Here is a 144,179-nt window from a genome sequence, read left to right on the forward strand (position 1 = left end):
TCATCATGCGCTATGGTTTTCCTGCAAAGATCCACCATAACCAGGGGAGGGAGTTCGAGAACAGCCTATTCCAAAAGCTACAGAGTTACTGTGGGATTAGGCATTCACGTACAACTCTCTTCTATCCCCAAGCAAGAGAGCTTAAATAGGACACTGTTGGGGATGTTGAGGACCTTAGAGGAGACAAAGAAGTCCAATTGAGCAGAACACCTTAACAAAGTTGTCCATGCCTATAATTCTACAGTGCACAAGTCAACAGGATTTTCCCCATTTTTTCTCCTTTTTGGTCGAGAGCCAGTTCTTCCAATTGATCTGATGCTCCCCACAAAGCAAGTAAAGGACACCATGTCTCACTCCGACTATGCTGAAAAGTGGAAAAGGTCTATGCAAGAAGCATATGAGATTGCAAAAAAGAACAAGAGGAAGGCTGCTGAAAGGGGACAGAGAAATTACAATCGAAAGGCATGGAGTTCTGTCTTGGAACCCGGTGATTATGTGTTGGTGAGGAACCTGTCAGAAAGAGGCGGTCCAGGAAAACTGTAAGCGTTCTGGGAATAACAAACGTATGTGGTGAAAGAAAGGAGAGGAGGAGATGGCTCGGTGTATGTAGTTGGACCGTTGGATGTGACTGGAAAGGAAAGAGTGCTGGACCGGAACCTTCTATTACCTTGTCCTTACCTGGTTAATGAGCAGAGGACAGCCGATGTTTGACTGGAAAGAAAAGGATGTCAGAGGAACAGGTCAAAACAGGAAGTACCACCACAACGAAATACTCACCATGAAAGCATCGACAGTTCCAGCGACGAGGAGGTTGACTTGTGGGTTCCAATGCAGAGAGCAGAAACAGATCTGGATCCATGTGCAGCAGAATTTGACCCTGGAAGAGAGGATAGAAACAAGAAACCTGAAAAGGAACCTGACATCGAAGAAATCGTTGACGAATCTGTAAACCTACTTGACTCAGAGAAGTAATAAGCTATACAGCAGAATTATAGTTTGGTCATCTTAAGGAATATTTGAAAGGCTGAAGGAAACACTAATGGCGCTTTTCCATTACCAGTACCAGCTCGACTCGGCTCGACTCGCCTCTGCTCCCCACGACTCGGCTCGCTTTTCGCTTCGTTTTCCATTGCAGATAGTACCGCCACAAAAAGTACCTGGTCGTCATAGCGACGCCGCAGGAAACTGCCGTGACGTAATCTTATACGTGACACACATCCGCTACCCACACACACAGGACAATGGAGGAAATCGAGTGTATGCTATTTTTGATCCTCGAGATGTGGCTGTTTCTCACATCAAGAAGACAAACGTTGTTTCATGAGAGGCTGAGGGCAGCAAAACGAAACACTGCTGAAAAAAACAGGAGAGTTTGGGAATTACTACAGAGTTCAGACTACGAGACGAATTCGGTTCTTCAAAGCCGACGCAAGAGGGTAAGTTATGCTAACATAGCTAACGTTTGCATATGTGTAAATACTATACTATATGCAAAGTATTTAATCAACTTTATAGCTACCAGTATTACGTACTAAAATGTGCATGGTTTATGTGTTTCAGATCTGTTTTGCTTTGCAAAGTCGCCGCGGCAGACCGTCTGTTTGGGCTTTCAACCGAGCTACCGAGTGGTGGGATGTTATTGTTCCTGGTGGGTTCAGAACTTCAGAATGTCGGAAGAAACATTCATATATTTGTACAACAAACTGCGTCCAGTGATGGAGAGACAATACACAAGCTTCCGCAAGTGTGTTCCTCTAAAGAAGAGAGTGGCCATCGCTCTATGGAAGCTTGCGACTGGTTCAGAGTACAGAACTGTCGGCCATCTTTTCGGAGTAAGCATAACAACTGTTTGCCGGTGTGTTCAAGAGTTCACTGCTGCTGCAGAAACGTTGTTGGTTCCCGAACAAATCCGTTACCCAGACCAGGAGAAGTTTGAAGAAATGGCTGCCTACATTGAGAACAGATGGGGGCTCCCGCAGTGTGTTTGGTGCTATTAATGGGTCACACATACCCATTTTGGCACCACAGGAGTACCACTGTGACTATTTCAACCGTAAAGGTTGGCACTCCATCGTCCTTCAAGGTGTTGTAGATGGAAAAGGACTGTTCTGGAACGTGTTTGCAGGACTGCCTGGCAGCTTGCATGATGCTCGTGTTTTAAGACTGTCCACATTGTGGGAGTTGGCCAGCCGTGGCAACCACTTTCCAGCTTACACCAGGAATATTGGTGGGGTGAATGTTGCCTACTACATCCTGGGATTCTGCCTATCCCCTGCAGAACTGGCTCCTAAAGCCATTCACTGACACTGGACGGCTGACAGTAGAACAGCAGATCTACAACAACAAAATATGTCAAGCACGGGTAGTGGTTGAAAACGCTTTTGGTAGACTGAAGGGAAGGTGGCGTTGCCTCATGAAAAGAAATGACTGTGATGTTACAATCGTGAAATCTATGATTCTTACTTGCTGTGCTTTGCATAACCTTTGTGAGAGTCATGGAGAGGACTATGACAATGACTGGGATGCACCTGCAGCATTAGAGCCTGTGGTGCCAGTGGCACAGGGTGTTGAGGAGGAGGGCAGAGATGTACGGGAGGGGCTGATGCGTTATTTTAATTGCTAAATAAATACATTATCATTAAATATGTTGTCTCTGCTGTTTTTCATTAAAGGTTATCACAGTATAAAATCTGAAAATACTTGTTCAAACCCTTGTATAAAAGCAAACCATCAAAAAAAAAGACACTGTTTGTAATAAGTTTCAAATAGGTTTTATTTAAACACGCATACAAATAGAAAAAAATATAATATTAATATAAATTCACACATCCAACTATATACATATGTTACACGTAGTGCAAACATTAAATTAAAATAAACAAAGGGGTTTCAGTCCAGGGGCGGTGGAACAGCATCCCGCCGGTTCAGTGCCTGGACAAGCTGGCTCAGGGTTTCCAGAAAGGCCAGGTTGAAGGACGACATTGCAGCAATCTCCTCTCTCCTTAAAGCCGCTTCTAGTTCTCGGGCATGTGCTGCATCATCGAGTGCCATCTGTAAATGGCGCTCCCGCTGTGCCCGGTTCAACTCCAGCTGCTCGACATCCGATGTCTGCATCTCCCTCAGGACAGTCAGATGCTCCTGTTCCCTCTTTCGTTTCCTCCGTCCTGGCCAAAAAATAATTACAATGAATGAGTTATAAAGAAAAATGGACAAGTCACGTTACATTCAAAGGTTGTGTGTGTTGTAAATTGTTCACATGTATTATCATTACAGCTTCTACATAAAAAAAAGACAAGCCCACAACTTACTATTACTTATATAGTATATAACGACTTAACATCTGAGCCCAACTATTTCAGTAAATGTCAACTTTAAAATACTATGTGTACAGTATAGGTGTACACTGTGTACGTCTGAAAAGTTATAAAAATACTGAACAGGTTTATTGATGAATCCTGCATTCCCATAATGGGAATGCTTCCTGTTGTTATGCAAGTAAGTTTACGTTATATTAATGAGTTATTGATACGATTAATGATATATTAATAAGTGTGTATAGATTCACAGACAAAAGGATAGAAGGGTTTACTTTTTCTCCAATTATACTAACCGGTTGCCGGTGTCGACGCTGCTGCGGGTCTCGGTGTCGATCTTGTTGGTGTCGATGGTGCCGCTGGTTCTGGTGCCGACGTGGCATCAGTGGGAGTCACTGAACCATTCTCGCTTGTAGAAAAGGAATCTAGATAGAAAGATCATACAAACGTCAACACAATACGAAAATAGCAATGGGAGATAGTTATCAACTAGGTAGAGGTAGCAGCAATTGTTATCTGCGACACAAGTTTACAGTCATCGTTGTTATAAGTTAGCTTCAGCTTTTCAAAAGCCAGCCTACAGAAAACAAAACTACAGGATTACTGTAATGTAAACTTAAAACACTTACCATCCTCCATCAGCGACTCCAACAAACTGGTGGCCGAGTCAAGTCCACCCTCCCTCCCGTTGCTCGCCGGTCTATGGCCGTAGATACCGTCCATCTGTTCGTACCACTTCCAGCTCTTTCGGTTTGAACCACTGCGGCCGTTGTGGTCCTTTACAGCTCTGTAGTCACTTTTCAGTTTTTTTAACTTTTCCCTACATTGCTGGAAAGTCCTTTTGTAGCCATGTGTGGACAGCAGTTAGGAGATTTCTTGATACACTTTTTCGTTCCTCGTTGCGCCATCAAGCTCTTGCTGGATCCTTTCTTCGGCAACCAAACAAAGGAAAGTCTGCACCTCCTCGTTTGACCACGGCGTATTCTTCCGAGTTGCCATAATAATAGTAGTAAGTTGTTTAGTATATCTGGGCAAACTATTTAAAAATGGCGGGGTTATTCTGGATACTCCGTCTGCCGCGTGCAATGATGACGCAGTGAATAGTGACGATTCTCTCTGACCAATCAGCAGTCGGCATTGTATTACGTCACATTTTAGTATCGCCTCAGCTCGCTCAGAACCTCGCCGGAGGTGGTACGAAAAAAAGTACCCAAAAGCAGGTACAGGTACAACTTTTACACAGTGGAAAACCAAACAAAGGCGAGTCGAGTCGAGTCGAGCCGAGCCGAGTCGAGCTGGTACTGTGTAGTGGAAAAGCGGCATAAGAGATTAATGCATTACTGAAGTGACATTTAAAATGTGTCAAAAACATTGTGGAGGTGTATGTGGTTGTGTCCATTTGTCATTACAGGATGTTCTGGGGGGCCTACCAGCGAGCATAAATACAAGACACCTCTACACATGCATCAAATCTAAAAGTTTAGATGATTGTAAAGCCCCTTTCACACAGTGCGTTGATCCCGGGAAATTGCCGGGAAATTGCCAGAACACCTTCTGTTACCCCTTTTCCACCAAAAAAGAACGGGTTCGGAACTGGTGCTGGTTCAAAGTTGGTTCGGAGTTGGTTCAACTTGCGAACCTCCTCAGAACCTGTTTGTTTTTCCACTTCTAGAGCGCCCAGCGAACGACGTCGTTACGTCACTGTGTACGTCGCTTTACGCCTCAGCTAGAAACGCTTGCAAGTACAACATTACTTTGGGATTATCTCTAACTCGTGAACCAAGAAGGCTTTAAAAACAATTGAAATATGTAAGTCTTTTAATCTTTTCCTTTGATATGTAATCTTTTCTGATTAGTTATGTACACCTGTCTTGTCTTTTTTTTCTCTCCGTTTATTTGTTCTATTTTGTGACTGTTTTCTTCTTTGCTTACATAATGTTTTCAATAAAAAAAAATTAAAAAAAGCTAGAAACGCTTGGGCCAACTTCAAGCATAACAATTACAATGGCGGACTACTACATCGTGTTTCTGCAAATGTTTCTCCTGGCTTTGCGGTCAGAAAAGATGTTTAGGACACATCTAAACCCGCCCCCAGCCCCCGACGTAAGCATGACGTGGTAAAAGAACGGTTCTCTGGTTCTAGTCCAGCAAAGAGTTGGTGCCGCTTTGGAACCAGTTTTCCTGGCCGAGAACCGGTTCTTTGGCTGTCGAAACACAAAGAACTGGTTCGCGCGCAGGCACCGGCTCCGAACCGGCTCTCAAAACGCTTTGGTGGAAAAGGGGTATGTGTGAACGCAAACACGACCCGGGATTGATGCCGGGATCAATGCCGGGTTGGGGACCTTGTTACATTGCCGTGTTCAGTCCCAGAATGCGCGCTGTGTGAACAAAAGCCGTAATCAATGCCGTGTCGTAATGATGGCGCTGAAGCTGGGATCGTTCGCCAGCGTGAAACGGTACATAATGCGCTAGTTTATGATCGAATCAGAGAAAATAATGCACAAGCGTGGTTTCTCGAGAGAGAAATCGCAGCTCATAAGCAAACTATAGACGCTGCTGAGACATTACATGTCACATCAATGTCACGTGTCTTTACTGGATTTTTACGGGTTGTGTGTTTACGCACTCACTGATTCCGGAAAATCACTGGCAGTGTGAATTAACCAAAGTCAAACGAACCCGGGTCAAATCCCAGGTCACCTTTTCCATGTATTTTCTGGAATCTATGTGTGAAAGGGGCTTAAGTATGCCACAGTTGTATGGAAGTAAAAGATATTGTTAAGCTGTGAGAAAGCATGTACATTACACTATTATTGGAACTTACATTTTCAATATTCACCCAGAGATAGTAAACTACAAATGTTTTGTAAATTATTAGGTGTTCAAGCACGAAGTGCTGAAAACCTATTGTAATTGCTATTTGAAAAAAAAAAAAAACCTAAAACGCATCGTGCAGCCCAAACCGTAAGGCCTAGAGATTTGAAACCTGGCCAGGTGGTAGGGCCTCAGTTTGGGGAGAACCTATCAGAGTATGACCCCGATTGGCCCATAGGTGGCGCTACAGCAACCAAAAGTACTAAATTGCTCATAACCCCTAGACCGTTTGACTTGGAATCAAGCTTTGCACCACTGTGTTCCTTGGCTCAAGTCGGACAAGATGTATATCTCGGATTCTCGATTTGAGCAACAAAAAATTTGTTATGGCCAATTTTGTCCAAATCCTACTTTTGCGAACTAGTCCCTGGTTTTTTGCCTGATCGGAACCAGACCAGTCTATGACAATTCTCTGGAATCTCTAGATCAATAATTATCAAAAAAAAGTTGAACTTTGCCCTTTGGTTCACTGTAACAGGGTCGTTTAGAAAAGGGGGCGTGTCAAAATACACTCAAAAGCCTATAAATCATAAATAATAACTCAGAACTTCACAAAAGCTGATGAGCACATGTGTCATGACATGGTGAAGAAGCATGCAGAGTTTCATGGAGATCGGACCATAGGTGGCGCTATAACTGTCAAAAAGATCGCCTATTATTAGGTGTTCAAGCACGAAGTGCTGAAAACCTATTGTAATTGCTATTTGAAAAAAAAAAAAAACTAAAACGCATCGTGCAGCCCAAACCGTAAGGCCTAGAGACTTGAAACCTGGCCAGGTGGTAGGGCCTCAGTTTGGGGAGAACCTATCAGAGTATGACCCCGATTGGCCCATAGGTTACATGCGCTACAGCAACCAAAAGTACTAAATTGCTCATAACTCCTAGACCGTTTGACTTGGAATCAAGCTTTTTGCACCACTGTGTTCCTTGGCTCAAGAAGGACAAGATGTATATCTCGGATTGCGAGATAGGTGGCGCTATAACTGTCAAAATGCTTATATACCATTAAAAGAGATTTTCACAATAACATATCCCGTGTGTGTGTGTGTGTGTGTGTGTGTGTGTGTGTGTGTGTGTGTGTGTGTGTGTGTGTAAGCATGCATAATATAGTTAACAACTGGTTTGTTTTAGTGCAGAATACTGGTGAAATCAAGTGTGTTCAAAATGAAAGTGAGTCAGTAAGTGGTCTTCTACTGCCCTCTCTACTTATTAATAGTCTTTTCACATGTGCTTTTGCATTCATATATATAGACAATAATAAATCACTTATACAACAATTACTATTATAACACAATCATATTTTGTCAGAGTTTATCACTTCAATTGTTCTGATGCTTCACATAATGTCTATCAACGTGGTAAATCATGGTAAATAACGCCAGAAACATGGTAAATCATAGTAAATAAGGTAAATCATGCTAGAATCCTGGTAAATCATTCTAGAATGTGCTATATCATGGTAAATCATCCTATAACATGGTAAATCAAGGTAAACTAAGATAAATCATGGTAAACTATGGTAAACCATGTTAGAATCATATTAAATCATAATAGAATGTGTTCAATTCTGGTAAACCATGTTAGAACAGGGTAAATCATGGTCAATCATACTAGAACTTGGTATATCATGGTAAACTATGGTAAATCATACTGGAACATGGTAAATCATACTGGAACATGGTAAATCATACTGGAACATGGTAAATCATACTGGAACATGGTAAATCAAGAAAAATCAAACTGAAATGTGGTATATCATGGTAAATCATGCTAAAACATGGTCTATTCCATCTATGATGTCAGTGGTTAAATGCTTGCTACATAAAACTTAATGTCTTTTGATGCTTTTGTGCTTAACGGCCTTAAAGGCCTTAACTGCTTGAACACCGCTAAATGCTGCTTGCAGCTTTAATTATTATTATTTTTTTAGTGGGGGAGTGTGTAATGACCTTAAATAATTATTTAATGTGTTTCTTGTCTTTGTTTATTGTAAATAATTTGCACTTATAAAATGTAAAGAGGATAAATATAGAAAGCCTCCGAAAATATGTATACTGTTGGGGATGCCGTGAGAAGAAAAGACTAGCGAGTAAAAAGGGAGAGAAGAAGCACAGTTAACGCATGTTGTTGTTTATGTTAAAACTTTCAGCCCCAAAATCTGTTGCAGAAAACAAAAGAGAAAAACAACCAGGGTGAATAAATCTACAGAAAAGAAAAGGTTGTCGTTGTTATTGTTATTGTCCAATGGGGCAACACAGAGCTGTTGCTGCATATTTATATTAACATATCTGATTGTTTAAATGATCAGCATCGGGGGCCCCCTGAAAATGTAGGGCCCCAGGTAATTGCATGGCTTGGCTGCCCTATTGTGACGCCTCATCACATACATGTATGTGAAAGGAGAATGTAAGAGTGTGCGAGCAGAAATATATGCATGTGAAAAGAGAATGTAAGTGTGTGAGAGAGTAGAAATATATGCATGTGAAATGAGAATGGAAATGTGTGAGAGAGTAGAAATGCATGTGAAAGGAGAATGTCAGTGTGTGTGAGAGTAGAAATATATGTCTGTGAAAGGAGGATGTAAGTGTGTGATAGAAGAAAAATATTAATGTGAAAGGAGAATGTAAGTGTGTGTATCACAATCCTCAGTCACAAGACACAGCACACTACAACTCCCATAAGTAATTCTCTCTGTCACCACCTGTGCACACTCAGCAATCACCACACCTGTCTGGCCATCGGTTCCATCAGTTCCTTTATTTAGCACCTAAAATAATTGCTTTGTCACGTCACGTTTACGTATAGCGTTTGCTTTAGTTTGTTTAAATCTTGTTTTGTATTACCTTCTTAATGGATTATTAAAGACGTTATACCTGATTTTCATCTTCATCATGTTTCCTGTAACCATTGGTGTCAGTGTGTGAGTGCCAGAAAGAATTATGGCTTGTACGGCCCCTCATACACCTCATTATCGTCAGTAGCTATTTAAAGGGTCATGAAACTCGAAAACACATTTTTTGAGATGGGAACAGATATGTACAGGCTGTTCATCACTGAAAACACTAAAAGCATTCAAATTTGATCATCAAGTGGAAATTGGTTTATTTTTTGCGTTTTTCTTTTGGGTTGCAAAGCAAGGTCATGGAATCTGAGGTAGAAGTGTGGTTTCGGAGTGTGTAATTGGCTGCTGGCACTGAGCACTTCTCTGCATTTATTGATGAGAAAGAGCTCTTTTAACACAATCATTATAGGCTGTATTACGTATGAACGCGATGCCACGATAGATTATTCTGATACACAGAAGACAATGATGTATACCGAAAATTCAAAGAACAACGGACACTGCAGTGCTCATAAATCTAATGAATATATTATTATTAGACCTTTTAATTTTTCTTCCTCGATTTTCCCCCGTTCTTGTGAGTTTGCCATTTAGGGTTATATTTTTAAAATGCATCAAGGTCCCCTCAACTGTTTTTTGTGTGTGTTTTTTTCTCCGTCATATTTTAATATTCATGTCATCATGTGTCTGTATAATGAGCGTGTTGTAGCAGGCCTTTGTTTTATTGGTTGTAATCTCCCCTTCCCCCTACACTCCCACTTTTCCACAACTTAAATGCCCATTTCATGAGACTTTTTGAAATCTGAGGTGTGAACGACACTTAGCAAACTTAGTGCAAGACAGGACAAACGGTGAAATTAAGCTCTAGCATAAGTTCTGCTGGGAAGACTCAATTGTTACGTCACTCAGTACCTTCTCATCTATCCAATCGTGTTCTAATACGTTTGGTATAAAAGCTTGGTAAATGGAAGCGTCAGCAACTGCAAACGCAGACATCTGCAAGTACCGAGCTTTTATACCACAAGTATTATAACACGATTGGATAGATGAGAAGGTAATGAGTGACGTAACAATTAAGTCTTCCCAGCAGAACTTATGCTAGAGCTTAATTTCACCGTTTATCCTGTCTTGCTCTAAGTTTGCTAGTGCATACCAGGAACACTTCACATGACCTGTCGTTTTGGAGTTTACATTTAACTCCATCCTCCCCACCACCACTGAGATGCTTCCTTCCCCTCCATCCACCCCACCACCACCAGGATGGTCCCTTCCCGTACCTCACAGGGGGTCGGCTGCGCCCCTGCCTTCGTCTTCAGGCAGGAAATGCAGAGCCCGTACTCTCAGATTGCGAGCTACGGACAGGGCCTATGCCAAATAACTTTATATCATAATATTGCTTGCTGGGCTGTTAATAAATGGTTAATTGTTACAGTATTATTCTCCCGAGACTTTCTGGTAGAACTGGCTTCAGGGTCATGATCTGATAAATCACCTTTTCTATTAGGCCAGGGGTCGGGAACCTTTTTTGTCCAAAGAGCCATTTTTTCATTTTTGGTTAATGCATTTTTCCAAAAGAGCCACAGTAAAATAGGCTATATATAATATTATTATTAAAGACGTGCTTTTTTTCAATAAAATTTCAACAGCAGTAATTATTAGGTCCATAGACAACTAAAAACAAACAAATATTCAGCAAACAATAAAGTTTCAACATGTATTAATTGTGAAGGGCCTTCACTGTGAGATTGAGTTACCAACTGATGAGCATAAAACCTCTCTGTCTGCGTGTGTGTGTGTGTGTGTGTGTGAGAGAGAGAGAGAGAGAGAGAGAGAGAGAGAGAGAGAGAGAGAGAGAATGCACACAGTACTTGCATCTACTGTGTTTACGTGAATACTCGACTTGGCATTTCGATATATTTCTGTTTATTTGGCCGTCTACTATGCTTGTCCGTGTTGCGCTCGGAGCGCACAGCATCCTGCCAGTATAGAATTCCGTTCTCTTTCCCGGCTTATCGCGCTTTTAATATTTCTTTTCAATATAAAGCACATCCTGCTCTTTTTTTTATCTCATTCCTTCATGTTTTGTTATTAATTACTTTAAACAGAATCGTCAACTGAAATCTGCATGGATTATCGAAAATACGACAAATTTATCATGTGTCATAAAGGGTCTCTGCGGCAAAAGTGAAAGTAGCCTACCAGCGGGCGAAATGTTTCGAAATGTCTCTGCAAAGCACCGGTTTCAATAAAATGATATATAAAATTTTATATGGCCTTCTTTTACATTTTTGCTGCTTTTCGCCATTAGGCCTATAAACAAGCTGCAGCTGCTTGAATCCCAGTGCAGGAGCTGTAGGTTACCACAGAGACGTAAGTGGTTAGTTGATTGCTCTGATGACTCGTGACACTCGCGACCAGCACTGAAAGCGCACTTTTGCCGGTACAACATGAATATAATTATTATCATAAACTTTTCATTAACTTTGGTAGGCTGTAGGCCTACAAGGGAATTGTAATTGGCTGATTGATGTCTTAATTTTTGTTATCGCTCGTTTGTTGGTAAAGGGTGCGAGACCTCGCGAGCCACATGATTTTTGCCAAAGAGCCAGATGTGGCTCGCGACCCATAGGTTCCCGACCCCTGTATTAGGTGGAAGGCCAGGTGCATGTTGTTTATCAAGTGCTGGATGCACTGTGGAAAGAAGGCAGGCCGGTAGAGCTACCGTTATGCTCTAGCGGGCAGTGTTTGTTCTGAGAAACTTTGAATAAGGGTTAGAATGTTTTTTACACTGGAATTTTTCCCCTTGTGCATCCTTATGGACATTTTTGTCCTTTTCAGTTTTCTGCTTCGGCATATTATAGAGCCAATTGGATAAATTGTGCAACGATAATTGTGTGGGTGTGTTGGTATGGATGTCAGAGTGTGGTTAGTATGTGTGTTATAAAAAAATATGTGTGTGTGTGCATGTGTGTGTTTGTAATATTGAGAGAGAAAAACTCAACTGCCAACTCAACTCAACTAAACTGGAGTTTTGCTGGCACCCAATGGGGAAAATGTGTTACTGCGCCCAAACAAACTCTTACCGAAAGCTCATTTTTTGAGATATCATCCTCAAATTTGGAAGTCTGTGCTCCCAAGCTTCACATTTTTATGACAGTTTTTAAACACGGATATTTTTGTCCTCTGTGTACCTATGTGTAACTTTTTTTAATTGATGCACAAGGGTTAATTAGTTTCAAATAACCAAAGGGATTCCAATAATGGTCACGTGATTTTGGTTAGCTAAAGCATTTTGAATATGTTTTCTTGGAACTTGCTATGAGAATTTACAATGTAAGTCTTATTTTGTTTACAATGGTACTCATAGTCTTTACTCTTTTGTGAATAGAATAATATATTACTGCAAAACTGTCATACCACTAATACCTGTTTAACACAGCAAAACACAATTCAACTAACCAAATTAATTAATTTGAATATGGAAATTTAACGTGGCACAACACCAAAAGTAGTGGGACAAAACTGATGCTATAAGGTCGTCTGTTGACTGTATATATATATATATATATATATATATATAAAACCTCTTCAATATAGTTGTTGTTACCTCAGGGGAGGAGGGGAGTCAGAAAAAAAAAAAAAAAAAAAAAATTAATAACAGAGTACCGACACCTCTTTTGGGCCACTTAAAGCACTGACTTTGATAGATACCAGTTTGGGGCAGGAAGGGAGCTCATGTGGGGAAAGTAAACTCTCCATAAAAGTTCTAGAGGATACTTATCTTGCCAGAGGCTGTGCTGGCAGAAACAGTGCCCGTGGCAGGAAATAGCACATGAATGTCTGTGGTAACACACATACACACACTTTCTTGTTGTCTCCTTATGCTTTGCAAGTTCATTGAATCTTAATGAAAGAATGGATGTTTGGCTTAAAACTCAAGATCTAGGAGAGGCACACAAGCAAATGAGCAAATGTTAGGACAGTGAGAATAATTGTGGGTTAGTTTATTTTCTTGTATGACTGACATATAAACAAGATCTGTCTGAATCGGTGCTGTTAATACAAGTTGATGGCTCTCAAACAGACAATCAACATTCCTAACCCATCAAACATTATTGGTACTATCAAAGGCAAAATCCAATATTGCCGGTACTGAGAGAGCAACAACTTTGAAAAATGTATAAATGTTCATATTTTTTTGTCCTCTTTCATTATTTTGAGTGTGCAGTATTGGATCGTACCTTTAACATACCATTACAGCCTTGATGTAAATGAATATTGCCATCAATGTCACCCTCACGTCTTTCCAAAACCACATTACTTTTTTTCTTCTTCGGGGAACAACATTTTGCATTTTGTGATTCTTTTACAACAAAACAAAAGAAAACAATGCTTTTATCTCCAAAATCTTTTTGTCTTACATTACATAGTAAAATTTAACAAGCTCAGCGCCAACTCCTTTTTGCATAAAGGATTATGGGTGATGAATATACTTGATGCATCCTTTAAAAAACCGGAATGAAGGATGCAAAACCAAAGCTGCCTTGATTACACGGAAGCCCATATATGCAGCCTTACTAGGGTCCAATTGTTAATGCCCTTCCCTCGCTAACTTCCCTCCGTCTCGTTCACTCGGATGTACGTCATTGTTAACACTGCACGAGTGCCCACTAGGTGGAACCCTTGCAGCCCTTTACACACCATTCTATAGGCCTGTATGTATGCTTGGGATGTTAAAAAATGTAAATATAAACAAATATTAAATAGTATTATATTAATATATTTATATTAAATATAAAATTATTGAAAAATACAGAAATGAAAATGATAAAAATACAATAAACTATAACTGTAAAAAAATAGTTAGCTTAAGGTAGCTAGGAGCATTATGGTTAAATACAAAAATAACTCTAATATACACTGGAGTTGTGTGGTAGGAGTAAATTAAGCGTGACCAGCTATGATGCATTGTGGTCTATGTATCTACCTGAAGTGTAAATGTTAAGTAGACAAAGTGTCAAAATCGATGGGACGAGGGTCTATCCATATAAACTTCCCTCGTCCACTTGACGAAGTTGAACACACTTCAAACTGGTGTTGGGGATTCCCCTGAGGGGAAGTGCTTAGGGAAGTTCGCAAGTTCATGTCTGAAATTGGACTTGAATGCAGCCTAGGATGCAGCCTTTCGATTGAGGAAATTTGTTTGGGTGAATTCAATACCGTGACAGCTTTGCCACCCTCTGGACTAGAGTTTGATGTGCTGGATGGTGCAAAGAAGAACAGTGGTGTCTGCTGCGATTTTACTGTACAGCTGCTTAAATATTGAGGAGGCTTTCCCCAAAAATGGTCAGATAGACCACTTGGTAAATGATCAGCCACATGGACTTTCTTTTACTTATACTGCCATCCCAGTAAACAATTACCGTCTTTCAACGTTGAAATTTGGTTGAAAATAAGTGGGTCCACCTTGGACTAGTTTACAACGTGATTTCAACTGATCATCTAAGATACCACATGTTTTCAAATGATAATCTAAGACAGGATAAGTCTGTTATACGTGCTAAAATAACAGAGAAAAACAAACGACCAAACCATGTTCATTATTATCTCAAATAAATTTAAAGAGTTTTACATATTCCATTTAGACGTTGAAGATTCTACCTGTTTTCAACGTTTAAAAGTCGTAATTAGATGTTGAAGATTTACGTCTATTCAACGTCTAATAAACGACTTTTTGCTAGCTGGGATTGTACTGAATTCACCCAACGGGATATTCATTAAAAAATCTGTGTTCAGCAGAAGAAGAAAAAAACATACAAGTTTGGAATGAAGGATTTTCCTTCTATTAAACTATTCCTTCAAAATCACCTCAAGTGACCAAGTTTGGATAAACTGTCTTGGATCACTGGACTACTTTGAAGCACTGATGTGACTAATGATCCACATGTCGCCATCCTTGATCTCCAGCAGTTAATGATGAGATTAGGATCAGGGTACAAATAGAATACAAAGAAGCCATGGGTGGAGGATTTTACCAGTTTTGAGGGTGTTCCCTTGAAAATCACAGCTTTATTCAACATCTTATTCAGACCTGGCCTTAAATGGGTTGGGAACAGGCAACATGGGGCCAAATCACATTTATAAGTAATGCATCAGCACATGATCTACACATCCAATTTAACAAGTCACCAGTATCTGGTTGCACTTTTCTCGCTCTTTGTAACATTTATATTGACACATCACATACAAATACTGGTTGGTGTGTTAGGTCAGATACCAGTTTGTCATCACAATGACGGCTATATCACTTTCCTACAGTTCTGATTTCCAGCTTTTGTATTGGTAGGCACTCAACAACACTACACAGACGATTTTGTCATAATTTATGAAAATATGTATGTCGTGTTTTGACTGGGGTAGGGTGGAGCTGGAACATATAGGTGTGATTTTTGTGTGTGTGCGTGTGTATTGGTTCAGCCCGAGACAGGGGTGCTGCAATCATTTTGGATACCAATGGAAGGAGGTTCGTTGCCAGCCACTGGGTTGCTATAAGCCCTTCGGTTGAGCTGGATGACAGTAGTTCTTGAAGGCAAAGAAGACTGTCCATTCTCTAGAGAGCTGTGTTTGCAATGAAACAGGATGAGGAAACACCTGTAAAACTGCACAAAACACAGTAAATTACCACTCATACCACTCATTAAATATTTTGTATTTGTGTGAAAAATACAAAACACATTTGTGTGAAAGGTTGCCCAGCTTCCTTTGAATTGCAGCATCTCAGTATATTTTAAATGCTTCTATTGGAGAAGTTTAATTCTTGTTATCTCCAATTGTAGTGGGAGTATCTTAATATTAAGTGTTCACAATAAAGAACATTGACAAATAATTAAAAAATCTAGTTTAAAATGCATGTGGCAAGTTTTTTAGAATGTACTCTTCATTTTAATGTTGGTTTCATTGGGTTTTAAAAACACATTCTCTACTATCTACAGGTAAGTGTACATATTTTAATCATTCTTTCCACAGGTTTTTAAATATAATTTTACATGAATTATTAATGATTAATTCATTCATATTATTACATTTTTAGGGGGTCATACCACATGACATCAAATCAAATAAAATAAAATCAAGCTTTATTGTCATTCCTCCGTATACAAGTATACCGCTGAACGAAATTTAGTTTCATACGGTCCGAGGTGCATAGCCAAAACAGAAATAAATAAAAACCGATCACAACATTGTTCTATAGACAGTGCAACACAGCCCTCAACCATTCACATATAGTACACACCTTCATTTATCGCTTTTAACAATAAGAACTGTTTCAAAGCAGCTTTACAGTGATAATAGGAAATTAAAGTAACAGAGATTGTTTTGGCTTTACAGCAGCTCTAGAATAAAGTTATTGTCCAGCTAGTCCAGCTAAGTTAGTTTTGATCGATTCACTGCCGTTGCAAAGATCATTAGTTATAGGGGTCGCTTACATGACACCTTCTAACAGAAAACCCTTAACGCGCTCCGGACGCTCATTCGCACAACAACAGTGCTTGGTGGCTCGAGAACGCAAACCTTGAAATAGGTTCCACGGTGCAAGCCTATATAATATATATATATATATATATATATATATATATATATATATATATATATATATATATATATTTTTTTTTTTTTTTTTTTTTGGTGGATGCCCTGTTTTTCATCTCATGAGACCCGATGTCTGATTGGCTGGCTGAGTGGTCTCGACCCATGCATCCAGGCCCCTGATTGGCTTCTATATTGCGTGTGGCTACACTGCTAAGTATTTGATGTGTTCCCCTGCATGTGTGCATGTATGTAGTGAGACAACTCTGTGTCTGATCTTGACAGGGTGCTGTCAAGCTGTGTATGTTGACAGCCTGCAGGCAAATGACAGAGTCTTGAAGTAAAACAAAATACAACAGTTCACAGAGTTGGCCAACATTAGACCACAGTACACAGAGCTGACAGAATTTGTACCGTGTACTAACATAACATTAACCACAAGATTTTTGAGGAGATTCATTAATACATTCACCATCATGTCATTCCAAGTGTGTATGACATTCTTTATTCTGTTAATGTACTGGTTTCTTTATTTCTTACAATTACATGAGCTTATGAAGTCTTATGAAATCATATATGATGTATGTTTGCAGTAGAAAAATTTGTGAGAGAAACAAACTTAAATGCAAGTCATTATTCGCTGACAATCATTTCCTTTGTTGAGATGCTAAAGGTGCCGATATACTCATGTCAAAGTTCCTTTCGTTCTTTGCTTGCGGTAAAAAGTTCAAAATACCTTTGCAACAGTATACTGTTAGCAAACAACCGAGGCTGTAATAGGAGTGGTGTTTAGGTGAATATGTAGGCTAAATATTAGGGGTGGTGTCTTTTTGAATCCCACAATTCGATTCAAATCAATTCTTGGGGTCACGATTCGATTCAAAATCGATTCAAGTTTTAATTTGATGTATGCATAGATTTAAAATCTATGATCAAATCTAAAATCAAATCTTTGATTTGATTCAAATCAAATGGCTTTCCGGCGACATGACGCTCCCAACACGGGGCCTTGAGAAAGAAACCGTCTCGGTTACTTACGTAACCCTTATTCCCTGAGTACAGGGAACGGAGACGTGTCATTGGGGGAGTTCCCTGACGAATTGGGATCACGCTAGGGAGCCAATTGCCTTCGAGATAATTAAAAACTAGCCAATGGACATTGGCATGCACAATTTGCATTCCGCGACCCGCCTACCAGCGCGGGTATAAAAGGCGGAAGTAAACATTGTGCAATGCTTTTCGCTGAGGAGCCGAACAGTGTCCAGTCCTCCGCGAAGGTACAGCGACATGACGAAGGGACGACACGTCTCCGTTCCCTGTACTCAGGGAACGAGGGTTACAAACGTAACCGAGACGTTCCCTTTCATCCTGGGAACTCCGACGTGTCGTCGGGGGAGTTCCCTGACGAATTGGGATCCCTCATAAAGCGCCATAGTGCTGGCCCCTTCCAGCGCCCAGCTAAGCTACCCTGCAGCAGTTTCTTGAAATAAGTTGCGGGAGCTAGCACGGGAATCACACTGCTGTATAGAACCTAGCGAACGTGTTCGGTGTCGCCCAGCCCGCAGCTCTACAAATGTATGTCAGCGAGGCGCCTTGAGCCAAAGCCCAGGAAGATGCAACACCTCTAGTAGAGTGAGCGCGCAACCTGGGAGGACAAGGCTAACCCAGAGACTCATATGCTCGGGTGATAGCATCCACTAACAAGTGGGCTAACCTCTGCTTGGAGACGGCCTTCCCCTTCTGCTGGCCTCCGTAACAGACAAAGAGCTGATCTGAGGTTCTGAAGCTTTGCGTTCTGTCAATATAAACCCGCAGGGCGCGGACGGGACAGAGAGAAGCCAGGGCTGGGTCTGCCTCCTTCTGGGGCAGCGCTTGCAGGTTCACTACCTGGTCCACGAAGGGAGTGGTAGGAACCTTGGGCACATATCCGAGCCGGGGTCTCAATACAACATGAGAAAGGCCCGGCCCGAACTCTAGGCACGATTCATCGACCAAAAATGCCTGCAGATCCCCGACCCCCTTGAAGTAGGCCAATGCTAACAGGAGCGCTGTCTTAATGGACAAGATATTAAGCTCTACTGTCAGCAAAGGTTCAAAGGGAGGACTTTGAAGAGCTCTAAGTACCAGAGCAAGGTCCCAAGAGGCTACAGAGTGCAAAACACGAGGTGGATTTAACCTCCTGGCACCCTTAAGGAATCTGATGACCAGGTCGTGCTACCCCAAGGACTTACCATCTACTGCATCATGATGCGCGGCTATTGCGGCGACATACACTTTGAGGGTGGAGGGAGACAGCCTTCGCTCCGACCCATCTTGCAGGAAGGAAAGCACGACTCCAATCGGGCAAAGTTCCTCCCGACGGGAGGAACATCAATCGACGAACAGGTTCCACTTCAATGAATAGAGTCGCCTCGTAGAGGGGTCTCTAGCGGAAGTGATGGTGTCTACCACTGCCTGTGGTAGACCACCTAGAACCTCCGCGTCCCGTCCAGGGACCAGACATGGAGTTTTCAGAGATCTGGACGTGGGTGCCATAGAGTGCCCCGTCTCTGAGAAAGAAGGTCCTTCCTCAGAGGAATCGGCCAAGGAGGGGCTGTCGCGAGGAGCATGAGTTCCGTGAACCAAGTCCTGGTGGGCCAATACGGCGCCACTAGAAGGACCTGCTCCTCGTCCTCCCTGACTACAGTCCATACCACCCCATTGAACTTTGGTGGGCTAAAACCGAATTGCTGTCTGTACCCCTTTTGAATGGTGCGCAGGGCCCAAGGAGAAATATTCGTTCGATTTTTCCATGGATCTAAATATTTTACCAAGGAAACCAGCCTCTCGAGGCTGGCTTCGGGTATCGTTCAAGATTCGTTCTCGACCCCTTGAAGCGGCTTTCCGGCAGGGTTCGACTGAAAACGATTCTCGATGGACGGACGCGAGTGCTGCCTGTGGGGCGGACAGTGCAGCATGTGTTCGCTGGAAATCGATGCGTCCAGAAGCGCACTTGACGGCGGGAAACCAACATCAATTTCCTGTGGGCTCCGTGGAGGAGGCGACCTTGATCGCTTCGTCACGGGTGGGGCAGCCCGCAGAGAACCTAGGCTGGCTAGGATCTCTTTGTTGAAGCCTTCGTCTGCAGGACAGCCCTCAGGTCGCCCTGCTTCTGCTGAGGCTTCGGCTGAGAGCACTGTCTATACCCCCAAGCTCCTTGAGGGGGGGGCTCTAGAAGCGATGCTCTCTTTTTGTGCCTGTCTATAGGCAGAGGAGCTGGTGGATGGCTACAGCTGTCCACTGGGGGCAGACTTCTGTGACTTAGAGCGGCGATGGAGATATTGCTTGAAGGCTGCTTTTTCGCCTCCTGAAACCTGTCGACGACGGTATTTACGGCGTCGCCGAATAGGTCAGAAGGCGAGATCGGGGCATCAAGGAGGAAAGCCCTGTCTTTCTCCTTGATGCCCGATAGATTTAGCCATAGATGTCTCTCTGAGACCACCATAGCCATCATAGAACGACCAACAGCACGGGCCATTTCTTTGGTAACTCGGAGAGACAAGTCTGCAACTTTCCGCAACTCCGCAATATTTTCGGGAGTTGGACCCTTGCCCTGATCAATGTCTTTAAGAAGGTTGGCCTGGTACGCTTGCAGTACTGCCATAGTGTGCAGACTGGCACAAGTCTGACCCGCAGCCATATAATCCCTGCCCACTAAAGATGATGTATCTCTGCAGGGTTTAGTGGGTAGCACTGGGGTTTTCAGGGATGATGCGCTTCGGGGGACAGATAGGTGGCAAGAGGCTCTTCCACCCGAGGCATCATCCCATAACCGATCTCTCATGCCCCCAAAATATTGCTATAATTTAATACAGGGGGGTTGAACACTCGAGGTGAGTGTGGTTTGTTCCACAAAAGGAAATTACGGTGAACCCCGGCGTGAGGTTGCTCTCTGTGCTGCAGAAAGCGCTCGTCCAACTTGTTTTTAATGAGCGCTTCCTGCTTTTCACGTGGCCAACTGAGATTTAAACGGGCCACGAGACAAGACATGAGAGACAACCTCAACCAGCTCCTCATATGCGGGGACATGGAGTGGCGAGTCATCTCCAAAATCCCAGCCTTCGATGCTGAGCACATCCACTTTCCTGGAAGCAGAAAGCTCAAGCATCGGGTTCTCTACTTGTGCGGAAGAAGCCGCTGGGCGGGCTTCCGCACGAGGATGGAGAACGTCAGAACTGGCAGAGGAATCATGAGAAAGTGCCTCGGCAGTCTCAGTATCCCCTGTCAGATCCATTTGCGAGCCTCATGAAGAGCCATCATCATTAAAAATAGCCAGGCGGGATCACAGCACTCAGATTGATAGAGACTAACAATCCAATCCATTATATATGGGTAAAATTAAAAGTAAAAGAAGTAAAATTCGCATAGCATGTTAGTATTTACAATGTTAATTTAGTATTTTATTTACCGTTCTTTTACACTATTTCTGAATAGGCTAATAATAAAATGTGTTTTTTACAACGTGACTCGCGCGTGTTTTTTACTCTTAGCATGACCCGGTGCCCCACGCACAAGCATGCATCCTTTAGATTATATGCTAATACATTTTAATGAAACAGAAGGCCTGCGTCATAAATCCATGAAGAGTATGCATTTTAATATCTATGTTGTTCTCTCTCTAGTTGTTAGATAGTCAGGGTGATGACAGTTCATGCGTGAACGAAATTGGGCCTATTATAGACAATTCATTTTTCTTTCTTTTTAATATTAGTGTTTAAAATATTTAATCTAGTGTAGTATTGTATTTTTATTTACAATTAATTATATATTTTTTTAAACTTACTGGGCGAGGGCGACCATGCTAGCAGCCGTGATTTACCCTGCCATACCAACGAGGGTGAATTTAGGCTATATCTACACAGCAGAAAGCCCTATAGGCTCTTTCCCGGTACAGGTTGTGTCGAGCCATTCGTTAGTCTGGTTGTTTGATGAGAAAAAGATGAAATGTAGTTGCAATAAACGAGTTAAGAATCGGAGGACTCTTATTCTGCTGTGCGCTACCGAGGAAGGACTGATGACAGAACAGTTTGATCTTTGGCTGACAGATCAGAGGAAAGGGGTGTTTCATTCTCGCCCACTTGTAGAAATCGAATATTCAAGCTGTTTATTCATTTTTCTACCTCAGAACGAAAAAAACGAAAATCAAGCTGAATTCTTGTTTTTCGTTTCTTTGGAAAAAATGAAAAACAAAAAAGGAACTGTTTTCTCATTTTTCTACTTTCAATATTAAATCAAAACACGACTGAACGAATGATACACGGTACGTTTTGATAGTTTGTTTTTTCGTCTGAACCACAAAACAAAATAACAAGAAATCATCTTTTTCCGTTTGTCGTTTAAAACCAAAAACAAAGAAACGGTAAAAAAAGAGCCGTTCTCCCGTTTTTGGTTTCTGAATCCAAAAACGAAAAACGAGTAAACCAAATACAAATAACGGTCCGATTTTGGTTTTTTGATATTCCTTTATTCATTCCTACGTTTGAAGATCTACATTAAAAGGTAAAAATTGGATAAATGACTTCAAAATCCGTTTTGCACATGTGGGCGGTCATGAGACGCCCCTTTCAGCCGATTGGTCAAGCAAATCTGAGCCTGTGACGTCATCAGCAATTCCCCAGGGGCCTCATGTATCAATCTTGCGTACGCACAAAAACTTTGTGTACGCCAGCTTTCACGCTCACGGTCGGATGTACTAACAGTGAAATTAACGTGAGAATGTGCGTTCCTCAACGCCAATTTCATGTCTGGCGTACGTACATTTCTCATAGTTTTTGTCCGTTGGCGACTCTTACAGGCAATGAAGTGAAGTTGCAAACATTATACAACGAATTGTTCTACAAGTCTATCGCACTACCACCTGTGGGAAGCATTGCTATTAATTTGCAATTTATAAAATAATTTACATATATTGTCACACGAGCCTTATGGGAATATTCTATCAATTATGCAATTAAGTAAGAACATATAAAAGCATATGCAAATTGATACAACCCTTAGTCTATGGCAATGGCAGCTTTGGCCTTATTAGAGGACATTGCTAATGGCAGAATCCGAAGAGAACGAGTTTTTAGGGACCACAATGACTTTCTGGCCCAGGATGATGACCGGCTTATCAGCCGTTTCAGATTTCCAAGGGCTATCCTCTTGGAGCTCTGTGCTGAGTTGGGTCTGAATCTAAAGAGAGAAACAGCGAGGAGCCACGCAATACCCGTTCCCTTACAGTTGCTGACAACACTTGGTTTCCTGGCAACTGGTTCTTTCCAAAGGGAACTGGCAGACCGTTCAGGAATAAGCCAGTCGACTTCGAGCCGCGCAATGCCAGCGGTATGGGTCAGGATCATCCGCATGTCTACCGGGTATATAAGGTTCCCATATGATGTAGTTGACCAGCCAAACATTAAAACGCAATTTGCAGCGCTAGCTAGTTCCCTTTCGAGGGAACTCAACACTGCGTCTAGAATCGACACTTTGGGGACGCTCCCTTAGCGTGCACCTCTGAAGTAAGAATGAAACTAATCCAATCCTGATTGGTGTTGCGTCGTGATGTAACATGTGACGGCATAACCGGATGCATAAAAGTGACGCTGACACACACACACATAAGCTTTAGCTCTTCAGCAAGCGCTCTCTGTGAAACTGTCTGTCTTATTTGGTGTTGTTTGTCTGTGCAAAGCTCTGTATTATGGCGAGTGAACAATACACTAAGTGTGTGCACCCCTGCCCAAGATAATATATATGCCACGGGTGGGGACACGCATCAGCTGTGTGTGTGTGTATTGTTTAGGGGCGCAGCACGCACTGTCAGCTCTCGAGAGGGCTGCCTGTGCACACTGTGAAGCACTTCCTATTAGAGTGCTGCGCTCCCGCTTGGCTATATTATTTCCTGATGATGGCCAGGCTCACGATCCCCGCGGTTCGGGTCCCGCGTCCATTGAGGTGGCGCGACGGCTTAGATCGTGGAGATCGCAGAAGGATCTCGCGGATGAGAACGAGACTGCTGAGGCACCTTTTCTCTCATCATCCGCAGATTCTATGACACTCGTTCACGACGCAGAAGCCCGCGATGTGGCTTCTTCTGCCCGTGAAGAGTGCCCAGTGCTCGAGCTATCTGTTTATAAGGAAATAGATGTGTTCCGCATCGGGAACGAGCAACATGAGTCACACTCGCCGGCTTATGTTTCTGCTTATGTAGAGCTCGTGGAGGTTGTGATGCGTGCGGTGGCCAGACTAAATAAATATAAATATATAAAATATATGAGCTGGCCACAAAATAAGCAGGATGATCCCCGTCAAAATGAACTAGACGAGAGATTCCTGCAGCACCGTTCACAACCTCAGAGCCGGGGCTTACTGTTTTTCCCAGATCTTTATAAAAATATAAATATATATGTGTAGATCCTGGGAAAAAACCCATTCTTTAGGTATCTCACAACATTCATTATATGTTTATCCGAATGTGGTGGGTGCGAGAGAGTCGGGTTATGGCAAGTTGCCGCAGATGGAGGAAGATTTAGCGTGCTATCTTTCTCCTGATCCGACATCTTCACTTTAAGCCCCGGCGCTGCCCAACAAACCGTGCAGGGACACCTCTGCACTGCTTGGCTGGGCTTATATGGTGCAGGAAATCGATCTTGCTCTTCCGCCGTTAAAAACGTTTCGGGACACATCGGTTTCCAGCGAACGCAGGCTGCACTGTCCGCCCCACATTTTTGCGGCCAGGCAGCATTCGCGTTCGCCAATCGAGAATCTTTTTCGGTCCAGCCCTTCCGGAAACCCGCTTCAGGGGGTCGAGAACGAATCCCGATTAATACCCGAAGCCAGGCTCGAGAGCCTGGTTCCTTTGGTAAAATATTTAGAAAAGAAAAGGTCAGGCTGGTGCGTGCCTGCACTCTAGGACGATTTTCCAGGCGTACCAGGCCGATCTTCTTAAAGATCTAAGTGAGGCAAATATTTCCTGTTGGCCGCTCCGCTATCTCCTTCTGGCCTGTTTTCCAACGCTGTCACTACAATCGTTGACAGGTTTCGGGAAGCAAAAAAAAAAAAAAAAAAGAGAGCGTTGCCTCTAGAGGCCCTCCTGCGGGAGTTTGGCAAACAGAGGAAGCACTCTCAACCGAAGTCCTCCAGCCAGAAGGGTGACCTGAGGGCCGTCCTTCAGGCGAAAGAGGTCCTAATTGTAGGACCTCTGAGGGCTGATGTGTGTTCCCCTACCGGACAGGGAGTCCGGGTTTTACAGCCGGTACTTTATAGTTCCAAAGAAGGATGGCAGACTGAGGCCAATTTTAGATCTAGGGCTTTTGAATCGTTCTTTGAGAAGATTCAGGTTCAAAATGCTTACTATTCCCATTATCGTAAGCCATATCAGATCCGAGGACTGGTTTGTCACGATGGATCTAAAAGACTCTTATTTCATGTCTCCATCCTTACATGTCACAGGAGGTTCCTGAGGTTGCTTTCGGGGGCGAAGCATACCAATATCGGGTTCTTCCGTTCGGCCTAGCACTCTCTCCCCGCACGTTCACAAAGTGTATGGATGCGGCTCTGGCTCCACTGAGGCTTCAGGGCATCCGTATACTGAATTACATCGGCGACTGGCTCATATTGGCCCAGTCTCGAGAAATAGCAGTTCGGCATCGAGATGTCGTCCTTGGCCACATTCAGAACCGGGGGTTGAGGCTCAACACTAAGAAAAATGTGTTGGACCCAGCTCAGAAGACTACTCTTCTGGGCGTGGTATAGAATTCGGTTACGATGCGGGCACGTATGTCTCCCGCTCGTATCGAATCCATCCTGGCCATGGTGTCCGGGATAAAGCTAGGCCAGGCCATCACTGTAAAGCAATATCAAAGACTGCTGGGCCTAATAACAGCGGCATCCAACATAATTCCTTTGGGCCTGTTTCACATGAGGCCCCTTCAGTGGTGGCTCAAAGCCAAGGGTTTTTTCCCCAAGGGGAATCCGTTCCATATAATAAAGGTTACGCGCAGATGCCTTCGTTCCCTATTAATATGGAAGAAACCTTGGTTCTTGTCCCAAGGGCTAGTGGTAGCGGCGTCATGTCGCCGGGAAACTGTTTCGACAGACGCTTCCCTTGCTGGCTGGGGCGCGGTCTCGGACGGCCGCTTTGCCAGGGGTCTGTGGCAGGACCATCATCATTCTTGGCATATAAATTGCCTAGAGATGTTGGCTATGTTCAGGGCTCTGAGGAGCTTCCTCACAGACATCAAAGGTTACCACGTCTCAGTGGTAGCTTATCTAAACCGACAAAGGACACTCAGATCGCGCCCTCTTTCCAGATTGGCGCATCAGATCATTTTATGGCCCAAAGGGAAAATATTATCTATAAGAGCAATATATGTCCCGGGGGATCTGAATCAGGGAGCGGACATCCTGTCGAGGCAGGGGCTGAGGCCCGGGGAATGGAGACTCCATCCAGAGGTGGTGGAGTTCATATGGCAGAGGTTTGGACCAGTGGAAGTGGATCTGTTTGCGTCTCGAGGGACGTCCATCCCACTGTCCACTTTGGTTCTCCCTCACTCATCCAGCCCCGCTGGGGTTGGATGCCATGGTACAGGCCTGGCCGAGGCTTCGCCTGTACACTTTTCCCCCTGATCGCTCTGCTCCCGGGGGTCCTGGAGAGGGTCCGTCAGGAGGGCATCAGTCTTCTTCTGATAGCCCTGTTTTGGCCAGCCCGAGTATGGTTTTCAGACTTAATTTCACCCCTGATAGCTCCGCCATGGCAGATTCCTCTGAGGAGGGGTCTGTTGTCTCAGGCGGAGGGCACTATATTCCATCCTCATCCAGAGCTGTGGAAATTGTGGGTCTGGCCTCTGAGGGGGCTCAGTACCTAGATGCTGGTCTATCATCTGAGGTGGTCGAAACCATACTTATCTCTAGGGCTCCGTCTACTAGGAGATTATATGGCCTCAAGTGAAATATTTTTCTACTTGGTGTAGAGAACTTGAGTTAGACCCAGTTAACTGCCCAATGGCTTCAGTTCTGGAGTTTCTTCAAGATTGTTTCTCTGCGAATCTCTCCCCTTAGAGAGAGACAATTAATAGCTTAATCCCTCTCCCCCCTCTCTCGTAGGGTGTACGTGGCTGCCATTGCGGCGTTCCATGCACCACTAAATGTTGGGCCTTTAGGGAGGCACCAACTGGTCATACTATTTCTCCATGGTATTGAAGGATGAGACCGACAGTCAGGTCCAGGGTTCCTTCCTGGGACCTGGCGGTGGTTCTCGAAGGGCTATCCCTGGCTCCCTTCGAATACCTCCAGTCGGCTTCGCCTAGGACCTCACGTTCAAGATAGCCTTTCTCTTAGCTATTTCTTTAAAGAGACTGGGAGATCTCCAAGCCCTGGCATTATCGCCAGTTTGCTTGGGGTGTTCCCCCGGCGGAGTTAAGGCCATCCTGCATCCGAGACCCAGCTATGTACCTTAAGTGCAATTTATCATGGCTAGGTCCATGGTCCTGCAAGTATTTCTTCCTCCACCTCATGTGTCGGCAGAAAAGGAGAGGTTCCTTGCTCTGCCAGTCAGAGTTCCGAGTATTACCTTGAGAGGTCCTCTTCTTGGAGGAGGTCGGACCTACTGTAGTGTGTTTTGGATCACCTATTAGGGGCTCCCGGCTATACAAACCATAAGTAGGCCTACAAGGTGCGGAATTTCCCTTCACCTTTGGCCGTTAGGGCTCATTCTACTAGAGGCATGGCGTCCTCTAGGGCCCTCCTTTCGGGAGTTCCCATCAAGGAGATCTGTGAGGCAGCCGGTTGGGCTACCCCACACACTTTTGTAAGGTTCTATAGTCTGCACCTCCCTAGTACGCTTGGCGGACACGTGCTCTCGTCGTAGCTGAGTGCCCGAATCAGTTTCACTCCGGGGCAGGCCTGTTTTCGGTGCGTGGCTTAGTGGGCATTCGTTCCCCAAAGTGTCGATTCTCGACGCAGTGTTGAGTTCCCTCGAAAGGGAACGTCTCGGGTTATGACTATAACCCTTTTTCCCTGAGAAGGGAAACACGCCCCTCGTCCTGCCACGCCCCTCGAGGCCTTAGAGCGTCTTGCTTCATCGCGGAGCTGATGTGTGTGTGTGTCAGCGTCACTTTTATGCATCCGGTTATGCCGTCACATGTTACATCACGACGCAACACCAATCAGGATTGCATTAGTTTCATTCTTACTTCAGAGGCGCACGCTAAGGGAGCGTCCCCAAAGTGTCGATTCTCGACGCAGTGTCTCGTTCCCTTCTCAGGGAACAAGGGTTATAGTCATAACCCGAGACGTTTTCCTAATGTAATCGGAGCGATCGACTGCACACACATTGCTATAAAGGCGCCATCTGAAGAATAATTTGCATATGTGAATCAGAAACATTTCCATTCAATAAATGTGCAGATAATATTGGTTACCTTCGTGGCAGTGCTGTAGTAAATCCGAGTCTCCCACAGCAGCAGATACTACTCCAGAGAGTAAAGTGTCACCCATAATTGAGGCAACTCTCTGCTCAAAGGGTGTAAGTTCATCGACCCCTTTACCACTGCCTGTTCTGCCCACACTTTGTCGGTGCGCAGCAGTTCTCCATTTAACGTCCACCTTTATATCAGACCATTCTTTTTAAGGTCATTTACAGTGCGACTTTCAGATCCCACCGCATTGACGGCATCAGCCAAACTCTCCCACTCATATTTTTTCCTTTTGTTATTAATTCCGGAGGACAAAGTTCCAAATATTTTTTTTTCTCGTTTCTACCTCCGATACTAGCACCTCCGATTCACTTTCTGTAAAGTTTCGCTTCTTGCCGCTTGCTTTAGCCATTTTCTTACTCCTTTCTTTTGCCAAAGTGGACTCATTACCATATTTAAATGTATTTAATTTAGGGAGGAGACTGGGTGGGGCGTTGTGCTTGTGCATGTGCGGTCATTTTTACGTTAATTGGGATGTACAAAGAGAATAAGCGTGGGATCCTTCGTACGCAGAGATTCATACATCTCTTTTTTTTGTGCGTACGCACATTTACAGATTTGTCCGTACGCAATGTTTTAGTATGAATTCAACACAAGTCTTTGTACATGAGGCCCCAGGTCTTTTCAACCAGTGTTGCCAACTTAGCAATTTTGTTGCTAGATTTAGCAACTTTTTAGACTACCCTAGCAACTGTATTTTCAAAAAGCACTTAGCAACACATTTAGCAATTTTTTTAATTTATTTGGCAACTTTTGGAAAGTTGCTCTAATCCAAACAATACGGCACAAGATAGCTAAATAGACTGAGCGGTTCATTCATAATTCCTTAAGATCGCTGTGGAAATGTGGAAATCGCTGTGAAAACCAGAAATACAACGAGTGCAGGGGCGGGGCTACAAAAGGTCTATATAGCCAGACATTCCATCTATATAGCCAGGCACAGAGGCTGCGGCCAGCAGTAGAACGCATTTCACATTTTTGGATTGATTTGATTTTGATTTGAAAATAGCCTACATAAAATGTAATTTTTCAATATCAATGTTGTATTTAAAAAAAAAAAAAACCTGATCATGAAAAAAGTTGCTAAATGACGTTGTGACGTCATTACGCTATGAAGTCATTACGTAATCGCAACGCAAAACTATGCCATAGTATATATATAAACAACTCTAAATTAGCATTTAAAATAATATCTACTTATTACATAATGGCATAGTTTTGCGTTGCGATTACGTAATGACTTCATAGCGTAATGACGTCACAACGTCATTTAGCAACTTTTAGCAACAAATCGATCTGCCTTTAGCAACTTCCCCTGAAAATTAGTTGGCAACAGTGTTTTCAACAAAACAATAGTGGAGGATCCCAAGATGGCACTCTGATCAGTCACGTTTTGAGGAGCACCGCAAACTCAACTGTTTATTTTAGCTTGTAATGCAGTAAGAAAGGCTTTTTGAACTCATAATTTGTACCAGATCACATTTAACTAGTTGTTGCATTGGCTGTCAAAATGGGGAAATCCGAAAAAAGAAAAAGTAGGAATGGACCTCAAGCTTCTGCTAATGCTAACAAAACTGTTATGTTGTGTTTTGTTTATGTTGTGTGTGGCCAGCAGTGAGGGGCTGCTGGCTTATATTTTTGTTTTGTATTTGTTTATTTTACTATTAAAATGTTTAAATGTTCGCCGGTTCCCGCCTCATTCTTCCCACAACAACGAACTCCGTTACATTGGCATACTCATTAGTGAATTACTCCTCGTTTGTATTTCTTTCTATATGGTGAATTATTGCATGATACCTGGATGTTCAGTCAGAATGCGGTGCGAAACTAGGATGGATCACAACACAAATGTCCGTGTGCTCGTCTGATTCAGAGATTTCGTCTAGGAGAAATTGCCATCGTTGAAATTCTCTCCAGCAGACGGACTCTATCTGTGTCTGTAGCGCACAGCGAGAGCACAGGCACCAGCAGTCTGCCCAGCTCGAGCCAGTCCGGGCTCCTCGTCCGCGACAGGCAGCCGCCTCCTGTTCCTCCATCAGACTCAGCTGCTCTTCACTATATCGCGGCTCTTAAAGATAGTCACGAACACCGGATTCGAGCAGCAGAATTACAAAATCCTTTTCTTCCATATCATGTTTAGTTTCTTCCGTCATTGTCGTAACTTCCTATCTCCACAGCTTCTGTTAGCTTAGCTTCCAAACAAGATGGCTGATATTGCTTTCTGTATCTGCAAGTGAAGTCCCACCCACTGATCTGTAATAGGTCTGTAGCGTGAGTGGGTCCCACACCCTGAATAAATGATGAGCTTGTGTTTGTAGTCTCTACAATTTTCAATGAAATGGGACTTCCTGCTTTTTATGACGCAAAATGACGAATTTTACGTCATAAAAAGCAGGAAGTAAATAAAGGAAAAATCCACGATAATTATAATATATGACTGGGTTCCTAACAATACAAAGCTTAATGCAAATGGGTGAAGTGTCCCTTTAATGTAAGTGATTTAGGTGGACGTTATATCTGTCTCGTCACTGAAATGTCAAAATCGACATGTATTCTTGTTTGTGTTTATGGCTATAACCAGCAGAAAGAAAATGAAGCCTTTATTAGTCGTTTAGAGGAACATGTGTTAAAATTATTAACTAAATATCCAAATTCCATGCTTATTTTTGGCGGAGATTTTAATGTTGCCATAGATGGCAGCATAGACAGATGGCCCCCAAAACTCCCTGACAACACTAGTTTATACTTGAAAACGTTTATGCAAAGATTCTCTTTGATCGATAGTTGGAGAGTGTTACATCCCTCTTAAAAGATGTTCACATGGAGTAATAACTCTCTCTCCTCCCAGTCCCGAATTGACATGTTGCTTATCTCTAAAGAATTATGCAATACCTCTACTGACATTTTGCCATCACCTTTTTCTGACCACAAGAGTATCTTCATTCGTACCCATTTTCTTGCCTCTGATAATGTACTCGGATTCACTTCTTACTGGAAACTCAACAACTCCATTCTGTCTTACAGTGAAGTAGAAGATGAAATTAATAAGATAATTCACAAAAATTGGAATAAAGCAAGAGAGGAGAATAGTTACAGCAGCAACTGGGAATTTATTAAATATGAAATTGGCAAATATCTTAGGAAATTTATTACTGATTTGGCAAAAAAGAAATAAATGATGAAAACTCAGTGCAAAATCACCAATCTTTTATCTAAAAATGTGGATGATTTACTTGATTGTGAAAAAGCAGAATTGGTTGAATTACAGTGCAAATTAGACAACATATATAAACATGAAGCTGAAGGGGCATTTATTAGATCGCGCAGAAAATGGCTTGAAGAGGGTGAGCAACATTCTGCATATTTTTTCAGATTGGAAAGACAGCAAGCTAAAAACAACCAAATTCAAAAACTAATGATTACCGGTAATATTAGTGATGACCCTAAAAGTATCGCAAAGTTCTGTGCCAAATTTTACAGTGATTTGTATACTTCTACATTTTCCCAACAACATATGGATGATTTCTTTAAATCATTACCTAATATAAACCAGTTAAATGACTTAGATAAACACTTTTGTGACGCCTCTATCACATTGAAGGAGATAGAGGAAGCTATTAATTGTTTAAAAGCCAACAAATCTCCCGGAACAGACGGACTCAGCTCAGAATTTTACAAGCTATTTAATCATAATATAGCACCATTCTTGTTAAAGGTGTATGAGGAATGTATAGAAAAAACATTACTTCCAGCCACATTATGTCAAGGATTAATAACTCTTATACCAAAATTAAATAAAGATCCCCTCCTAATAGACAATTGGCGTCCAATTACACTATTAAATAATGATTATAAAATAATAGCTGCAGTCCTAGCAAAAAGATTGAAATATGTTTTGAACTCTATAATTGACGAAACACAATCAGGATTTATGCAGAAAAGACACATTTCTAATAATATACGGTTTGTACTAGATATGGTAGACTATTCAGAATTAATTGACAATGATGGCTTAATTTTCTTTTTAGATTATTACAAAGCCTTCGACACATTGGAACACGAATTTTTATTTCAGGCTCTTCAAAAAATTGGGTTTGGTGACTCCTTTTGCAGGATGGTCAAAATGCTATACATAAACGGAAACAGCTCAATTAAGCTAAGTAATGGTCCTTCACCTAGATTCTTTTTAAAACGAGGAGTTAGGCAAGGATGTCCAGTTTCCCCTTACCTATTCCTAATTGCAACACAATTCCTTAGCATACATATCAATGGTAGTTCTTTAAAGGGTATCACAATTGGTAACACTAAAATAAAAATGAGTCAGTTAGCAGATGATACAGCTTTATTCTTGAATGATTCTTCACAAATTCCAGTGGCTTTGGGTATTCTTCAGTCCTTTTCTGAAGCCTCTGGATTAAATCTAAATTTTAATAAATGTGAATTGCTTCCCATTAAAAAAAATAAAAAAAATAAAAAAATAATAGTCATATGGCTCTGCGTACCGCTTCTTAAACTGTACAGGTCTGTGCAACTTAACGCGTTTCACAGAAATATTTATATCAGAAATATTAAATATTAATCTGCACCCAGACGGTTTTAATTAGCTGTGCAGAGTTAAATCTGTGAAGTGCTGCACTAGACAGCGCAGAGCGGGTGAAGCTCAGACCAATGTTCTGTCAAGTGTAAATAAGCAGCAGTCATAACTCTTCTTTTAGACAATACGCTCAGTTTTGGAAAAGGGATGGTCATTGCAAATACTGTAATGCAAAACTGCTGATGGTGGTGGGTACCGATGATGGTAAAATTAATGTAACTAATCATAGCCGTAAGAGTGAGACAGCGAGATGATTGACAGGACGATAGCGGAGGAAATAGATCAAGATGGTTTTAGTTAAAAAATATTTCTTTGTTTAATAACCTATAAGTGAGTTTGTATTTAAACAACAACAACAACAACAACAACAACAACAACAACAACAACAACAACAACAACAACAACAACAACAACAACAACAAAGAAACAATCAAATAACAGTGTGAACCCACAAACTGAGCGTTCATTTTAAAGAGAAATTTCCAAATATCTTTTATTTATTTGTTATGATCAGTGTTGGGCAAGCTACTTTAAAAACGTAATTACTTACAGTTACTAGTTACTACTTCCAAAAAGTAACTAAATTAGTTACTCAGTTACAAATGATAAAAGTAACTACTAACTTTTTTAAATCAAATGTGACCCCACCTCCACCCCTCTTTAACGGAACTTAAAATACATGTGTATGCTCAATTATTAATGATAAACCTGAATATTATAATGAAATGGACACTTGATACAATACATTATTAACAGAAACAATGTACACAATCTAAACTATTTTAATGTTGCCCTGGGACAAAGTGAGACAGCCTCCAATCAAATGCCATGTAGATATTATGTTTATAGTGGATCGATACAAATAACACAATATATGTTTTGGAACTTTTGATATTTATTGCCTCTCAATAGGCCACAACTGGGCACAATTAAATGATGCTTGTTAAGCACTATACCAAAAAGAAATAACAAATAGGCCTATACTCTTTGTATAGTGCAAATAAAACAAAACACAATTTGTTTATTACTCCTTAATAAAGGAGTTCAGACATTAGAAAAATATCATTCTACACATGCGTTGTATAGTTAATATGAAGGAAATACACATGCGTTTTATATTTAATATGAGGGAAATACATATGCGCTGCGGACGTGACACAAAAAATCTTTAACATTTAGGTGGCAAAATATTTTGAAGTAATTCTGTGATTTACAATTTGCGCAAACAAAAAGTAATACCCAGCGGATGAAGAAGAGTTGGTTCTCCACAGAACATAAAATATTAATTTTATTAAAGGGGGGGTGAAATGCTCAGTTTCACTCAATCCCATGTTAATCTTGAGTACCTATAGAGTAGTATTGCATCCTTCATATCTCCAAAAAGTCTTTAGTTTTATTATATTTATAAAAGAAAGATAGGCTGTACCGAGTCTTTCCGGAAAAACCCGAGCGGGTGGAGGCGTACCGTGTGGGCGGAGCTAAATAATCACGACACGAGCGCGCGAAGCTTTTGCGTTGAGAGCGTCTGGAAGCTGTGAGTGACATCCGAAAATAAACCATGGCTAACAATTAGATTCAGCCATACATTTTTGATCCAGAATCAGATCCCGAGGCTGAGATTGAAGACGACCAGCAGCAGCAGCAGCAACGACTACAGCAGGACGTCTCTATGTGGTGTGTAGGCCTACTGGAACGGTATAACTTATAACTTAAACAATATAAGGGCTCGTTCATACAGAACGCGTTTTTGCTCACAAAAACAACGTGAGATGGGCAGTGAAATGGGTGAAAAACATAAGGTCTCGAGCGTTTTTTTAAAAATAGAAATGATTTGAACTTGAGCGCAGTGTTTTTAGAACACCATGTCATGCGCGAGTTTTACAACATTTGTGTGTTGTAAACAGACAGACTGGTTTATGAGGACATGATTTATTTTTACAATAAACAAACTGACACCTACAGTGGCCAGCTAAACAAATGTATTTAAACACACACCATACATCGCATGCTCCATAGATACATTAACTGCATGTGATCATGTTGTTTACTTTCTGTGCTTACACGCCGATAGCAACTCACAGACATTTGAAGCAGTTTTACTCACCGCCTGCGGTTCCAACGCACGACCGTGAACCTTTATCGTTGGGACTGCTCCATCTTTGAGTATTAGGCGATCTGCAAATCCGGCGTTGAACTGGGCCTTGTTTATAAAACTATTACTGTCGAAATGAAGGGAACAAACAAAAACACTTGCACAACTCCGTTGCTGCTCTGGAAAAACAAAATCCATCCACAGGTCCCTTAACGCTGGGTTCTTTGGACATTTGTGCAATGTTGTTCCTGCCCTGGCAACCAAAAACACACTTTTTTGGTGCCATTTTTTTCATTGCAGCGCAGCCGAGCCCAGCGCTCTGATGGGCATAGGCGTACTCTCGCACGCACTAGGCTACAGATGCGCGCGCGCCCTTCCGGGAGAAGTGCCCTTAAGACCCGTATAAGGAAATTCCGGCGACTCTGACGTCACACAGGCCCGTATTCGAAAAAAACTTTCCGAAACTTGTGACAAACCGGAAGGAGTATTTTTGGAACAGAATTACTCCATCATACTTACAACTTCATTTTTGAAACTTTGTCCATGTTTAGCATGGGAATCCAACTCTTTAACAGTGTGAAAAACTCACTATGCATGAAACAACATTTCACCCCCCCTTTAAATGTTTCGTGTTCGCATTCATGAGGAAAAAACAATGTTACGGACGTGACCGCTCTGAAAGTGCCTTAAAAGAGTTTAAAACTTCAGAGACCTCAAACAGAAAGCACAAAGCCTTTCTTTAAAGTGAATTTCGTTTTGTATTAATTGTATCTTAATTTGAATCAATGTTTCATCAACCAATTGCCTGGATTTAATAAATAAGTAAATATGTAGCAGACAATAGATAATCACGACACGGAGGCGCAGGCGCGTGCACTGGAGCTCGTCTCATAAATGAACCGAAACTCCGCGTATAAGGTAGCCTACTTGCCTCACAGACCTGAGAAATGTATCTATAGAAAGCTTTTAAACAGAACAATTCAAAACGAAAGAAAAAAACAGACGGGTCTCTGCTTATTTTATCCGTATGAAATGTGCATTTCTCTCTGGCGCGTTCACTACTGCGAAGATCAAGAGTCAGCATCTTCAACTTCATCTTTGCAGCCGACACTGACACACAAAAAAATATGTTTATTAATAAACAATTAAAATGTCTCCTTGCTGTATTTGACAAATTTATATTCATTACTTTTGCCGGTTCTTTGTGACAGCTTTTAGGTGCTTTATTGGCAGAATATTTTCCCTGGACTCTACGCCAGGGATCACCCTCAGCACCCCTACTTCCCGCGGTACCAACTAATGTACAGTAGCCTATGATGGGTTGCATACAGAGTTTATTTTTAAATCTTTGGAATTTGAACTTTTAAATTTATTTTCCTCTAAATCACTTTACAGTGTGATGAACAAACTTTTCTTAAAGAGTGTTGTATCACTCTATTAGCACCCTTATGTTGTATACTTTAATAGACATTGTCCGGCGAAATTAGTTTTTGTAAGAAAAATGTTGTGGGCAAATGTAGAATTGTTTTCTTTAAAACCTGTAAATGTCATCACTTTCTAAATATTTAATCAACACAAATTGCAGTAGCCATACTGTAGGCTCTCTGATGACATTTGTATCTGACATGGAATTTAGATGTATTTACACAGTTTTATGCAGCTCAAATGTGGCACACTAAGTGCATTTACATATAAATTTCAATTGCATACTAAGAGACTATTAAATGCCACAGTGAAAAATATGAAGTTACATGTAACAATACTTTCAAGACCGCCAGTAGGTGGCGCCAAGTCAGCCATAAGAGAATTACATAATTATATCATGAAAATATGATAGATTAACTCAGTTGCATTGGTCTCAGTTTCTTTAAATTTGGTGGCATTACTGTCGGTAAATTTACCATAAAACAGTAGTAAAAAAACTCCCGCATAGTATTAAACTTCTTTTAACAAAACGATTAAGACGGAATACATAAAACAACAGCATTATAACAAATAAATAAAAGATATTTGGAAATTTATCTTTAAAATGAACGCTCAGTTTGTGGTTCACGCTGTTATTTGATTGTTTCTTTGTTGTTGTTTTCAAATACAAACTCACTTATATTAAACAAAGAAATATTTTTTTACTAACACATGTTAGGCTATCTTGATCTTTTTCCTCCGCTATCGTCCTGTCAATCATCTCGCTGTCTCACTCTCGCGGCTATGAGTAGTTACATTTTAATTTACCATCATCGGTACCCACCACCATCAGCAGTTTTGCATTACAGTATTTGCAATGACCATCCCTTGTCCAAAACTGAGCGTATTGTCTAAAAAAAGAGTTATGACTGCTGCATATTTACACTTGACAGAACATTGGTCTGAGCTTCACCCGCTCTGCGCTGTCTAGTGCAGCACTACACAGATTTAACTCTGCAAAGCTGATTGACCCTTCGCTAAGCCCTGCCCTCCCTAGGTACTGTTGCTACGCCTGTCAAGCTTTCGCGTGGCTCGTCTATTACAGTGTGCATGCACCGGTGTCAGACATTCCCAATGAGATAATTAGTAATTTTTGGCGAACATGTGAAATATCTGAGAGAGCAAGACAAAAGGGACTGCAGTATGCATTTGAGGGATATATCCACGACATAATATGCAACCGATTAGAGAATAATTTCATCAAAATTGAAGCTGAAGCCTATAGTCCCAGCGCAAAAAGCAGCCGCCTCATACGCTGACCATTCAAATGGGAAACACACAAATTGAGGAACAGCTATGTTCGTGCACAGCAGGGTAAGTAAAATGTGAAAATAATCTAATAATTATATAAATCAAACAGTTTATCCATAAATCTTGTGGAATAACACTAACACCGGGAGAGCCATGATCGGATTGGGTTAAAGTTACTCAGTCAGTGGTAACGTTAGTAGGCCGTTGACTAACAAAACGGCCTACTAACTTTTAGGATACCCGCACCTAGTTACGGTTGCTAAGACACGATTGGCCAGTGGCGGTTTTCGGGCGTGGCTTAGCGAAGGGTCAATTAAAACGGTCTGGGTGCAGATTAATATTTAATATTTCTGATATAAATATTTCTGTGAAACGCGTTAAGTTGCACAGCCCTGTACAGTTTAAGAGGCGGTACGCAGAGCCATATGACTATTATTTTGTTGAAAAGACCTGGGGAATTGCTGATGACGCCACAGGCTCAGATTTGGTTGACCAATTGGCTGAAAGGGGCGTCTCATGACTGCCCACATGTGCAAAACGGATTTTGAAGTCATTTATCCAATTTTTACTGTTTAATGTAGATCTTCAAACGGAGAAATGAAAAAAGGAATTTCAAAAACCAAAATCGGACCGTTATTTGAATTTGGTTTAGTCGTTTTTCGTTTTTGGATTCAGAAACCAAAAACGGGAGAACAGCTCTTTTTTTATCGTTTCTTTGTTTTTGGTTTGAAACTACAAATGAAAAAAAAGTGGTTTCTCGTTATTTTGTTTTGTGGTTCAAACAAAAAACAAACTATCAAAACGTACACAGACCGTGAAGATTAAACCTACCTATTATATAATCGCCATGGACCAATGGTAGTTTAAAAATGTTTACCATCAGAAGCAAAATTTAGCTTCATCTGAACATCTGTAGCTGTGTCGGACTCACGAAATTAACTCCAAACAAACTTAATTTTTGCCTTTTTCTTGTTCTAAATGACGTCAAGAATAAAACTTTTAAGACAAAGCATGAAAAATAACCCCTACATATCACATTGGGCATGAGCAGATCATACAAAAACAAGAATTCATATCAATGAGAATGTTCAAATATAGTTTCAGATTGCAATGTGATTGTAATCCAATTATTATTAATGCATATATCAATGTTGTGTGTATCTGTGTGTGTATGTCACAGGTATCATCCTGATGATGAACCTTTGTGAGGAAGTCCATGTGTACGAGTACATTCCTTCTATGCGATAATCTGATCTGTGCCATTACCATGAGAAGTATTACGATGCAGCCCGCACATTTGGAGCATACCACCCTCTGATTTATGAGAAAGTGCTTGTTAAGCGGATTGAGCACAGCTTTTGAGGAGAACCTCAAGAAAAAGGGAAAAGTCATACTGCCAGGATTCAGTAAGATCCAATTTCTGCTGTGATTTAAAGACTCTAACATATTATCATAACAAGGTGTACAGGTCTTCAAGAAAATACAAACCCTTCTGATCTAAACTAACATACTGACAATTGTCATCTAATAGGAGTTGTACCTATAGTTCCCTTTCAGTCGATAACGTCGGACGTAGTCGACGCGACTGAAATGGGATCACGCTAGGGAGCCTATCATCTTCGATTACTATTGAACGAGCCAATGGAATTTGGCGTGCGTGATTTGCATCACACACTCCGCCCCCGCGGCGCGGGTATAAATACGGAAGTGGATGCACGCACTAGTTGCCTTTCGCTTCGGAGCCGTTCGTCTTTGATGTCTCTGAAGAGTGCTGTTGTGTTCAACGAGCGAGTGTGTCGGTGTTCTTGCGGGAAGACCTCTCCAGTGTTGGTGTTCTACAGCGTGGTGCAGCGGTGATCGCGAGCTTCTCAGCTCTCAACTGCTGTTTTAACAGCATCAAATTTCTACTGTTTGTTTGTGTGTTGACGGTTGGTTAGAGGGCGAGAAGTGAGTGCTTCACTGTTAGTTGAAAGACTATTCAGTGTTTGCCGCGGTCATTCCCTGTGTGCTCCGGCACTGGTGACGGTCCCATTTCCTAAAAGAGCAACACGGGTGTGAGTGCGTCTTTTTCAAGATGCCATTCCATCCGTGCGTTTCTGGGTGCGGTCTGGCACTATCCCCTTCTGACGGTCACGAAAGTTGTGTCGCATGTTTGGGCTTACAGCATGCTGAGGCAGCTTTCGTGGATGAGACATGTTCTCACTGCGGGAACATGTCCATCTCGGTGTTGAGATCTAGACTCGCCTTCGTTAAAAGCGTTGGCGCAGTCCCCACCTCTGGGCCCCGCCCCTGTTCTTCCTCTGGGTTACCTTCCCAGAGGAGGACTGGGGTGCCGTCCAAGCTGGGTGATCTGAGGATCACAGTGAGGGGTAATCCGCCCGGCCACGCCCCGTGGGTCCCTCACTCCTCTTTCACACCGCAACCGGTGGAGCTCCCCATTGATCCCGCTGGTCCCTCTGTAATGGACGGGCCAGCCGTGTCATTTGGGGCCCCTCCAGGGGATACGTTGTCAATCGCAGCATCGGAGGGGGAGCTGAACTCTGGAGATGATGACTCGGCTGCGCTGCCTCCCTCCGGGAGACCAGTGTTGCCCGAGCCAGATCCAGAGATGTCAGCTATGCTGAAAAAGGCCGCCGAGGCGGTAGGGCTCGTGTGGAACCCTCCACCGTGTCCCGAGCCGTCTCGGTTGGATGATTGGTATATCGGGGCGGGCCGTACTGGTTCTCAGTCCGCCGCCCCGGTTCCTTTCTTTCCTGAAGTGCATGAGGAGCTTACGAGGGCATGGATGGCACCTTTCTCTGCCAGAAACCGCCTGAGTAGCTCCTCCCCTCTCACTACCCTTGATGGGGGAGCGGTGAAGGGTTACGAGGCTATCCCTCCGGTGGAGCGGGCCGTTGCGATGCAGTTATGCCCAACGGCGGCCGCTTCCTGGAGAGGTGATCCTCGTCACCCCTCTAAAGCCTGTAAGTTCTCGTCCGCTCTTACGGGCAAGGCTTACAAAGCTTGTGGGCAAGCCGCTTCCTCCTTGCATGCCATGGCGTTGCTCCAGGTCCACCAGGCCCAGGCACTCATGAACATGCACGAGGGTAGTTCGGACCCTGAGCTCATGGGTGAGCTCCGCACTGCAACTGACCTCGCCCTCCGGGCGGCGAAGGTTGCAGCTCGCGCGGTGGGTTCGGCGATGTCCACACTAGTGGTCCAGGAGCGCCATCTCTGGCTCAACCTGGCCGATATGAGAGATGCGGACAAGGTTCGGTTCCTGGACTCTCCCATTTCCCAGGTTGGGTTATTCGGCGACGCTGTGGAGAACTTTGCCCAACAGTTCTCTACAGCTCAGAAGCAGACGGAGGCCATCCGGCACATCCTGCCTCGGAGGGACGCTGCTGCCTTCACCCGCCCCCCGAGGTCAGATCCTCCGCCTGCTCGTCGCCGAGGGCGTCCGCCTGCAGCCGCCTCAGCTCCCGCCGAACCACCGCAGCAGCCTTCACCCAGGTTCCGGCGCGGAGCCGGCCGCGGAAGGGGCGCCCAGCCCGCTCCAGGCGCTGCCAAGCCAGGTGGTAAGTTCCAGCGCAAAAGAAAACGCTGAACCTGGACGGGCTCTCAGGGATGGAGGAGTTGCTTGTGGAGTGGTCGCCGATCCACTCCCTCTGGCTGGTTGGAGGGCCGGCTGGAGTTTTTTGTTATGTGTGTGTCTGTTCCGCCGCTGGCCCCTATAAAAACGGGGTCAGCGGTACCCACATATTCAGAAAAAGAGCAATTTTTCTATTCCTGAGTCCCAAGTGGGCCAGTATGGCGGATGTGACCCTGTATAATAGCCTTACATCCCCCAGCTTCCCTTGGTCGCCAACAGGCAGCTTGGGGCGTTCGAGGACCCGGTCATCCGCCTTCTCACGTCCCCTGCCGCTGGTGGAGACAGGTAAGTGTTGCACTGCACACTAACACCACTGTCTCTACTTTGCTGCCCCACCTCAGGCTCGGCGACCCCGCTCAGGTCAGTGATAGTAACATCACATTAGGTGTTGAGCAGACGTGCTCCTGAAAATTCAGTGATATTCTTCACACCAGGTGTTGAGCAGTGCTCCTGACTTGGGCGTGCTTATCTTATCCTGCTGGCGAAGGATTTGATATAGCCGCTCCTCCAGCCGGTACGAAGGCCAGTTGTAAACTCGTTCTTCGTGCTACTAGGTGGTGGGTTGTGACCATCTTGGCCCAAGATTGGTCTGCAGCTTTGGCCTGAAGGACACGTGGTGTCCTTCCCCTCGAGTGCTCCAGAGCCCGTTGGGTCTTCAGGTCAGCTGGAAGAGAGTAATCTCGCCCACGGGCTGAGTATCTCTGTTTCAGTTTTGGAGAGGTACTCGATCCAACACGTCTCTCCAGTGAGAATGTGTTCAGCTGGGGTTGAAGTGAGAAAGGGTCCCACTGAAAAGATTCAGAGGCTCCTGGGGTATACGATAGCGACAGCCTAAGTTGGCTTCCTCCGTATGTGACCGCTTCAGCGCTAGCTTTACGATCGAGTCCCGAGGTGACCGTGGCAGAGCAGCTCACCCTGTGTGACTATAGTTCATCCCGGTCTGCTGCCAAACCCTCCTCAGCAGAGGGGCCATGTACAAAGGGCGTGTTTTAACGGGGGCCTGGGCGACCCCCGACTACACGGGCATTCGTGCCTCGAGTTGTTAGACATTGCGGGTGTCACAAACTCTCCCGTCACCTCCTCCTTGGAGTCAGACGCTTCTGAGGGCGCCTTGTTCCACCCCTCCCGCTTACTCAATCGTGCCGCCATCGAGCCTCACGACAGTTATAGCCAGGGCAAGTGGAGACTCCATCCCCTGGGTCCGCTGGGTCTTGACCATTCCGGGGCCGCTCAATTGCCCCCCCGGTTTTATTTTTCCGCCAGTGTTTGAGTAAACCGAGCGGACTACCCTTGGACAAACACGGGGTCCCAGCTGTCCCAGGGGCCCGCAGAATACGTTTAACCCCAGTGAGCCTTCTAAGAAGTGACGGCGACTCAGGGTCGCCTTGCGCTGCTCAGGTCAGTGAGATCATCACACTTCATGTTGAGCAGAGTTGCTCCTGAAACTCAGTGAAGTTCATCGCACTCAGGTGTTGAGCAGCAATGCTCCTGTAGCTCAGTGAGTCCATCACAGGTAGCGCAGTGAATTCATCACACGCAGTGCTGAGCAGAAATGCTCCTGGTGCTCAGTGAAGTTCCTCGCACTCAAGTGTTGAGCAGTAATGCTCCTGAAGCTCAGTGAGTTTATCACACTCAGGTGTTGAGCAGTAATGCTCCTGAAGCTCAGTGAACTTGTCACACTCAAGTGCTGAGCAGAAATGCTCCTGTCGTTCAGTGAAATTCTTCGCACTCAAGTGTTGAGCAGAAATGCTCCTGAAGCTCAGTGAGGGAATGCTCCTGAAGTTCAGTGAACTTGTCACACTCAAGTGCTGAGCAGAAATGCTCCTGTCGCTCAGTGAGGTTCTTCGTGCTCAGGTGTTGAGCAGAAATGCTCCTGAAGCTCGGTGAGTTTATCACACTCAGGTGTTGAGCAGGAATGCTCCTGAAGCTCAGTGAACTTGTCACACCCAAGTGCTGAGCAGAAAATGCTCCTGAAGCCCAGTGATCTTCACATGTTGTGTTGAGCAATGCTCCTGTCCTTTGCGCCCGTCACTTGCACCTACGTGCCATGTCAGGAGAGGAACAGGTCTTCATAGTTGCCCCTTATTGGCCCAACTAGACCTGGTTCCCTTCAACAGCCTTCCTGACTTCCCCTGGAAACTCTTTCGGGGACGGGGCACGATGGCACACGCGTTCTTCCCCCGGAGATTCCGGGCGGTCTTACATCTGAACGCGGAGGTTCAGGTGGCTATCACAAGACATGTGATAGTTACCATCACTTCTGCGAGCACCCCCTAGAATTGGGTAGCGTGCTTACGCCTTTAGAAGTGGAACCTAGTCGTTGAGTGCGTCTTCTCTCCTGAGGAGATCCTGAAAGCTTTCGATCACTTCAGTGCTCTCTTTCCTGCAAAATGGGTTGCAGTAGGCTGTTTTCCTGAATCACCCTCAAAAAGATGTTGCGACGCTCATCGTGTTGCAGAAGTATGCAGAAGCACGTTCTGGTCGTCAGGTTCCTGAGGAGCAAGGTCTTGTAAATCCTTGTGTCCCTCTTTATCCTCTTGGGCCTTGTCCCTGGTGCGACTGCACTGCAGAGACCGCCCCTGAGCCACTGCAGGTAGTGAGTTAAAAATTCTGTTATATCAGTTCTCCTGCTCGCGTGGTCTCTACTAGAGGGTAGGGACTTGCTCGCTTTCGGTCAACGTATTGTGCCTGGAGTCTGGGCCGGCTAACTCTCACAGGCTGAGACCCCGGCTCGGATTGTGCCCAAGGTTCCTACCTCTCCCGTAATAGGAGCAGGTGGTGAGCCTGCAAGCGCTGCCCTGGAGGAGGCAGATCCAGCCCTGGCTTCTCTGTCCGTTTGCTTGGACGTGTACAGAATGCAAGTCATAGACCTCAGACCAGCTCTTCAAATATCTGTTGGAATTCAGCAGAGAGGGAAGGCTGTTTCCATGCAAAGTTGCACTTAGTGCTTGCCTTCATTTCGGCAAAGATCCGAGATGCAACATGTCCACTTAGGTGTTGAGCTCCTCTATGATGAGTGTAAAGGGCTCCGCCTGGGCGTTGACGATATACTTTGCTAAACAGATTCTAGAGTTGGGGGCTGGACGACACCTGGTTGAACCGCTGCTTCCCGTGGGCTCCCTTCTCATGAAGCCAGTTTCACCGTGAGCCCGGTTCAAGTGTCGGCTTGCTGCGCCATTCCCCTCCTATGGACTGGATACGTGCGCCTTTTTACTCCAGTTGAGTTCCCTTAAAATTGAACCCTGTTGAGTTCCTCCACACCCCTCCGACGTCGGACGTGCGGAACGTCTGGTGTTAGGCCTACCACTCGTAAGCAGTGTGGAACCTGTGTTAGGCTGGGTCCATATGTTGCGGTCCCTTCGGTGACCCCATATGTGTATTCTTCCACGATACGGCTCCCTGCGGTGAGCCCGTGTCTTCCCTCGGCAGAGTCTCTCTGCCGTCACTGTCCGGTGTGTCTCCCCCCGTCTTAGGCTGGAGCCACCCCAGTGACATTCCATATGTTAGACTGCCCGGTTGCCGCCCAGTTCATATGTGTATTCTCCACATTACCTCCCTCTGGGTTGGATGTGGCTTCCGCAGCGTCCCTTCCTTCCAACGTACGGGGAACGCTTTCCCAGTGGTCCTGTAGGAACAGCAGTGACTTCCCTGGCCTAAGCCCTGTCCTTCCCCGCCTTAAGTTTGCGGGGGCATCAGGAGGCTTTGGTTTAGGCACTGGAAGGTGGCAGCGTTAGTGGCGTGTTCAATGGTTGATCCCATTTCAGTCGCGTCGACTACGTCCGACGTTATCGACTGAAAGGGAACGTCCTGGTTGCGTATGCAACCCACCGTTCCCTGAAGGAGGGAACGGAGGACGTAGTCCCCTTGCCACTACCGCTGGACCACCGCTGACCCCGGGTTACTCTCGGCTCCTCAGCGAAAAGCAACTAGTGCGTGCATCCACTTCCGTATTTATACCCGCGCCGCGGGGGCGGAGTGTGTGATGCAAATCACGCACGCCAAATTCCATTGGCTCGTTCAATAGTAATCGAAGATGATAGGCTCCCTAGCGTGATCCCATTTCAGTCGCGTCGACTACGTCCTCCGTTCCCTCCTTCAGGGAACGGTGGGTTGCATACGCAACCAGGACGTTCTTATAACAATCTGAGACAAGACATTATAATGAGGATAAGGATAATTAACGGCACTTTCACGGAAATCTTGATGGGAGGCTTAATCTCATATGGCCCTTATATTAAAAGACTGGCAACATAGTCTGAACTGACCTCAATTCACAGATGCTGTGAATACAAAACATGTTTGTGATGTAGGACAAGAGGAGAGTTTCAAAGTAAATTCTCAATTTTGCTCCTGAAATTACCACACAGATTGTAAATATAAATATCCACTTACACTATTTCCTGAGAGGAATCAAAGTCTAGTTTGCATTGTAATTATAATAAAGAAAAAAAAAAGTGTGAAGAGAGGATTGAAAAACGTAAGTTTTTAAATTTCCAAAACGTTGGGATTTTTTTTATCATTGTCATTTAAGGCTGCTCACATTTTGTAAAGGATGATTACCTTTTTTTTTTATTTGAATGTTTAATGTGGTAAGTGGAAAGAGATTTCTCATTTCTGTCTATCTGATGACACTTTTAAAGCTGTTATTATAGAGCCAAGATAATTGGATTTTTACTGTAGAGAATTTAGCAATATTTTTCTTTTATCCAATTTAATCTAAATTTCATTAATTTCTACACTGTAAACCCAGATACGAGTGATCATTTCTTATTATTTTATGTTTTGTAAAAAACTGCTATCATTACTAAACAACATTAGTTGTTTGTACTATTTAGCTGAAAGATTTATTGCACTAATCAAGTTTAGCAGAGATTACTTGGTATGTTTAGTTCCTGTTCGTTGTCACTCCGAGTTACGTCGGATGACAACGAATGGGGTTTCGCTTAGAACACCTATCGACTTCGAGTATTACAAAACGAGCCAATGGCAAAGAAATGCCATGGGTCTGCGGAATTTGCATAGCGTAACTCCGCCCCACCTCGTGGGTATAAAATGAGGAAGCCGGCAACATGCAGATATGTTTTCGCTTCGGAGCCAAGAGTATTTCTTCACTCCACAGTCATCTCTGACTTCGCTCTACGAGACGAGCTTCTCTCTCCGGTGTTGGTGTGACGGCGATCTGCAGCGAGCTCACAGTGCCTGCTTATCTGTGCAGTGATCTGCCAGTGTGTGTGTGTTTCCCTGTGCGCTTCAACATTGCAGAGTTTTTTTCTCCTCTCATAAAAGAGCTCGCACGCGGCACGTCTTTTTAAAGACGGCTTGCCCGTGCATTTCTGGTTGCAGCGGACTGGTATCGGACTCTGATGAGCACGAGCGCTGTCTAGTGTGTTTGGGCTTTGATCATGCTTGAACAGCGCTTGTGGGTGACTCATGTTCTCGCTGGGAACGTGATCATCGCGTCATATATACAGGTCCTTCTCAAAAAATTAGCATATTGTGATAAAGTTCATTATTTTCCATAATGTAATGATAAAAATTAAACTTTCATATATTTTAGATTCATTGCACACCAACTGAAATATTTCAGGTCTTTTATTGTTTTAATACTGATGATTTTGGCATACAGCTCATGAAAACCCCAAATTCCTATCTCAAAAAATACCATATTTCATCCGACTAATAAAAGAAGTGTTTTTAATACAAAAAAAGTCAACCTTCAAATAATTATGTTCAGTTATGCACGCAATACTTGGTCGGGAATCCTTTTGCAGAAATGACTGCTTCAATGCGGCGTGGCATGGAGGCAATCAGCCTGTGGCACTGCTGAGGTGTTATGGAGGCCCAGGATGCTTCGATAGCGGCCTTAAGCTCATCCAGAGTGTTGGGTCTTGCGTCGCTCAACTTTCTCTTCACAATATCCCACAGATTCTCTATGGGGTTCAGGTCAGGAGAGTTGGCAGGCCAATTGAGCACAGTAAAACCATGGTCAGTAAACCATTTACCAGTGGTTTTGGCACTGTGAGCAGGTGCCAGGTCGTGCTGAAAAATGAAATCTTCATCTCCATCATGCTTCCATCTGCTGAAAAGCTTTAAGTGCTCCAAAATCTCCTGATAGCTAGCTGCATTGACCCTGCCCTTGATAAAACACAGTGGACCAACACCAGCAGCTGACATGGCACCCCCGACCATCACTGACTGTGGGTACTTGACACTGGACTTCAGGCATTTTGGCATTTCCTTCTCCCCAGTCTTCCTCCAGACTCTGGCACCTTGATTTCTGAATGACATGCAAAATTTGCTTTCATCCGAAAAAAGTACTTTGGACCACTGAGCAACAGTCCAGTGCTGCTTCTCTGTAGCCCAGGTCAGGCGCTTTTGCCGCTGTTTCTGGTTCAAAAGTGGCTTGACCTGGGGAATGCGGCACCTGTAGCCCATTTCCTGCACACGCCTGTGCACGGTGGCTCTGGATGTTTCTACTCCAGACTCAGTCCACTGCTTCCGCAGGTCCCCCAAGGTCTGGAATCGGTCCTTCTCCACAATCTTCCTCAGGGTCCGGTCACCTCTTCTCGTTGTGCAGCGTTTTTTGCCACACTTTTTTCCTTCCCACAGACTTCCCACTGAGGTGCCTTGATACAGCACTCTGGGAACAGCCTATTTGTTCAGAAATTTCTTTCTGTGTCTTACCCTCTTGCTTGAGGGTTTCAATGATGGCCTTGTGGACAGCAGTCAGATGATTGCAGACCATGATTGCGGTTTTGAGTAATGAAACAGACTGGGAGTTTTTAAAAGCCTCAGGAATCTTTTGCAGGTGTTAAGAGTTAATTAGTTGATTCAGATGATTAGTTTAAAAGCTCGTTTAGAGACCCTTTTCATGATATGCTAATTAGTTGAGATAGGAATTTTGGGTTTTCATGAGCTGTATGCCAAAATCATCAGTATTAAAACAAAAAAAGACCTGAAATATTTCAGTTGGTGTGCAATGAATCTAAAATATATGAAAGTTACATTTTTATCATTACAATATGGAAAATAATGAACTTTATCACAATATGCTAATTTTTTGAGAAGGACCTGTAGGTCGAGACTCGGTGAACTCGCAAGAGTGAGAGTCCCCTCATCCACCCCCCGATCTTCGGCTGGTGGCCAGGGTGACCTGAGGGTGTTGGTCTGGAACAAGGTGCCGACTCTGTGTCCGCGACCCCAGCCCCCCTCTTTAATGACGGTGCCCTCTAGCGAACTTATGATTCCATGAGTCTACCTCCCGTGTGTTTTCATTTGAAGCTAGAGAGGATGATGCTGTGTCTGTAGCAGCATCACTAGGTGGGCTTGATTCTTCTGGAAATGACGACTCGTCACAGCTGCCACCCTCTGGTGTGCATACGGTCTGATCCGGTCTGATCCGGATATGACGGCCATGCTTTCCCGGGACGATTGGTTTTTGGGTGAGGCCGCCGACCCGCATCCACGGCAAACCCCAATATCTTTCCTCCCGGACGTGCATGATGAGATCACGGGTCCGCTCGTTGGTCTCATCCGCCTTTCCTCCCCTCAGGGGCCGCTGCCCATGGGTACACTGGGGTCCCCCCGGTTGAACGCTCTGTTGCCATGCTACTGTGTCCTCAGATTGCTTCCCGGCGCAATCCTAAGTACCGTCCAAAGCCTGTAGTTCTTTTTGTCTACACTAATCTGTGGCGAAATCCTATAGTGACACAGGACAGGCAGCCGCCTCACTGCATCCCATGACCATTCTGCTGGTCTACCTGACCCAGATACTCATGGACATGCAGGAGGGCGGGACTGACCTGAGGCTCTTCAGTGAGCTGCGCGCCGCCACTGACCTTGCTCTCAGAGTGACGAAAGTGGCCGTACGCTCTCGGAGTCAGGTGATGTTCACCATTCTGGGGCTGGCCGGTCTGATGTGCACTATGTCAGGCGGACCCGTCTGCTCGACACCCCCATCTCCCAGGTCGGCCTCTTCGGCGGTGCGGTTGAGTGCTTCTGCCCAACAGTTCTCAAAACCCCGTGAGCAGATTGAGGTTATTCTGCCCGAGGGCCCCGCCGTCCGCTCGGATCCCTCAGTCTGCCCACCGCCGAAGGCGCCATCCCACGGTTCAACCGCGCCTTTTCACCCGGGCCTGGCTCTGGAAGACCTTCGGGGTTGTGTCCCTCTCCAGCCCCGCCCCCCGCTAAACGCCGGGTTAAGCTGCACTTTTGCTTTTTTAAGCTGCACTACCCAACTGGCGAAGGGTGCGATTGAGACTGTCCCTCCAGCCGAAATGAGGCCCGTTCGGGTTTACAGCCCCTACCTCATTGTCCCGGAGAAGTCTGGTGGGTTACGGCCAATCCTGGACCTACGCATCTGAACCGCTCCCTTCACAGGCTGCCGTTCAAGATGGTCCTGGCCAAACGCATTTCTGGATGTGTGCAGCCAAAGGATTGGTTTGCAGCGATCGACCTGAAGGACGCCTACATTTATGTCTCCGTTTTCCTTCGACTCAGACCATACCTACGGTTTGCTGTCAGGGCGCGCACATATCAGTACACTGTTCTCCCATTCGGGCTAGCCCTGTCTCCTCGCGCCTTCACAAAGTTGTTGAGGCAGCCCTTGTTCCTCCATGGGAACACGGGGTTCGCATCCTGAACTATCTCGGTGACTGGCTGTCTTAAGCTCACTCCTGAGACCAGGTTTGCGAATACAGGGACCCAGTGCTCCGGCACCTAGCTCGTCTGGGCCTTCGGGTCCTCTGGAAAAGGAGTAAACTTTGCCCCTTGCAGAGGAGCTCTTTTCTCGGTATGGACTTGGTCGCCTTCTCCACTCAGCCATTGCTGACTTGCCTGTGACTATCAAGCGCAAGAGTGCGGTTCCACTGAAGTTTTTTCAGAGGCTCCTGGGGCATATGGCATCTGCAGCCGCGGTACGCCGCTCAGATTGCTTCATATGAGACCGCTTCAGCTTTGGCTTCGCGACGAGTCCCGAGGTGGGCATGGCAGCACGGCACCCTCCGAGTACCAGTTACTCCGACCTGCCGTCAGTACTCACCCCGTGGTCGAACCTCAGTTTTCTACGGGTCCGTGTGCCCCTGAAACGAGCTTCCCGGCATGTTGTTGTCTCAACAGATGCCTCCACGGGCTGGGGCGCCATGCGCAATGGACATGCTTTCACACTCTAATGTTGAGCAGAAATGCTCCTGAAAAATTCAGTGAGATTTATCACACCAGGTGTTGAGCAGAAATGCTCCTGAAGTTCAGTGAATTTCTTCACACTTAGGTGTTGAGCAAGGTTCCTCCTGAAGCTCAGTGATTCTCGCATGTAGTGTTGAGTAGTATGGCATGTCTATTGCCTCGAGTTGCTGGCAGTACGCCTTGCCCTGCACCGCTTCCGGGCGTTGCTCGGGGGTCAACACGTACTAGTCCGATCAGACAATACCGCCACAGTAGCGTACATCAACCGTCAAGGTGGTCTACGCTCACGCAACTCGCCCGCCACCTCCTCTTATGGAGTTAGAAGCATCTGAGGTCGCTTCGAGCCATTTTCATTCCCAGAGTCCTGAACTGTGCAGTCGACGAGCCCTCATGGCTTCAGCCCCTCCCTGGAGAATGGCGACTCCATCCCCAGTCGGTTCAGCTGATTTGGGACCAGTTCGGGGACGCACAGATAAATCTGTTTGCCTCTCATGACTCGACCCATTGCGCCCAGTTTTATTCCCTGAACGAGGGCACGCATGCTCTGGCGCACAGCTGGCCGCGGGGCCGCAAGTATGCGTTTCCTCTAGTGAGCCTTCTTGCGCAGACCTTGCGCAAGGTCAGGGAGGACGAGGAGCAGGTCTTTCTGGTTGCCCCTTACTGGCCCAACCGGACCTGGTTCCCCGAACTTGTACTCCTCACGACAGCACCTCCCTGGCCGATCCCTCTGAGGAAGACCCTTCTTTCTCAGGGACGGGGCACCCTATGGCACCCTCGTCCCGATCTCTGGAACCTCCACGTGTGGCTCCTGGATGGGACGAGGCAGGTTTGAGTACCCTACCACCAGCGGTGGTGGCTACCATCACTTCCGCTAGGGCGTTGTCCACGAGACACGTCTATGCGTTGAAGTGGAACCTCTTCGTCAGCTGGTGCTCTTCTCACCGAGAAGACCCCCGGAGATGCTCGATCAGCGTTGTGCTTTCCTTCCTTCAACAGGGGTTGGAGCAAAGGCTGTCTCCCTCCACCCTGAAGGTCTATGTTGCCGCCATTGCCGCACACCATGACCTCATTGAAGGTAAGTTGGTGGGGAAGCACGACCTGGTAATCAGGTTCCTGAGAGGACCGAGGAGATTAAATCCGCCTCGCCCTCCTCTCGTTCCCTCTTGGGACCTCTCAGTGGTTCTAACTGCCCTGAAAGAGTGCTCCATTTGAGCCCCTGCAATCAGTCGAGCTTGATATGTGCCCAAGGTTCCTACCACTCCCTTCCGGGACCAGGTGGTGAACCTGCAAGTGCTGCCCCTGGAGGAGGCAGACCCAGCCTTGGCACTGCTCTGTCCAGTACGCGCTCTCCGCGCCTATGTAGACAGAACGCAGTGTTTCAGGACCTCAGACCAGCTCTTTGTCTGTTATGGTGGGAAGCTGAAGGGAAAGGCTCTCTCCAAGCAAGGGTTGTCTCACTGGATAGTGGACGCCATTGCTTTGGCATACCAGCAGCAAGGTCGACCGCGCCCCCTTGGTGTGACTGCCCACTCCACCCGGAGTGTGGCGTCCTCTTGGGCTCTAGCGCATGGCGCCTCGCTAACAGACATCTGCAGAGCTGCAGGCTGGGCGACACCTAACACATTCGCCAGATTCTACAATCTCCGAGTGGAGCCAGTGTCCTCTCATGTACTTGCTTCAACCAGCTAGTACTGGACCCGCTCAGGTGTCTTCGCTTGCACGCCATTCCACTCCACGGACTGGATACGTGTGGTTTCTCCTCAGGTGAGTTTCTCCGAATGCCCTGAGTTCCTCCAGCACTCCTGACGTCGGCGCCAGTGTCTATTGCCTGTGCGTCGGCTCCCGTGTGCATGGTCCCTCCACCGAGCGACCCCCACATGTGTATTTCCACTGTAAGCCTCTCTGAGCATGTGTCTTTCCCTTTGCAAGCCACCTTGCCACCCCTGGGGTTGAAATATTCCACCTGCGGCTAGATACCCCAGTGTTCTCCATATGCATCCCTCCGGGTCATATGTGTATTCTCTAAGCCCCCCCCCCCCCCCTCTGGGTTGCCAATAATTGCATATTCCTCTAAGCTATGGGATATGCTCCCCAGTGTACCTTGGTATTCCTGTGCTAAATAGGAGTCCTTCGTCTGTGCCAGTCTCACGACAAGGATCTCAGATTTACGCAGGGCACTGGAAGACAGCCGAGAAGGTGGCGTGATTAGACTGGTAACGTCTAATATCCGACGTAACGTCTCCGTTCCCTACTCAGGGAACGAGGGTTACATACGTAACCGAGACGTTTCATAAGGAAGGGGAGGGGTTCAAACACCACATCACAAATCAAAAGGCAGAAACTACTGGTATTCAAAAACCTGCCTGGTCACGTGAAAAGACCCGCGTCTAACGTGCTTCCAAGGGGCTCTACACCTGGCTGGACGAGCACAGGCCTCTGCAACAGACAGTATTGAGAATTATCAGAGGTTTAGATGTTGGTGAATTATTGTTTAATTTAATTTAAAAATATTCACCATAATGGTGATAAGTGTTGGCTTTAGCTGGGCTCTTGCCCTTGACATTTGAAAATTAGTTATTATCTGACTGCTTTACTTGTGTGTCTAAACAGGCACAATTGTTATAGCTAAAACGTTATAGTAAAGTGATTCAGTGATAACTGGACATTTATGTTGTCATCAATAGAGATTAAAAGTCATGGAAAATGATAAGCTTCATGTTGCAATGCATATTGGGTTCCTAATATTACACCTAAACTCAAAAAGTTTTAGAATGTGAACTAATGATTTTCAGTAAAGACTACTAATGTAAACTTGTTTTGTCTACTGCACCTACATAAGATTATATGTTAATAGAACTCAACATGTTTAGTTTCAGCTTGTGTAAAAAGTTAGGGTTCCATGTTAATACAACTCAACATGTTTAGTTTCAGCTTGTGTAAAAACTAAAGTGGTATAGGGCAACGGGTTTCCACGCGATTTGCGAGTAAAGTCAACTAATTTGGGTTAAGAGTGTATGAATACTACTGACAGATCTCTCTGAGAAGCTGGACTCATGTGCATATCATTTCTATTATCCTTTTTTATCAACTTATTCCACTATATAATTAAGTTGTTAAAAGAACATGTATTTAAAAAAACTTGCAATGTATTTTCACAGAAATAAAGTTGTTTTAAGCTGCAATAATACTTGTCTGCTGTTATTGTCTAAAGAACTCACATTTTAATAGGGCAGAGGTCGACAACCTATGGCACCTATGGAGGGTTAATCGCTGAGACGTGAGCAAAAGCAAGAGAGGTGTATGTATTTCATTCAGATAAAGTACCTCGTACCTGCATACAGATGTAAATTGTGTAAATGGAACCATTTGACCAAAACGGATAGCTATCTGATCATTTAAAACGCATGAATCACCTGGTGTAAATAGGCCCTTTGGAAATCTGTTCTTCAAATTCTAATTTAAACCTGAAAACAAACAAACTAAAAGATTTTGAAAAATGTAAAACAAATTTTATGAAAAATTGCTTCAGAAATATTTAAGGTTCTGTTCTAAGGTTCCATTTCTATGTTAGCCATTATAATATTTAAAATATGTTTACGTGTTTGCTTATGTGGGGTGACTCCATGACTAAAAGGTTGCCGACAGGGTTTAATATTATTTATAATTTCTTACAATCATTTCAGTACTTGACATTGTTACTTCTATAGGCTGGTAATTTGTTCTTCATTGTTGTAGATGTAGGTTTATATTGAGCAAAGACAATGAAATCAATGTATTTGGTGGAAGAAATGTTAATGCATGTACCCATGTGGTTATATATATGTATTTTTCAATGTATATCATAAGAAATCGCAGTTTTAAGACCCTTCCTATAAATCAGTGCTAATTAAAAAGTTGGAAATGTCTAACCTGTTTGTTCATAAGGATGTAAATAAGAGGGTTGATGACTGTGCTGCTTTTGGCAAGGAGGGACGGTACCACGCTCGCAATGGGTGTGATGATCCCTGGATGTCCAAACGTGGCCATCATTGCAACAACCCCATAAGGCATCCAGCACAACAGGTAGCACACGACTGTAGTGATGACCATAAATAAAATGTGGTACTCTCTCCGCCTTGCCGCTGTCTTCCTGATACGCCCTACCTGAGGAAAAACATGTAAATTAGATTGTATTCTTTGTTTGCACCAGCAGATGATCCAGAACTAGTCTTCAGGATACGCAAATCCCTCATGAAAGGATTTCTGATCCACTATAGAATGAACCTAAAATGTGGTTTAGAGGAACCACTGACTTATCAGGTTCATGAACATTGTGGCGAGCAGGACGAGGCTGAGGGGCGTGAGAGAACGGCACGAGGCCGGTGGCGTGAGTGATAATGAATGACACCTGTGAGACGCACCAGTCTTGCATCTCTCACGGAGGAGCGGAAGCATAAAAGGAGGAGCGACGACGGTGAAGATCGAGAGAGGAACAGGCCTGATTTTATGTTGTGTTTTGTTTCTCTTTTGTGTAGCCAGCAGTCGTCCGTGAGGGGCTGCTGGCGGATTCTTTTGTTTCCGGTTCGCGCCTCCTTCCCGGATTTCGGCACCAATGTACGACCTTCGGCACGGGGTTTGTTGTTATGGGAAGAAGGAGGTGGGAACCGGCGAACAATCAAAGGCTTTTAATACTCAAAATAAAAGAAATACAAAAACAAAAGGATCCGCCAGCAGCCACACAGGTGTCATTCATTATCACTCACGCCACCGGCCTTGCGCTGTTCTCTCTTGCGGCCTCGTCCTGCTCGCCACAAACATAATTTATTGATATTTATAAAGTTTTCAGCAATTTCACATATTTTTGAGGTGCATGAACAGATATAGTAAAATGCATTCCAAATATAGTGAACCACATTTAACAAACTGATATGGTTCTCCTTTTCTGTTTCCTGTTTACCTTTAAATACTAAAATCTAGATCAGTACATTCCTTAAAATAAAGGTTCTTTATTGGCATTGATGGTTCCATGAAGAACCTTCAATATCCAATTAACCTTTCTGTTACAAAGGAAACTTTTTCCACTATGAAAAACCTTTTTAGATTATTAAAATGTTCTTCACACTAATAAAAAAAATGGTTATTTAAAGAACTGCTTATTTAGGGTGTAATCACACTTGGCAGGTTTGATTAGATTAAATCGAACACTGGTGCAATTGCTCTTTTAGTTTGGTTCATTTGAAACCGAACCCTGGTGCACACCAAACAAGCGCACCAAAACTGCTGAAAAGATGGGCCTCAGTCCACTTCCAAATGAACTCTAGTGCGGTCCGAATTAAATATGAACGCAACATGGACCAAAGACATGTAAACGACCCAAAATCGGGACACGATGTCACAAGATGTAACCCTGTAAAGGACAGGATGCTCAAGCATACCAGTTTTTTTCTCGTCATAGTTGCAATGTTGCCCATCACAGTTCGGTACAGGCATCAGAACAGCGTCTCCTCGCAGCAGATCTTCGTTTGTGTGTGTGACGGAGGGATTCCTGCCACTGTTCTGACTCCTTTACACATTTTATAAACTCTTTGTGAGCTCTCTGTAGCTACGCACATACAATGAGTGCATTTAGCACAGCATACAGCATTGTTTTGGATGTTTGGTAAGTTCCATCACTAAATAGTATACGTATAATAAAAAATGACCAATCAGGTTGTGAACAGATCCCTATGACTTTATGTTCCATATATTTAGGTTTGAATGCTAAGCGGACCAGGATTAAAAGATTTTTTGTTTGTTTTTTGGTCTGGACCGAGCAAACCGTACTACAAGTGTGAACACACCCTTAAAGATTATTTCGGGAACAAAACAATAGTCATTCCATGGCAGGCTGTGAAAAACCCCCTTTTGGAAAGTTTTTTTTTTAGCACTGACTTATCTAAAACAAATTAGCGTAGAGAGTGTGGATTCCAGATATCACCAACTTAAACATAATTTGAGGTGGTTTCAACTTTATGTGGAGTCTGAGATACTGACATAGTTTAAGCTAAGAGAGACATAGTTTAGTTCCAGAAAGGATTGTAAACGGCACTGCAGGCAATAGTTTTAAATTGTGAAATTTAACTTTTTTAAACTCCTTAGCCTGTTATGTAGAAATTGTACACACATAATTATATTGTAATATTAACTTTGAATTGATATGTTTTGATGTAATATACCTGTTTGACAGCACAGAGGAGCCGGCTGTAACAGTACACCATGACCAGCACGGGGAGTCCCAAACAAAAAATGAACAGGCAGATGATATAGGAATGTGACTGGGGAGTGTTGGCGGTCCATGTGACTGAACAGCTGGTTCCTGCCCCTTCCAGTCCATAGCTACTCCAGCCAAGCAGAGGGGGAACCGTCCAGAACAGTGAGTAGAGCCAGGAGCCCCCGACAGCCAACAAGGGTTTGCTGTAGTCTGGGGCTCTCTTGTTGTAAACAGTTAAAGTGCTGTAACGGTCATATGAAAGGATTGCCAGAGAGATCAATGATACAATCCCTGTTAAAAAAATTAAAAGAGAAATTAGGCTGTAAGCTCACAGTTAAACTACAGAGCCACAGTTAAATAGGAGGATTTTCAGACACTGCATATCTGTTATTATTTAGCATCGGGCTTTAAAACTATCATGTGATATACTGTATGATCAAGTGCATGTAATATGAATTATTATAATGACATGAATTGATTCCCTCTTAATGCCAAAATCACAAATATGATAACTCCCTCGTGAGGGACCCCCTTTCTAAAATATAAAGAATGGTAAATATTGTGTATGATCAATAAATATTGTTCCAAAGCAGTTTTAGAGAGAATATTTATTTATAAATTACAGTCATGAGCAGTGTTGGGGAAAGTTACTTTTAAAAGTAATGCATTACGATATTGTGTTAATCCCTAAAAAAGTAACTTAGTTATTTTCTCCTCCCTCGTAACTTAGTTACTTTTTACGGAATGTAAAACTCCATTTTTGTCTTGTCTGTCTGCCTTGTTTCATGTGCTTTCATGTCATGTTTAGTCTTGTGAAGTGTTGTATGCGGCTTGTGTTTTTCACTGGCTGCATGCTTTCATGTTGTCATGTTTTTTGTGAACACGTGGCTTATGAATGTTTTCATAAGCTGTGTGTTCATGTCTCGTTTTGTGTGAGCACATGGCTTTTGATTTGCTTTACTGGTCATGTGCTTGCGTTTTCTGTCATGTGTTTCCTTGTGCCATGTGCCATGTGCCCTCCTGTCGATTGGCTAGCCCCTACCATCTTGTTACCTGATTATTGATTAATAATGCGTCATCAAGCTCCAGCTGGTGGGTAATCATGCTGCTTGGTAACCGCTATGAATGAAAAGGCGTCAAAATGGACAGAATTGCTCGCTTCATATTTGTTCTTCTTTTTTTTAACCTTTGATTTTGTTTTCAAATGTACCGAAAATATACAGAAACACACTTGCATCTGTCGCAAAAGTACTAAAATCGTTCCAAAGACAGCAGGCTGTCCACCGAAGAAAATTTTTGCGGAGGCAAGAAGAAATCAGCTCTCTGCTTGCTTGCATTGCTTCAATCCCGCTTTTCGTCAATCTAAGCACACACACACACGCAATTAGAAAACTATTGCAATACAACGTTGTGAATTCTTTGGGTTTAATTGCCGTGCATCCACATCAGGAGTTTCACTATGTAACTTAGTTCAAGTTAATCTAATTTATCTATAAATATCTAATTTATCATATATAGGTTGTGTTCCGTTAAGCTAAAACCATCTAACAAAGCACTTCGGTTTATGGGTGTTCATTCAGCTCTTCAGCTTTAGCGCAAGGAGCTCAAAAACCATGTTATTTGAAACAGTCATATTAAAGGTGCTTAATATTACTGCAATATTTAAAATGTTAATATGTTTTCAAAAACATTGATGCATTATTTATCATAACTAGTACTTTTATTATTCTTGTATCATTTTCATCAACAATATGGTTTGAGTAAAATAATTCCCTTATTGTCATGCAGAGGCTATTTCATTTTATTTATCCATGGTATATGCATTTTGAATATTTATATGAAGACTATTTATATGTTGAATTGCCTAAGACTTGTTTGCATTTTAATTTAATTTAATTTATTATTAAGGCAAAGATGTTTTGGGTAAAACTTTACAATACATTTGTTATTACATTAACTAACATGAACTAACAGAGAGCAAAACGTTTGTTAATGTGAGTTAATAAAATATTTGAGTTCATGTTAATTATATGTCATCAATAGCGGTTTACTTCTGCGATTTGGTACGATTGCGTTCATAAAAGCAGTGAACCGTACTGGAGTTCCCCATCAAGGGAACTCCCGCAGCTAGTTGTGCTGTGGGAACACCCCTGTGTGATTGCGTCATGAAGAACGTGTATAATCAGTTCAATGGAAGAGCGAGATGTCATAGGCGGGCGACGTCATAGACCAGGAAGCTATAAAGCACCGCTGACAGCAGGGCTGAAAGTCCAGTCCAAAATTGACATGCCCTTCACTCGCTAACTTCCCTCCGTCTCGTTCACTCGGATGTGTGTCATCGCTTACGTTGCACGAGTGCCCACTACTGGCTGAAACTGCAATGGCTGAATTGGAACGTCCTAAACCCTTGACAACTTGGAATCAGCTATGGAGTTGATTTATTATTTACAATTGTTTTCCCATTAAGAAGTTGTTTAATGCAGCATCCAAATGTATATAGGTGTGAACTGTAAAAGGTTCAACCAGGCGCTCAGGTGAAGTATATAAAGTCCGTGATAGGTGCTCTTGGGGTAGGGAAAAGATCCAACGAAACAAAGAACAGGTCCTAGGCAGTCAGGTTAACAATGAGGAGAAGGTTAAAGTTAAAAAGCCTTTATTAAATATGGCTTAAATCATAATAAAAGTACACGAGCCAACATATTTCGACCAACACATGGTCTTCTTCAGGGCAGAGTAACACACGAAATGAGAATGGCAGCAAATTATAAGTTAGGTCCCACCTCTAATCAGAAAGAATTCAATTAGCCTAGTAAGGATTAATACAAACAATTAACCCAATAAAGCAATCAGGTCTAACGGGATAGGGGAAACCGACATAATGAGTATCTAAACAGGTGACACTCAAAAATCAAAAAACAAAAACACAATATTGAAAATTATCTCCAAAGCAATCTCCCTCAACGTAGGTTATCTGGAGAGAAAAATAGAACAAATAACATGTATTGAACATAAACAAAAAACAAAACACAAGTATAAGGCAAAAACCATATCATAAGAAACACTTAAGCTCAATGTCCTCATTAAGACCTGGATAACGGAGCGCATCCAGCTGATGAATCCAAAATGACCCACTCTGGTTGAGTTTGCGGATCCTATCCCCACCTCTATCCAAAGGTAAACGGTCAGGCTCGTTCCCTGGAATCTGAGTCTGATAATTTTTTGGAGGACGATTGGCCGCGACTCCATTCCAATCATCGTGGTCAAAGGAAACACGCCGTGGCCGCCGAGGTAGAGGAACGTCCTCGTCCATCAACACTGAGATCGTTACCGAGGAAGAAATATCCTCGGTAATTAACCTTTCTGATACGCCTCTCTCCAAAGAGCAACTATCTGTACTGTCTAAGGGTATGTCTTTTGCACCCACTCATACCTCTAGTCTATTCAGTATTAGAGTGGATCTATTCCGTTTTTATCGTAATTTACATTTAAAAACGTTTTATCATAAGTCTGCGTATAATTACAGTTGTTCCACGATGGCTGTCAATTCCGACATTACTCCTGACAGAACACCTGACAATTTAGCTGTTTCTGAAAATACACCCAACATTGACTCGTATCCTTTGTTCAGACCTAAATCCCTTTTTACTCCTGTGATATCGAATCCTTCTCTTGTTGCTTTCTGTAAGAAAGTGGATTTTGATGTGCAAAATTTTTTTGACACTCAGTCCAGACCCATACAAAAATCGAATTTGACGATAAGTGAACGCAAGGCTCTGAAGGAGCTCTCTTTGATGGCCAACATAATTATCCGCCCTGCTGATAAGGGTGGGGCTGTAGTGGTCCTGCCAAAAGACATGTATATTCTAGAGGCGACTAGACAATTAGAAGCCAAGCATTGTGAAAGAATTAATAGTAATCCTTTGCCTACACTGACCGTTATTTTTCATAACATTTTAACTCATGCCAAAAATTCGGAATGGATTATGGAGAGTGAAATGAAATATATGACTGTTGAACACCCGTCCTTGGCTACTTTTTATTTACTTCCTAAAGTACACAAACCCCTGCTGATAATCCCCCTGGGCGAAAAAAATATTTTTTTTATCAAGCCCTTTGTTAGGACTCTTCCTTCTTTCATGGTAGATACTGTGGATGTTTTAAACAGCTTATCCTGTTTAGGCAATGTTGGATCCCAATATCTAAGGATGGATGTTGAGTCTTTATATACCAACATTGACCACGAGGAGGGTTTACACGCCTTGAAACACTTTATGTCTGATCGAAATGACACCAGACATCCTTCTCATTTTATTGTACAACTCACTGAGTTTATTATTCACAACAATATCTTTGTGTTTATTGACAAACTATACAAACAGAAGATTGGTGTTACAATGGGCTGTTGTTTCTCACCTAATTATGCTTGTCTGTTTTTGGGGTTATGGGAGAAGTTGCATGTCCTTAATTCTGCTAATCCTTTCTATCACTGTATAACATGGTATGGTCGCTACATTGATGATTTACTATTTATTTTTAAGGGTACTGTTACTCAGGTTCTGGAGTTTCACCAATACCCTAATTCCATAAATAGGAATATTAAATTATCTTTAGAATACTCCAAGACCACTATTGATTTTTTAGACCTAACTATTTCTATTGATCCAGAAGGGAAGTTACACACCACAATTTTCAGAAAAAAGACTTCCAGAAACACTATCCTTAGGGCTGACTCCTTCCATCCTCCATATCTCTTTGATAATGTACCTTTCGACCAATTCCAGCGGTTACGCCGTATATGTGAAGACAATGTTGATTTTGAAAAACAGGCAGACATTATGTCAGAACATTTTATTAAAAGAGCCTACAAACCAGACATTGTTGCTCAAGCACGTTCTAGAGCTAAATCCTTACACCGTTCTGATACCTTGATCAAGAAGGGACGTAAGACAGTTACTTGTTCCCGCCCCTTCTTTGTCACACAATATAGTAGAGAGGCAAGACAGATCAAAAGAATAATTCAGGATAACTGGGCTATTATCAATTCTGACCCTACTCTCCAACAGGTTTTTCCTCAACCGGCTTTGTTCTCTTACAGAAGGGCTCCGACTCTTCGTGATAAGTTGGTACATAGTTATCTTCCTCCTTAGAAAAAGGTTAGTTGGCTTAAGAGACCTGTTGGTTTATACCGTTGTATGAATTGTCCTCATTGTAGTAATATCATTCCCTCGAAAACTTTTGTGGATTTTAAATCTAATAGAACATTCAAGATAAAAGACTTTACAAACTGTAACACTACATTTACTATTTATCGTTTATCTTGCCCATGTAAGAATGTGTTTTATGTAGGTCGTACTAAAAGACGTCTACGTGATCGTTTGGCGGAGCATAAATATGCTATTCGTATCAGTAGCCCCGACTATCAGATTGCTCAACACTTCCTGGATGTGCATAATAAGAATGATTCTCTACTAAAAATAGAGGTCTTGGAGCATGCCAAACCTTTGGATAGAGGTGGGGATAGGACCGCAAACTCAACCAGCGTGAGTCCTTTTGGATTCATCAGCTGGATGCGCTCTGTTATACAGGTCTTAATGAGGACATTGAGCTTAAGTGTTTCTTATAATATGGTTTTTGTCTTATACGTATGTTTTGATTTTTGTTTATGTTCAATACATGTTATTTGTTCTATTTTTCTCTCCAGATAAACTACGTTGAGGGAGATTGCTTTGGAGATAGTTTTCTATATTATGTTTTTTGTTTTTTTTGTTTTTTGAGTGTAACAGGTTTTTTTCCACCTGTTTAGATACTCATTATGTTGGTTTCCCCTATCCTGTTAGACCTGATTGCTTTATTGGGTTAATTGTTTGTATTAAATTCTTTCTGATTAGAGGTGGGACCTAACTTATAATTTGCTGCCATTCTCATTTCGTGTGTTACGCTGCCCTGAAGAAGACCATGTGTTGGTCGAAACATGTTGGCTCGTGTACTTTTATTATGATTTAAAGCTCCAGTAGGTCACTTTTGTAAACAAATATTTGTTAAAACTGCCATTATGTCCTGACAGTAGAATATGAGACAGATAATCTGTGGAAAAAATCAAGCTCCTCTGGCTCCTCCCTGTGGTCCTATTGCCATTTGCAGAAATACACCGCTCCCGGTCAGAAACAACCAATCAGAGCCAGGAGGAATGTCTTAGCAGTGTCAATCACGCTCGTGTACGCGCTGATCACCCCTCTATTGCACAGCGCCAGTGCGTACCGTCGTTCGTGAATCTCCTGTTCGAATTCGTTTATCCAAATGAACAAATCTTTTTTCGAGTCATTTCGTGAATTCAAAGAATGAAATGACTCGAAAACAGATTTGTTCATTTTGATGAACGAGTTCGAACAGAATTACGAACGTGCATCACAGAACAGAGCAAGGCGAGCATTTGTGCTTATAAAACTTAAAGTTTTGTATTTATTTTTGAAATGACCGATCATTTCGCTAGATAAGACCCTTATTCATTGTCTGGTATCGTTTAAAGCCCTTTGAAGCTGCACTGAAACTGTCATTTGGCCCTTGAAACGTTTGTGTCCTATTGAAGTCCATTATATGGAGAAAAAGCCTGGAATGTTTTCATCAAAAACCTTCATTTCTTTTCGACTAAAGAAAGAAAGACATGGACATCTTTGATGACATGGGGGTGAGTAAATTATCAGTAAAAGTTTTTTTAAAAGTGAACTAATCCTTTAACGTTATCTTACTAGCTATTTATAACTTATAGAAAGAGTGCAACGTTATAAAGTTACATGTATTGCAAAATACATAATGATATGAGGACCAAGTTTGTAGTCAAAGTATGGGCAGGCCATAGTCAATGTAAAGCATATTGTTGATGTTTCGTCCCTATTAGTGAATGTTCCATACACTGTTGCCAACTATTTTCAAAGGAAAGTAGCTGACGCCTTCCCTAAAAGTCGCCAAATGTCGCTAGATGACGTTATATGCTAATTAGCATATTCATGACGTCATCGCGTCGTACTTGCGCTCTGCCTGCCTAATGTGTTTTCCCTCTAAATTCATGCTAACATTCTGTATTTTAATATAATATAATATAGCCGAATGTCCAATAAAGCTGTTCTCATTGCCTATATTATTTTTGTCAGACAATAGAACAAGTAGCTATGATATAGTGAATGACTAAATCTTTTTATATGTGTAAAATTATCTGAATTGAGAGAGTTCGGGAACTGGGTGAAAGCTCTGTGATAGCGAGTATTACAAGTAATAAGCACAAGAAAAGAAAGTAAATTAAAATGGTCAAACAAAACTCTTTAAAAATAAAACAAAAGAGAAGCAGATAAGTGACAAGTCCGTGGGGAAAAAAAAAACTGGCGCGCACTCAAAATATGAATGTGCTGCTGCTTGTCTCAGCCATTCACTGAACAAGGTAGACGCAGTTAGAGAGAGTGACGCAGTGTTGCCAACTATTTTAGTAAAGTTGCTAACGTCTTACCTAAAAGTCGCTAAATGTCGCTAGATGACGTCATACGTCAATTAGCATATTCGTGACGTCATCGCGTCGTACTTGCGTTCTGCTTGTCTAATGTGTTTTCTCTATAAATGAATGCTCAGCTCACATACTGTATTTAATATATTATAATATAATATAGCCGAATGTAAAATAAAGCTGTTCTCATTTCCTATATATGTTTTGTCAGACAATAGAACGAGAAGCTATGATATAGGCCTAGTGAATGACTAACTTTTTTTATAGGCCAATGTGGAAAATTATCTGAATTGAGAGAGTTCGGGAGCCGGATGAACAAAAGCTTTGTGATAGTGAGTATTACAAGTAATACCGTAAGCAAAAGAAAAGGAAGGAAACTAAATTATTTAAATAAACGTGCGCTCAACAGATGAATGTGCTGCTGCTCCTCTCAGCGACTCATTTGCGCGATTCTTTTGCAGTCTATATGCGGAGGGGTGCACTAACTGCAGGTGAGAGGGGCTGCTGCTCAAGGACTGGGCCGCCTGTGAGTGCTTTTGGATGGGGGTGGGACCCACGGCAGCACCCGCTGCTCGTTGAGAAGAGTAAGAACGATATGTGCTTTCACGTCAGAGAGTCTCCAAAAGTCTCCAATAACACCAGAAAAAGTCGATAGATTTGTCGCTAGTCGCTTTTTTGAAAATGTGTCGCTAGAGGGTTCTAAATACTCGCTAAATATAGTAACAAAGTCGCTAAGTTGGCAACACTGGTTCCATAACTGTTTACAATCCGCCGTCATCGGTGGTCCTGCTTACTAGCCTGCGCGTTCACGGCAGGCTCCGCTGTGGGGGAGGAGCTGTGGAGGGAGGGCTGTAGCGTAGCAGAGAGCAAGGGGGTTGGACCTGTAAGTTGTGCTTGTTCAAATTTTCAGGTCAACATTTTTAAATTGTTTAAGTCAAAATTAAATTGTTTAAGCCTCAAAATTTTAAGTCAACATTTTCTCAAAACTCCCTACTGCAATTTTAAGCCATATTTAATAAAGGCTTTTTAACTTTAACCTTCTCCTCATTGTTAACCTGACTGAGTGCCTGGGACCTGTTCTTTGTTTTGTGTATAGGTATGTTTGGGTTGTTCTAAATTTAAAAACATTATAATTAATATATCATAGAGTTTGTGGTGGTGGTGATTAGACGAGATCTGTGGTGTTGTCACAATCGTGTTGCATTGTGGTATATGGAACTGCCTGAAGTGTACATATGAAGTAGACTCGCTCCCTCGGTCAAAATCGAGGGAACGAGGGTCTGTCCATATAAACTTCCCTCGTCCACTTCACGAAGTGGAACGCACTTCAAAATGGTGGCAGGGATTTCCCCCGAGGGGAAGTGCTTAGGGAAGTTCGCAAGCGCGTGTCTAAAAGTGGACTGGAACACAGCCCAGATTGTGTCAGTTTCTGATAAGCCTGAAACAAGTCGATCAGGGCATGCAGGAAGTATGGCAGGCGAACGCAGAGTTTTGTTCCCTCTCAGGGAACTAAGGCTACATACGTAACCCGAGATGCTCCCTATCAAGGGAACTCCCGGTGCGCACAGTAGGTAGTCAACCAGAATGCCTTTTACCACCGTGCCAGCCGCCGCGACAAAAAAATAAACCAGTCGCTATAAAGCACCCCTGATAGCAGATCGCTTCAGCTTCTGTGCCTTCAGCAAGCACTCTCTCTTTCAGTCCTTGTCTACTTATTGTTTTCTGTCAAGTTCACAATATATACAGTATATATATATATATATATATATATATTAGGGCTGTCAGTTAAACGCGTTATTAACGGCGTTAACGCAAAACCATTTTAACGCGATTAATTTTTTTATCGCGAGATTAACGGTCTTTTTGGTCTAGCAAAGTTTGTAGTTTTTTTTTTCACATGCTTTTGCAACAGGACGCGGCATGCGCGGCGCTGCGCTATGAAACCCATTCATTTCAAGGGCTTGCGCCGTGCGAGGACGTTTTGTTGCTTCGTCGACCAAAGCGCAAGTGGATCTAGACCGGAAACAAAACAACAGGCACGCGCACACACACTTGTTTGGGCTTGCGAGCCGGCCAAATAGGTTAAAGTTACGTTTTGAGTGGATGACGAGCGCGAGACGCCGAAATGGATGCCAATAAGATTCTGAATGGAAAGTTTACTTTTAAAAAGTTGCCAAATGGTTCCATTGACTAGACCAAAGTGATATGTGTGTTTTGTCGTTATGAACTGAGCTATCATCATCGCAGCACGTCCAGTCTGAAATACCACTTGATGATGGCCAAGCACACACACACACACCTAATGCGAATTCTCCGCCCCCTCGTCAATATCAGTACCTCGTCAGTATTTCTTTCACCCTTTTATTGATGGACAGTGTTACATTGTGTTACAAAGAAATTATTTGCTCCAAGTGAGAATGTTTGTGTGAAATTGAACACAGTATTGCCTATGTTGTTTTCAATAAAAAAAAATGTGCACAAAGAAAGCAATCCACTTTTTTCATGTTGATAAGAGCATTAAAATGAGAAAAAATAATGAACAAAGAGAAATCAAGAGAAATTTAGAATAGATAAAAATGTGCGATTAATCGCGAGTTAACTATGACATTAATGCGATTAATCGCGATTAAATATTTTAATCGTTTGACAGCACTAATATATATATATATATATATATATCATGGCGAGCAACCAAGACTTTAAGCGTTGTGTTGTTCCCTGCCCACGGTACATCACGGGTGGGGACACACATCAGCTTTGTGTTGCTTGTTTGGGAGTGTAGCATGCCCAGTCAGTTCTCGAGTGAGCTGACTGTGACCATTGCGAGAGAATGTTCGTGAGGACGCTAAATTAAATATTGACTGGCCAGCCGATGATTCTGAAGGAAGTGTTGTAAAAAAGAGTTTAATAGATGAATGACATTTATCATCTAGAACACAGCCTCCACATCGAGGACTCACGTTTTTTCCCGATCTCTACACCTCATTCAGATTTTTTAACCTGCAAACATCCACTACAGTAATGTTATGGATATTTCTGATTATGATTATTTGACGGTGCCTCGGGCGGAAGAGATGCTTGCAAGCTATCTCTCCCCCGAGTCAGCGTCATCATTAAAAGACCCGACGTCACCCACCAAGCCATTAAAATCTACTTCCATGCTGGTGGGTAAAGCATATTTGGCAATAGGTCAGGCTGCGTCATGCCTGCACACTATGTCTATACTGCAGGCATACCAGGCTGATCTGCTGAAGTACATTGATGAACGTGAGGAAGTCAGCGCGGACGCAATTCGAGAATTGCGTCGCACAACAGACCTGTCTCTCCCGGTCACCAAGGAGACGGCCAAATCAGTGGGCCGGTCTATGGCAGCCATGGCGGCCAGGGAGCGTCATCTTTGGTTAAATCTACCTGATATAAAGGATAAGGATAGGTCTGTTATTCTGGACGCCCCGCATTGGCCTTCAAGTCTGTTCGGCGACGCAATAAATAGTGTCGTTGATAGGTTTCAAGAAACAAAAAAACAAGCAGCAGCGTTCCATAGGTTTCTTCCTCAACGTTTCGATGTCCCCGAGACTGCTGGGCGGAAAATAAATATTAAATCTGAGCAGTATCATCCTGCTACAAGCTCCTTACAGCACAGAGTGCAACAAAAACAGAGTGTCGCCGTTCGGGCTCTTCCACAAACGGGGGAACCTGGGTGGTGGTCGCAGTCCAGGCCAATTAGGAGTAGGCAAAATCTGAGGACTGTCATCTCTAAATAGGGTTGGGCTAAGAAGAAGTCCTGACGCCAATGGTGTCAGACTTCTGAGGGTGGTCCCCTCCAGGGAGGGATGGTTTCTAGAAATGTAGGGGGATGCTGACCAGGTTTTAGCGTCCCTATATGATCCTCCGAGGAGGATCGTAGAACGGTCAGTTCGGTTGTTCCCTGCCGGTTCGCCGCTTCAGGGCACCGAAGTGACCGTTCAACCAAACCCAGAGGTCAGGCTCGAGAGACTAGTACCCTTAGTAGAATTTCTGGCAGCGTGGAAACTACTGCTAAATATTTCTCAGTGGGTCCTGCATATAGTAGAAAAGAGTTACAGCATTCAGTTCGGTTATCAACCGCCCAGATTTCAAGGGGTCCTTCCCACAGTGGTGGACCCAGAGCAGGCTCTGGTTATGGACCAGGATGTACTGACGCTTCTGGAAAAATGAGCTGTAGAAAGGGTTTCTCCTCCCAGCAGAGAGTCAGGGTTTTATAGCCGTCACTTCATCGTTCCGAAAAAGGATGGTGGGTTGCATCCTATTCTAGATCTGTGTCATTTAAACAGTAGTGTTCAGAAACTCAAGTTTATGCTTACGCTCAAACAGATTGTATCACAGATTCAGTCCGAGGACTGCTTTGTCACAATAGACTTGAAGGACGCTTACTTCCATGTATCCATCCATCCTCATCACAGGAAGTGCCTCAGGTTTGCTTTCGGGGGCGAAGCATACCAATATCGGGTTCTTCTGTTCGGCCTAGGTTTATCACCCCGCACCTTTATAAAATGCGTGGATGCAGTTCTGGCTCCTCCGAGACTCCAGGGCATTCGCGTATTAAATCATATCGATGACTGGTTGACCCGAGCAGATGGCAGTTCGGCATCGAGATGTCGTTCTGTCTCACATAAAGATGTTGAGGTTGCGGATAAATGCCAAGAAGAGTGTGCTCCTCCCAGCTCAGAGGACCACTTTTCTAGGGGTGTGGGATTCGACAACATTGCAAGCACGATTTTCTCCAGCACGTATTTCTGCGTGACAAAACTTTAAATACAATAAATAAACTACAATATTTATAATTTAATAAGATATAGAGCCAACATTTGGACACATCAAGAGATTCATTGCCTTTGCCTGCTCATCAGGCTGGCTATCCATATGAAAGACGGAACATTAACACCTATTGCCCTGCACGCATGATAAAGCAACTGAACTGTCCCTCCAAATGAACTAAATAACATTTATAGAATAATTATGAACTTAAATGAAACAATAATCGCAACATTTCAACAAATAAACTATTTTATCTGTTTTTACATTTTAATTAGATTTTCACCCTTGCCTTGTCCTTTCCTCATGTTTTCTCATGTCAAACATGTTTGAGTAGATCCTGTGTAGGCCCTACCTCTCGGTTTAAGATGGATTACATAATCAGACAACATTTATTAAATATTTATACATTTAAAGGCTTTAGACAAAGCCAATTTATTATCGTGACTGAGCTGAGGCAAGTGGCTTTCGGTTCATTTTTGTGACGCGCAGGTCCTGGAGACAGAGACGACAGATAAACTTTTGCCATTAGCCTAATATGAATAAAAGTTTACAGTTTTGAACAATGTAGGCTACTCTACTCTTATCTGTATGACCAAAAAAATACGGAGTAACCTATTAAGTTATTTCAGCAGTTATGAGAAAAATAAATCCAAATGAACGCGAACACTAATTCAACATGCCGGAATAATACGCGACTTTAGAACAATACATAGCGCCACTCGATGTGGTGTGCCAAAACACTTAATTATAAACGTCAATGTTTCATTCAAAATAATCTCAAAACGCTTTGTGACATTTTGAAAAGCCGTGCATGTATTAAAGCCACTGGAACCATGAACGTAACTGAAACGCTAGTTTGGAATTTATTGTTAGTCATTTAAACGTGCCTGTTGCATATCTTTATTTTATATGGTCTATTGGTGAAGTAGCCTATAGCATTGATTACTGTGGAGGGAGGGGGTGGGGGATTAAAATAATTCAGCATAAGCAGGGATGTTTAGACCAGAAGGAAATCCCCCTGGCAAATCGCACCTTGCTTAAAACCATGTTTTTAAAAACTCTATGTCAAAATATCAAAATATACTGTATATACAACCCCAAATCAGAAAAAGTTGGGACATTTTGTAAAATGCAATAAAATCAAGCATCTGTGATTTGTTCATTCTATTTAACCTTTTATTAACTGACAAAAGTACAAATAAATGTTTTCCAATGTTTTCACTGACCAACATAATTGTATTTTATAAATATGAACAAATTTTGATTTTGATGGCTGCAACACACCCCCAAAAAGTTGGGACAGGGACCAAATAAAAGTAAAAAGATTATCCAAATTTGATTATCCAACTCTTTTGAAACAGTCCACAATGAGCAGGTGAATTGGTAATAGTTGAGGGTATCGTGTTTGGGTGTAAAAGTGTTCCTCAGTCTTTTTAATCAAAGATGGGTCATGGCTCGTCACTTTGTGCCAAATATCTTGAGAGAATTGTCAAACAATTAAAAAATCACATTTCTCAATGCAAGATTGCAAAGAATTTATGCCTATCATTATATTCCATTCATAATATTGTCACAAGATTAAGGGAATCCAGAGAAATCTCAGTCTGTGTTGGGTAAGGCACTAGACCTCTGTTGAATGTGTGAACCCTCAGATGGCATTGCGCAAGATACCATCATGCTACTCTGTCAAATACAGCCACATGTGCTCAGGAGTAATTTGGAAAACCGTTTTCACTGAACAGTCTGACGCTGCATCAAGAAATGCCACTTGAATCGCTGTTACGCAAGAGGATAGCTTTACATCAGTTCTATGTGGAGATGCCGGCGAGTTCTCTGTGCCTGAGCTCATCTCAGATGGTCTAGAAGAAAGTGGAAATGTGTGCTGTGGTCAGATGAGTCCTTGTTTCATCTTGTTTTTGGGAGAAAATGGACATCGAGTTCTCAGACCCAAAGACGAAAGGGACCAACCAGACTTTCACCAGCGACAGGTGCAAAAGCAAACATCTGTCCTGGTTCTGAGGTGCATCATTGCAAACGGTATGAGTAACTTCCTTTATTGTGAAGATACCATTGACATGGAGGCATATATTTGGATCGTACAGAGATATAAACTGCCATCAAGAAGACATCTTTCCTGGGAAGCAAGACAATGCCAGGCCTCATTCTACACTTGCTAAAACTGAGTGGTTTCTAGACACTCTGCACCATAGAAGGGATGTTCCTCCTGCCTTACTGCAGTCCAGATATGTCAGACCGTTGAGGGGCTGTCTTGTATCAGACAAGTTTGGGAAAATTTTCCACTAGCAAAACTCCAACATTAGTATCCTCTACTCCCAAATGATTAAAAAGTGTAATTAAAAGGAAAGGTGATGTGACACAGTGGTGAACATGTCTCTGTCCCAACTTTATTGGGGTGTGTTGCAGCCATCAAAATTTGTTCATATTTACAAAATACAATTATGTTGGTCAGTGAAAACATTGGAAAACTTTTCTTTGTACTTTTTTCAGCTAATAAAAAGTTAAACAGAATGAACAAATCACAGATTCTTGATTTTATTGCATTTTACAAAATGTCCCAACTTTTTCTGATTTGGGGTTGTGTGTGTATATATATATATATATATATTAGAGGTGGGCATAGATTAATTTTTCTAATCTAGATTAATCTCACTGGAATCTTGGAATTAATCTAGATTAATCTCGATTAAAATGGCTCATTCAGAATATGTGTGCTACCCAAATAATGACTAAAAGTAAGTCTTTGAGAATAGTTCGCCTCGCGTAGGGATGTGAATTTCTGCCAAAAATGCCATTCGACAATAGAGGAGCAGTCGGATATCGTTAAAAAAAAATTATAAAACAATTGCACAATTACAATGACAGAAAGGGAGGCCAGTTTCATCTTTAGCGATTTGTCATCGCTAAGGAAGCCGGCAACATGCAGATATGTTTCTTCGCTGAGGAGCCAAGACTGAGCTCAGGCGATCCCCGCGGTACAGCGGAAAGTGGCAGGAAGACGTAACGTCTCCGTTCCCTACTCAGGGAACGAGGGTTACATACGTAACCAAAGACGTTCCCTTTCGTTGTCACTCCGAGGCACCTAGCCGACGCGCAGGCAATAGACACTGGCGCCAACGTCAGGAGTGCTGGAACTCAGGGCTTTCAGGGAAGCTCACCTGAGGAGAATATCGCAGGTATCCAGTCCGTGGAGTGGAATGGCGAGCAAGCGAAGACACCTGAGCGGGTCGAGTACTAGCTGGTTGAAGCGAGTACATGAGCGGACACTGGCTCCACTCGGAGATTGTAGAATCTGGCAAATGTGTTAGGTGTCGCCCAGCCTGCAGCTCTGCAGATGTCTGTTAGCGAGGCGCCATGCCGGGGTCTCAGGATCACGTGAGAGTAAGCTGGCCCGAATTCCAGGCACGCTTCGTCAACAGAGAATGCGTTCAGGTCCCCTACCCTCTTGATGGAGGCCAGTGCAACCAGGAGCGCTGTCTTCATAGACAGGAATTTAAGCTCGACTGATTGCAGGGGCTCAAATGGAGCACTCTTCAGGGCAGTTAGAACCACTGAGAGGTCGCAAGAGGGAACGAGAGGAGGGCGAGGCGGATTTAGTCTCCTCGCTCCTCTCAGGAACCTGATGACCAGGTCGTGCTTCCCCACCGACTTACTTTCGATGAGGTCATGGTGTGCGTAAATAGCGGCAACATAGACCTTCAGGGTGGAGGGAGACAGCCTTTGCTCCAGCCCCTGTTGAAGGAAGGAAAACACAACGCTGATCGAGCATCTCCGGGGGTCTTCTCGGTGAGAAGAGCACCAGCTGACGAAGAGGTTTCACTTCAATGCATAGACGTGTCTCGTGGACGACGCCCTAGCGGAAGTGATGGTAGCCACCACCGCTGGTGGTAGGGCACTCAAACCTGCCTCGTCCCGTCGAGGAGCCACACGTGGAGGTTCCAGAGATCGGGATGAGGGTGCCCCGTCCCTGAGAAAGAAGGTTCTTCCTCAGAGGGATCGGCCAGGGAGGTGCTGTCGCGAGGAGTACTAGTTCGGGGAACCAGGTCCGGTTGGGCCAGTAAGGGACCTGCGGCCAGCTGTGTGCCAGAGCATCCGTGCCGAGCGTGCCCTCGGTCAGGGAATAAAACTGGGCGCAATGGGTCGAGTCGTGGGAGGCAAACAGATCTATCTGTGCGTCCCCGAACTGCTCCCAAATCAGCTGAACCGACTGGGGATGGAGTCGCCATTCTCCAGGGAGTGGCTGAAGCCGTGAGAGCTCGTCGGCTGCACAGTTCAGCGCTCCAGGAATGAAAATGGCTCGAAGCGACCTCAGATGCTTCTGACTCCATAGGAGGAGGTAGCGGGCGAGTTGTGACATACGGCGGGAGCGTAGACCACCTTGATGGTTGATGTACGCGACAGTGGCGGTATTGTCTGAACGGACTAGTACGTGTTGACCCCTGAGCAACGCCCGGAAGCGGTGCAGGGCAAGGCGTACTGCCAACAACTCAAGGCAATTGACAAGCCATAGCTGCTGGGGTCCTGTCCAGGAGCCCGCAGCAGCATGTCCATTGCACATGGCGCCCCAGCCCGTGGTGGAGGCATCTGTTGATATAACAACATGCCGGGAAGCTCGTTCCAGGGGGACACCCGCCCTGAGAAAACTGAGGTTCGACCACGGGGTGAAGAACTGACGGCAGGTCGGAGTAACTGGTACTCGGAGCGTGCCGTGTTGCCATGCCCACCTCGGGACTCGGTCGCGAAGCCAAAGCTGAAGCGGTCTCATATGCGGTCTCTACGCGGCTGCAGATGCCATATGCCCCAGGAGCCTCTGAAAGAGTTTCAGTGGAACCGCACTCCTGCCCTTGAATTGTCTCAGGCAAGTCAGCAGTGACTGCGCGCGCTCGCTCGTAAGCTGCGTGGACATGGCGACCGAGTCGATGTCCATACCGAGAAAAGAGATCCTCTGCACGGGGCAAAGTTTGCTCTTCTCCCAGTTGACCCGAAGGCCCAGACAAGCTAGGTGCCGAAGCACTAGGTCCCTGTGTTCGCAAACCTGATCTTGAGAGTGAGCTAGGATCAGCCAGTCGTCGATATAACTCTGGATGCGAACCCCATGTTCCCGAAGGGGAACAAGGGCAGCCTCGACGACCTTCGTGAAGATGCGAGGAGACAGGAGTAGCCCGAAAGGGAGAACCGCGTACTGGTATGCCTGCCCCTCGAAAGCAAAACGAAGGAACGGTCTGTGTCGAGGAAGAATGGAGACATGAAAGTAGGCGTCCTTCAGGTCGATCGCTGCAAACCAATCCTGGGGCCGTATGCATTCGAAAACGCGTTTGGCGGTGAGCATCTTGAACGGCCTCCTGTGAAGGGAGTGGTTCGCACGCGCAAGTCCAGGATTGGCCGTAACCCACCGGTTTTCTTGGGGACAATGAAGTTGGGGCTGTAGAAGCCGGACCTCATCTCGGCTGGAGGGACAGTCACGATTGCACCCTTCGCCAGCAGGGTGGCAATCTCTGCTCTCATGATGGGGGCATTGCCACCGACTAAAGTGGAGCGGACTCCCCTGAAGCGGGGAGGAGACCGTGCGAACTGAATCGCATAGCCGAGCTTGACGGTCCGCGTGATCCAACGGGACCGACGGGGAAGCTCTAGCCAGGCTCCCAGGAACTGAACCAGCGGGATCATGCGAACCACAGGCATCCCCCGGAGGGGCAGCGAAGCGGAGTAACTGGCCCAGACGTGGGCGGCATAGCGGCCCGGTGTGGGGGCACAGTTAGCAACCGCGCCCTGGCAGAGGGGGCCAGGGGAGGACCAGGCTGGTCGTCCCGGGGGCGCCTGCTCTGCCAGGGGTCTGGCGACAGAGGGGGACAGGAGCGAAGCGGTCTGTGGACGGCACGCCGTGTCAACCACCTCTGGGACAGAGGGGGGCGAGGAGAGCACGGCTTGTGGGCGGCGCTCTGTGTCGCCAGAGAACTCTGTGAGCTCAGGGAAGAGGGGATTGTTTCTGTTTTTAACCACATTAGGGTGCTGCCCACCTGTGGGTGAGCAGCGGGGAGTGGAGAACAAAAGATTCTCCCCCGGCCCTCCACCGGGGGAAGGAGTGGTCCTGCTACCACCTCCTGAGAAACAATCATCATCCCTGAGCAGCCCGTCTCAGGAGCGCCGCTTGGCCCGGCGTTTAGCGGGGGGCGGGGCAGGAGAGGGCTTTGGCGCCTTCTTGCGGCTTCCTCCGCGACCGGCCCTGGGTGGAGGCTGCTGCGTGGTCCGAGCGGGAGCCGCAGGAGGGCGCCCTCGGCGGGAAACAGGTCGAGGCCGGCCGGCTGGGTGGAGGCAGCAGCGGGCCGGCGGGGCAGAATGTGTTTGATGGGCTCGGTCTGTTTCTGGGCAGTTGAAAACTGTTGGGCAAAATTGTCTTTTACATATTAATGAAAATGCCTTTAAGCTACACTCATTCACTGATGTTCTTCAAAGGGCAAGTGTGGAATATTTCATACTGGGTGATGAGACATACCTTTTAAACATTTGCATGTAAATAAGTTCATTCATATCATGCCAAAACAGATTATTCTCCATCATTCAGATATGAAAATTAAGTATGGACATTAATTCACCAGATTTTCACCAGAATATGAAGGGAACATTTACTATTCCTTTGTTTTTTCCCTTTAATTATGTAAAAGCCTGTGTTAATAAAGATCTTTGAGTCTGTTGACAGAATCTTAGGCTGTCGCATTTGTCACTGTGTATGCAAGAAACGGCACACAAGAGTAGAGCTGAACATATATGCACTCCAGAAACACACAGAAGAGGATTACAGGGTAATTTTCATATTCTGAGTGTGTTGTTGAACACTGTCAGACACTGCAGCTTACATTATGAAGAATGTTAAAGAGGACCTATTTTGTTTCTTAACTCCACGAAACTCCTCGATTGCAGTCTTGAGTTTTCTTCTGGGAATGTACACATCACAATATTCTTCATTTAAATAATTCCCACCCAAGGCATACAAAAAAAATGAAGGGGACGAGGTCTGGTTGAGTTGTGTTAATAGTGTGTAAGTAGCATGACATTTCTGAAACATGTTCAAAACTGCACCAATCACAAAAATGGTGTAGAAGCAGAAATGTGAGTCTTGTGTTTTCATTAAATACTTGTCTTTCACATGAATCCTTCGTAAAAAACAACAACATTAGGCTACTACGTGAGCTGTTGCCTAAATTATTATTGTGGGGACACTACTACACCAGGGCCCTGTACCATGAAGGTAGCTGAACAAACTCAGGGTTACAGGATTAGTTTTGAGTTGACAAAACCAAACCGATGCAATCAGGCTTCATTGGTACCATGACAAAGCTCATCGACTTTCTCTGTCAACTCAGGTTTGATCCTTAAGCTACGATTAGGTTACTCCACTTGTGCATGCACATTCAAAAGTGACGTTGGCACCGAACAACCAATCGCGCTCGATATGGATAGGGCGAGAGTGATATATTTTTCCGCGGAGGAGCAAAAGATAATCATTCAGAAGTACGATGAATTTAAAATATATTTTAAGCTCGAAGCAATACTGTCTCTGCTGCCAAAGCAAGATAAGACTGTTGGAGAAAGAATGCTGATTGCGTTAAAGGACTGCTCCACCGCCAAACAAAAGGTCACACCCACTTCAGCCCCTCATTTCATTGAACAGACATGTCAGGTGATATATATTTTTAAAAAAATATTAAAAAATTAAAGGGGCGGTGTGAGGTCTAAAAAGGTAGTTTGTTGCCTGAGGGCAACACCATGGGTTAATGATTTTCAGATTAAGGCGTTATTAACGCAATTAACGCAGCATCCTTTGTTCATCCTTTGGCTAGCATTACATTATATGATCACATTCTTTTTCATGCAAATGCCTTTAAAACATGCAAGTGCGAAAAGACAAAAGAGAACGTGCTGTCTGTGAATGTCCTTTCACGCACAGGGCGCACAGATAGATGTGCGCCAGAATCGACTTCTCTTTCGCGCTTGAACGAATAATAACACACAATTATGCCAAAATGTCCGGTTTGTTGAGTATCCTCAAAAGAGCAGTCTTAAATTAGTTAAATAAAGTAAAGAGTTGTGAGAAAATGGGACGCGTCCTCCACATGTGCAGCAGTGACAGCAGAATCAAAGAACACAGGTAACAGAGAAAATTACTCACTGCACTTGACTAAAGAACACTTGTAGCTTTAATAAGGATTAATCTATATATTTAATTTATCATGTATGCAATTAAGAATGTAAAGTGTTTGATAACTTTATTCAATGTCTGTCTATTTCCTACCAGTTAGACGTTTATTATGACTTGGCCAATGTGAGGATTGTTTAAGTTCACTTAAATTAAAAGTTGCTATATTTTTTGGAGCCTAATAAATGTTAAAATATATAGCTTTCAATTATAATGTAGTGTTGAATGGCGATAATTAATGTTTAAAATAAAAAAATAAAAAAAACATTGCAGTAGCATTGGTATCAGTGATACTGGCCTCCATTCATAAAAAGATGCCATTAAACAATTATTTAAAATATACTGTCTGTATGTTGTTTCTACATACATTTGGAGATTAACAGTGAAATTATTACATCAAAAAATATATTAAAATCTTACACTCACCTAAAGGATTATTAGTAACACCTGTTCAATTTCTCATTAATGCAATTATCTAATCAACCAATCACATGGCAGTTGCTTCAATGCATTTAGGGGTGTGGTCCTGGTCAAGACAATCTCCTGAACTCCAAACTGAATGTCAGAATGGGAAGGAAAGGTGATTTAAGCAATTTTGAGCGTGGCATGGTTGTTGGTGCCAGACGGGCCGGTCTGAGTATTTCACAATCTGCTCAGTTACTGGGATTTTCACGCACAACCATTTCTAGGGTTTACAAAGAATGGTGTGAAAAGGGAAAAACATCCAGTATGCGGCAGTCCTGTGGGCGAAAATGCCTTGTTGATGCTAGAGGTCAGAGGAGAATGGGCCGACTGATTCAAGCTGATAGAAGAGAAACTTTTACTGAAATAACCACTCGTTACAACCGAGGTATGCAGAAAAACATTTGTGAAGCCACAACATGCACAACCTTGAGGTGGATGGGCTACAACAGCAGAAGACTCCACCGGGTACCACTCATCTCCACTACAAATAGGAAAAAGAGGCTACAATTTGCAAGAGCTCACCAAAATTGGACAGTTGAAGACTGGAAAAATGTTGCCTGGTCTGATGAGTCTCGATTTCTGTTGAGACATTCAGATGGTAGAGCCAGAATTTGGCGTAAACAGAATGAGAACATGGATCCATCATGCCTTGTTACCACCGTGCAGACTGGTGGTGGAGGTTTAATGGTGTGGGGGATGTATTCTTGGCACACTTTAGGCCCCTTAGTGCCAATTGGGCATCGTTTAAATGCCACGGCCTACCTGAGCATTGTTTCTGACCATGTCCATCCCTTTATGGCCACCATGTACCCATCCTCTGATGGCTACTTCCAGCAGGATAATGCACCATGTCACAAAGCGCGAATCATTTCAATTGGTTTCTTGAACATGACAATGAGTTCTCTGTACTAAAATGGCCCCCACAGTCACCAGATCTTGACCCAATAGAGCATCTTTGGGATGTGGTGGAACGGGAGCTTTGTGCCCTGGATGTGCATCCACAAATCTCCATCAACTGCAAGATGCTATCCTATCAATATGGGACAACATTTCTGAAGAATGCTTTCAGCACCTTGTTGAATCAGTACCACGTAGAATTAAGGCAGTTCTGAAGGCGAAAGGGGGTCAAACACAGTATTAGTATGGTGTTCCTAATAATCTTTTATTAGTAAAAATTAGTAATCTTTTTTATTAAAAATCTTTCTCCCCAAGCGCTTCTTGCATTATCCTGAGGCTGGACGTATTCCTTTAATTTGGAACCCTTAAGTTTGTCTGGCGTCGGGTTTGGAAGTAAGTGTGCTCTTTCGTGCTGTTTTGGTGATAGGCCTCCATTTTGTGAATGTCGTTTAGGCCATCGCTCTATGGGCAGCAGGTTGAGCTCTGTAGGTCATCTCCCTTTATGTGAGTTTTAAGTAAAGCTGAATTATAGGCCACGGTTCCCTGTTAGGAAGTATTAAGGGGGTGTTAACCCTCTGGGGTCTGCAAACGCGCCGGCGTGTTTTGCTCGATTTTTTTCACATAGCAGCAAAATAGACTTAAAATACTCCGTCATTTCTGGTCATACAGACTTAAGAAATATGAAAAAATAAACTGTAAAAGGTCTTATTTTTTATGTGCCCAATTACAATCGAAATAAAACATTATGCTTTTGTAAAATATAAAGAAATAAAAAAGAGTGTGCTTTCTGGCTCTCTGTCACCGCAAACTTTTTTTTTGAGCACGTCAATAAACAATAAACAAAAGTCAGCTAATACTATTCACCCAGGGATGAGCAATATATCTTTATAATCATATAAGTGTGTACTTTTAAATGATCTAATTCATAACAAAAACAAATATTCTCTGTTTATGTAATCTTTATGAAAAGAGAGCGATGTCAGTCGCCCTCATTTCAGCTCATTATAGTTTATTATCTTTTAATGTGACACGGCCACGAAGAGCGCACGCTAATCAAACACAAATGATCTGAGGCAACCAATGCAAACGTGTCAACGCCCACAACTCGGTAAAACAAACCAAGTTTAATCAGATTACAGTACTTTAGTACTTTTTTAGATTTTTTTTCAATTATAATTTTTTAATTATCAAGATTTAGGCTTTGAACATTTTGTGTAATTCTAAATATGATATGTGTATGCTATAATACAGTAAAACTACAGGGGTTGGACAATGAAACTGAAACACTAGCCATGCAATTTAGTGTTGGAGGTTTCACGCCTATATATGAGCCTTCACTCCAATAGCAATGCTGCACATTTTGCAATCCACACAATACAATGGTAGACATATCAGAATTCAAAAGTGGACCATACCACCACGTAGGACAGGCAACATCTAACAAGAGTAACTGTTGATGCAAGAAGAGGCTGTCCGAAAGGGATGTCTAGGTACTAACCTAGATTATATTCAAAAAAACATAAAAGCACAGCTTTTATCACTCAATTTTATTAAATTTTGAAACCATGGACAACCATATTTTTGTATGGCAATCAGCATCACATAAAAAAAGGTTTAAATCCTTAGGCTGGGGCCATGCAAAATAATTGAAAATTCTCTCTTGAACTGCACTTTCATTTTCATTGTCCTCATTTAAGTTGATGTTTTTCAAGTAAAATGTTTTTCCCTTACGAAAAATAACCATGGTTTTATTATAGTAAAAGTATAGTAACTAACCACGTTTTTTGGCGGATTGATTCCGATTTGTATTACCATAGGTTTACTACAAATACCATGGGCAAACTATGGTTAGTGAAGCAATATAAACCATGGTTAATATTTGTATGGGTTGTCTTGTTGTCTGCACTAACTCCCTCTAAACCTATTATAAAATGATGTGAATATTTGTTTGCAATAGATAATAATATCCTTTAGCATACAGTTTTTCAGTGATGATAGCAATGGGGTGCTACTGCTAACAGTTGCTAGCAGTTTAATGCTTACCTAAGTAAACAAAAACAAAACTACATAGCCAACTGACCTGCACTTGAAGAGGCTATAATTAATTGTCAGTAGTTTTGCCTCTCTGTTTGACCTGCATGGGCGCTTCCACTCTCTTCAGTCTCTCGCATTTATTACTCTGATCAAAATTTTTTTTGCGGAGGTGCGGAGCGCGCGCAAGGTGAATCGCTTTGCCAGTCAAGACTAACCGATTCATGATTTATTAGAGATTTATGGAGGTTTAGACGCTCCAGTTTTATATGCTTTGGAAATTAATGTGTATTTTTCATAGCTGAGGCGAATGGCAATAAGATCGCAAATGACAAAAACAAGCAAAGATTACACACGAGCATATTCAAACAATGACCAGCATATATTAGTTCTGTGAAACAAAACTAAACAATGTTACTCACCTATCGAGAAGAAATAAAGCAACCTCGGCGTCTAATGTTAGGCCTCCCCGCTCGTCGAGTTCTCTCCAGCGCTGGTAAGCTTCTCCGATATTAACACGAGTTCCACCTCTTGCCTGAATGTAAGCCTTCTTTTTAATTTTAAGTTCCGCAGACGTTTTCCTCTTTTTTTTTATCTGCCATATCTCTCTTTCTGTAGTCCTTTGGCTAATGTCTGTTCTGTGTGCACTGAGCGCTCTCTCCTCCCCATCATTAGTAGACACGCGCCTTGCAGCTGATTGGTTAGTGTGTTTTGGTACTCGTTCCGACACAGTTTTCAAAAGTGTTTTTCAAAAACTACTGATCCCACCTTTAATATATAGTAATATATTAACACAATATATTAGTCTGTATATTTTCAAATATACTGTTCAACAATTTAACATATTGATCATTCATATATAGGGAAAAATATTTTCTTTTCATAAGGGTAGCATTGCTCATCAGCTAGTTAAACTGCAAATTCGGTGGGCGAAATTGCATAGGAATTGTGCAATCGGGATTTTAGTGAGAGGGATTCGTTGGATTTCACATGGATTTCACCTCAGATTCAAGTTTGTGAACTTGAACATGCGAATTTGCTGCATTTATCATAAGCTGCTTGATTTGGAAGTGACCAGAGTAAGCATTGCTTCTCACATCGCTACATTATTGACATGGACACTATACCCGCAATCTCGTTGAAGTTATACTAATGACTGCCTCAAAAACAAAGTTTGATGCGATCTACTCTAACCGCACAAAGGAGGAGAGCAAGCATCCACGTCACTCCATTAATCTCTCAACGTCTTCACGAAACTAAGTTTTCCTTTTTCATGTTCTTTGCTTAAAAGCTATCAGGTTGTTGGCAACATGCTTGTTTCCAAGGCTATCTGAGGTTCAACAGCATAAGTGTAGCTTAAGGCTTATCTAAAGGCGCTTTTCCACTGCATGGTACGGTACGGTTCGGCTCGCTTTGGCGCTTTTCCACTGCACGTTACAGTACGGCTCGGCTCGGTACGGCTCACTCGTGGCGCTTTTCCACTGCATGGTACGGTACGGTACGGCTCGCTTTAAATGGTACAACCTCTGTTGAGGTTCCAAGCGTACCGTACCTGTACTAAAATGTGACGTGAAAACACTGCAGATCACTAATTGGTCAGACAGACAGAATCATCACTACGAGCGTCACTGTATTTGCGAGACATCAAACCCGCTGGATTCAAATAGCCAGTAACAGCCACCGCTGTAGCACCTGTTTAAAAACTACTTGCTTGAAGAAAAAAAACTTCCAAAAAAGAAATGGCTGAATCGTGGTCAGTGGACGAGAAGTGCAGGCGTTCCTCTTGCTGGTTGCCGAGAAGCGGTTAAACTATAACGATCAGTCATAATCCCACCCACTTTGAAGCGGTTCTAAATGCATGGGATAAGCAACCGAACTAAAGCGAACCGAGCCGCGGCGCGCCGCGCTGAGTCATACCACGCAGTGGAAAAGCAAAGGGAGCCGAACCGTGCCGCACCGAGCCGAACCGTACTGAGTCGTACCGAGCCGTACCATGCAGTGGAAAAGCACCATTATTGTTTTCAGCAACATGCTTTGTTACAAGGCTTGCGATCATATTGACAATCTGCGTTCCTTATCTGTGGTCACTGGCAATGTGCTTGTTGCTGCCAACATGCTGTGCTCAAACCCACAAGTCAGATCACTTATTTGTATAGCATTTCGTACACTGCAATTGTTTCAAGATGCTGGCAGTCAGTGATAAACAGGAGATAGCGATTCAGTGATGCAAACAGAATTTAATTCTGTTGTGAGCAGCTCTAAAAAGACAATAATAAACAGTCATTATTAATTGAAATCAGATCAGTGCTGATTATATCTGGGTATCGGCAACATGTTTGTAAATAAGGCTATCTAGGTGTTGTTGAAAACATGCTTGTCACTTTAGGCTTATCTGGTGTCATTGCCAACATGCCGTACTAAGCTTATCTGGGTATCATCAACATGCTTACCGTTGTTATCTGATAGCCAGTATCAGAGTTTTTGCTGTCAGTTTGTGGTTGGGGGTGATGTTAGCATATGGTTTTGTTTACATACTGCAAATCCAAACTGTATGCCAATTGCCATTCATCCTTGACGATAGTGGTCCTGAGAGAAAGTGGTTTGGCTTTTAGCACTGTTCATCGCCATAGTAAATCAAGCATAGCGTCAGTTCTGGCAGGTCACGTTAGTCAAGCTCGCATTAGCTGACTCTCAGCTGATCCACGTCTACCTATAGGAATACGATGCCTATCACTGTATACAGAGCTCCTTCAGTATTATCAGCAGCTATTACATTTCTAAAGGACTAATTACCCTCCACCATCCCCAGCTCCTCCTCTCGTCAGTCAGGATTTGGCATTCCCCTTGAATCCGAATAAATTCTCAAATTATGTTGTACTTAAAATTCTTGAATTAATGATATCTGCACTACATACATGTTAGTTCTGTTCTGTATACCCTAAGGGGGGTTATCGCTGCTCTTATCCAAGTTAGGCAGCATGGATGCACAGGGAGCTCTTGCCCAGAACAGAACCATACCGCCAATCTGGATGCCAGTAAATCCTCTTAACCATTACAAATGTACAATTTTAGTTTATCCATTATTAAGCACTTAGTTTAAATGAATATAAATATAAAGATAATAAATAAGATTTAGAATCAATAAAGCCATAAAAATGACTGCATGTGTGCTTAAATGTTCAAATCTCTCTATACCTATCAACTATATAAACTAAATGTACAACTTTTACTTGAACTGACATGATCTATATTTTTTTCTTTTAGTTGTCCTCTTTCATAAACAGCTATATTTTTCTTGCTGTGTAAATTTGTTTAAATTCATAATATTTTTCAATCTCAAAATATTCTGCAGAAGAGCAAAGTGAATCGTGATGCTTCTATCACGAGAAGTTTCAATGTTCCACAGCATGTGATTGGCTGTAAGAAATAAAATCAGGATCAAAGCCTGAGTTGACAGAGAAAGTTGATGAACACGGTCATGGTACCAACAAAGCTTGATTGGATTGGTTTAGTTTTGTCAACTCAAAACTAATCCTGTAACCCCGTTTGTTCAACTACCATCATAGTACAGGCCTCTGCTCTCTTTGGAAAAAAACTTGGAGTTGGTTCCTTTGTTTGATTCTGTCACAGTGAGCAGAAAAAAGGAGAGGCAAGGATCTAATCACAAGCAGTATTTATAAAATAAATTTAAAAAAAAAACACACAAAGAAAGATAATTCAAACAGGGAAAGCCAATGAGAATGATCCACAAGTGAAAAACATGAAACCAACAAGGAAGACGAGAATAATCCTATGAATAAACAGCAGACAAAACAGCCTTACAAGAATGTGTAAAGACAATGACTGACCAAGACTGAAACACAGGGGCTAACAGGCTAACAAGAGGTTAACAAGGCACATGTGAGGCTGATTGATTACTATGGAGATTAACAAGGGTAACTATGTAAACAAAGGCAAACAGGAATTAAACCACAGGAAATAAAGCCAGAATGAGCTCAACAACAAAATATCAAAATAAGAGTACTTGAACACAAAACAAAGGGAAATTGTGACAGTTTCCTTTTCCTCTCCTACCTCTCTTTTATTTTCTGGTTTCCTGACCTTTGCATATATATATATATATATATATATATATATATATATATATATATATATATATATATATATATATATATTGTATATACACTATATCAGTGGTTCTCAACTCCAGTCCTCGGGATCCACTGCTCTGCACATTTTTTATGTCTCCTTATTTAACACACCTGATTCAGATCACCAGCTCGTTAGGAGAGACTCCTTGATCTGAACTGAGTATGTCAGAGAGGGACATACAAAATGTGCAGAGCAGTGGGTCCCAAGGACTGGAGTTGAGAACCACTGCACTATATATCAGTGGTGTGCGGTGGTGTTTTAAAAAGAGGAGGCAAAGTCCTCACTTTATTTATAGACTGTATATCAAATGTAAATGTATGTCCATTACACTTAATTTTCCTGGTTACAAACTATGTAATTTTCCATTTATTACAGATGTATAAATTTGATCAAGTTAGTGTTTTCAAGCATTTTTTACATTTATTCCAAAATAATAATGATACTCGGTTACTAACGTAACCTCGGTTCTCTCTAGAGAGGGAACGAGTATTGCGTAAGTTTAGCTTACGCTACGGGAAAGATTCATCTTCTTGAGATATTGAAGCCAAAAAATTATCCTTAATTTTGTATTCATTGTCAACGCAGTGCAGCAGCCAGCAGACCTAGAGCAGGCCATCTCGCGTGCTCATTGGCTGCCCTGCGGGCAACTGCTGCAGCCTACCAGTGAGCCCGGCGTGACGTCACGCCCATTGAAGGGCGCCTGCGCCTTCATAGCGTCACAGCCCGCCAGAATGGTCGTGGCTTAGCGTATAAAAGTAGGGGCTGTAGGCTGACTTCCCTGGTTTTTCGTCGACTGAAGCGAAGTCGCTCGTGGCGCGAGCACTGCCGGTTACGCAATACTCGTTCCCTCTCTAGAGAGAACCGAGGTTACGTTAGTAACCGAGTATCGTTCTCTTACGAGAGGTTCTCTCGTATTGCGTGAGTTTAGCTTACGCTACGGGAACACTTTGTCAACGCCGTGCGCGCCAAGCATCCACCATGAGACCCCGAACTTTCAGGGGAACCCCATAAGTGGAAAAAATAAGGTGGCCAGCCACGCGGGCCATCACTTGTACATAAGCACACATAGGGAATACAGAGCAGCGCGCTAACTTTATCTGCAAGTGTCGCTGTTTGACACTGTTACTTTATAAAAAAAAAAGTTTTTTTTTTAATACTTGCATTGTTTTATTTTGTGTATTGGATTATTAAACTGGATTATTTTCTCATCCAGTTTTTTTTAGGACACACTGTCTCCCTTAGAAACACCCCTATATATATATATATATATACAGACTATTGAATGGCGATGCAGATGTGATCTATCTGGAGGATTAAGCAGATGTTCATGAGAACCAATTGGTGTGCCCCACACATGACCACAAACTGTTGAGACTGCATTCGGGTGTCTATTTTAAGTCAATGGCAGCAGAGGAGGCACGAGACACGAGGACTCCCGCTGTAACTTTATCTGCAGGTTTCGCTGTTTGACAGTGTTACTTTATAAAAAAAAATAATTATAATTTTTTAATACTTGCTTGTTTTATTTTGTGTATTGGATTATTAAACTGGATTATTTTCTCATCCAGTTTTTTTTAGGACACACTGTCTCCCTTAGAAACGCCCCTGATATATATATATATATATATATACAGACTATTGAATGGCGATGCAGATGTGATCTATCTGGAGGATTAGGCAGATGTTCATGAGAACCAATTGCTGTGCCCCACACATGACAACAAACAACCCTTTCTTGGTCTCTGCTGTTTATTGTCACTGCTCTTTACAACACAGCGAACACCCATGATTGTAAACTATGTTTTTACTATCTAGTAATTGCTGACTCTATTACTCTCTGCTCCTCACCACGGCACGTCTCAGGTGCTGCGGTTATCACTCCGCCCAAGTAGCAGTACTTCGCCTTCTGAGAATATAGTTCCCAATATTTATAAGGTTAAAAGATGGCTGTGTCTCATATGACCTTGTTATTTGTACACTCTGTGACTATACAAATCCCAACATGTAAATAGGAAAATGTTTGCGTTATTTTGTCATTTATTGGGATTAGTATGCTAGTTGTAGCCATTTACATCCAGTCTTTGTGTTAAGCTAGGCTAGCGGTGGGTGCGTCAAACAGAGTTACAGCACGCACGGAGATGAAAAAGGTATGTGTGGACTTATCTAACTCTGGGGGATACGGTGAATAAGCTAAAGTCCAAAAAAGTCGGCGAGTTCCTTTGTTAAATATGAAGAGCTTAGTATGTATTTGTAGATTGAGTACTTCTTTGGAAAGGTCCCTGAAATATACTGAGCTGTATTTTGTTCCATAATTTCTCATTTTCTACTACCAAGACTAACATAGTGACCGCCTTGTTGCACAGATATTCAGTGATCTTGTTGGAGACTGTCAGATCTAATACTGTATAATTGCCATTGGATTTCGTGACATTATGGGATTGAACTAGTGGATCATTAGAACATGTGTGCCATGTGTGCGGCTGTTGAGACTGCCTTCGGATTAACATGGTTCCTACAATGAGTGCACTGCTCCCTATACACTGAGCAGGGAATATCTGCAGGAGTTCTCTTCACTTGACAAAATTCAGAAATACAACACACGCAAACATTAGGCTACAATCAAAACATTTCACTATATATATATATATAGTGTAGCCTAATGTTTCAGTGATCTCCAACAAGATCACTGAATATCTGTGCAACAAGGCGGTCACTATGTTAGTCTTGGTAGTAGAAAATGAGAAATTATGGAACAAAATACAGCTCAGTATAGTTCAGGGACCTTTCCAAAGAAGTACTCAATCTACAAATACATACTAAGCTCTTCATATTTAACAAAGGAACTTGCCGACTTTTTTGGACTTTAGCTTATTCACCGTATCCCCCAGAGTTAGATAAGTCCACACATACCTTTTTCATCTCCGTGCGTGCTGTAACTCTGTTTGACGCACCCACCGCTAGCCTAGCTTAGCACAAAGACTGGATGTAAATGGCTACAACTAGCATACTAATCCCAATAAATGACAAAATAACGCAAACATTTTCCTATTTACATGTTGTGATTTGTATAGTCACAGAGTGTACAAATAACAAGGTCATATGAGACACAGCCATCTTTTAACCTTATAAATATTGGGAACTATATTCTCAGAAGGCGAAGTACTGCTACTTGGGCGGAGTGATAACCGCAGCACCTGAGACGTGCCGTGGTGAGGAGCAGAGAGTAATAGAGTCAGCAATTACTAGATAGTAAAAACATAGTTTACAATCATGGGTGTTCGCTGTATTGTAAAGAGCTGTGACAATAAACAGCAGAGACCAAGAAAGGGTTGTTTGCTGTCATGTGTGGGGCACAGCAATTGGTTCTCATGAACATCTGCCTAATCCTCCAGATAGATCACATCTGCATCGCCATTCAATAGTCTGTATATATATATATATATATATATATATATATATATATATATATATATATATCAGGGGTGTTTCTAAGGGAGACAGTGTGTCCAAAAAAAAAACCGGATGAGAAAATAATCCAGTTTAATAATCCAAAACACAAAATAAAACAAGCAAGTATTAAAAAAAAATTTTTTATTTTTTTTTATAAAGTAACAGTGTCAAACAGCGAAACCTGCAGATAAAGTTACAGCGGGAGTCCTCGTGTCTCGTGCCTCGTGCCTCCTCTGCTGCCATTGACTTAAAATAGACACCCGAATGCAGTCTCAACCGTTTGTGGTCATGTGTGGGGCACACCAATTGGTTCTCATGAACATCTGCCTAATCCTCCAGATAGATCACATCTGCATCGCCATTCAATAGTCTATCTGGAAAATGGGCCGCTTCACCCTGGTACTCCCTATATGAGCCATCACTGTATTTCAATGGCCTCTGTTTGCTGCACACAGCACTAGGTGGGGGGAGGGTGGGGGGCACGTACGTCTAGAAGGTCCAACACATTGATAGTTTCTGGGATACTGATAACTACACTGAACAAAATTATAAACACAACACTTTTGTTTTTGCCCCCATTTTTCATGAGCCGAACTCAAAGATCAAAGATTTTTTCTATGTACACAAAAGGCCTATTTCTCTCAAATATTGTTCACAAATCTGTCTAAATCTGTGTTAGTCCTTCCAGAGCCCACCAGGTTAACAGCAGTCAAGTTTAATGCAGTCACGTCAGAGGCAGCTACGGCCGCTGCAGTCACTTTAGAAGCGGTCGATCACGCATTGTTGTGCCCCCGAAAGCTGAAGCCAAGGACGGCCCATGCCGCGCAGTTTTACACTCCTTGCCAGGAGGCCCTAAGCCCATTGGTTCTGTGTCAGGAGCCCCCAAGTCCAGTGGTCCAAGAGGGCCCAAGTCAGGAGGCCCCAAGTCCAGTGATCCAGGGGGACCAGAATCAAGAGGTTCTAAACTCTATGGTCTTGGAGGACAAGAGTCAGGAGGTCACAAGTCCAGTGATCCTGGAGGACCCGACTCCAATGGTCCCATATCCAGTGGTCCCAGAAGCACGTAGTCTGGTGGAACCACATCCAAAGCTGCCCACTTCACCAGTAGTCGTTGGCCTAGTGAAGGAATCGGAGACTGTCAATGAAACTTTACCAGAACCACCTTTTATTCCTGTCACCCCAGAGGAGTTCGTTCCAGAGCAGCTCATTTCATCTGTCTTGGACAAAGATGCCAGTCCAGAGGCAGTCGAGTGGAAGTGTAAGAAAAGGACGTCCCATGTTGGCAAGTCAAATTAACTTATTTTAGAGGCCCCTAGTGCTTTGGTCAGGGAGGTCTTAAATCAAGTGGCTCCAGCCCCTGAGCAAGTTCCAGTGTCCTAAACCTTAAATGTTAAACGGTGCAGTTAGCAATAAAGAATACAGTAAAACAGTTAAAACATTAAAACTTTATCAAAACAGTTTTAATTTAAAAAGAAAAATTGTTAAGCTGAGCAAAATTAGAAAACTACTGAACACACAACTTTATTATATACTAGTGATGTTCGGTTCTGGAACGAATCGCTCTTTTGAAACGGTTCTTTTTTAGTGAACCGGTACACCAAATCGGACTGAATCGTTCGAAACAGTTTCAGCGCATCCACAACTACTCACTTTTAGACACCTCTGACTCAAAATAAACCAATATCCTGGAGTATATGTTACTCCAGTAACTCTAACAGTTCACTGAACTGAGACATGTGCTGAGAGAAGTAATGAGCACGAGCAGCTGATACCGAGCATACGCATACAACCGAACGTACAACTACAGCCGTTCTCAATCACCATTACAGAACCGAGAACTGTTTCTTTCGGACACATCTGACATACTGAGAACCGATGAGCTGAGCATGCGTGCAATTTTTTCAGAGGGAGGAAATGCACGTTTCTTAAGTATTTTGTTGAACACCAATAAGTGTAACAAAATAAAACATGTTGGAAACATCTTTATCACATAATTACTGTCTTTTCACTGTATTATTTTAAAGATTGGAAACGAATGGATTGTAAAACTAAACAATTATTATTATACTAAAACATTATTTTCAGGAACAGCTCATTTAATTTAAGCTGTTAAGTTGATATTTGACGTAAACTCTTAATAATGTACTAATCAAAACATAACGTATTAAACATACTGGAGACATGCATCGACTTTTTAGTTTTGTCGACTGTACATACCGTATGCACGCCGCACGTACTCCTACAGCAGTTCTGTGATCACCAGTACAGAGCCGAGAACTGTGTCTTTTGGACACGTTCGATACAGAGAACTGATGAGCTGGAGATACTGAGCATGCGTGATAACACCGTCTCTGAACCGAACGCGGAGGCGGAACCATTGCAACTCTGCCATCATTATGTTAAGCCAGCCCACTATATACTATGTGATTGGCCTGACTAGATTTTGATTTCTAGGCTAATTAATGCCTTTGTCTGAATTTATTTTTATCCGCTGGGATGATAGAATTGACGTCATTACTTGGGGACGTAAAAGAACTGGTGAACTGTTTTTTTTAACCGGTTTATTGAAACAAACTGTTCGAAAGAACAGATTCGTGGAAAATAACCGGACTTCCCATCACTATTATATACAAATACAATATTTCAACAAAACATAAAACAAACCCAGAAAAGGAAAATCCACCAACAGCTATATGATACCGCCATTTCATTTAAGTTTGTTGAGACTTTTTGGATGTCCGCAGCTCAGTGACCTTTTGAATAATAGCTGCTCCTAGTTGGCCCCTGGTGGTTCCAGGAAATTTCTGGATCACTGCATCTGTAAAAAAGACAAATTGTTTTATTGGCATTTTAATTTGTTTTTAATAAGTCTTTACTGTCATAACTTGCTGTACTACAGTAGTGGTTTGGAAAAACAGCATACTCAGTTTCCTGTAGGCTGGAAGGTGATGCCAGTTGTTCCTGTGTGCTCTGCTCCTTCAAGACATTTCCCCAGCTTGCCCATATTGTACTAAGGAGTTTGGGCATTTCTAGGAAGCAAAAAAGTAAAAAAAAAAAAGAAAAAAAGAAAAAGATTTTCAGTATCAGTATTTTCAATTTCTTTAGCAGAAAATGAAGATCAGCTTGCCCAAAACAGTAAGCTCGGAAATAATAGCAGAGTGGATTAGCTGATGGCATTAAAACAGATAAACAGATATAGACTTGTATAAGCTTTACCATAAGTAAAAACAGGCAAAGCAACATAAACAACTCTGACAGACTGCGTGTACTTGGCAGTGGAAAATGACTAATCCTGTCAAGATCTAGTGAAAGTTGTAGATTATTATTACTATTTTTTTTACATTTGCAATGCAGATGCTAGTTTTAGGTCTCAGTAAAAAAATTATCTTGTGACCTTTTGGGGCTAGATGGTCTGTCATTACTGGTCTCCTCTTCAACAAGCCTAGGGTTTGGCCTGCATTTTCTTTTGCTCAGAAATTTTGGACTGGACTGATGTTGTGTCCTCGTTAGTTTTTCTAGGGTGGACTGTCTCTCTGTGGGGAAAAAAGGGGAATACAAAATGTAGAATCTAAAACAAAAGATACAACTAGGGCTATGACAATGACAACAATATAGGCTGACCACATGTAAGCGCTTATGCACCCACAAAATTATTGATGTCATGATGGGGGATAGTGTTCAAAATATTAGCACACATACTGACAGGGATTTAATATCCTGCAAGTTTACATTGGATACATTTGAGATATTTTTACTGAGGTATTTTTTTGTGTCTGACAGCTGAAATCTTTCTTTTTTAAGACATTATTCTCACATAAAAAACATTTAAATATCTTAGAATGATGCACTGCAGTGTAACGTTGACGTTAATCTGGGCCTACTCCTAGCTCGTAAACATGACCATGAAAATGAGAACATGAAAATGCAAAGCACACAATAAAGCAGTATTAATAGTAACAAAAAACAAAACAAAAAAAAACTTAACAGTTAAACACTGAATATCTGCTCAATTATCCGATCTGTACTATGTATATATCTGTACTGATATGATCAGTAGCTTATAAATAGCTCATGCAATTCAGCGATTATTTTAATTATTTATTCTCTGAGCAATATAAATGTGTGAATTATAATAAAAGTAACTTACCTGCAACTTATGTACAGTTGCCTCGTACCGCATCCGCCTTTAGGTTTTTTCTTCAGTCCACCTCTCCACTCAATTAAAAATAGCCTACAGATCTGTCATCATGTCTAAGAAATCACTAATATTGAAGTTTTTTATGTGTGATATTGGAACAATGGTCCAACTTTAATTATCAGTTTCTTCTTTCCACTCGACAAGGGGGAACATTCTTCATCCGCTGGTCTCTGAATGCACGTAATTTGGCGGCCTTTTGATTGCATTTGAATTTTGAGTTTGAACAATGACTTTTCTTAATTATTATGAAGGAACGTTTTAATTTTTTTCATATCTGACATATCAGTGATATCAGTTTTTGCAGCTCTGCCATGCTTTTTTGGAGACATGTTAACTGTGTATTATTCTGTATGCATCTGCATATGTAGTGTATTAATGTATGCATTTTCTTACATATAGAAATTAATTGTATTGATATATGGTTATTGATGATATGAAAAAAAAATAAGTTTGCAAATATAATTTTAGTATTTGTTTTGTTTTTATGAGCCAGTTAAGATAAATTAAAAAATATATTTTATTTATAAAAAATTGTGCTAATTCTAAAATGGGATAGGAATTGAAAAGAAATTTGGATTGTGTAGACTTGTTAAAAGTTCAAGATGTTAAAATAAGGAAAAGAAGGAATGAATTAATAAGGAAACCATAAGCATGTAAAATGTATGTATGTTGTTTAAATATATTGGCATATATAAATTAAACGTATAGGTGAAATATATGGTTATAACATACAATATGATATAAACAATAATCATATACTATGTATTAATATATGTCAATATACTCCTTTAATATGGACAATTTAAATATGTTATAAACCTATATCAACATATATCTAGAGATATGTAAATATGTGATAGCAATATATTGTCCTATATTTAGCATATATGACAGCGTCACTTGCGATATATGGACATGGACATATATGTCATATATTACATATCCGTATGGGTATATATGCAGGAGTATAATTCTCAAAATATATCAGTAGTAGACCCTTTAAAGAATATATGTACAAAACATGATAGTTCTATCTGTTAATTAAGATGTTTTACATACTACTTTTTGAGGTAGTCTGAGGAAGACAATTTCTTCCAGATGTGCAAGCAGTAAGTAAACTGATCTGGTCATGTGACCTTTCACACTAGTCACATTACATTAAGAGATTTTAATCAAGACAATCTAATTTTTCATTTTAAAGTTGAATTTCTTCCCCAAAGTCAATAACAACATTTTTAGAGCTTCCAGAAGTATGAAAAAAGGTGCGGTCACAATTGTGACCGGACACAGCTATGTTTTAACTTGAATGTGCAAGGCTTCCAGTGTCAGAGACTTCCAGTTATTACAAAAAAGTCTGTACAAAACTGTACAAAAACAGTCTATTATGACGCTTGAAGTTGCAAAAGTTTATTTGCTATCATATTATTTTCATTTATTTTCACAATCGATGGATTTTAGCACATATAGTTTTATGTTTAGTGCACTTTTTGTTATTCACCTATAGTGGCTGATGAATCGGAAATCATGCTCATTCACATGATATAGCTTCCGCATTGAAAAATAAGGTGAATAGGTCTGGACAGAGACTTTGACTAATTTCTCATTGAGACAGGGGAACATTCTTTCATTCAAGTAATTACAAAGGCCTGGACAGTCTAAACTGATACCGTGCCCATTATAGTTATAATAAGAGAGACTGATCAGAAATGGAAACCATGTGGGTGTCATGATAATACATAATGTCATCTATTGAAGATGAAAGACTGTAATTGTCATTATTATAATTCTGGTGAGGAAATATTCTAACAGCATTAATCACCTGATTGAATCAATTTCTAATTAAAAGGTAAAGACAGGTGGATTCACATATCCATAAATGCTTTTGTCACAAGGGCCGATCCAGAGCTTCTTCTTGGCCTTAGATCTGAAGTTCCTCAGTCTTGGCTTTACGTGGGAAGAGGTGAGTTATGCAATCCATTCCCTAATGTTCTCAAATCACTTATCAGGCCTCTCTTCTAACAGGACAGCATGTTCTAATCTTTAAAGCTATTTAATCATGTTTATCTGCGCTTAAGAGGATACACTGTTCATAAGGATTTAGTCCCAACATGCTTGAGTGAAGACAAGAAATAAGCACAATTTGAGATTACATGGATGCATGCAGCTCTCTAACCGGGTCTCTCTCACACATACTAATGAGCTATCACAATATACTGTAAGAATGAAAACTACAAGGTATGACAACTGCCAGATTTTCTAATTAATGTTTTTAACAAGGATGTAATGCAAGTATATAACAGTGAATATACCAGTCATCTTTGTATCTCTAAGGCGCTGTTTATGTTATTACGAAGGGTCATTCCATGTCAAATCAACCGAATTTCAAAAACTTCCCAGGCTCAAATTGTTTATGTTAATATATATTTTTCTAGAAAAAGACAATAAATAGTGATGAAAACCAATATATTAAATGTAATTAACGTATTTTGACTGAGTAATCCATTATTTTGTAGAGGGGGTCAAAATTAACATTTTCAACTGAGAATTTTGAGCCAAATTACAGGGGGATAAAAATGACTTAAGAAAGGTGCCAGCATCATTATTTTCTTTTTACGTGGAGATTGGTAGGTCTATTAGTTCAATCTGTTTACTTTAGCAATCTTTGTGGCAAAATTATTAATTGAAATGTTAGTGCATAGTATTTAAAGACATTAATATATGTACTATGTAATACATGTAATATATGTAATATATGTAATACATTAATATAATGTAATTCAAGGAGATCTGTATAACAGTATAGGCTAAAGCAGATTACTTACATAAAATAGATATATCAGTTGTCAATCTAGATCCAATAATATGTAGTAAGATAAGATGATATTAAAATCACCAAAAGATAAGATGAAATAAAAATTCTTAGTTTTATGATCAAAGCTATGTAGTTTTTGTGGGGGCGAAAGAAAATGCAATGCATCACATTTTAACATGATTTTTCTAAAAAAGTGTTATATTGATGAACATAAGTTCCTTCAGTCCAGGACAGTGTTCATCTTGAAATATCACTGTCTAAGAAAATAAAAGTTATTCCTAATCAGTAATGATTCCACAACAAATGACCTGTGAAGGGGAACAATTTTTGGGAAATATTCTAAAAAGCACTTTTCTCGCTAAAGAAGTATAAACTATTAATCAGACGACAGAAGGCAGTAGACTGAGTACAACAGTTGTTTTTGTTATTGTTTTTTAAACAAAAATTATGTTAGGGAATGAGTTATATTCAAACCCACAGTTCAAGCTATAATCACCTCCTAACAAGCCTGTATTTTGTTTGCATCTTTTCAGAACATATCATTTGATCTTTTCAGTTCACCCCTACAGTGACTAGACTAATGCAATGTTAGAAATCATCAGCACCTGACCCAAGGTTTAGGACTCAACACTCTTATTGGCAAAAACTGGGGGGGGAAACTGCTTTTGCATTTCTTCTGTGCAGTGTTGAATGTCATTCATAACAGTCAGCTGGACTGATAACTGTCACAGTTTGTTTTCATTAGTCAGGTTTTACTTTGTTCAATTTTCTCGCCACTCTTTTATTACCGTGGTCACCATCATTATGAGTTAATTTGGTTCAGCTATGTTTGATTAATCATCCTACATTTGTGTTTGCTATATAAGTTGGTCCCTCACATACATTCTCTGTCCGATCACTGCTATGTTAAGTGTGTGTGTGGATCAACCTGTTTGCCTGTCTTCTAGATTGTAATTAAAACTTTGCATTTGAAATGATCGTCTGACTTCCTGCAACCCACCATGACAATAACATTACTTAACTTCTTGCACCCTCACTGACATTTGTAATACATTTAAACGCAATCTCATTTTCCTGTGTGGATCAGAAACAATAAAGCAATGACATTGAAGAAATTACATTGTAGCACAAATGCAATAGAACAAGGCAGAGATGTTATGGAGGATCATATTATTTGACAAGCATTATCCTAAATCATATTCCTATTTATGGATGCAATTTGCACCACTGAAGCATCATACGCATTCAAACTGAGTAAGAACATTTTGAACCAAGTGATGCAATTTCCAAATAATAATAAATAAATAAATAAATAAAATAATGTAGCCTATCTTTAAAAAGTAGACACGATTGTAGTAAATATTAGTGAACAAATAAAATGTGTAGGCTGAACTCACACATTCACATGTCTAAATTTGAGTTCTGAACATGTTTACCAAGTCTGAGTAAAAGTGTTTACTCACATGTCTAAATAAATGTAGACATGTGAATGTGTGAGTTCAGCCAACACACTTTAATTACTATAATCATGTCTAATTTTGAACATAGGCTACATGATTTTATTTATTTATTATTATTTTTTGGAAATTGCATCACTTGGTTCAAAAAGTTCTTGGTCGGTCAAATAGATTTGCATTTTCTGAATATTTTTTGCTTTAAAAAATCCTTATCTACCCCCTTCTGTATCACTTGACATTTGTATTAACATTTTTTTCTCTCCACATAATAGAGAAAGAATTAGGCTAATATTGTTAGCTAATATAAGCTAACCTTTTTACAATAAGCTACCTACTCATTCAATCAATTTGTTCAAAAATGCTAATTCATTCAGGAAAGAAACAGCTGTCTTTAAGAGTGAGTCACTGATTTAATCAATTTGTTCAAAAAATATGTAGCCTAAATTCTTCATATGCAAAAGCCTCTAAGTCCGTCTAACGTTTTTCTTTAATATTACATTTTATCAGGCTCCTATTTATAGGCCTACACGAAAATATATTTTTACGTGCATATGATAGCCTACAGTTTTCGCGTGCATTTGATATGCACTTTAATGCGTGTAATATGCTAAACACGCACACCACACCACTAATTCTAACCAAACGTAGCCTATAATAGGCTACACAGGCACCCCCACACCACTACTATACTCTAAACCTGCCCATGCGTATCCTATGCACATAAAAACAGATTTTCGCGTAGGCTATAAATTGCATGATAAACACAATGCGTGCTATAGAGACGCATTAAGTGTGACCGGGTTTTAGCCTAGCCTACCGAAATTACTGAATGGACTGAGGCTGGGATTGAGTGAGTTTGAAGTGAAAGTAGGCTATTTGTTGAACGTAGCCTTTAGTAGCTTATGTGCGGAGATCATTCACTCTATATTGTTATCTCTTTTTTACATAGGTGGCTTTTAGAGGCTTTTGCATCAGAGGTCTTCATTTGTACGTAAAAACTGAAATAAATTTAACACAGGAAAGTTTCAATCGACTAGGCTATTCCCTGATTATCTTTAGTTGTGGCAAACTAACTTAATAGGAAGCTAAATATTTTATGCAAACTTTTAATTAAAGTAGCCTATTTCATTTAAATTAAAAATAACATTATTGATTGTTTCTTACTCACCAAAGCACGAGTTGACAAATCCGTACCACATGCACCCGTGTCTCCCCACCAGCCACCGGCCGCGGATACTGGCCGCGAAGCTGAGCGTGGTGCCGAACAGACACACCAGCATGTCACTCACACTGATGTTGAGCAGAAGCATGTTCACAGGAGTCCGCAGGGTCTTGAATTTACAGAACAGAACGAGCACGATTAAATTGTTTAGGATCCCGAATACCAGAATAGATCCCAAAATAACAGCGACCACATTGTGTCCAGTCCGTGACAGTTTCTCAGCAGGAGTGTCGCTCCAATCTTGATCTAGCGCGGACAGCGTGTCATCATCATCCGTGCCGTTCGAAGTGTAACTGAAATTAGCTTCTTCAGAAAACATATTTGCTTTACTCAGTTCAGCTGATATCACTTTAATTGCATGCTTGATGCATGGAGGAATTTCTTTCGGAGCTTCCCCACACCTGAGCGTGGACCTTCCCATTTACGAGAAGTTCTGTGAAGAATCACAATTCATGGTTCATCTAATGCTGCGGTCAAATCCTCACACAGTGCGAGAATAAAGTTGCTGGGCTCCGCAGCCCACATAAAAATCCTCCCAGTCCATCAAAAAACAAATATGTAGGTTAAGCGTGTATGATAAGCTTCATGTTGGTCATTTCGGAGGATATGCCGCTGTCGCAACGTGTTATTTTCAAGTCTGCAACTACTGCCACTGCTAAATGTAAAACAGATTCTCAAACAGGTTATAGCCTACATGCAGGCAAAGGCCGAAAAAAGGAAGTAAATATTTTACCTTGAAATGCTGAATAAAATAAACAGCTATGTAGCTACATAAAAGTAATGGTTACCACATCCTTGTTTTTCCTGCTGCTAATGCGTTAAACGGCGAGGCGCTCACATCTCGAGTTTGCCCCCTCTTCAGAACACTTTGAGAGCGTGAGTGCGCATTTGTGTGTGGAACAAGCTTTGAGAGTGACGTCGACACTCCGTAGTAGTTATTATCATCATAAGTAGTGCATTACATTTCCATGTTGTAGCCTACACGGCGGACTATTACCACACAGGCCTAAATAGGCATAAATAGACTTCTGTTATACATGTGTTAGATGGACGTTGGGTTTAATATTTGAATATTAAAATAGGCTATTCAATTTGTAAAGAGCAAAATGTAAATGGTAACGTACAAATATATTAAACGATGTCTAAAGGACAGCACATATTATAATTAATAAATTGTACACATCATGTTTTGGCTACACTTTATTTTAAGGTTTCATAGTTAAACTGTGATTATACATTTAAGTACTGATGAATAATAATTAACTACATGTAGGCTACTTGCTGGTTAGGATTAGGGATTGGTTTGGTTTAGTATTAGTTGCATGTAATTATGCCTAATTTATAGTTATTACTATAGTAACTACATGTAACATATGTAGCAATGACACTGTAAAATAAAGTGTTAACCTTTTTTATACCCCCCAGGTTTTCTGTTTTCTAGTGTGGTTTTATTATGTTCACTTTCTTCACTAAGCTATTTAGCAAAGATTGTATTGTTTTCTTCCTTCCACAACTTCCTTGTGTGACAATAGGCTTTTTCTTTTTCTTTTTTGAAAGCTGCTCAGTGCTCATTTTAAAAGTTACAAATTCCTGTTTTATGCATCTCCGAAAAAAAGGTACCAAAGCTGTCACTGGGGCGTTACCCTTTCACAAGGTACTACTATTTAGATACTAATGTATACACTTTATACTAATATACCCTAAAGGGGTAAAAAAAGTACAAATGTACCATTTGAAACTATACGATAGCTTTTGCATCCGTGAGTGTGGATGGCTGGAAGATTGACAGGTCACTAGGTGGTCATTCACGGTTTGGTCTGAGGATGCAGAAAGTTTGCGAGAAACATCGGGCCCATACCATGCATTTCATCTCCTGGTGATCAGAAATTGTTTTGGACCTCAACACTCCACATGATCAGATCACCTGAAATGGACAATAATACTTAGTGTGAATGGTGTATTTTGTCCTGAGATCAGTGATCGGATTTGGATTATGTTATACTACTATACTGTTACTAGCAGGGGCACTGCATTATTTATTTTTGTTAGTTAGTTTGTGCACACTTTTTAGGGAGATTACAAACAGATTAGATATTGAAGTTACTTCTTCCTTAAACGGTACAATTTTAAAGCCTCTTGATATTCTGCATACAAGGAAAGATGTATTCCAACTCAAGTTTTCTGACCTTGTTCAACCACTTGAATTCCAAATATTTTAATGCATGCATTTATGCTCACCATGACCCTGTCTGTTTAGTTATGCTCTGGCAATTATTTCAATATTTAAGGCAAAACTGTTTTGCTGAAGGCCTGTAAATTCATAATGCATTGATTAACCTTGTTACATGTCTTCCTACTATCTGACATCCAGACATCAGTATAGTACATACATGCATATGTAGTAACTACTCCTGAGTCACGTCACCATCACTTGGGCAGTAAGGTTTCCAACAGGCCCTCTGTATCAAAAGATATTTATTTGAATATCTACCCATCCACATCTATTCACTGCAACATAATAAAACGCTCTCGCTTTAAGATCCAATATTCTTTCAATTTTACAGATGCATACTGCACATACTGCAGGGCCATGACAAATCGGGTTCTGAAAAAGGCACAATATGACAATGATCTCATATTATAAGAAGTGTGACATTTGAGCTGATCCACAGGTCGATTAATGAGTCTATCTGTAGCGCTTATGATGGTATAATGTGTGGAATGGCTGACATCACATATCTGAAAGAAATGCAAAACAGACCAAAAGGTCACAAATCTCAAAAGTGTCGCCGGATTTAATAGTATATTCGATGTAAATGGGAAACTGAAGAAAGTATTGTGTAGTAAGAAGACGAACATCCTGATTTTGCAGAGTTAGAAGTGTTCCTGGGTCAGCAAATTTTGTTGATCCTGGAACAATATTCCTGTCCGAAAATTGAATGCTAAACCTAACCCTACCCATAAATTATCCCTAAAATTTAGAGTGAAATTATGGAAATGATAGATGAATAACACTGACATCGAAGCACCTAATCTGGTTGAAAGCCTGAATTTGCCCTTCAAATCTGATTGTTTGATTGGAACATGCTGCATTTGGTGAAGTCAGGTTCCCTTTCGAGGGAATGAGACGATGCGTCGATGACACTTTGGGAAAACCCCTGCGTGAATGCGTCTGAAGCACTTATGCCAACTAGTCCAACGGCGAGACTGAGCGCCACGGGCGGGTGACGCCACGACCAGGAAAGGATAAAAACACAACCGGTTTAGAACCACGCTAGCTTCTGTGCCTTCAGCAAGCGCTTTATGTGATTCTGTCTCTGTCTATTTATTGTTATTTTTCCTCAAGCATATATTTATATATTAGACAGGAGTATGGAGAGCAAACAGCTTTGGATCGTTTGTTTGTCCCAGCCTTCGCTTCATTGCGTGTGGGGACACACGCGATTCATGTGTTGTTTGTTTGGGAGAGGAGCATGCACGGTCAGCTCTAGTAAATTGGGGCTGACAGTGTTAATTAATAAATTCCTGACATGTAACATATGCACTATCAAGAGTTTTAGCTCTGCTCTTTTTGGCTTTCTTCTCGGGGGAAGAAAGTTAATAAAGATTTTTTGGCTCGGATCTCGCGTTTTCCGAGGCATCGCATAGATTACAGGTCTGCAATAAAGATTCTGTGACTCGATCTCGGATCTCGCGTGTGCCGAGGCAGCGCGTAGATAACGGGACTGCATAAGAATCATGGCTCGGATCTTGCGTTTGCTAAGGCAGCTCGTAGATTACGGGTTTGCAATAAACAGTCTATTGGCTCAGATCGCGCGCTTGCAGAGGCAGCGCGTAGATCATGTGTCACGGTTCATGAATTCACTGCTCCTTCTCGTCTTGTGTGTTTGTTATTGTGCGTGTTGGCGTGGTCTCATCAGCTGCCAGCTGCGGCTGATCAGCGGTGCCTATTTATGTTCACTGTTTTCGTCCTGTCTTTGTCAGGTCGTTATGTGTTCTCTTACGAGAGGTTCTCTCGTATTGCGTAAGTTTAGCTTACGCTACGGGAAAGATTCATCTTCTCGAGATACTGAAGCCAAAAAATTATCCTTAATTTTGTATACCTTGTCAACGCAGTGCAGCAGCTAGCAGACCTAGAGCAGGCCATCTCGCGTGCTCATTGGCTGCCCTGCGGGCAACTGCTGCAGCCTACCAGTGAGCCCGGCGTGACGTCACGCCCAATGAAGGGCGCCCGCGCCTTTATAGCGTCACATCCCGCCAGATAGGCGTGGCTTAGCGTATAAAATAGGGGCTGTAGGCTGAATTCTCTGATTTTTCGACTCTTCAGCGAGCTCTTCGCATCGCTGGATTTGAGAGAAGCCACCGCCGCCGTCGAACAGCGAACAGCCAGCCTAGGACAGCGCTGAGGAAGCCGGCCGTCTTCGCCACCTTCAGCCATCCGTGCGAGCTACACTATCCGGCGACGTATCCTTTTTTGCATATTATTCTAAAAGAGCAGCGAGCGTCTTTTTAAAGATGCCTTGCACTTCCTGTGGCTTGTGTAAAGCCCCGCTCAGCGCCGGAGACCGCCACCTGATCTGCGCTCTCTGCCTGGGCCTGGAACACGCAGAGCTCGCCCTCGCGTCCGGGGGCTGCGAGCTCTGTGAGGAGCTTGCGCTGTCGACCCTGCGGGCTCAACTCAAAGTTTTCAACACCACAGCAGTCACTCCGCCCCCTGTGGGACCGCGCAGAAAGAAGCGCCGTTCCCTGAGACAGCCGGAACCTGTGGCCAGAGCGACGCGCTCGCCGGAGAACCTCCCTCGAGCATCGCTCTCGCCTTCCCCACCTCTCCTCACCGACGCGCAGCTGCCGCTTGCGAGCCTCACTGCCGTCGCTTCGGAGGATGAGTCCGTGGGACACGCCACAAAAGACTGCTGCTCTATCCTGGCATCAGACAGCGAGGAATGGTCGCCTGCTGACGCAAGCTGTTGACCGTCTCGGGCTCGAGTGGTCGCTGCCGAAGGAACCCGCGCCGAACAGGCTCGACGGCTGCTTCCTTCAAAGTCGCCGCCGCGCAGTTTCAGAAACTAGGCCCGCTCGATTCCTGCCGGAACTTCATGTGGAGCTGACGAAGTCATGGAATACACCGTTTTCTGCAAGACTTCAGTCACAGGCCTCCGCGTCGCTCTCCCGAGTGGACAGCGCTGCCGAGAAAGGGTACACAGCGATTCCCCCTGTGGAAGAGGCGGTCGCAGAGCACCTTTGCCCGCCCTCTGCGAGATGGCGGTCACGGTCAGCCCTCCCGTCTAAAGCCTGCAGAGCCACTTCCGCCTTGGTCGGCCGCGCTTATGCCGCCTCCGGCCAGGCCGCGTCTGCTCTACACTCCATGGCTGTGCTTCAGATCCTGCAAGCCTACCTCCTCCGTGAATGGGATGAGAAGGGCCAGGACCCAGCTGCGGTTACGGATTACGGATTACGGTTACCACCAAAGCCGCAGCCCAAGCCATCGGACGAGCCATGGCCGCGTTAACCGTGACGGAGAGGCACCTCTGGTTAACGCTTGCGGATATGAGGGAAACTGAGCGAGCCACCTTTCTGAACGCGCCGCTTTCCCCCACTGGTCTCTTCGGCCCAGCGGTGAACGGGATTGTTGACCGCTTCTCTGTGGTGCAAAAGACCACGCAGGCCATGAACCTCTTCCTGCCGCGACGCTCGAGTTCCGCCACAGGCCGCTCTCGCGAGAGACAAAGACAGCCTCCTGTGCGAACCAGCACCCAGCGTCCAGCACAGCCTCAGCCTTCGCAGCGACGTCAGGGCGGCCGCCCTAGATCACGCTCAGACAGCCGTCACAGACCGCCGCCCCCCAGAGGGCCTCGGCAAAGAATCACGCTGAAGTCCGAGCACGCGAAGCCCTCCTAACAGCGAGAGAGAAAAGACGCGCGTGTCCCGCTGCGGCCGGACCGCCGTCAAAGTTCATTTCCCTGTCAGTCCCCTTCGAACAGGCTACTGCAGTGGTTCAACTAGCAGCCAACGAGCCGGTTTATTCACCCTCTCGCCTGCACACAAACGCCGTTTTCACGGCGACCCAGAGAAATCTCAAAAAGAGTATAATGTCTGGTCCGGCTCGCGCCGTCAGTGTATTAAGTGTAGTGAATGTGCCCACGCCCCAGTGTTCACCCCTACACATAAGCACTCCAAATCCCGTGTCTCTCACAGAGCACACTCTCATAAAGCGCAGAAAAGCCGCTCTAGTGTTAAATGTAAGGAATGTGTCCACAGGTCTGTGCCCACTATCTGCCCGCTCTGTTACACGATCAAAGAAGCAGGTTATGAACGTAAGTCTCGTGCCCGCCAGAGAGCGCTCACGCTTGCTAACACAAACCTCCCCCCGGGCCCCGCCTGCGCGTTTAAGTGTTATCACAAAACACAGGGTGTTAATAAAGCGCTCCCCATCTATTATGATCGAGGCGCTCACGCTTACAGAGAGCTCTTCCGCCCAGAGCGCTGCTCGCGCGTCAAAGTATGGTAAAAGTATGTTCCCCATCCCTTATGATCGGGACATCTCAAATAAATCAGCCGGTTTCGGCTTTCAGCGAGAGGCCATTGCCCAGAACCGAGAGCGGGCGCGATGATGGGAACCATCTCTTATCGGAAGGTCATCTCGACAGACGCGTCCAACTCGGGTTGGGGCGCGCTGTTCGAGGGCAGACCGGCCTTTGGCCAGTGGTCAGACCAGGAGAAGGGTTTTCACATAAACTGTCTGGAAATGATAGCGGTCGAGAACGCACTGAAGTGCTTCCTCCCGTTCATACAGGACCAGCATGTTCTTGTCCGCTCGGACAACACATCTGTGGTATCCTATGTAAACCGTCAGGGCGGTGTCAGATCCAGAAATATCTGCAATCTGACGCCTCCTTATTTAGTCACAGATGAACCTGCGCTCGCTGAGGGCGGCGCATGTGCCTGGCCATTTGAACGACGGCCCAGACAAACTGTCCAGGGACAATGTTCCCCCAGGGGAATGGTCCCTGCACCCCCAAACGGTCCAGAAACTGTGGCGCCTATTCGGCAGAGCGGAAGTCGACCTGTTTGCGTCAAAAGACAACGCTCAATGCCCGACGTTCTTCTCGAAGGACGAGGACGCGCTGGCATTGTGTCTCCTGCTAGGAGACACAGGCCCCAGGTTTGGCCCAGCCTCCCGCTATATGCTTTCCCTCCGGTCTCTCTGTTGCCACAGGTGATCAAGAGGATCAGGGAAACGCGCCACTCGGTGCTCCTCATAGCCCCGCGTTGGGAGAATCAGACTTGGTTCCCGGAACTGGCACGGCTGTCACATACAGCTCCGTGGCCGATTCCGGTGAGGGCAGATCTCCTCTCTCAGGCTCGCGGCACGGTCTGGCATCCCCATCCAGAGCGCTGGTCTCTGCATGCATGGTTGATCAACGGGTACTCGATGCCCTGCCAGAAGGAGTGATGAACACGATCACGCAGTCTAGAGCCCCTTCCACGAGAAGGCTCTACGCGTCTAAATGGTCGGTGTTCTCTGGATGGTGCACCGACAGAGGTCTGGACCCGCGGACATGCGGGGTGGCGCAGCTGCTCACCTTCCTACAAGAGCTGTTGGATAAGGGAAGGTCCCCATCCACGCTCAAAGTATACGTGGCGGCCGTGGCAGCGTTCGCGGAATCGACGCACGGCCAGTCACTGGGAAGACATGAGTTGTCATCCGCTTCCTTAGAGGAGCTAGAAGGATGAATCCGCCGCGCCCCCTCGCCGGTTCCCATGTGGGATCTTTCATTGGTCCTCGAGGCCCTGAAAGCTTTTCCATTTGAACCACTAGACTCCGTGGGGTTGAAATATCTATCACTAAAAAACGTTTTTCTGACTGCACTGTCGTCAGTAAAACGTGTAGGGGATCTGCACGCGCTGTCTGTCAGCGCGTCGTGTCTTGAGTTCGGACCAAATGACTCTAAAGTCATCCTCAGACCTAGACATGGCTATGTCCCTAAAGTGATGGGCACTCCATTCAGAGCGCAAGTTATTTAAGCGTCAGCTCTCTGTCAGCTGTCAGCTCTCCCAGCATCTGACAGCGAAAGTGATGTGAATCTCCTCTGCCCTGTCAGAGCGCTGAGATTTTACATTACGCGTTCCGCCTCCTTCAGGAGTTCGGAACAGCTTTTCGTTTCGTTTGGTGGGCGGTCCAAGGGGCTCGCCTCCTTGAAACAGAGTCTGTCCAGATGGATAGTGGACGCTATAGCGGCAGCTTACGCGTCAAGAGGTCTGCAATGCCCTCTGGGCATCAGGGCTCATTCCACGAGAGGCGTGGCCTCGTCGTGAGCATGGTCCAGTGGAATTTCTATCCATGACATATGTGTAGCGGCGGGCTGGAGCTCCCCGTCTACCTTTGTCAGGTTTTATAAACTAGAAGTTCCTGCCTTGCAGGCTAAACTGTTGTCAGTCTGAAAAAGATGTGTATTCTGCCCAGATCTCCTGCTCAGATCACTTTCATGACTCAGCTCTCCTGGTTGAGCTGCACTAAGTAGGGTATGTGCCATATGACTATACAGACCGGCGCGCTGCTCTGTATTCCCTATGTGTGCTTATGTACAAGTGATGGCCCGCGTGGCTGGCCACCTTATTTTTTCCACTTATGGGGTTCCCCTCAAGCTCGGGGTCTCATGTGGATGCTTGGCGCGCACGGCGTTGACAAAGTGTTCCCGTAGCGTAAGCTAAACTTACGCAATACGAGAGAACCTCTCGTAAGAGAACGATACTCGGTTACTAACGTAACCTCGGTTCTCTCTAGAGAGGGAACGAGTATTGCGTAACCGGCCGTGCTCGCGCCACGAGCAACTTCGCTTCAGTCGTCGAAAAACCAGAGAATTCAGCCTACAGCCCCTATTTTATACGCTAAGCCACGCCTATCTGGCGGGCTGTGACGCTATAAAGGCGCGGGCGCCCTTCATTGGGCGTGACGTCACGCCGGGCTCACTGGTAGGCTGCAGCAGTTGCCCGCAGGACAGCCAATGAGCACGCGAGATGGCCTGCTCTAGGTCTGCTAGCTGCTGCACTGCGTTGACAAGGTATACAAAATTAAGGATAATTTTTTGGCTTCAGTATCTCGAGAAGATGAATCTTTCCCGTAGCGTAAGCTAAACTTACGCAATACTCGTTCCCTCTCTAGAGAGAACAGAGGTTACGTTAGTAACCGAGTATCGGTTTCCTGGTGTTGTTCCAGTTCCCTGTTCCTGTCTTGTGTCGTGGTAAGTAAAGTAAAGTAAGTAAAACTTTATTTATATAGCACTTTTCACAGACAAGAAGGGTCACAAAGTGCTTCACAGTAAAAACAAAAATAATAAAACATATAATAACCACAACACACATAACAAAAAAACCATATGGCTAGTTAAACGCTTGTCTAAAAAGATGTGTCTTAAGGTGTTTACTAAAAGTTTCTACAGAGTCCAGGGCTCTCAAGGCTAATGGAAGAGAGTTCCAGAGCCTTGGAGCCACCACACAGAAAGCACAATCACCTCTTGTTTTAAGACGTGTTTTAGGAACGGTAAAAAGGTCTTGGCCTGAAGACCTCAAAGAGCGACCAGGAGTGTATATGTGCAATAGGTCCTGTATGTAAGAGGGAGCTTGACCATGGAAGGCTCTGTAAGTAATGGTTAAAATTTTAAACTGCACTCTAAAACTAATTGGGAGCCAATGAAGAGCCTTAAGCACAGGTGTGATACGTGATCTCCTGTTGGACCTTGACAAAAGTCTTGCAGCAGCATTCTGTACAACTTGCAGTTTGTCCATGGAGGATTTGTTTAAGCAAGTGTACAGTACATTGCAATAATCCAGGCGAGAGGAAATAAAAGCATGAACAAGCATCTCCATCTCTTCTTTAGAAACAACCGATCTAATCCTAGCGATGTTCCTGAGATGAAAAAAACAGGAACGAAACCACAGATTTAACATGACTGCTAAAACTCATCGATTTATCAAAAATGACACCCAAATTTCGCACCACATTACCGTCCGAGGATGGTAGAGCCCCAATGGCCTGCCTAATCTTTGGAGTCATGTTATCTGGAGCAAAAATCAGCACCTCAGTTTTGTCTGAATTTAGTTGTAAAAAGTTCTCCGCCATCCAATTATTAATGGAGGCTAAGCAATTGTGCAACAAGAACAGTTTATCCAGCCTATCAGGGCTAAAAGATAAATATAGTTGAATATCATCAGCATAACAATGATAAGATATTTCTCCAAAACTAGCAATAATCTCTCCGAGAGGGAGCATATACAGACTGAACAGCAGGGGGCCGAGCACAGAACCTTGGGGCACACCACAGGACAAAGGAGCCGAGTCTGACATATATGGTCCTATGGACACAGAGAAACTCCGGTCTGAAAGATAGGAGGAAAACCAATCCAGAGCTGATCCAGTAATGCCCACAGTTGTTTTCAGTCGATCTATTAGAGTGCAGTGATCCACAGTATCAAACGCTGCACTGAGATCTAATAACACCAGCACAGAGCATTTACCCCCATCAGCAGCCATCAAAATATAATTTGAGACCCTAAGGAGGGCAATCTCAGTTGAATGTTTTTTACGAAACCCAGACTGAAATTTATCAAAAATATCATGTAAATCCAAAACATTATTTAACTGGTTCGCAACAACCTTTTCTAGAATTTTAGAAATAAATGGCAATTTAGAAATAGGCCTATAATTTCTGAATGAAGCTGCATCAAGATTATTCTTTTTCAAGATAGGCTGAACAACGGCATGTTTAAAACAGCTAGGAACCTGGCCCAGCTGAAGAGATAAGTTTAAAATTGAAACCAAACATGGGCCAAGATGATGTATGGATTTTAAAAGCAAAGATGTAGGTAAAATATCAACAGGGCTTTGAGAAGGTTTCATCGTCCCCACTAATTTAAGGATGTCATTCAGGGTAATGGGGCAGAAGGAGTCCAATATTGAAGGTCTGTGCTGTTTAACTATATGTGGGTTTCCTGATGGAACAATGCCTGCCCTGACAGCTCTAACCTTGTCCACAAAATAAAGCATAAAGTGGTTGCAGTCAACATTTGAAAACACAGGGACAATACATGTAGCAGGAGACACAATGTTGTTAATAGTTTCAAAGAGAGCTTTAGGATTTTTTTTTATTGGCAGATATCAGATTGGCAAAGTACGAGGCTCTAGCAACCTTAATCATTTTGTTTAAGTCCATTAAAAGCTCTTTAAGATACAGGCGGTGGACTTGTAGCTGAGTCGCTTTCCATAAGCGCTCAGTTCTCCGACAAACACACTTTAAGCTGTGAATGGCATCATTCACCAACGGGGCTGTATTAACAGCAGAAATTTCTCTAGTTTTGAGAGGTGCCACTTTGTCCAACAGCAGGGTGCAGTGTTCATTAAAAGCCTGTGCACAAGTGTCCACGTCATTCGAAATAAGGACCGAGCTTGAGTCAAATGCGGCTGAAAAACTCTCAACAGTAAGCTGGTTAATCAAACGTGAGCAAGACACTCGTTTAGCATGGAGAGGATCCTCATCACAAATAAGATCAAATAAGATGCAATTGTGATCACTAACAAATACATCTTCGATACAAACATTATTAATGTTTACACCATAAGAAAGAACAAGATCGAGTGTATGTCCCTTGCTGTGCAGAGGACCAGAGACATGCTGGGTGAAGTTAAAAGATTCAGTAATATTTACAAATTCAGAAGCATTTTTACAAGTATCATCATCCACATGGATATTGAAATCGCCAACAATAATCACTCTATTCAGCTTAATAATAGATGATAGAAAATCAGAAAAATCAGTAAGAAAAGAGGCCGCTGGCCCAGGTGGCCTATAAACTAGGATACAGTAAAATGCATTTGAATGACCAACCTTCGTCATCTGTAGTTCAAAAGAAGAGTACGTGTCAGCGCGCACTGACTGGCATATAAAACGTTTTTTAAACACCACAGCAAGACCTCCACCCCGGCCTGTGAGTCTTGACGTGCTGATAAAATTACAATCCACAGGACAGAGCTCATTCAAGTGATAGTATTCCATATCCCGTTGCCAAGTCTCCGTAAGCAACATGAAGTCCATGTTTTTGGAAGTAAATAAATCACTGAAAAAAAGAGATTTGTTTGCAATTGAACGGGCATTTATCAGACCCATCCTGAGCGGTGCAGGAACACCCGAAGCAGAGATAGAGGCTCGCGGCAGCGACCTCAGATGCGTCGAACACACACCCCGATCCGTGATATGGTTTCTCCAGTGTACCGGGACCAGAGCCCTGGGGACGTCAGGGAAGACAGAACGAAGACATGAAGGTCTGGAGTCACAGTCCAAGACCCCCAGCTTGAAGAGTTTTTTTCAGATGAAACTGCCTCCCTGCCCGTTTTCCTCGCTTTCTCCGCCGTCTATTTGTAGATCGTATTAGGCCCTCTCCTTGCCGCATACAGACAGCAGTTGCAGTCGGACGTACGAACGGGGCTGCAATCTCGCCTCTACCACTCCAGGTACATCCGTCACCAGACTCCGCCATGGAGGATTGGATCAACAGCATTGTTTGGCGATCGTACACCCATGCAGTAGACACAACATTTGTTGACAAACTTAGTAGCAATATAGCGCTGAAAACAAACAAAACAAGTCGGGACGAACAACCAGCGGCAGAGGCAAAGCCAAACACAGGCGTCATCACGGAACCGGAAGTGTTGACTCTTCAGTCTCAAGTTTGAAGAGTCCAGCTTTCAAACCTCCCGATTCAGACAGCTGCCGCATGCAGAGCATGCAAGCAGTGGTCTTCGTGTTGTGCTGTTCTGGATTTGTCTCTTTGTTCCTCGTTCCCGTCTGGATTATCTGTTCCACTTGCACCTCACGAATCTGGTTTCAGCCACCATCACTTCACCGCCGCCGTGTTTTGGGTTTGTGCCTACAGCTGTGACCCAAAAACCTCATTCACTTGCTATTGCTTCCATCTCTGAGTACCCGTTACAGAATGATCTGACCATCGTCATGGAGGCAGCAAGTAAGATCAGTCTGAACGATTTCGTCACACACAGCATCTCTAAGATGGATTCCCAGGAGGAGAGCCTCACGCACACGGGTTGGGCGGTGCAAGCTCTAGTGGCGCAGCTCACCCAGCAACTTCAACATCTAGGAGGTCCCGCTGCGCCACCCACACGCCAGTTCAACCCACACCACCTGAGCCTACTCTCCAGCCAGAGCCTCGTCTACCTGTTCCTGAGGCTTTTGCAGTTGAGTCTTACTACTGCAGAGCCTTCCTAACTCGTTGCTTGATGCATTTTTCCTTTCAGCCAAGGACCTTCTGCAGTGAGAGATCTAAAGTGGCATTCGTGCTTACACTGCTGATGGGGAGAGCGGCTTTATGGGGAACGGCGGTGTGGGAGAACCAAGATCCATGCTGCACCTCTTTCCGGGCACTCTCCGAGGAGATGAGGCGTGTGTTTGACCGGGCGGTGGCTGGGAGAGAGGCGGCCAGGATACTCGTCGACCTCCAGCAAGGTAACCGCTCGTTCTCGGACTACTCGATTGAGTTCCGGACCCATTGGCACTCCGGCAGAGTGCCAATGGAACGAGGAGGCGCAGTGGGACGTATTCCTGCGCGGGCTGGCTGGTAGACCGTGTCCAAAAGGAGATTTACGCCCTCGACCTTCCTACATCGCTTAACCTGTTAACCGTTGCCAGAGCGTTAACAGATGCTTCGTTCATTTTCAGAACATGAATTAAGATATTTTTGATGAAATCCGAGAGCTGGATCACTCCTCCATACCAGTCCATAGGCTTCTTGAGGGATTGAAACTTGCCGGCCTCGAAAAGTTATTAAAGACATTGTTAACTAGTCCAAGTGACTACAGTGGCTCAATATTAAGTTTATCAAGCGACAAGAATACTTTTTGTGCGCCAAAAACAAACATAAATAACAATTTTTTTCAACTATTCATTTCCTTCTCTTTGGGCCTCAAGTCAGTTAAACTAGTGTAATTGCGTAGAGCTACGTCACACGTAGGCTCACTATTGGCCGACGCTGGTCATGTCGGTTATGCGTGTGACGTACAACAACAGATCATACGCTGTTAAACTAGTAACCTGACTTGAGGCTCTGAGAGAAGGAAATGAATAGTTGAAATAAAGTCGTTATTTATTTATTTTTTTTGCGCACAAAAAGTGTTCCCGTCGTTTGAGAAACTTAAGATTGAGCCACTGTAGTCACTAGACTATTTTAACGATGTCTTTAAAAACTTTTCGAGGCCGGCAAGTTCAATCCCTCAAGAAGCCTATGGACTAGTATGGAGGAATGATCCAGCTCTCAGATTTCATCAAAAATATCTTAATTCGTGTTCCGAAGATGAACGAAGGTCTTACGGGGTTGGAACAACATAAGGGTGAGTAAATACTGACAGAATTTTCATTTTTGGGTGAACTATCCCTTTAACAGGTTAATGGATTGATCCAGCTGGCTCTTCTGTCCAGGATGGAACGTTACACCCATCCTAACAGACCGCCAGGAGGCGCAGAAAACCCACGAGCCAGTGGCTGTGGCAAGGGGGGCGTGGTTCAGCGAAGTCTGTGATGGGAGAGAGGATCGGGAGACAGGTGCGGCGTGAGTGGGTTAAGTGTGAATGAGAAACACCTGTGTCTTATTTCAGTAATTGGCGTGGGGAGACGGATAAAAGCCATGAGGAAACAAGAGAGTGGGAGAGAGAGACCGGTAACGACTTGTGGGTGAACTGGACTGAGACGGAGAGAGTGAGAGAAAGGAGAACGCTGAGAGCGAGTGACTTTGAGTAAAACCTGAGTAGCGTCTGTTTTGTCCAGCGCATGGTGCGCATCTTTTGTTTCTGTTTGAAGAGTTTTGATTTTAATAAAACACCCGCAGTCACCTGAAGCCGACCCTGTCCTCTTCCTTCCCTTTATCTGAACATTTCCTCCATTACAGTGGCATAGTGGCCCGGTGTGGGGGCACGGTCTTTAGCCGTGTCCTGACAGAGGAGGCCAGGGAAGGACCAGTGTTCCGTGGGGGGCCTGCTTTGCCAGGGGTCTGTTGACAGAGGGGCACGGGGTTGCGGGGCCCGTGGGCAGTGCACACTGTTGTCCGAGAACTCTTTGTGCTCAGAGATGGGTATGTCAGTTCTTTCTTTAACCACATTAGGGTGCTGCCCACCCGTGGGTGAGCAGCGGGGAGTGGAGCACAAAAGATTTTCCCCCGGCCCTCCACCGGGGGAAGGAGTGGTCCTGCTACCATTTCCTGAACAGAACTGATCTGATCTGAACAGAGCCATCTCTGAGCAGCCCATCTCAGGGGTGCCGCTCAGCCTGGCATTTAGTTGGGTGCGGGGCCGGAGAGGGCTGGGGCGCCTTCCTGCGGCTTCCTCCATGACGCGGCCTGGATGGAGGCTGCTGCTGGGGCCGTGCGGGAGGGGCGGGGGCCGTGGGAGTGCGCCCTCAGCGGCGAGCAGGCTGAGGGTTCTGTGCCGACGGCTGGGAGGAGGCAGCAGCGGGCCGTCAGAGCAGAATATGTTTTATCGCCTCAATCTGCTTCTGGGCGGTTGAGAACTGTTAGGCAAAGTCCTCAACTGCGCCGCCGAAGAGGCCGGCCTGGGATACGGTGGTGTTGAGGAGACGGGTCCGTTCGGCATCCCGCATATCAGCCAGGTTCAGCCATAGGTGACGCTCCTGGACCACATTAGTGGACATCACATGTGTGCCACTTTCGTCTCCCGGAGAGTGAGGTCAGTGGCGGCACGCAGCTCATCAAAGAGCTCTGGGTCAGTCCTACCTTCGTGCATGTCCTTGAGCATCTGGGCCTGGTAGACCTGCAGAATGGCCATGGCATGCAGTGAGGCAGCTGCCTGTCCCACGGCTCTATAGGATTTCACCACCAGAGTAGTCGAAAACCTACAGGCTTTGGATGGGTGCTTAGGGTCACCGCGAGAAGAAGCGCTCTGAGGACACAGTTGCATCGCAGCAGAACGTTCAACCAAGGGAACCCCAGTAGGTAGGACGCCAGCGGGGATCGGCGGCCGCACCCAAAAACCAATCATCCAGGGTGTGGATGAGCGGACTATCCATCTTACGAGGTCATTGAGACTCAACGGTAGTGTTGCGATGGTCATGTTCCCACAGAGAGAACATGAGTCATCCACAAGCGCTGCTTTAGGGTGATCAATGCCCAAACACACAAAGCAGTGATCAGACACAGTCCGACCGCAACCAGAAGTGCACGGGCGAGGCATCTTTAAAAAGACGTCCCAAGTGCAAGCTCTTTTGTGAGAGGAAAAACTCTGCGGATGCTGAAGAAAGCAGGGAAAAACACATTCACTGGCACACCACTGCACAGATCAGCAGGCAATGTGAACTCGCTGGAATCGCCGTCACACCAACACAGGAGATTTGCCCGTCTCGAAGAGGAAGTTGAGAGATTACTCAGAATTGGCTGTGGAGTGAAGAGTTAACTTGGCTCCGAAGCGAAAACATATCTGCATGTTGCCGGCCTCCTCCTTTTATACCCACGAGGTGGGGCGGAGTTACGCCATGCAAATTCCGCAGACCTATGGCATTTATTTGCCATTGACTCGTTTTGTAATACTCGAAGTTGATAGGCTTTCTAAGCGAAACCCCATTCGTCGTCACAACGGAACTTCATAGTGACTATGAAAGGGAACCTAAGATCTGTACTTTCTCTCTGTGCAGCATATTTTGTCTTTATTTTATTCTCTAAATATAATGGGAGTTTCCACCTCAGGATAAAAAGGTAATTCTGACAAACTTTAAAATAAGAAATAAAGTCACATTGTGACATACAAGCAGATTACAAATAGTCACAATTTTGAGATATAAAGTCACATTTTATAGAAATACAATTGCAATGGCTATAAAGTTAAAATAAGAAAAGTCACTTTTTACAAATATATAAATAAATAAAAATAAAACCTGGAGCAGGGTAAAAAGGTTTTGATTTATATTTAAAAAAAAAACTAAGTTATGCTGAAACACAGGATATAATCAAAAAAACAAAGAGCAGATTTTGAGCCAGTTGTTGGGATAAACTAAAAGATGAGGAACATGCATGATGGCATGAAACATGGTGTTAGAGAATTGTTTTCCTTTTTTATTTCCAAGTCTAATTGCTGGTACAATTATTCCATGTTATAAGCAGGAATGAGGGTTAAGGTTTGATGGTTCAGCGAGTAGCATTTTTAGCAGTGAATACAGTTACAATAATAATTCCCTTTCAAGGAAACTCGAGCTGCGTCAAGCTGTGGGAACGCCTCTGCGTGTGTGCGTCATGAAGCACGTATGGAATCAGTCCAATGGAGAGACGGAACGTCATAGGCGGGTGACGTCATCGACCAGGAAACTATAAAGCACCCCCAAAACACAAGCGCGACAGCTTCTTTGCCTTCAGTAAGCGCTATATGTGGATCTGTCTCAAGTGTTTTTGTCTGTCACAAAGCAGGAGTTTCACTATTTCAAAAAACTATATATATATATATATATATATATATATATATATATTAGTGCTGTCAAACGATTAAAATATTTAATCGCGATTAATCGCATTAATGCCATAGTTAACGCGATTAATCGCACATTTTTATCCATTCTAAATTTCCCTTGATTTCTATTTGTCTCATTATTTTTTCTAATTTTAATGCTCTTATCAACATGGAAAAGTGGATCAGCAGTAAGTTTGTTCTTAGCTGTGGTATCCATGTGCTTCTGTCTGAAGTCATCCATTGTAGAGCTTAGATTGGGCCCAAAAAATCAAGCCCGACCCGAGCCCGTGCGCATTGTGTCCGAGCCCGGCCCGACACATAAACTGTAATTATGAGCCCGAGCCCGATTTAAACCTGTCCATTTTTTTAATACGTGGATCGTTATAACTGACGTTCTCAACTACTTTCTATGTTACTTTCTCCCGCCCGCAACATTTTTGTCCCGCTCCCGCCCGCAAATAGACTCTTTTTTTGTAGGCTACCTCCAAATACTTTCGCCTACGTGTTGCCACCATACACATCAGCATAAATGCTCCTTATAAATTATTTGTTATTAAAGCATTAACACACAAACCACGGTTATAACATAAAAGCAAGCAGGCTACTGAGTGCCCTTAATAATTCCTAAAAAGCTGACATCAGTTCATCGCAATCTCACACATCTGTTATTATCAATGAACCTGACTGCACAATGCATCTTTCATAATATACAGTTTGTTTGTTATAATTTGAGGATTTGCCAGCATACAGAATTCAGCACTGAACAAAAAGTCTGTTTTGAGTGGTGAGGGGAGTCTATTTTAAATGCTTCTGATTGGCCATTGCGTTCAAGAAATCAACACATATGTCTGTGATTGGCTACATCCCTCAACGCTGCAAACATGTTACAAAAAGAAACTCTGGCCTGTAAATCGTTTCTATTTTGTTTTAGTTGTTCTTGTTGCTTTTCTGCAACATATGAATAAAAATTTATTAGTTTTTATGTTTTACTCATAGATATTTCTACTTTGCGGGAGTCCCGCGAATCGTTTTATTCTCCCGTATCCGCACACAGAGTGAGTGCATTACCACTCGAGCCCGCCCTCGCACTCGGCCATCAAATCTAGTCCCGCGCCGCACTCTATTGCGTTGAGAGTGCACGTCTCTAGATCGGCGTCTCGCGCTCGCGCCATCCACTCAAAACGTAACGTTAGCCTACTACTCTTTGGCCGGCGCGCAAGCCCAAACAAGTACGTGCGGCGTGCCTGTTGTTTTGTTTCCGGTCTAGCTATCGGGTGTGATGTTGTAGTTTTTCTAACGTTACTAGTTGTTGCAACAGCATGTGAAAAAAATACAAAGTTTGCTAGGCCAAAAAGAGCGTTAATCTCGCGATAAAAAATTGACGCCGTTAAAATGTGTTTGCGTTAACGCCGTTAATAACGCGTTTAACGCACAGCACTAATATATATATATATATATATATTATATTGAGAGACAATGGCGAGCGAACAACAATTTAAGAAGTGTGTTCCTCCCTGCTCGCGCTATTTAACGAGCGGGGATACACACAGCTTATGTGTTGTTTGTTTGGGAGTGCAGCATGCCCAGTCAGCTCTCGAGGGGGCTGATTGTGAGCATCGCGAGCGTTTGCCTCTTAGAACGCTCCGCTCCCGCCGATCACTCTTTGAGGAGAGTGGTTCGGTTCGAGATCCCCGCGGATCGGGTCCCGCTTATGCCGAGGCTGAGCGGCGACAACATTCGTGGGGATCGCAGATGGATCTAACAGCGGGGCTTGAGACGGGCTCTGCCCTATCTCAGCCCTTCCCTGTTAGATCCAGTGCCTCAGTCTCGGGTTCGGAAGCAAGCTCTGCGGTTTCTTCCCCCCGAACTGAGGCCCCAGTACTGCAACTATCCAGTTCTGAGGATCTGGATGTTGTTAGTCTGGATGCGGGAGATGTCGATGATTCGCCATCTCGCTCTCACGAAAGTGAGGAGCTTATGGAGGTGCTCACTCGTGCTGTTTCTAAATTAAGCATCGAGTGGCCAGCTGTTAGACAGGAGTCTAGAGAAAAATCTAAATTAGATGAAAGATTTTTGCCTTCCCGTTCTCAACCTCCACGCCGGTGCTTGCCCTTCTTCCCTGATCTCCACACAGAGGTTTCGAGATCGTGGAAAAAGCCGGTCTCTTATCGTGTTTTTAGCCCTCAAACTTCCACTTATTCAAACATTGTGGGGGCTAAATCTCATGGTTATGGGGCGATGCCCAAAGCAGAAGAGGCGCTTGCTAGTCATCTTTCTGCTGAAGCTGCATCTTCTTTTAAAGCACCACTTTTACCCTCTAAGCCTCATAGAAGTACGTCAGCTTTAGTGGGTAAGGCGTATTCAGCGGCCGGTCAAGCCTCGGCGTGCCTGCACACGATGTCCATCTTGCAGGCATACCAGGCTGACTTATTAAAGGATGTGAGTGACGCTCAAGAGGTCAGCATGTCAGGGTGCAGATTTATCTCTGCGCGCCACCAAGGAGTCGGCCAAGCTAATGGGCTAATGGGTACTATGGTATACCCTGGTGGGCGCAGAGAGGCAACTATGGTTAAATCTCTCTGGTATGAAAGAAAAAGACAAAGCTTTTCTTTTGGACGCTCCGCTCTCTCCTCATGGTCTTTTTGGTGATTCTGTAAATACGGTCATAGATAGATTTCAGGAAGTGAAGAAACAGTCGGCAGCGTTTCAGAAATTTATGCCTCTTAAAATTCATGTCCCCGGTACTGCTGGGCGGGAGCAGTCCAGGCCGTCAGTCAGCTCCTCACATAGGGAGCAACAGAAGCAGAGTGTCGTGTCTCGCGCTCCCCCTTCCAAAAAGTGGGACCAGACGCGGCACTCTCAGCCGGAAACTTCTGGCAAAACTGATCTGAGGACAGTTATTTTGGCTAAGAAGGCTTCGGCAAAGAGGAAGTCCTGACGCCACTGGCGTCAGGATGCTGAGGGTGGTCCCTGCCGTGGGAGAGAGGTGTTCTTCTTCGGTGCCCTCAGGGGCCCGTTCTGCCAACCCCGCCTTCATGCCGGGGCACAGACGGTCCCAGCGAGCGCTTTCCCGAGGGACGGGAACTTTGCTGCTCAAGTTACACCAGAGGCCAGTCTCGAGAGACTGGTACCCTTAGTAGTATTTCTGGCAGAGTGGACAAGCCTTCCAAAAATATCTCAGTGGGTTCTGCACACAGTAAAATAGGGTTATACTATCCAATTCAGGTGTCGTCCACCAAAATTCAGAGGGGTTCTGCCCACAGTGGTGGGCCCAGAGCAGGCTCTGGTAATGGAACAAGAGGTGAAAGCGCTCCTTCAAAAGGGGGCTATAGAACGGGTTCCTCCTCCCAGGTTGGAGTCAGGTTTTTACAGCCGATATTTCATCGTTCCAAAGAAGGATGGGGGGGTTGCGTCCAATTTTTGATCTGCGCCTGTTGAATCGCTCGGTAGGGAAGCTAAAATTCAAGATGCTCACTATCAAGCAGATCGTGTCACAAATCAGATCCGAGGACTGGTTTGTCACGATAGATCTGAAGGACGCGTACTTCCATATTTCCATCCTTCCACAACACAGGAAGTTCCTGAGGTTCGCCTTCGGGGCAAGGCGTACCAGTACAAGGTTCTTCCATTTGGCCTAGTTATTATCTCCCCGCACTTTCAGGAAATGCATGGATGCAGCTTTAGCGCCCCTGAGGTTTCAGGGCATTCGTATCCTCAATTACATCGACGATTGGTTGATTTTAGCTCAGACAGAGCAGATGGCGGTTCAGCATCGAGATGTTGTTCTCGCTCATATGAGAAAGTTGGGGTTGAGGCTGAACGCATAGAAAAGTGTATTATCTCCTTCTCAGAAGACCACTTTTCTGGGTGTCGTTTGGGATTCGATCTCGATGCGGGCGCGACTTTCTCCGACCCGCACCGCTTCGATTCTTTCAGCTATGAAACTAGTAAAGCTAGGCCAGCTACTCACTGTAAAACAGTTTCAGAGACTGTTGGGTCTGATGGCAGCAGCGTCCAACGTTATACCTTGCGGCCTGTTGTACATGAGACCACTGCAGTGGTGGCTCCGGACCAAGGGATTCTCCCCGAGGGGAAATCCCCTCCGCACGATCAAAGTCACGCGGCGCTGTCTTCGTGCTCTGGTCATGTGGAAAGAAACCTGGTTCCTATCCAAAGGGCCTGTGTTGGGGGCTCTTTGTCGTCGCGTAACGCAAACGACGGATGCTTCCCTCACAGGGTGGGGAGCGGTCATGAGTGGTCGTCCAGCCCAAGGTCTGTGGCAGGACCATCATTTATCATGGCATATAAATTGTCTAGAGATGTTGGCGGTGTTCCAAGCTTTGAAACACTTCCTAGCAGACCTCAGAGGTCATCATGTGTTAGTTCAGTCAGACAACATGTCGGTGGTCTCGTATATAAATCATCAGGGGGGCCTGCGGTCGCGTCCACTTTACAAGTTGGCCCGTCAGATCCTCCTGTGGTCCCAGGGGAAGTTACGGTCTCTGAGAGCTATGTATCTTCCTGGTTATTTGAATGTGGTAGCAGACTCCCTGTCGAGGCAGGGGCCGAGGCCGGGGGAATGGAGGCTCCACCCCGAGGTGGTGGAGCTCCTTTGGTTGAGTTTCGGTCGCGCCGTAGTGGACCTATTCGCTTCGACGGAGACAACGCACTGTCATCTGTGGTTCTCCATCAGTCAGCCAGCCCCTCTGGGGTTGGACGCTCTGGTACAGCCGTGGCCGAGGTCACGTCTGTATGCTTTTCCCCCGGTTGCTCTGCTACCAGGAGTTCTGGAGAGGGTTCGCCGGGACGGGGTCAGCCTACTTCTAGTAGCCCCGTTCCGGCCGGCCCGAGTATGGTTCGCGGACCTAATATCTCTTCTGGACGGCTCTCCCTTGGAGATTCCGATCAGGAGGGATCTACTCTCTCAGGAGGGCGGTCCGATATTTCACCCCCGCCCAGAGTTGTGGAAACTGTGGGCTTGGCCTCTGAGGGGGCCCAGCTCATAGAATCTGGTCTCTCAACTGAGGTTGTTGAGACCATCCTTCACTCCAGAGCTCCGTCCACGAGGAAGTTATATGCCCTGAAGTGGAAACTTTTCACTTCTTGGTGTGCAGGACCCAGTTAACGGCCCAGTGGGTGCAGTGCTGGAGTTTCTGCAGGAGCGTTTCTCTGCAGGGTTATCCCCCTCCACACTAAAGGTGTATGTGGCGGCACTAGCTGCTTACCATGTCCCTTTCAGTGCAGTTTCTCTTGGGAGACACCCACTTATAACTCACTTCCTTCGTGGCACTTTGAGGCTGAGGCCTGCAGTTCGTACGAGGGTGCCGACTTGGGATTTGGCCATTGTACTAGAGGGCCTTTCTTTGGCCCCCTTTGAACCTATTGAGGAAGTTTCTGAGAAATTTCTCACGTATAAAACTCTTTTTCTGCTTGCAATCTCCTCACTTAAGAGAATCGGAGATTTGCAGGCCCTGTCGGTTGCACCCTCGTACCTGGAGTTTTCGCCTGGTATGGTTAAGGCTTTTCTATACCCTAGACCAGGTTATGTCCCTAAGGTCGCTACTAATGCTGTCAGACCTACAGTGCTGCAGGCTTTCTATCCTCCTCCGTTTGTGTCATCAGATCAGGAGAAACTTAACCTTCTCTGCCCGGTTAGGGCGTTAGACGCTTACGTCCACAGAGCTGCCCTGTGGAGGAAATCAGAACAGTTATTTGTGTGCTTTGGACCACCCAGGAAAGGGTGTCCCGCGTCTAAACAGAGAATGAGCAAGTGGGTGGTTGAGGCCATCTCACTTGCTTATGAGTCAGCTGGTCAGCCTTCACCTTTGGCTGTACGAGCCCACTCTCCTAGGAGTATGGCTGCTTCTAAAGCATTGTTGTCAGGAGTATCGCTAAGTGATGTTTGTGATGCGGCTGGGTGGTCCTCACCGCATACATTTGTTAAGTTCTATGAATTGGACTTAAGTTCCACTCCTGGGGCGCAGGTGCTCTCGTCCTCTGTGCGCTAGTTCCCACATGACGGTCATTTGCTCCTATGGCGACGTGGGTATTGGCGTTCCCACAGCTTGACGCAGCTCGAGTTCCCTTGAAAGGGAACGTCTCTGTTACGTATGTAACCCCTAGTTCTCTGATAGGGAACGAGACGCTGCGTCGTTTTGCCATACTCCCAGCATGCCCGTTAGCGCTTCCTTCAGGCCTATCAGAAGCTGTCGCGCTTGTGTTTTGGGGGTGCTTTATAGTTTCCTGGTCGATGACGTCACCCGCCTATGACGTTACGTCTCTCCATTGGACTGATTCCATACGTGCTTCATGACGCACACACGCAGAGGCGTTCCCACAGCTTGACGCAGCGTCTCGTTCCCTATCAGGGAACTAGGGTTACATACGTAACAGAGACGTTTTTCACAGATTGTTGCTTAACCAAAGCGTATGAGGGGGTGGCTCATGCTCTTCATAGAAATTTTGTTTCTTGTGGGTACACTTCATAGCTCAGAACACAGGTGAGAGAAGATATCAGGGCATCAACTATTATAGTGAACCGGGTATCGACATTTTAATTTATTTCCAGTAGTAGATTATGTTGAAGTCGATGGGGACTGAAATATGAATAGCAAGCAAATGCATTGCTTTACAGAGATTATTTCAGTGTCAGTTTCTACATAGTATTTAGATCTTGTGACTTTTGCACATTTGCACGTTATAATGTAGGATTGAAAAATATTAGATTCACTTTACACAAAGCCAAACCTTTCAGCAAAATGATAAGAGAGAAATGCCACTGTTGTGTTTCTTAATGAATGTTATGAACAAAAGTTGATGTATACATTGCTTAAAAAGTCACCTAATATGTTTATCATAAAGGGGATGAAATAGATATGTATTATAATCAAATTGCACAAAATTAGACCGGAAATTATCCAAACATTCAGTACATCTCTTTTAGATGACTATGTTTTATATTGTATGAATGAAGGACCTTTTTGTATCATTATGAGTAAATATCATTTGTTACACATTCACACATTTAGCAGATGTATGCATTTACATGCACAGAATCCCCCTGATGAGTAGGTAATTAAAGTTGGTATAAACTGTGTTAAAAAAAAAATCTCAATGTGTATTTTGAAAGTTGTTTGTTTAGCCAGCTTAACTATTTTTGGTAAATCATGACGTTCTTCTGTTCCCTGATTCCTAAAGTCTACTGCCATGCCAAAAATGCAGAGAACAGTTTCTAAAGTTTGCATCCAAATCTTTTGGGACTCGGTGACCCATGTGGCTCAGTGACCCATTGAAGGCTGATTAAAATGAATCTCTTTGGGAGATTCAATAGATTACAAAAGCTCAGGGAGGGTTCGGTTTCCCTTGGGAGACCAGAAAACAAACAAACATTTACACTACTATAGAAAAAATAGTGAATCATCATGTATTCGGGCAGTCACAGATGACCATGAACTCTAGCTGACCCAACTATAGTTTGAACTAGGCTATATAATATATGAATTTTTTGTAAGGAAGTGTTCGGCCAGAAAATGTAGACACCATTAAATACAATTTTACAGACAAATTCATCACAAGATGTTGTCATGGTCTATGTTATGGTCAGATTACTCCACTTTTAATCATTTGAAAGCAGATAATTTATTTTCCTTATAATAAAGCTCCTTGAAAAATACTTAAATTCAAGTTTTCCTTTCCTCGTGACACTGCTGAGATGTTTGCCCTCAGGATATTTTTTGTCTATTTTTAGATATCCTTGAGTCTAGCATAACGTCACAGTCAAAAAACAAACATCCCTGTTTATCATCTCATCCTGTTTCACCTGTAAAAATATAGCCAAATAGACCTTAGATTTTTTTCCCCTTAATTGCTTCATTACGTCATTGCACCAATACAACCATCATTACAAATAAATAACTTCCAAAGGATATTATCATGCTTTACAAGAGATTTGATTGATCTTTCTTTAAATGTCACATTGCTTATGGCAAGAAACCATAGACACCTCTTGGGATGGAATGATGTCAGTCAGTCAGCGACAGTATGCTGGGATTTTCAGATGTTTGCGTGCCTTTTAGTAATTCATTATGCTGTTTTCTGATGAACACACACACACACACACACACACACACACACACACACACACACACACACACACACACACACACACACACACACGTTGAGTTTCCATGTTTTATTTCCATGAATTTCCATTGACAATTATTTTTATTCTGTACAACCTGTATCTTATGTCCCCTTACCCTACTGTTACCCAACTATTTTTAAACATAAATACCTAGTCAACATAATGAGGTGGACGTGGTTCAAAAGATTCAGCCATACCCTCAGCACCAGATTCCAACACGAGCTCCCAATAACCAGATTACTGCAGATTACACCCGCACCCAATCATCATCACAGTCACTATATAAGCTAGCACTCATTAGTTCACCGTTGTCACTCACATTGATCTACATTCCAGATACTCACCTGTTAATATCATCCTGTGTGCCATTAAATGTCGCATTTTAATTGACTATTTACTGTAACATTTAACGTCTTGTTTACTGTTGTAACCACCGTTCCCTGATGGTGGGAACAAGATGCTGTGTCAATATTGTAACACAAGGGGTCGCACTTGGAAGCCCCAAACACCTCTGATACTTCAGCGGGTAAATCAGTGTGGTGGCAGAAGGGGCATAACGTCTCATTCCCTCCATCAGTGAACGGAGGTTACAAAAGCAACCAAGAAGTTCCCTATCTTTCACTCACTTCGACTTTATGAAGATGTGATGACTCGAGGGGGTCCCTATACAAAACGCCACAACCAGCTGAACTGTGTTACGAGGTTTGGTGGTGCAGATGTCGGCGGGCTGCTGTGTGCCTAGTAACAAGCACACGTGACCACGGTTGTAAGCTTCCATAGTGCCCCGTACCACAAGGGGATGGTAAGGACAGTCTTACAATGGAAATAGGTCGCGTCAGACATTTCTTGACCGTTTCTGTTTTATTAAATAAAATGATAAAAACACATCTATGCAGATCAGGAGTTTGCGATAAGGAAAGTGTTGTTCCATTTCAAGGGAACTCGAGCTGCGTTTGAGACGCGGTGGGAACGCTCTGCGTGATTACGTCGTGAAGCACGTGTAAAATCAGTCCAATGTCAAGCCCAATATATCTAACATTATTATGGCGAGCAAGCAAGATTATACACGGTGTGTTGTTCCCTGCCCTCGTTATATACGGGTGGGGACACACACATCAGCTTTGTGTTGCTTGTTTGGGAGTGGAGCATGCTCAGTCAGTCCTCGAGGGGGCTGATTGTGAGCATTGTATGAGTCTATCTATGAAGACGCTCCGCTCTCGCCGATCGTTCTTTGAGGAGGACGGTACGGTTTGCGCTCCCCGCGCGGGTCCCGCTGTTGCCTAGACACAGTGGCGACTCGCATTTTGGGGTTCGAAATCAGATCTGACAGCGTGGGTTGGGACGGGCCCCGCCCTATCTCAGCTTTCACCTGCAGATCCAGTGTGCTGCGATTTCCAGTTCTGAGGAATTGGTATCGTTAGTGTTTTGTTAAGAAAAAGTGAACAAAACAAATAAAAATATTAAGAAAAAGGCAGATGTTTGATTTTTCAATAAATAGGCAGCTCATACCTCTGTTGAATAAAGAGGAGCTTTTAAAAGGAGGCTTTTCTAATGCTGTTGCTAGTTAAATATTTACTGGACAGCTGAACATTATGAGAGTGAAAATAAAAAGAGTTTATTAGATGAAATATATCAAAAAAAACAGGAAAACTCTGTATCTCAGCCTCCTCGTCGGGGACTACTGGTTTTTCCCTATCTCCACACTGAGGTGTTGAGATCGTGGAATAAACCGGTTTCTATTTTATGTGTTTAATACCCAAACGTCTAACTAGAGTAATGTTATGGGTATTAAGTATCATGGTATGACAGTGCCTTGGATTATAGAGACGCTTGCGAGCTTTCTCTCTCCCGAGTCGGCGTCATAATTTTTAACCCCGAGGTTACCCACCAGCCATCTTTAATAATAAATAAATTTTATTAGGCAGTACTGGTGGGTAAAGTATTTAAGGACATAGATGAATGTGAGGATGTCAGCATTGACTCTATTCGAGAATATATATATATATATATATATATATATATATATATATATATATGTTTATATGTATAAGTTTTTCTGATATAAAAATAAAGAAAAAGAAAGATGAAAATGTCTGTTCTTCTGGACGGTCCGCTTTCAAGAAAACTAAACCTTTCAGCGGCGTTCCAGAGGTTTCTTCCTCACCAATCTATGTTCCTGAAACTGGCATAGAGTACAAAGAAGAAGACCTGATGCCGAGGCTATCAGGCTTCTAAGGGTGGTCCCCTCCGGGGTAGGGACGGTTTTGAGAAATCGTTTCTCCTCGGCGCCCTCTGGGGTGCGACTTTCTGAGGAGGGTCGCAGCGCTGCCAGTTCGGTTGTTCCCTGCCGGTTCGCCGTTCAGGGCAACGAGGTGTCAGCGTCCCCATACGATCCTCCGAGGAGGGTCGTAGAGCAGTCAGTTAGGTCTCCCTGCCGGTTCGCCGTTTCAGGGTGCCGAGGTGCCTGCTTTTTCCTAGGATCCTCCGAGGAGGGTCGTAGGAACTAAACTAGTTAGAGGTAGGCAAGATCTGAGGACTGTCGTCATCTCTAATAAAGCTTAGACAAGAAGTCCTGTCGAATGAAAAAAAAAAAAAAAAAAGAGGGACGGTTTTGAGAAATCGTTTCTCCTAACGGCGCCCTCTGGGGTGCGACTCACTGAGGAGGGTCGCAGCGCTGCCAGTTCGGTTGTTCCCTGCCGGTTCGCCGCTTCAGGGCGCCGAGGTGTCAGCGTCCCCGTGCAATCCTCTGAGGAGGGTTGTAGAATGGTCAGTTCGGTTGTTCCCTGCCGGTTCGCCGCTTCAAGGCACCGAAATGGTTGTTCAATCAAATCCAGAGGCCAGTCTCGAGAGACTGGTTCCCTTATCGGAATTTCTGGCAGCGTGGAAACTTCTGCCAAATATTTCTCTATGGGTCCTGCACATAATAGAAAAGGGTTACAGAATTCAGCTCGGTTCTCGTCCGCCCAGATTTCAAGGAGTCCTCCCCACGGTGGTGGACTCACAGCAGGCTCTGGTAATGGAGCAAGAAGTACTGACACTTCTTCGAAAAGGAGCTATAGAAAGGGTTTCTCCTCCCAGCAGAGAGTCAGGGTTTTACAGCCGTTACTTCATTGTTCCAAAGAAGGATGGAGGGCTGCGTCCTATTCTAGACCTGCGCCAGTTAAACAGCAGGGTTCAGAAACTCAAGTTCAGAATGCTTACACTCAAACAGATTGTATCACAGATTCAGTCCGAGGACTGGTTTGTCACAATAGACTTGAAGGACGCGTACTTCCATGTATCTATCCATCCTCATCACAGGAGGTTCCTGAGGTTCGCTTTCGGGGGCGAAGCATACCAATATCGGGTTCTTCCATTTGGCCTAGGTTTATCTCCCCGCACTTTTACAAAATGCGTGGATGCAGCTCTGGCTCCGTTGAGACTCCAGGGCATCCGCGTATTAAATTACATCCACGATTGGTTGATTTTAGCTCAGTCAGAGCAGGTGGCAGTTCAGCATCGAGATGCTGTTCTGTCCCACATAAAGAGTTTGGGGTTGCGGCTAAACACCAAAAAGAGTGTGCTCCTCCATGCTCAGAGGACCACTTTTCTAGGTGTAATTTGGGATGCGACCACAATGCAGGCACGCCTGTCTCCTGCTCGTATTTCTGCGATTCTCACAGCCGCAAAGAATGTGAAACTAGGCCAGTCACTCACTGTGAAACAGTTTCAGAGACTGTTGGGTCTCATGGCAGCTGCGTCCAACGTTATTACTTTTGGCCTTCTGTACATGAGACCCCTGCAGTGGTGGCTCAGGACCAAGGGGTTTTCTCCGAGGGGAAATCCGTTCCACAAGATCAAGGTCACGCGGCTATGCCTTCGTGCCTTGGCCTTGTGGAATAAACCTTGGTTCCTCGCCCAGGGCCCAGTGTTGGGGGCTCTTTGTCGACGCGTCACGCTTTCGACGGATGCTTCCCTCACGGGATGGGGGGGGGGCGGTCATGAGTGGCCGGTCTGTGGCAGGACCATCAATGTTCCTGGCACATAAATTGTTTAGAGTTGATGGCGGTATTTCTAGCACTCAAATATTTCCTGCCAGACCTGAGAGGCCATCACGTGTTGGTCCGCACAGACAACACTTCGGTGGTCTCCTATATCAACCATCAGGGGGTCTGAGGTCACGTCACCTTTGCAAATTGGCCCATCAGATCCTCCTATGGGCCCAGGCGAAGTTACTGTCGCTCAAAGCGGTATATATTCCGGGGCGTCAGAATGTGGGAGCAGATATTCTGTCGAGACAGGGGCTGAGGCCCGGGGAGTGGAGACTTCACCCAGAAGTGGTGGAGTTCCTGTGGGAAAAGTTCGGTCGTGCTCAGGTAGACCTTTTCGCATCATCAGATTCAACCCATTGTCCCATGTGGTTCTCTCTAACGCACCCAGCTCCTCTCGGTATGGATGCTATGGTGCAGGTGTGGCCGAGGCTGCACCTGTACCTCTTTCCCCCGATATCTTTGCTTCCGGGGGTTCTGGAGAGGGTTCGCCGAGAAGGGGCTCGTCTGCTTCTAGTAGCCCCTTATTGGCCGACCCGAGTTTGGTTCTCGGACTTGGTGTCTCTTCTGGACGGCTCCCCCTTGGAGATCCCAATCAGGGTGGACCTCCTGTCTCAGGCCGGGGGCACGATATTTCACCCTCGGCCGGAGTTGTGGAAACTGTGGGCCTGGCCTCTGAGGGGGCCAGGCTCAGGGAGACCGGTCTTTCGACCGATGTTGTAGAAACCATTCTTCAATCCAGAGCTCCTTCCACGAGAAGGCTGTATGCGCTAAAATGGAAACTTTTCACCACGTGGTGTGTTGAACGTCAGTTAGATCCTGTTAACTGCCCTGTTGGTTCAGTTCTTGATTTTCTGCAAGACCGTTTCTCGGCCAGGTTATCTCCTTCCACCCTAAAGGTTTACGTGGCGGCTATATCTGCCTACCACACCCCTCTGGGGGGTACTTCTATTGGGAGAAACCCTCTAATTACTCGCTTTCTCCGTGGTACATTGAGGTTGAGACCTGCACTGCACGCTAGAGCACCGGCTTGGGACTTGGCCATTGTACTCGAGGGTCTGGCTTTAGCTCCCTTCGAGCCCATCGAGGTGGTTTCTGAAAAGTTCCTCACTCTAAAGACTTTATTTCTCCTTGCTATCTCATCTATCAAGAGAATTGGTGATTTACATGCTTTGTCGGTTGCTCCTTCATGTCTGGAATTTGCACCTGGTATGGTGAAGGCATTTCTCTACCACAGGCCGGGTTATATTCCTAAGGTCCCACTGAATGTTGGGGGCCCAATAGTGCTGCAGGCCTTCTATCCTCCACCCTTTAATACCCCTGACCAGGAACAGCTTAACCTGTTATGTCCAGTCCGGGCTTTAGATGCCTACGTTCACAGAGCTGCCCTGTGGTGTAAATCTGAGCAACTATTTGTTTATTTTGGGTCACTCAAGAGAGGATGCCCTGCATCTAAGCAGGTTATGAGTAAATGGATAGTCAAGGCTATTTCATTGGCTTATGAAGCGGCCGGACAGCCTTCACCTATAGGGTTCCCACCGCGTCTCAAACGCAGCTCGAGTTCCCTTGAAAGGGAACGTCTCAGGTTACGTTTGTAACCCTGGTTCCCTGATAGGGAACGAGACGCTGCGTTTGCCTGCCATACTTCCTGCATTCCCTGATCGACTTGCTTCAGGTTTTTCAGAAGCTGTCGCGGTCTGATTTCAGGGTTGCTTTATAGTTTCCTGGTCTATGACGTCACCTATGTCGTAGCGTGCTTCCATTGGACTGATTTTACACGTGCTTCACGACGTAATCACTCAGAGCGTTCCCACCGCGTCTCAAACGCAGCGTCTCGTTCCCTATCAGGGAACCAGGGTTACATACGTAACCTGAGACGTTTTTCCTATGCAGAAAAAAAGGACACTATGAAGACCACATCCTGCCCAATGGGAGATTAACATGTGGAGAATATATCACATGAACTTACCGAATGGAAAGTACCAAACGTGTAAAGAAGTCTCTGTGGTGGGTTCTGTCTGAAAAGGGAGAAACTCTACACCATAGTGACTGGTGGCAGAGCAAGGCTCTGCCCTGGGGAAGATACAGGGTGAATATTTTCCACCAAATATTCGGGAAGATACAGGGTGTATTCTCCACCGAACAGTGGATAATACATCATATGGGATTACTATCAGGGGATCAGTACATATGGAGCACTTAAACCAAGTACAAGGGCTCACCTAAAAAAGAGGCATACCACAAGTGATTGGCCTGGCAGCGAATTTCTCCGCTTTTGGCTACTGTTGAGTGCTGGAGAATAGGAAGGAGTCCAGGGTTTGCAACACACAGGGAACTCACATGGACAAAAAAAGAGCACGTTATCACATCCGGGAGGGGAAAGGTGCTGAGCAAGCAATAGACCCAGCCAGTTGCCCGAAATGTACCTGTTCGTATCTGATATCACTGATAAAAATCTCACAAAGGTATTGGGTGTAGCCCAGCCCGCTGCTATACAAATACAAAAGGGGCAGAAGGAGTGTGCTCTCACTCTCAGGAGGCATGGCCCATCCCGGGCTTGGTACAAAATGGCATCCACAATCTATATTTGGAGACAGTCTTCCCCTTCTGTAGTCCCCCAAAACAGACTTACAATAGCTCAGCTCAGGTGAACTAAATCTGGGTGGGCCTGTAAGGCGCAACCAGCGAGACTTGCTCTACATCAACCCTAATATTCTCAGCCCCTGTGCAAACAGGCTCACTGGAGGAAACGTATATTTGCATTGGCCCTGGGGCCAGTTGTGTGCAAGCTCATGAATGCTGAGAGTAGCCTCACACAGGGAGTACCATGCAGGGAATACCATAGCGGACAGTGGGAGGATTCCTGGGAAGCGAACAGATCTACCTGTGCTTCGCTGAATTAACTGCAAATCAGCTGGACCACCTATGGATAGAGCCTACACTCTCCTCAAAGCGTCATATATTGCAACAACGCGTCCACTTGGCGATTGAGCTCGTCTGGGATGTGAGTGGCTTACAGTGACTTCAATCGCTGCTGACTCCAAAGAAGGAGAAAGCGGGCAAGTTTTAACATAACTGAATGCTAGCCTGGTGATTTATATATATATATATATATATATATATATATATATATATATATATATATATATATATATATATACAGGTCCTTCTCAAAAAATTAGCATATTGTGATAAAGTTCATTATTTTCCATAATGTAATGATAAAAATTAAACTTTCATATATTTTAGATTCATTGCACACCAACTGAAATATTTCAGGTCTTTTATTGTTTTAATACTGATGATTTTGGCAAACAGCTCATGAAAACCCAAAATTCCTGTCTCAAAAAATTAGCATATTTCATCCGACCAATAAAATAAGTGTTTTTAATACAAAAAAAAAGTCAACCTTCAAATAATTATGTTCAGTTATGCACTCAATACATGGTCGGGAATCCTTTTGCAGAAATGACTGCTTCAATGCGGCGTGGCATGGAGGCAATCAGCCTGTGGCACTGCTGAGGTGTTATGGAGGCCCAGGATGCTTCGTTAGCGGCCTTAAGCTCATCCAGAGTGTTGGGTCTTGCGTCTCTCAACTTTCTCTTCTCAATATCCCACAGATTCTCTATGGGGTTCAGGTCAGGAGAGTTGGCAGGCCAATTGAGCACAGTAATACCATGGTCAGTAAGCCATTTACCAGTGGTTTTGGAACTGTGAGCAAGTGCCAGGTCGTGCTGAAAAATGAAATCTTCATCTCCATAAAGCTTTTCAGCAGATGGAAGCATGAAGTGCTCCAAAATCTCCTGATAGCTAGCTACCTTGACCCTGCCCTTGATAAAACACAGTGGACCAACACCAGCAGCTGACATGGCACCCAGACCATCACTGACTGTGGGTACTTGACACTGGACTTTTGGCATTTCCTTCTCCCCAGTCTTCCTCCAGACTCTGGCACCTTGATTTCCGAATGACATGCAAAACTGAGCAACAGTCCAGTGCTGCTTCTCTGTAGCCCAGGTCAGGCGCTTCTGCCTTTGTTTCGGGTTCAAAAGTGGCTTGACCTGGGGAATGCGGCACCTGTAGCCCATTTCCTGCACAAGCCTGTGCAAGGTGGCTCTGGATGTTTCTACTCCAGACTCAGTTCACTGCTTCCGCAGGTCCCCCAAGGTCTGGAATCGGTCCTTCTCCACAATCTTCCTCAGGGTCCGGTCACCTCTTCTCGTTGTGCAGCGTTTTTTGCCACACTTTTTCCTTCCCACAGACTTCCCACTGAGGTGCCTTGATACAGCACTCTGGGAACAGCCTATTTGTTCAGAAATTTCTTTCTGTGTCTTACCCTCTTGCTTGAGGGTGTCAATGATGGCCTTGTGGACAGCAGTCAGGTCGGCAGTCTTACCCATGATTGCGGTTTTGAGTAATGAAACAGGCTGGGAGTTTTTAAAAGCCTCAGGAATCTTTTGCAGGTGTTTAGAGTTAATTAGTTGATTCAGATGATTAGGTTAATAGCTCGTTTAGAGACCCTTTTCATGATATGCTAATTTTTTGAGACAGGAATTTTGGGTTTTCATGAGCTGTATGCCAAAATCATCAGTATTAAAACAATAAAATACCTGAATCATTTCAGTTGGTGTGCAATGGATCTAAAATATATGAAAGTTTAATTTTTATCATTACATTATGGAAAATAATGAACTTTATCACAATATGCTAATTTTTTGAGAAGGACCTGTATATATATATATATATATATACCACCATCGCCGTGTTGTCAGTCTGAATCAACACGTACATGGACCAGGGGCCGAAAGCTCAGCAGTTGGTAACCGCCAACAACTCAAAGCAGTTGATTTGCCAACACAGTTGGGGCCCTGTCCTGGGTCCAGAGACTGCATGCCTGCTCCAGACAGTGCCCCAGGCTGTGCTGGACACATCTGTTGTCATAGCAACACACTTTGACACTTGTGCTAAAGGAAACACTGCCCGTAGAATAGAAGGTCTAAGTCCAAGGACTGAAGTGTGGCAACAGATTGGCGTGATGGTCATGCTATGTGTGCCACGGTGCCATACCCATCTCAGGACTAAAGTCTGAAGCCAGTGATAACGTGTTCTCATATGCATCAACCCAAGCGGAGTGACGCCGATCTCGAGAATGCGCTAGAATTAGCCAGATATCGAGAGAGTTGAGAATTCAAATGCCCACAGGCTGGTCTGAATATTTCAGAAACTATGAGGGGTTTTTAATGAGCAATCAGCTTGGTGAAATTAAAGGTGTCTGACCAGTGTTTACCGAACTTGATGATTGATGCTCCGAAGTTGACTATTTAAAAACGTTCCCTGAAGGAGGGAACGGGAGACGTTACGTCGGCGTGACAACGTAATTGGGATCGCCTTGAGAGACCAATCTACTTTGAGTGTATTAAAACGAGCATGCGGTAATTGCATCAGCTGCTCTGCTTGCAGTGCGAGTATTTAACGAGTAGCAGGTGCATCGTTATATACAACGATGGCCAGGTTATATAACCTGGACATCCTCTGCTGGGAGACAGCCTTTCCCTTCTGCTGGCCTCCATAACAGATGAAGAGCTGGTCTGAGGTACTGAGGCTTTGCGTTCTGTCCACGTATATACCCCAAGAGGGTATCGAGAATGGGCGCGGCGGATTGGGCGAGGCGGATTTAGTCTCCTTGCCCCCCTCAGGAACCTACCGATCAAGTCATGCTTTCCCAGCGACTTACCCTCAACTGCATCTTGATGTGCGGCGATAGCGGCAACATACATTTTAAGAGTGGAGGGAGACAGCCTTCGCTCCAACCCATCTTGCAGGAAGGAAAGCACAGCTCTGATCGAGCAAGTTCGGGCGTTCTCCTGGTAAGAACACCATTCAACGAACAGGTTCCACTTCAACGCATAGAGGTGCCTCATGGAGGGGGCTCTAGCGAAATGATGTCAACTACCGCCTGGGGTAGGTCACCTAGAACCTCCGCGTCCCGTCCAGGGACCAGACATGAAGTTTCCAGGGGTCTGGACTCGGGCCATAGGGTGCCTCATCTCTGAGAGAGCAGGTCCTCTCTCAGAGGAATGGGCCATGGAGGGGCTGTCGCGAGGAGCACTAGTTTGGGGAATATATCTCCATTATCCCGGTAGCACCTGCTGCCGTGAGAGCTTGTCGGCTGCACGGTTGAGCAGGCCTGGAATATGAATGGTATGAAGCAATCTCAGATGCTTCTGACTCCAAAGGAGGAGATGGCGGGCGAGTTGTGACATGCAGCAGGAGCGTGGACCACCCTGGTAGTTAATGTACACAACGGTGCTGTCTGTACGACCAGTACATGCTTTCCTAGTAGTGGAGCTGAAGCGGCGCAGTGCAAGATGTACTGCTAACAACTCGAGGTAGTGTTGAAGCGGCCTCATATGAAGTAATCCGAGCGGCGTCACCGCAACTGCAGATGCCATATGCCCCAGGAGCCTCTGAAATGGTTTCAGGGGTGCCGCTGTCCTGTGTCTGAGCGAGCTGCCTGGGGGTGAGTTTGTTCTTTTCCCAGTTGACCCGAAGCCCTAGGTGGCTGAGGTGACTGAGCACCCTTTACCTGTGTTCACACAACTGCTCTCTCAAATGCACCAGAATGAGCCAGTCGTCGAGGTAGTTCACAAATGGGAGCGATGGCCGCCTCCGTGACTTTCTTTAAGACACAGGGCGACAGGGGCATCCCGAAGGGTAAGACCTTGTACTGATATGCCCGCCCCTCGAACGCAAAGCGAGGAAACTATCTGTGTCAGGGGGGGGAATCAAGACATGAGTATGCGTCCTTCAGGTCGATCGCTGCAAACCAATCTTGGGGACGGATGCACTTGAATATGCGTATCTGCGTAAGCATCTTGAACGGCAGCCTGTGAAAGGACCGGTTCAGGACATTCAGGTCCAAGATCCGCCTATCTTGGGTACAATGAAGTACGGCTGTAGAAGCCGGTCTTCATATCGGCTGGAGGGACTGGCTCAATCGCGTCCTTCGCCAGTAGGACTGGGATCTCTGCCCGGTGAAGGCCGGGGGACGCCGGGCATACTAAATCGCATAGCCGAGTATGCTGTAATGGATCAGCCAGCGAGATGGGCTGGGAAGCACTAGCCAGGCTCCCAGGAACCGTGCCAGTGGGGCCAACAGCACCACAGACGTACCCACGGTGGGGAAGTCCTAGCCAGGCTCCCAGGAACCGTGCAAGTGGGGCCAACAGCATCACAGACATATCCACGGTGGGGCAGCGAGGAGGAATGCAGGGACCCGACTCGGATGGCATAGCAGCTTAAAATGGGGTCTGAGTGTGTGGTGCAACACTAACCTGACTACACCGACCAGCAGGGGATGAGTGATATGGCATCGATACGGCTTCGAGCACATCTGGCTGCCGCTGGTAAACCAAGAGGGGGCAGAGGGTGGCATGGCTTAGCATAGAGCTGGCTGTGGCCGAGTTTTTTTGTTTTTTTTTTCACAGGGGACTGACACCCTTGGCGACGAACAGACTGAGGGGAGCCCACCAGTGACTCAGGGAGCACATTGGGCCAAGCTTTCGGTTACTTCAGCCTGCATCTGAACTGCAGAGAACCATTGGACAGTGTCGCAAGGGAAGAGGCGGTCGGCAGTAGCACTGCCGCCCCACCATTGAGGGTAGTGAGAGGGCAAAAACTTTTTCTGCAGCTTTTGGTATATATGGCTTGCCATATTGACACCAAAATGTTTCCATACTGCAAAAGTTCTTCACACACATCCAGGAAGGCACTGAGGCGGGGCAAGGCGATTACGCGTCACACTGCGCCAACTGAGTAGCCCTGGAAAGCATGGCTGTCAAGTCTGAATCTGATTCAGCATCCATTTCCAGAGTGTAACCGCCCTCTCTCTGATGCAGCGATCGACATCTAATCCTCCCCTGGAGCCCTGAATGAAATGCTAGGTCCATCATGAGTGTAGTAGCCTTTGTTCCCTGAAAGTGGTGCTACTGTTGGCTGAGCTGGATATACACTCACCTAAAGGATTACAACATGCACAACCTTCAGGCGGATGGGCTACAACAGCAGAAGACCCCGCCGGGTACCACTCATCTCCACAACAAATAAGAAAAAGAGGCTACAATTTGCAAGAGCTCACCAAAATTGGACAGTTGAAGACTGGAAAAATGTTGCCTGGTCTGATAATGCCATGTCCATCCCTTTATGGCCATCATGTACCCATCCTCTGATGGCTACTCCCAGCAGGATAATGCACCATGTCACAAAGCTCGAATCATTTCAAATTGGTTTCTTGAACATGACAATGAATTCACTGTACTAAAATGGCCCCCACAGTCACCAGATCTCACCCCAATAGAGCATCTTTGGGATGTGGTGGAACGGGAGCTTCGTGCCCAGGATGTGAATCCCACAAATCTCCATCAACTGCAAGATGCTATCAATCCTATCAATATGGGCCAACATTTCTAAAGAATGATTTCAGCACCTTGTTGAATCAATGCCACATAGAATTAAGGCAGTTCTGAAAGCAAAAGGGGGTCAAACACAGTATTAGTATGGTGTTCCTAATAATCCTTTAGGTGAGTGTAGCTTGACGCGTGCAGTTGTATGGATGAGGAGTAGAGGTTGATCCAGTTTGTCCAATTTCCATTTATTGTTATCGGTGTGGATAGAATGTTACACAAAACTTGAGGTAAATAAAACAAACAGTTAAACTATAATAGTCTCTTATATGGTAACAAACGGCTTGTCACGTCATTGAACCATACGGCACACTACCACACGGTCAAAAGACTGTTTGCCCTCTCAGCCACACCCAGATACTGTGGCTTCCTGTCTTTAAGGCCTTTCCCCATGGGCTCCACCTTCAACCTCCCAACCGTCCTTTAGGTGGCGGTAGACAGACGTGTGGTCATATATAATCACTCACTCATTCATCCACAGACACACACCACTATTCAAAAGAAAGAAACATGAAATCAACTCAAAGTTCAATTTGGCTCCTACAATGAGAATGACCAGCAATCCCATCTAGAAGCTGTCAGGCATGCGAAATAGTGAATGTGGTCGTCAACTCGACGGCACACAGCACACTGATCGCTTAAACCTTAATGAAAAAGGCAAGACGAACAACATGCTGACGTGGTCATGTTCTCATAAGAGAATATAACCATCCACAAACACAGTCTCAACATGTTTCCGTTGCAATAGAGGAGGGAGGGGCCCAGATTGGTTACCGGGCGGGGAAGCCCTCACTATAATCCTTCGGTCACCCTGGCTATATGCAGAAGTAGCCCTTTTCTAGTGCACCAGAAGAAGAACTATATCGGGGTATAGCCGAGGAGATCTACCTCGTTTGAGGCATTTGAGTCTCAACCCCGCGTCTACAGTACCATCGGCACGCGCTGGGTTGCCGTGACAACCCGCGCTGTCGGCAGGCAGCTCGACGGCAGACGGCACGCTGATCGCTTAACCTTAATGAAAAAGGAAGAGGAACAACATGCCGACGTAGTCATGCTCTCAAGAGAGAACATAAACCACCCAAGAGCGAGGTCTCAGCACACTTATGTCCAGGCATGTGAAACAGTTATCGTGGCCATCATAGGAAACAAACCGCACCCAGAAACACACGGTTTGAATGATATCTTGAAAAAGACGCAGTGTCAAACCATGTATGCTCATTCAGGAAAAACTACTCTCTCTGGTGCTGAAGCTCCCAGGGATGACCGCGGCTACACAAACGGTGTAAACTGGTGCAAGCCTGATGTGAGCACTCACATTCTCATTGAAGGCGCAACATTATGAGCTGTGAAAACAGCTGTTTTGCCAGCTCTCTGTGAGATAGCGGCCAGCACAGTTTGCGCTGTAACGCCAACACCAGCTTTGAAGAGGCGTTCTCCTGAAGAAGCAGACTCGTTTCCTTCTTTTGAAGTTTAACACTGTCAGTAGATTGTAGAGCAGGAAGCAGGATTGTAGAGAATTGTTGAACCGCTCGGCTCCAAAGCGAAAGACAAATATGCGACGCACCTGCTGCTCGTTCTATGCTCGCGCTGCAAGCAGAGCAGCTGATGCAATTATCGCATACCAATGTGCATTGGCTCGTTTTAATACACTCGAAGTAGATTTGTCTCTCAAGGTGATACCAATTACGTCATCACATCAACGTAACGCTGAATGTGAGCGACTCAAGGGGAACAGCAGAACATCAGTTCACAAATAAAATATATTGTTTAAATTGTTATAATTTTTTTTAAATTTACAAAAAAAAAATTAACTGCTCAAAACACTCGATGAGATTTATACTTTGTTTTAATAAATAGAACATTAATTACATTGATAATGTAAAAATACAATATTTGGGTTATTTTACTTTTCTTTTGCATGATGTAATGCTTAGTTAACCAGGAAAGTAGGAATAACTGGGACATGAATTTACTTTGGAGAAAAAAAAAAAAAATGTGAGGACTTCCTCATTTCAGAACACCACTGCAAGCTACTGATATATAAGATAAATGCATCTTTATTCTTTCCATTTATAATAAGCACACAATCCCAGGTTTTACTTTCACAGTAGACATTGTGTGCTAAAAATAAATTAGATTAATATACGGTATATATATATATATATATATATATATATATATATATATATATATATATATATTTTTTTTTTTTTTTTTACAGTTACTCAATATATTTTATAATTGTTAATTATGCTTGGGGTTTTAACAGTTTGCTCAGCAGTTGTGGTGACACTTGGAGAAATTTATTTTCATAACTCAAATAATTATAGTAGTGCAAAAATTAATTTAATGCTTGCTACAACCAGAGCTTACAGACCTATAGGTTGAGTCTACATAAAGCGAAACATATTGAGAACCTGAGGCAGTAGACTTGGCAGGATGTTGGGAGCAGAACGTTGCCAGCGGGCAGAAAGGAAGATGTAAATGTCTTGAAGTGGTAATAGCAAATGGTTATTTAAGGAAATATTTCTGCTTCTTTGATCCTTGTTCTTTGGCCTATCAAAATAACTAAAGGAAAAACTAGGTCACACCTGGTGGTCTTATCCAAAACCACCTGGACTGCAAAGACAATCATCCTAATTTGTTGATGCTGCATATATTTCAGAGACTTTTCTCGCAGTTTCTTATGATACACGATAAAAGTCAGTTACTGACTTTGTATTATTGTCTTTACATGCTTTATGAGGATCCCAAGACAAGCCTTTGCTGTCCTACATTTGAGAACACATGCAGGCCGCTTAGTGTGTGCTTCAGGTTAAAAGCATTCCGAAACAGTATCAGTCGCTGACAAGGATAACAAATCATCAATCATGTTAGTGTTTAATTAGCCGTCAAGAGGGTACAACTCCTTAGGGGAACACAGCTGAGGACACCAGTATTCACTTAAGAAATAATGAATCCGTGTTTTGCATAAACGATTTTATTCAGATTTTTTCATTTTCCTATTAAGTTGTTTGTCAGTATAACAAATGTTTAGTGTATTTTGTCGTTGTTGCACTCATGAGGGTTTAATGAAATTCCTCTGAATTTATCAGCCTCAGTAAAAATCTTCTTATTATGGCTGAATCATGCATAAATATTTCTCTGGTTCTTGCAAGCAAGAGACAGCCAGAGAATCAAGATGATGCAAGGATAGAATCAGAGCTGTGTTTTACAATACAGTATGTTACTGGTAATGTAAAAATTAAAAACTCTAATACTAAAGCATAATACAAGCATCTTTCTGAGATAACACAACTGAAAATATATGTTCTTGCTCATATTGTTCATGCCTTATTTTGTTTTTGTATGTTTAATAGCATACTGTAATGGAAATGACATTAACATTTTTGGAATATAATGGACAAATTATTTTTGTCTTGCCATGGCTAATCCCACAGCTTGCACTATTTTGTGATGCAAAATAAGTCAAGTCAAGTCATCTTTATTTATATATCGCTTTTTCAATACAGATTGTTTCAAAGCAGCTTTAAAGCGATAACCGGAATATAATGTTGTAATAATATTGTTAAATATAAAATGAAATGTCCCCAACTAAGCAAGCCAAAAGCCAATGGTTAAGAAATACAAAAAAGGCAACAGTGGCAAGGAACCAAGAAACCAAAACTCCAAAATAACAGCTTGATTGGAAATCATTCACAAATGTATCAAAATATGACAAAATATGGTTTACAAAATATGTTGTAAAGTGATATTTACCTTGATTTTTCACCCATCACATGGATCATAGTTCATCTCTAGTATGTTCTTCATTGACAGTTGTCTGAAACAGATGCAGTTGTTATTTCTGCAATTAATTGAAGTAAATATACAGCATAGTTTTTTCACTTCTTGAGGCTAGTATGCTAATGCTATTATAACGCTGGTGTCGGGACTAGAGTTTGATCATTGCTCTTCCTGCTTTGTCTCTTGGTTATGATTCCCTGTATATCTCCACAGCACCACTGCTGTACTGCATTTGTAATCAGCGCTACTGCACCTTTCTCTCACCTGTTTCTTATTTTCCCTGCACTCTGTTTGCTGGGCAACCACAGCTGTGCAGCATTTTAATTAGTGCTCTTACGCGAGCTGTGTCCCAATGCGAAGGCTGCATCCTCCGAAGGCCGCGGACTTCGAAGGATGCAGGCTATTCGTCCTTCGAAGGACGCAACCATAGCCTTCGCAGGATTTCCTAATTGCGCATCCAGGTGTTCCCGATTACCGCTCCTGTCGCCAAGCAACGGTGCGAGAATACAGCTGCCATCCTGATAATTCATTTTATATAATTGAATAAACAGCTATGGATCCAGAATTGGCTATTGTCATTTTTTGTTTATATTTTACTGGAAGACATGGTGAGGATGTTTCAGTCATGTATTTTCATGGCCAGAGGTTTTCTGCGTCCCAATTCAGAAGCTGCTTCCTGAATTGCCAGATTACACTGGGTGCTTTTCATTTCTTATTTGTGAATCCTTGGTGTGATGAAGGGGGCGTGGTTTTGCGGAGTTTGCAGTGGGAGAGTGAGGGAGGAGCCGAGCGGTAAGTAAGTGGGTCAAGTGCAAAATGACGAACACCTGTCTCTGATTGCAGTAATTGGCGTGGGGAGACTGCATAAAAGCTGGCTGGTGCAGGAGAGCGAGAGAGAGAAGGACTGGGGACTCGTACGAACACTCACGACCTGCTGGCTGACAAATGGACTGAGTTTACACATCGGGAAGAGTTTGATAAAAGTGGACTGAGAGCTGAGCCCAGCAGGAAAGTCTTTTTATATTGTGCTGTAGTTTTACCTACGGTGAACGCCCATGTGGCGCACCTTTTCTTTGTTTTGGGTTTATTTAAATTGTTTATTAAAATTATTTAAATTGTACGAGTCCCCGTTACGCCGACCCTTGTCTTCTTTCATCCCTCACAAAGAACCATTGTTACACTGGTGCCGAAACCCGGGACGGAAGAAGAAGCCCGCCGGCAGACAGTCTCCGTCCCCATTTGCGGATGTCATCCACGCCCGCGGGTCTAAACCAGGAACAACATCGTGCCCTGCTGGCCGTGAAGGAGGAACAGGAGCGCCGGTTCGAGGCCCTCCTCCGCGCCCAGCAGGAGGACCGCGAGCTGTTCCGGAGCTGGATGGACCGGGAGAGACGGGCCGGACCATCAACGCCAGCTTCAGCCTCGGCCCAGACCATCCCGCTCCATAAAATGGGTTCACTGGATGACCCGGGAGCGTTTCTCGACCTGTTCGAGAGAACGGCCGAGGCCTGGGGCTGGCCGCCCGGGGACTGGCCAGTGCGGTTGATCCCACTGCTTTCCGGAGAGGCGCAGATCGCCGCACACCAGCTGCCAGTCCCAAACCTCCTGGTCTATCAGGACCTCAAGCGCGCCATCCTACAGCGGGTCGGCCGAACCCCTGAGCAAATCAGACAGCGGTTCCGGACCCTGGAGCTCGCGGAGTCCGGTCGGCCCTTCGTCTTCGCGCAACAGCTCCGGGACGCGTGCCGCAAATGGCTGATGGCCGAGGAACGAGACGTCGAGGCAATCATCGACCAGGTGGTACTGGAGCAGTTTGTGGCGCGGCTCCCCCGGAGGACCGCGCAGTGGGTCCAGTGCCACCGCCCGACGTCGCTGAACCAGGCCATCCAGTTGGCGGAGGACCAAATGGTGGCGTGCCCAGGGGTCGGCGAACCCCATCCAGCAGCTTCTCTCTCCCTCTCTTCCCCCTCCCTCTGTTTCTTCTCGCCCTGTTCCTCTCCCTAGGTCCCGTGGGAATTTCTAGGCCGGCACCCCGTTGGAGAACCAGCACCGGGGCAGAGCCTGTCCCCGCACCCTGGTCAGGGTCCCTGACACACCGCAGGCTGCCCCCGATCGAGCTGGGTTGTATCAAATACCAGTGAGTATAAAGGGGGGTACTTTTCAGGCTTTGGTGGATTCAGGCTGTAACCAAACCTCCATCCATCAAAATCTGATTCAACCTGGGGCATTGGATAATAGCCGCATGGTTAAGGTAAGGTGTGTGCACGGGGAAGTGGTGGAGTATCCCTTAATGCCAGTCACGATCCAATTTAGGGGCCAAAAGCATAGTGTGGAGGTAGCCGTAAGTCAGCACCTCCGACACCCGCTAATTTTGGGAACCAATTGGCTGGGGTTTAAAGTGTTATTGGGACATTTATGTGCGGGTGTTTCTGGGAATAAAAGGAAGCGGGGGAAGGGAGCGGTCACTCAGGTGTGAGAGGCTGTGCCGGGACCATCGGAACCTGCGGCAGAGGATCGGAACGCTGTTGAAAGACAGGATCTTTCGGAGCGTGATGACTTTCCTCTGGAGCAGTCCCGATATGAAACGCTTAAAAATGCATTTGTCAGGTCCGCACAATCGACGGACAGCCTCTCCACCCAGACCGACCTCTTTCATATCCTTATTTTGCAATTATAAAAGATAAGTTGTATCGGGTGACCCAGGACGCCCAGACAAGGCAAGATACAACGCAGTTGTTAGTTCTGAAAAGCCTTCGGGAAATGCTTTTCAAGGCGCCTCATTGTAATCCGATGGCTGGGCATTTAGGGCAGACAGCAACACTAAATCGTCTATTGACCTGATTTTTTTGGCCGGGCATTCACGAGAACGTGCGCAAGTGGTGTGCGTCTTGTCGTGAATGTCAGTTGGAAAACCCACCGGCCAACCCAAAAGCACCGTTGTGCCCCCTTCCTTTAGTGGAAGTCCCCTTCGAGAGAATTGGCATGGACCTCATCGGGCCATTAGAACGATCCGCATGAGGGCATCGTTTTGCATTAGTCCTAGTGGATTATGCAACACGATACCCAGAAGCTGTGGTGCTTCGCAACATTTCAGCCAAGAGCGTAGCGAGCGCACTGTTTCAGTTAATCTCCTGGTTGGGAATCCCAAAGGGGACTCTCACAGACCAAGGCACGGCGTTTATGTCACGTACTATTCGCAAGCTTTACGAATTATTGGGCATTAAATCGGTTCGCACCAGCGTCTTCACCCACAAACAGACGGACTGGTGGAACGCTTTAATCACACGTTGAAGTCAATGATTCGGAAGTTCGTACAGGAAGACGCCAAAAATTGGGATAAGTGGCTAGAACCCCTCTTGTTCGCTGTACGCGAGGTCCCCCAAGCCTCCACGGGGTTTTCCCCCTTCAAGCTTCTTTATGGGAGTCAGCCTCGCGGGCTGCTGGACGTTCTTCGAGAAACTTGGGAGGACGGACCTTTGAATAGCAAAAATGAAATTCAATATGTCATGGACCTGAGAACAAAACTCCACGCCTTGGGGCGGCTTTCTATGGAGAATTTGTTACAGGCCCAGGACAGACAAAGTCGGCTGTACAACAGGGGGGCTAGACTACGCGAATTTGCACCGGGAGATAAAGTACTTGTATTACTCGCCACGTCCAGTTCGAAATTACTCGCGAAGTGGCAAGGACCCTTTGAGGTCACACGGCGAGTTGGGGATCTCAACTATGAAGTAGCTCGTACGGATAGGGGAGGGGCACATCAGGTTTCACACCTCAATCTCATTAAAAAATGGAGCGAGGCGGAGTCAGTGATGTTGGCAACGGTAGTGAGTGGGGAGGAGGATCTTGGTCCAGAGGCGAACTCAAAGTCTCAATCACTCGCTCTGGCCGTGGGTGGAGACCACCTCTCGCCGGTCCAAATCACTGATATACGCAATTTACAAACGGAGTTTGCTGACGTGTTCTCACCCCTGCCCGGCCGAACCGACCTCATTCAGCACCACGTTGAGACCGAGCCGGGTGTAGTAGTAAGCAGCGGGCCTTATCACTTACCTGAACATAAAAAGAAAGTAGTTCAGGAGGAATTGAAGGCTATGCTGGACATAGGGGTAATAGAAGAATCCAACAGTGACTGGGCAAGCCCGATAGTTTTGGTACCAAAGCCTGACGGCTCTGTCCGGTTCTGTGTGGATTATCGCAAGGTGAATGCTGTGTCGAAATTCGACGCGTATCCAATGCCTCGGGTTGACGAGTTGCTTGATCGACTCGGCACGGCTCGATTTTATTCAACACTGGATTTAACGAAGGGATATTGGCAGGTCCCCTTAACTCCAATGTCTAAAGAAAAAACTACCTTCACAACGCCGTTGGATTACACCAATTTGTCACTCTTCCTTTCGGCTTGTTCGGGGCTCCGTCAACCTTTCAGCGCCTGATGGACAGAATTCTCCGGCCGCATGCTGCATATGCCGCTGCTTACTTGGATGATATTACCATCTATAGTATTGAT

At 44.0% G+C, this 144,179-nt stretch overlaps 1 protein-coding gene and 3 long non-coding RNA genes across 5 annotated transcripts in view; 1 reads left to right on the forward strand and 3 right to left on the reverse strand.

Moving 5' to 3' along the window:
- Window positions 1-13,004: 13,004 nt before the first annotated feature.
- Window positions 13,005-98,619, reverse strand: tmtops2a (teleost multiple tissue opsin 2a). The gene is made up of 5 exons (XM_077199242.1): window positions 97,688-98,619; window positions 56,522-56,847; window positions 54,237-54,470; window positions 13,940-15,689; window positions 13,005-13,325 (listed from the first exon to the last, which is right to left on the reverse strand). Exons 1-4 carry the CDS (start codon window positions 98,160-98,162, stop codon window positions 15,504-15,506), a joined length of 1,221 nt encoding a protein of 406 aa, XP_077055357.1. The 5' UTR covers window positions 98,163-98,619; the 3' UTR covers window positions 13,005-13,325; window positions 13,940-15,503.
- Window positions 90,717-91,586, reverse strand: LOC143706870 (uncharacterized). The gene is made up of 3 exons (XR_013193050.1): window positions 91,447-91,586; window positions 90,976-91,081; window positions 90,717-90,870 (listed from the first exon to the last, which is right to left on the reverse strand). It is a non-coding gene; the product is annotated as an uncharacterized LOC143706870 (long non-coding RNA).
- Window positions 98,620-100,355: 1,736 nt separating the features above from the next.
- LOC143707274 (uncharacterized) overlaps window positions 100,356-144,179 on the reverse strand; it is an 80,344-nt gene continuing 36,520 nt past the window's right edge. Inside the window, exons 2-4 of one of the 2 annotated variants that reach the window (XR_013193149.1) lie at window positions 139,643-139,706; window positions 123,253-123,344; window positions 100,356-100,480 (exon numbers count right to left, since the gene is read on the reverse strand). This is a non-coding gene — a long non-coding RNA (uncharacterized LOC143707274). The remainder of the gene's footprint in view (window positions 100,481-123,252; window positions 123,345-139,642; window positions 139,707-144,179) is intronic. The other variant, XR_013193150.1, reaches the window with a different exon arrangement.
- LOC143707273 (uncharacterized) overlaps window positions 141,741-144,179 on the forward strand; it is a 5,969-nt gene continuing 3,530 nt past the window's right edge. Inside the window, exon 1 of the long non-coding RNA XR_013193148.1 lies at window positions 141,741-141,806. This is a non-coding gene — a long non-coding RNA (uncharacterized LOC143707273). The remainder of the gene's footprint in view (window positions 141,807-144,179) is intronic.

Source organism: Siphateles boraxobius, unplaced genomic scaffold, assembly GCF_051911475.1.
Source record: "Siphateles boraxobius isolate OS27281-9 unplaced genomic scaffold, OSU_SipBor_1 41, whole genome shotgun sequence".
Classification (NCBI taxonomy): Eukaryota; Metazoa; Chordata; class Actinopteri; order Cypriniformes; family Leuciscidae; genus Siphateles; species Siphateles boraxobius.

Bases quoted from the DNA above. Each gene is read 5' to 3' on its own strand.
- tmtops2a (XM_077199242.1), bottom strand. From the start codon at position 98,162: ATGGGAAGGTCCACGCTCAGGTGTGGGGAAGCTCCGAAAGAAATTCCT. The intron at 56,848-97,687 runs GTGAGTAAGAAA...TTTTTTTAACAG, and splicing joins ATTTGTCAACTCGTGCTTTG to GGATTGTATCATTGATCTCT. The intron at 54,471-56,521 runs GTATATTACATC...GTTTTTCCTCAG, and splicing joins TCCTCTGTGCTGTCAAACAG to GTAGGGCGTATCAGGAAGAC.